The sequence below is a fragment of the Amphiura filiformis genome, chromosome 3 (genome assembly GCF_039555335.1).
Source record: "Amphiura filiformis chromosome 3, Afil_fr2py, whole genome shotgun sequence".
NCBI lineage: Eukaryota > Metazoa > Echinodermata > Ophiuroidea > Amphilepidida > Amphiuridae > Amphiura > Amphiura filiformis.
The window spans coordinates 50,891,790-51,035,968 of record NC_092630.1 but is presented as its reverse complement, the minus strand read 5'-3'; the positions used below and the strand labels follow the sequence as shown (position 1 = coordinate 51,035,968).

Here is a 144,179-nt window from a genome sequence, read left to right as displayed (position 1 = left end):
ATGACCTTTATACGGTAAACCCGACATTTAAATGTTATTAAAAGGTTTTGAAAAAAAAACATTTTAAGATCATTTCTGTGTTTGCTGGATTCAAATATTTTAACATAATGTTATTTAAGTATTGACACAATATTTGGCAAAAATGTTTGCAAAAATAGTTTACAATAACATTTGTTGAAAACATTATCAAAATATTGTTGTAGTGTGTTTTCATACAAAACGTTTTAAAACGTTATCATGACCTTTATATAACCCGACATTTTAATGTTATTAGAACGTTTTTATCTAAACCAAAAGCCAAAATATAACTCATTTAAAACATTTTTAGAACGTTTTTGTGTTTGCTGGGAAATGATGCAGATCGTAAATAATGCATGCAGGCCGTAAGTGGGCTCGCGCGTGTTCACAGAAGATGATGCATGTCGCAACGGGTGGTTTACAAATCGCACCGTAAATGGTATCTTGAGTAGATAAAAAAACACACAAACAAACAAACATGAAATATAAAAAAATATATACGAAATGATCTTTCTGACTTGTCTCATGCTAAATCTATGATTTTTCTAAATTAGTTCATACAGTTCCAAATGGTATCATCAGTAGATAACAAAATTATTGTCAACCTTTCTTACTTACTTTCTTTGTATTTTATAAATATTATTATCTTGAGCAGATAGCGGAAAAAACAAGCAAACAAAAAACAAACTTTCCTAACAGATGTTTTCTAAATTTGTGAAATATTTTCTTTTGTTTTATTAGGCCTGCAATGCTATCTTCAGAAGATAGCTGTCTGCGCGTTCCGAGAAAATGATGCAGATCGTAAATGATGCAGATCGTAAATAATGCATGCATGCCGTAAGTGGGCTCGCGCGTGTTCACAGAAGATGATGTATGTCGCAACGGGTGATTTACAAATCGCACCGTAAATCTTGAGTAGATAAAAAAAAATCCCCAAAAGACCTAATTTTTTTTGGTGTTTTGGGAAAAAAATCCATATCTTCAATACGTTAAATATCAAAAATATAAAATTTTAATGATTTGCCATAAAATGTGTATTACATTGCGAATTTCAAAAAATCAAAATTATTTGATATCAGAATGACATTCTTCGTATTCAGAATGCAATTCGATATGTCTGATGTGCTCTAATGTCCCACAATAAATACTGTCCAAACGTTCATACCCCTTCCCTTAACCCCGTAAAACTGTTTGCACGTTCCGAGAAAATAATGCAGATCGTAAGTGGGCTTTGAGCGCGTGTTTTTGACAGCAGATGATGCGTGATGACGCAAAGGGCCTATAATGATTTGCAAATCACACCGTAAATTCTACCTTGAGTAGATAACAAACAAACAAGCACACATGTAGTACAAAATAATACACCAAATGAAATTTCTGACTTGTCTCATGCTAAATCTATGATTTTTCTAAATTAGTTCATACGGTTCCAAATGGTATCTTCAGTAGATAACAAAATAATTATTGTCAACCTTTATACTTATTTTCTTTGTATTTTATAAATAAATATTATCTTGAGCAGATAGTGGAAAAAACAAACAAAAAACAAACTTTCCTAACAGATGTTTTTAAATTTGTGAAATATTTTCTTTTGTTTTATTAGGCCTGTAATGCTATCTTCAGAAGATAGCTGTTTGCGCGTTCCGAGAAAATGAAGCAGATCATAAATGCAGATCGTAAATAATGCAATGATGCATGCCGTATAAGTGGGCTCGCGTTTATGCATGTCGCAACGGGTGTTTTACAAATCGCACCGTAAATGGTATCTTGAGTAGATAAAAAAACCCCCAAACACACAGACAAACAAACATGAAATAAAAAAAATATATATACGCCTAACAATAGGCTTTGAGCGCGTGTTTTACTAGTATCTAAATACTATCTTGAGTAGATAGCGGAAAAACAAACTTTCCTAACAGACGTTTCATAAATTGCTGAGATGTTTTCAGCGTTGTTTTATTTAACGGTTTCGTATTAGGTTTTATTAGGTTCCAAATGATATCATCAGTTGAAATATTTTCAACCTTTCTTAATTTCTTTGTAATTGTATCCCAGTGAACACAAAAACGTTTTAAAAACGTTTTAAATAAGTTATATTTTGGCTTTTGGTTTAGGTAAAAATGTTTTAATAACATTAAAATGTCGGGTTATATAAAGGTCATGAAAACGTTTTAAAACGTTTTATATGAAAACACACTACAACAATATTTTTTTAATGTTTTCGAAATGCTATTGTAAACTACTTTTGAAAACATATTTTGCCTAATATTTGGTCAACACTTAAATAACATAATGTTAAAATATTTGCACCCAACAAACACAGAAATGTTCTTAAGATGTTATTTTCAAAACGTTTTAATGACATTTAAATGTCGGGTTATATAAAGGTCATGGAAACATTTTTAAAACGTTATTGCAAATATTTTGGTCAAACATTTTTCGCAAAACATTTTTTCAACCCCAAAATAACATTGTTTTGTATCAAGTTTTCAAAAATGTTTTTGGAATGTTATTAAAACGTTTTTATACCCTTTATATAACCCGACATTTAAACGTTTTCTGTAAAACATTTTGTGTTTGCTGGGCAGTAGATTATCATAAAATGTTTTTTGATGTTATGAAACGTTTTATACCCTTATTAAGGGTCCCTTAATATACCCTTTTTATAACCCGACATTTAAACCTTTTCTGACAACCTTTTATAACCTATTGCGAATGATGTCGAAAACGTTTTGTGTTTGCTGGGATTGTATAAATAACTAGAATTTCGCGGTTCTCGACCTGCGCGGTTCTCGACGCAAAGCGTCGGTCACAATGCCCCCCACCTTGACGCCCATCATTTTAACCGGTGCAATTTCACTTGACCCCAAAATGACCTTAATATTATTTGCCTCACTAAGGTGGCCGTTCCCACCAAATTTCATGAACCTGCAGCAGTCTATGGCGATTTGACCCCAAAATGACCTTGACATTTTTTCTTCCTACAGTAGGTGTTCCCACCAAATTTCATGAACCTGCAACAATATATGGTGATTTGACCCCGGATGACCCCAAATGACCTTGCGATCATGCACATTTTGCTCTGAAAAGCAAATCGGGTCAAGAACCTCTGGCTGTGCTACTCTCCGCCAAGTTTCATCACTGCAGAGAAGATGTAAACACTGTAACTCGTACAGATCTCCAGATAATCTGTGCACAAGGTTATTTTGCTTGATATGCATAAATTATGCAAATTAGGTACTTAATTGCCATATTTTGCGACGAAAACCTGCTAACATTTGGAGACCACCAATTGCCACCCCTTCACCAAATAAATTGCACCACAATACGCCTAACAAGTTCCGAGAAATTGCACTCTCAAGCTCGGGCGGACGGACAGATGGACAGTGGACACACAAGACGGACGGACAACCAGGAAACATAATACCTCCGGTGGAGGCATAAAAACTATCTTGAGTAGATAGCGGAAAAACAAACAAACAAACAAAAAACATCAAAACAAACTTTCCTAACAGAAGTTCACTTAATTTCTGAAATATTTTCCGCATTGTTCACATAGCTAACAAACAAACATGAAATATAAAAATAAACATAGGCCTGCCAAATGACCTTTCTGATTCGTTTCATGCTAAATCTACGATTTTGTTGTTGTTGTATTATTTCATTAGTTTCCAAATGCTATCATCAGTAGATAACCAAATATTTTCAACCAACAAATTTTCTTTCCAGGATATGTAGTCAAAGGTAGTCATTATGATGCTGGGATTCACCAAATTTCAACAAAAGAAGTTATGAGACTGTGCACAAGCAGGAAGAGTCCTCCGGGAAGAGTCGGAGCTACAAGCTTGTGGGCGCACATCACCACCATTCCCTATCCTTACTTAAAACCAAAGGGTTAAATCAAAGGGTTGTGTGTGTGTGTGTGGGGGGGGGTATACTTTAAGCAACCATTCAGTGATTCCAGTGAATGTGTAAACAAAATTGCTAGTCCTGGATCTTTGTTTGACAATGGGATGTCACATTTCGCTCATAGTTTATAATCCAAAAAAAATATCATGACTCTGTGCGTACTACTTGACCAGATTTTGGTAACAACCCAAACGTTGGCAATAGACATAAACACGTGTTCGATTCATTCATAAAATTTATTAAGAATGCACTGCACTTATTTGAGAATATATACATTTTTGTAATGTCCCATTTGAAACGAAAGTAATGAAAATATAGAGGTATATATATTTTGTATTTTTACAAAGTGAAAACTGATTACCCCCGGGCTGATTACATAATATTTATAGCTTTCAACTCTTTCAATCTCATAATATAAAAAAATGAACCAAAATGCTCTTCAATAATACATGTAATACAATCCATCTCTCATGCTCATAATACGCTGAATTAAACTTATGATCTTTTTATATTATTAAATTAAAAGAGACAAAATAATTCAATTTGATGATCCATACATACTGCATCAAAATGATTGGTGCTCATTTTGTTTCTCATGATTATTGACAAAATAACCACATCAAAATGCTGTATCAATATGATCCACCGTAGATTAAAACAGAGCTGTCAACCTTCTAAACTCTTTAGCCAGGATTTTTTTTTTGGGGGGGGCAGATTTAAAAAAGTGTGTACTTTTCAACAATGTTGGACATTTTGGACCAAAAAAGCATAAAGAACCTAATTTCTATGCTTGCTACACTCGTAAATCGGCAAAATTTGACCTTTGACCTGAAAAAGTATAAAAGCCTGTTTTTTCTACCCGCGTCCCGCAATACTCGCAAAGTGGATCTTTACGGCTTTTTGGCGATTAAGGGATGGGCAGCCGCTACGCCCCTGTCAGTAATGTGAGTCGTCACTTGAAAACAAACCTCTTAGCGGCTTTTATAGTTTCAAGATATGAAGTAAAACGTTTATGAAAATATAAGGAAATAAAAGAAAATTTGAACCTTGTCTTTATCTCATCCTGTGATGTGCAAGGCAAAGATTCAGTCATGAGGTATCATTTTGAAGCTTCATAAGGTTCATATCTCACTTTTGAAAAAAGCCTCCAAGAGGTATGTTTTGATGTGATGGGCCACATATTCTCACAGCTAGAAATCTGGCATCATTTGTAAAAAACATGTTTTACAAATGGATTGATATAACCTAAACATATCATACATAAATTGATACAAATTCCGAATAAAAGGCTTCTACAGCACACACAAAACATTTTACAAAACTGTTCAAATTTCAGGTTATATAAAGGTCATAGCACGTTTGAAATGTCAAAAATGGTCAATATCAACTAATTAGAAGATATATCAATAGAGGATAAATGAGAACGCAATGTTGAATCAATTAAGCAGTCTTTTCAACTCCATCAAAACTGTTAGGTATTAGGTACTCATTTTGTTAAAGATTTTCTGCATTTTGAGAATAATACCAATAGCAACCCCACCACTTTGGCTGCTCACTGCTCATCCTGCATTTCCATAAGAGCACAGGAACTCAACCAAAAGTCACGACCCCACCACCAGACCATGTGATTATTAAATAGCCTGCATATGTAGGCTACTTTCTACATAATTATAGGGCCTTTAAGGCCTCGTATCCATAGGCTGTTCCCTTGTGGCGTGTGCCCTTGTTCCGTGTTTACTTTTTCCCATGTGACCTGCCACACAGACAACGAAACTTTGTTTTGCTTAGTGGCCGTATCCATAGGTTGTCTGTGTGGCAGGTCACATGGGAAAAAGTAAACACGGTCAAGGGCATACGCCACAAGGGAACACAGCCTATGGATATGAGGTTATAAAACTACACCCTCGATAAATATATGTCTATTTTGCATTTTTCTCAAAACTAATAATACAGTGGTAACAAAGTTACGTATATTATAGGGCAAGAAATCCAATTACTACACTGGAATTTCAGTGACCCAAGACAAGCGGTTTGTTATTTATGATAAGAAAACAGGTACCACTAGAATGTACCTCATTTTCTATATACTGAACCGCTTGTCTTTAGTCACTGAAATTGCAGTGTAGTAATTGGATTCCTTGCCCCAATAATATACATAACTTTTGTTACCAGTGTGTTATTATTTTTTAAGAAAAATGCAAAAATAGTCACAAATTTACCACAGGGGTGTAGTACCCCCTTAAAAATGTCTGATTCCTTCTTAACATGGAATCAATGCAGTGAACATTATGGAGCATGAGCTACCAATGGGTATGATTGTTACAGTGGCAGCACCCAAATTTTTTTCGGGGGCAAACTCCTGCCAAGTGAATCCCGGGCAAGATCAACAAATTGTGCGCAAAATTGCTGCAAAAAGTGGAAATTTACGTAATTTGGGGGGTTTTGGCACTGATTGACAAGCAAATTGACAGAACACCAAATCAAGTCAATAGTCAAATGCATCTTTCTTTCTTGTTATTCCACATAAAATATATAAGTTAGCACAGGTGCACAACACAGGCGCAATAGATCACTAGTTTTGTTTCAATGCATTGCATGCTAGCATTAAATGTGGAAGACTAATGAGATTGAACGATATTCATAGAATGATAAAACATTATTTAACCTAAAACGTCATATCTGCAACCTGTCACAAAGGAGCACAGACTGGGTGCTTTTTTAGAGTTCCTTTTGTTCCTTCACCTATGAAGTTCTGTTTGATCTTGCTAGTTGCTAAAAGCTTAGCATCTTTCCAATTTGTTCTACCAGGGTGCAGTATGTGGTTTCTACGCTGCCTTGTTACAAATAGTTCTTTGAGTGTTAGAGTTGGTAGTAAACAGTTCTTGAAAGATATAGAATGCTTGTCTTGCATAACATGATTTTTTGGCCACAAAATGTACTGCACATGACCTAGCTTTGGTCTCCTTCTAGATCCAATAGCTTTAGCTGCTCGCATGTCTGAATATGGCTCATACAAATCAGGTACAGTTTGGACAAGTTCAGACGATGGTCCTTTCTTCTTCGGTATATTCCTCTGTGTCAATCTTAGCTTATGATGAATATGTAGTCTACAAGCTAGTAACATTAACTTCACTTTCAAGCTCTGCATTTTCAAGATCACACCAAAGTTATTCTTGCACATTCACAGGAAAGTAATTTCACTGTGTGTCATCTTCTATGCCTGGAGTGGAGTATTCCTGTTCAAAATGAAAAAAGAAAAGACACATTAGCATTTAAACATAGGTATTAAAGTAGGAATAAAAGCAGCCCCAGTACTGATCCTAGCCCTATTAATTTTCAATACCTTAAACAAAGTAAATAACTTTTTCTATGTGAACTTGGTATCTCCTGAATATGCTATAAAGGTGTTTTGACTGGAGGTGACTGGAATGCACTACTTCAACACATCACCAGCATCAACGACAGCAACCTCTTCAAGCAAGCGGTAACAGACCTCTACCTCAAATAATTTACCTCAAAGCCCACCACCTAACCCTACCCGCATTACCCCTCCACCAAGGGGAGTTGGGTAGTACAACTACAAGACAAGACAAGACAAGGTGATTTGTGGTCAAATGCCTTGGTTGATACCCGGGGGTTGATACACAAAAGCAGTTGCAATATTGCCATCACACATTTACATGTACTGATCTGATGCCAATAGCAAATCCTTAATAATTACCATTACTAGTTCTCACACGTCATGATGTATGTGTGTGACATTACTGTGAGGGCGTGATTACGCAATAGGCGCATGTCATGGACATGGTATTCAAAGTGTGTAGCAAGTTTGCCTGTCGCATTTCATGGAACCATTGGCCCCGGGCATTGGCCCTCATTCATTGTCATTATCGTGTAATGCTTAGACTTTGACTGCTTGGACGCGGTCTGTTATCTTTTTTGTCCATGGTTAGTAGTTAGTACACTTTGACTTTGTACATAAAATTATGTACGGTAATCATGTAATTTACTAATTGTAAGCTTTACCAGTCAATACATGCACATGAATACAGTCACAGTGTCATGAGTGCATATAGGGTATAATCTTCTTCCACGGTAAACCAAACAGCTTCCGTGGTAAACCTTATAGCGCCATCACTTGATGAAAGTACGTTATTAGTAGGCGTGAGTTAAAAGCTATCTGGGCCAGAACTATTGCGACTGTAGGGGTGAGCTTGCCTACAGGTAAAAAAAAATACTCTTGGCGGTTATATTACACGTCTAGTAGCTTCTAGTTTAGGGCAACGGGGGTGGAAATGAGGGTATATCAGGGTAGGCCTACTACGGGGATGTGTGACAGATTCGGGGTGCATTTTGGTTTATTGATGGCCCTCAATTTCATGAAAATTTGGTTTAACTTTAAGAAAGATTGTTTTTATTTTTTTTTTTAAATTAATTTCTTTCCCAAATTTTTATCGGAAAGTGTGCCATTTTTTTTATTGTTACCATGGCGTGCGATAATAAATAGGCCTATTAATATGATTTTATTATTTTGTTATTAATTGAAAATCTAAAATAGTATAAAATCGTATATGATGCCTTAAATTAAAGTTTAAAACGTTCTTCCAATATTAATAACTATTATTAAATAATTCCTAACATCTCGGACAACACGTCCCCCTCCCCCAACACCCCCACCCCCACACCCCTACACCAACAACCACACCCCAAGTCTTGGCGAAAGTCTACCTTGCACATCGTGCACGCGAGCGTGCACCATCCAGCATTGACCTGCTAAAATACACTACCCTATTACGAGCAATGGAATAGCCCGTCAATCATGCACCTGGAAGGAAGATTATACCCGATGTGACGCGGTTGCTCATGGAAGACAATAAGGATTATACCCCTTTTCCATGAGTGTATACACATTGGAAATTGTCATTGAATAACACACATGTTAGTTTAGTTTAGAAATTCCTATAACAAAAAGCCCTAAACCAAGGATTGCCTCAGTTTGGTATTTCTTACCCTCTTAAAAGCATGGAGGTATAATGTAACTTATTTCTTAATTCTTCTTCAGTGTATTTTCGAGGTGTATTTATAAGCTTTCTTCGACGTTTCCAAGACTGTGCTGCTACGCCGGACGTGACGTCAACGATGACATAATTACGCCGGTATAGGGCGCACAACACTAAATCAAATAGGCAGACCCTCCTCCCCCCTGAAGAGTTTGGCTGCATTTAATAGTGTCACGATGTTCTTGTATATTTTAACAAACATAGGAAACATTTGGCTATATCTTAAAATCAATATTTCCGGGTTCCGACTGATTTTGTTTGATCACATCACATTTAATGATTGGAATGGATATATGTGACATGATCAAGGGGAATGAGTCACATGTCGGCCCTGGTAGGCTGGTATATGTTTGTAACTCTATAGCTTATTTTCTAATTATTTTTAACATCATTTGTTCCTTAAAAATTCCCCGTTGTAAAGTTTAAAAATCACGGACTGCATTGGATTTAGTGCCTTTTGGAACAACAACAACAACAACAACAACAACAACAACAACAGCAACAACAAATCTTTTAAGTTAATATTTATAAAAGATTTGCAAAAAGCCAAAAATTGTTTTAACTACGGTATATTCTTGGGTCCAATGTTCTAGATTGGCAAGGTTACTGCAATATCTTCAAATGAATTTTACACAAATCAGCCTTTAGAGTTAGCGCCTTTTGGAACCAAACTCTTCAGATGAACAGGCTGACACCATTATATTGGTCTCAGGAAACAGGCCTTCAAGTTGGTACCACCAATATTCCCGGTCCATAAAATAAAGGTTTCTATACAAAAACGATTCTCTTATAAACTATCTATGCACCGCGGCACCTCGATACACCTGAGCACACATTTTCGTCCAAGAGCTTCCATGCAGCAAGCAGTGAATGTCTCCAGTCTTTGATTACACTACACGGTTGAGTGCATAGGATCGTAAGAGCTGTGGAGCTTCTAGCTGGAAAATGGGCCTCTGTGATTGGTTTTTGTCGAAACCTCAAGTGTTCCCTTCATCCAATCAATTTTTTTAATCAAATGAAAGTTAACACTTCCCCCTCAGAACACTTTTCGTCATTAGGTCAACAGATAACGCAATTCAATGTTTACAGCAAGGCGAATGTGGTAAATTTGTTGAACCGTATCCAACCACATTTTTTAACCAAAATGTACCGCAGGTTTTAAAAGTCAAAACCTCAAGTGGTCCTTACAATATTTTTCAAATTTGATGTCATTAAATGAAAAAGTTGTATATTGTTCATATGATATAGGCCTACTACTAGCGTCATTAGAATGAGCAATTGCCAATTTTCTTGCAAATCTTACTATTTTCGCCTGTTTTGTCACATACGGTTGTAAATTCAATGAACTATGACTTTGCTAAAGAGCACTTACAAATTGATATGTGTCACATTAGCATTCTCAATGCGAGGAACATCTTTCTGATATCAAATAATTTTAATATTTTTGAAATTCGTGATATAAATACGAATTTTGTGGCACTAAAAATTATTAAAAATTGATATTTCTGACATTTAACAGTCTGACATTTAACAGGCCCGTATTCAGGATTTTATTGGGGGCTTATTTTGAAAAAATGGACTGGGTGGATTTTTTTTTTACAAAATTTGTTCCCTTGTTCCCCTGTTTCCAAGCCCAATGATTTTTTTTAAATTTATTTTATTTTGGTTTTGGTTTTGTTTCTTCTGTTTCCGATTGTTGTCTTTCAATCTCTTTTATATTTTTATTGTTTATTTCCCTTGTTCTTCGTGTTGCCAAGACCGAGTTCTTCATGCTGGATTTTAATGAATCTCGCATTTTCTTTTATTTACATTGTTCCCTTGTTCTCCTGTTTCCAAGCCCAATGATTTTTTAAAATTTATTTTATTTTGTTTTTGGTTTTGTTTCATTTCTTTTATTTACATTGTTCCCTTGTTCCCCTGTTTCCATACCCAATGACTTCTTTTTAATTTATTTTATTTTGTTCTTGTTTCTTCTGTTTCCGATTGTTGTCTTTCAATCTCTTTTATATTTTTATTGTTTAGTTCCCTTGTTCTTCGTGTTTCCAACCAACCGAGTTCTTCATGCTGGTTTTAAAGGAATCTCGCATTTTCTTTTATTGACATTTTCCAACTGTAGCATTCCTTTTGGGATTTCTGTTCCTTGTTTCCGTGGAACTCAAAAAACATGCCAAATTACCAACCTCAAATCGTGCACTGTCTAAAGATTTAGTGTTGTGCGCCCTTTATGCTAGTAGCAGCTCGTACAAAAAAAGGAAAGCACGTCGTCTATGTAATTGATTGACTCCTTTCAGTAAAATCAGCAACGGAAAACAGGTATTTTTTTGCATTTCAAAGGATTAAGCTGTATTGTTTAAATGCCATCTGTCTGTAGTAAGCAAGGTGATTTTGCGCATTAGGTTTATTCCATTGTTGGCTCGGTCACATGCCTCTTTGAAGCCTTGAAATTAATAAGCTTAGGCTAAAAAATTTGAAAAAATGCAAATTATTTGTCTCAACCTGTTCAAAGTCAAAGCCATGGGCTGGCAGTTTAAGCGAATGCGGAATGAGGTTTTTTTTTTTAAGATTTTAATTTTTTTATAGATTTATGTAAATCAAAATTTTGAATAAAGATGTCATTTTCGAGCATTGTGATTGTCGAGTGTTCAAAAGTCCGGGGGCCTAGTAAAGCCAAAATAATCTCGATCATGAGAGGATGTACCTTCTGCGTTAGTGTACTTTTCATAGAATAACACGATCGCGCGACCTGCATGACCGAACCTTGACCTTGCCTAGCAACAACCGTGTGATTGGTTAATTTTGGCAGTAATTTTTCATTTTTGGACAGTGAAAAGCATTTGTTCCTTGATTTTGTTTCAACCAAGTGTTTTAGTATCAAGCACAAATATAATTAATAACAAACTTTGATTTATGTCATTTAGATTTTGTTCTTTGAAGTCACTTGCGCTGAAGATGTCTATGGGACGTATAGATCTCAGTCCCAATGGAGTGAGTCGATGTCGATGACATGAGAACTGACTCACTGAGTCTATGTCAGAGTGGAGGACTAGACTAGATATTCTGTCGGTCCGTGCCACGTCACTTTCACCGGTTGATGATGCGACTCACGGTCGAGTGAAAACAAGTCCCTGATTCGATTTTTGTTGATGATTTCTGTCATTGGTGTTATGTAAATTTATGCAAATAGTCAGTGGAATCAAACAACCGTTTCTAAGTCTTAAGAGTGGAAGAAACTTACTTGATATACCGTTTATATACTGGCAAACTTAAAATTAAATTCCATGGTCGAGTGTCGTTTTTTCCGCAATTGAATGTCACTCCAACAACATCGCTATGTAGCCTCCTTCACAGCCGGTTTCTGTTGTTCATAACAAACCGTGAGCCACATGCAGTTTGGGCCTGAGACTAGAGATAGGGCTCCCGGATGTTGGACCGACAGAATACCGGTACCAACTGAATACACCAAAAGGTCTAGCATAAGTTTTCTCATGTATTTTATTATTTTTTTACTCCATATTTTTGCCTTTATATCTCAATTTCCCAGGGGGAGGGGAGGGCATACAATAATGTATCATGTAAATATTTATAATGTACATATGTACAGTATATATAGTATGAATTCTATTTATTATTTATTCCAGGAGCAAGATCCATATACTTGTAGTGGACCATGGCGAGAAATGGAAGCAACACAAAAGTGAACTCCTACAGACAAAATGGAGCTTCAGCACCCTCATCCTCAGGTTCTCCCTCACCAACGTACAAGCCACTTCCAACTTTCATCCGCCTGTTCTTTTATGGTCTACATGGGTTTTTTGACGAGATAGTCTTCACCGCTATCTACGAGATTATCTACGGTATTCCAGATGCCAGACTTCTTGGTTACACTTCACTGTATTCCTTCTTTATTTATAGCACTGGAAGCTATATCATAGAGCAGCTGTACTTGTTTCTGTGGGTAAAGCATGGCATCTCTACTGTGCCCAGAATCATGCTGTATGTGTGTGTTGCATTCATTTGGGAGTTCAGCTTTGGGTTGATTCTACGCCAGTTTGATGCTTGTCCATGGGACTACAGTGATAGAGCTCTGAACTTCATGGGTCTGATAACCTTGACCTATGCACCTGGATGGGCGTTTCTAGGATTTTGGCAAGATAGGCTTTCGGTTTACTTGCTAAATCTACGTATTGTTCCTGATCATCAGAAAGTGATGTAAAGTGTAAATAATAATAGAAATGTCTTTTGACACCAGTAACTGGTTACGAGTTTGCTGCTATTACATGTATGAATTTAAATGAAATAAGTGTATACTATCAGATAATCCATAAAGATATCAAGGTCACAAAAAACCCTGTTTTTGATTGTTTAACAATGTGTCAGGAAAGGACCAGATTATTTCTTTTTTGTCCTTTCATTGTTTCTTTTTTTTTTTTTTTTTAATGTGTGTTTCTTGTTAAAAAGCAAATTAAAAAAATCATTTATGTCCATGGACCAACCAGTTCAAAATTCCACTGAAGACAACAAATGATTTTTTTTTCTTGGCCTAATAATAAAAAGCACTGCTGATTGGGTGACTCGTTAAGTATGGTATCAAGAAGAACTTTGATATTATTTTTTAACACTTTTTGAAGGGGAAGTGTTTTAAAGAATTTGAGATAATAGAATGATATGACATACCGTACCGTAAAACCTTGTCTACAAGCATATACTGTATAGCGTTTTGATGAAAGCTTAATTAATACGAAACAAGTGTAAATATACCAATACAATATACTGGTCTTACAATAATACTTGTTTGTATATGATTGGACCTGTAATTTATTTGCTCCATAATGGCGCCTGGAATAATTTAGCTTTCACCAGAAGCACTCTATATGCTTTTAGACGAGGTTTTACGGTAGATATACCTTATGATATAATATTCACTCTATTCTTTAAGACTTAAGTTTGAGTACATTTTGTTTGTAGGCAATAAATGTTAAGAAAGGTGAGCATAAAATTTTTCCCCTTAAATTGTATTTTAAATCGGGTCAATTCACTCAATTATCTTTTGAATATTTTCAAATTGTTAGAACTAGAAATTGAGGTAAAACTATAAAATTGTTACTTTATATTATAAATAGGGTTTATATTAGCTTGTGTAGCATTAATTTTGCCCCTATCTGAGAAGTAAATTCTGCAGTTATCATGGTTACAATATACCCAAATTTAAATTGTCAAATAAAAAAAAGAAAAGAAAAAAAGAATATATAGCTGGAGGCTCACAGCTCGGTGTTTCTAAGCAATATAATTAATTAGCGAGATTACTTGCCATAAATTTGACACTGTGTTTCACCTACATGTGAATCACTTTTAGAGAATAGCAGTAAAATTTGGTGTTCATATATGTACCATACTGTAAATTTGAATTATGCAGTTACATTTCAATGCAAATTTCATGCACAAAAGTTTCATTTTATTTTGTAATAGAGTAATATTTAAGCATGTTACATTCCATATTTCTGCACCAAATAATTTTTGATTTGATTTACTTTGCTCAAGTGTATTTTATTTTTTATTCTTAGCTTGCTTGCCAATTTATTTTCAACACTTCAGTGTGTGCATAGTTAAAAAGATAGCTTGGAGGGCCAGTAAGTTGTAGTGGCAATATATTTCATCCAATTTGTAAAATGAACTTTGGAAGTAACCCTGTCAGCTAAGTGACAGTTCAAGAAAATGAGTTATTGCGGTCTTTCAGATACAAGCAAAATATGTTGACAATAGATCGAGAGCACATGTTGATTTTAATTGTTCTCTGCACTATTCAATTCTCGATCACTTGCATTCACATTGTGAATAGAAATGATGGGCATCAAGGTCGCGTTGCTGAAGTCATGAATAGAATGCTTAAATGCAATACACAGACTCTCTTTTGTTCTATTTTGCTCCAAGGTTTTCGACACATGGCGCTCTAGCTGAAATACAGTAAGAAAATGTCATATTGTAAATGTAAACCTGTAATTTCAGATGAGTATCTTGAGCTACTGTCTGTCAGCAAATTATAAAAATGTTTGCTTCACTGTGTTTAGGGATATGCACATCACAGCAATGTTATCTTATGCCACCAGACTTGTAGTATTGGGACCCGCCATGAGTACGGGTAGTCGGGTACGGATACTGAGCCATGAGTACAGGTACGGGTACGGGTCCCAGACTCCCAGGCCATGGGTACGTGAACGGGTATGGGTCCCAGGCCATGGTACGGGTACGAGTATGGGTCCCAGTCCATGGGTTCGGGTATGGGTCCGAAGCCAAAATAGGGCATGAGTATGGGTATGGAGCCATGGATACAGAGCCATGGGTACGGGTACAGATACTACAGGTCTGTATGCCACATGTGATGTCATATGAGTGAAGCTTTATACTATCATTACAGTTGTGTTTTATCATGTAAAGCAAGGGGGTCCAAAGTATGGGTGGTGTACATGTAACTTGATGTAAGACGTGATGGCCCACTTCATTATATCAGAGTGCATGATATAATATTTCCTAAGTACTGTTTTTAAATTTAACTGACTAATTTTGACCATCCATAATGAACCCGGTGTGAAGTCACCTGTGCTTTTCAGAGATAATTGATAAAAAAAAAAACCTTACTGAAATCAATAGAAAACCAAGGAATTTCAACAGCAAAATTGACTTTTTAAGCGCCTAATTCCCAAGTAATTAATCATAACAAGTGATAAATCAATTTAAAGCTTGTGTTAGGGCTCATATATTGAAATACCCTACCACGCTTTCACACAGAAAGAAGGCAGGATTCCCCTTGCTAAGCCCACGCCTCAGGAAAGCTCGGTCATAAAACGGATTATAAAGATGGATTATATGCATCAGTGATACACCCTGCCTTTTGAAGTGGTCCATGATGAATGGGAAGAAAACAAACTGACTATGGCTCATCGCACAACCCAGGAAAGCACGCTCCTAATTTAAGTGGCTAATTGCAGTGTTATAATCACACAGGATTTTAACAAAAGAAGGCTAGCATAGGAAAGCTGCAGGATAGCGCACACCTTCCTGTGTAAGGGAATTTCAATATGAGCCCTTATGAATATTTCCATGGTTGCAACTTTACACTGGGTTCGTAGTGGATGGTCACATTTGTGCTAGTGTCTAGATCTAGAGAATATTTTTTCTTGTACTAGCATTAGTATCTTGCCAAGTGCTATGTGTATGTCTCTCACTTGTCTTTTTAATTTTTGAATAAACAGGGATACATAATGTTAATTTTCATGTCATTTATTTCAATATTATTTGATAGCATTAGCAAATGTCTTTCTATTTATGATTGTTGTGCACTACCAATGCAGCTGGAAGGATGGTAGAACAGGTTAAGGTGATGCAAGAAAAAAGAGCACAAAAATGTAATTTGATTAATATTATGTGGTATAAATAATGATTCTAACTCATCATCTCAACCTGTTAAGTGATTGAGAAGTAAAATCATGTGATGGATGGACATTGGACATTCATAGGTTTGCTTCAACTTCAGTAGTGATGTCGGCCCGGTGGGTTCAGTCTTCACTGACAATGTGTACGCATGATGGTTCCAATTAGGGGTACTTTTCAAGAAATGTCCGCGGAATTTTCGAGGACAAAATTGTTCGCGATTGTCCAAATTAGGGGTGTTTTGGAGAAAAATTGTCCTTGAAATGTAAAATAGGGTGTATTTCTAAGACTTTAGTCCGCGTTTTACTGCTACAGTTTTCGTTATTGTCCTCATTTCCGCGTGAAATAGGGGGTAAAATTCAAAAGCGTCCTTGAAATGGTAAAAATAGGGGTAGTTATTTCGGAAAAATGTCTTTGATTCCTCGTGATAAGGGGGTGAAATGAAAATGCGTCCTCAAAATGATAAAAATAGGGGAGGTATTTGGGGGAAAATTGTCCTTGATTTCGCGCAAAATAGGGGGTAAAATTGCTGCAAATGTCCTCGATTCCCCGTGAAATAGGGGTCATTTTCAAATCCTGGAACGGTCATACGTCCTACCTTTAAATACAAACTGAACCCACCGGGGATGTCGGTGCTTTTTTGCAGTTGCACCACAAGCGTGCTGACAACCAGCCCTTGTACTGGGGTGTGTACACTCTGCACAATTAACTTTACATGCACGATTTGAAACTGCTGCCAACAAAATACTACCAAATTTAAGGTGAACAAAATTTTAGTTTACTTTTGTACCATATCCAAGAAGTTAGAATTCAGTGTATTGTTTGGTTTAATACATGTCATGTGTGATAAGTGTGCTTCCAAGTCAAAAAGGGTATTGCCAGGGTTGTAACAAGTCACCAATTATTCAGGACAAGTCAAGTCATTTGGCTCAATCAAATTTAGGTCATGCTAATTCAAGTCACTATTCAAATTCAATGCCCTGGACTGGAGTCACTGAATACCAGCCTCATTTTACCTCAAGTCACAATCAGGACTTGTTACACCTCTGGGTTTTGACCCTTTGCACGGATCCATTATCTTGCTACCAAACAATGTTCTCCCTGCAAACGCATACAGGTGCAAAAAGTGCATTCTTGGTTTTTCACACATTTCTAGCAATGCGCTACAAAGCTGTTGAAAGCGTATGCGGTAATTAAAACATGTGTTTGAAAGGCGTATGCACACACAAGACACATTTTTCTCATAGAACGTTTTGAGATGACCGTGCAAAGAGTCTAATGTTTTGTATCTTCTTCCTGTTTTTACTGTTTACATATCTTTTGAAGGAATTTGTCTTCAAAATGTTCACCTTGTGTTTGTATACATGTATAAAAATGTTCAATGTATGGACTATTTTCTTCCAAACTGTTCTTCTATATATATATAATATATTCAAATTTACAATGCACTTTTAATGAATCATGTATAACCTACAACATAAGTCAGCTGTAATATATAATAATATATCAAAATCATAGTTCAATATTATATATGTGACACAATCTGATCTACTCAGACCAAAGTCAGAAATTTTGAAAAATTTTTATTACCGCTTCAAATAAACTTTTATAGTATATACCGGTTTTGAAATCTGTAATATACTTGGTTGCAAAGTGATGCACTTTAATATTTGTGACTTTTCATGTTTTGTTGCTGGTTCTTTTGCCAATATCAACTTCATTACTACAGTTTGTCCTCATTGAAGTACAAAGTGACAACGCGCACGTATACAGCTTGTAAACAGTGACAGTGCGAAGTGTTGCGTCTCTGCTGAGGTATGCGTGCCTTCAAAGTAGGCACAATGTGTGCGTCCATGTCAGTACTTTGTACTTCAGAGTAGACTGATTGTGGTCTGGTTAGATCAGATTATGTCACACATTGTTTAGTTTGGTATTGTTTAATGACATTATTCTGGTCAATTCTTAGCAGATAGTTGTCACAAGTACTACTATAGTTACTGAGTTTTAAAACATCTGTAAAAGAAATAATTTCATATTGATGTTGACTGCATTGTACAGTAGGTTAGCCGTATCAATATTCTTCCACTGAAGTTGAGTGTAATAATAAAGATGAAAAAAATAATATGCACACTGAATTAATCATAGGGGATCAGTGTGACTTTCTAATACAAAGAGATAGCATGTTATAATACAAAAAGATAAAGAATCAAATATCGCTGTCACAAATGTTAAAAGGCCATTTGCTCTTCTCAAAATTAAATTCAGTGTCTGGATTATTGATCCAAGTGTGTAGCAAATAGCAATGAAATTAAACTAAATGTGCCTTTTTGTAAAAAAATTTGTTAAAAAGAATACCCGTAGTCTAAATTCTATGCAAAAGTGTAGTGGATAAATATGCATGCAAATATTCTACTTCTAGATAATAGATGTACATTTGATGTAACTTGTAAGTGATTGAAAAAAGCAGTTGAACCATTTGTTTATGTTTGAATTAAATTGAAAATTCAAATAATTGAAAATTCAAATTTAAATCTATATAAATATTGGTTGCTCCCTAACATAGACCTTTACTTTAAATACTGTGAAATATGAGTGAAGACAAATAAGAAATGTGTAATTTTGATGTGGTGTTTAAAAATGGAACCTTATTTGTATGAGTCAAAAATATATATGAAGTCAACAGTGTTTGATTCAGCTAGCTTGACCATATCATATGTGACATGATCATGGGGAATGAGTCACATGACAACAATTGTCAAGAATCAAGTTGCTTTTACAACATTTTCTGGCAGTTTGCAAATGCTACATTTTGATGCAAACCCCATCAAAATTGGAATCTGGTCATGAGTTATGAGCAATTTATCAATGGCTGAAAACAATATAAAACAAAAGAATTTGAAAACTGTTCTTGCCAATATTTCAAAAAACAATATTAACAACATCTGAATCATTCCCCTAGATCATGTCACATATTGAAATAGAAATAGGCCAATATTATTATGTATACATATTGTAGAAGAGAGTGACATGTAGCTTCATATAAATTATTAGTTTGACACTTTTGTTGTGTGTGTGTGATGTACATTTTATTTGTTAGAATTTGTACATTTAGTATTAGCTCAAGTCAACCAGCACAAATCTGAGGAATTTACATTTATGTTTTGCTTTATGCTTTCGGCATAACTATATAATACCTACAGCACCCTGTGATTAAATTTAGCGGTTATTAGGTTTGTGGACAGGGATACAGTTAGTGGTTATGGTAGGGGCAAGTCACTGTGTAAGTGTAAGGGTGCTGTAGGTGTTCTATATAGTTATATCACATTTTCAGTGTAATTGATGAACTGAACTACAGTCAGCACAGTAAATAAGGCAGCAGTTCATAAATCATAACCTGACAGCCGATGTTTTCTTTAATTCGAGACGTCAGTGATGGCAATAGAAGGTACAAATCCAAAAATTGCAACCCTATTGGTTTACATCATGCCCCATGAACTGCATGCTACATTATTTATTGTACTGACTATGTTCTATGCTGGGGGTTCTATGATACTTGAAATTTGTGTTAGATGAACATAATTTAATTGGCAGTGATATCATATGCACAATTCATTTATACACAAATAAAAATAATTATGCACAAATATGCAATGAATAGCAATGCCACTGCACAGATGTCGGTTCATGAGCCTGTTTTATAATGTTCAGCTGACAAGATTGCGATGGTTAATACATGTATTCATATTGCAGGTTTACTCATCAGTGTTCAAACATCTGGAAGAAACAGTGCAATATATCAAAGTTTGAAATTGAGGTTAAAAATGAATTTTGCTCATCACTTTCATCCAGAAACAATATTCATCATATGTGTGATGTCATTTACATATAAAGCATGTGTGTGTGTGTGCTAACTACATGGCATTGTGTGCGATTGTATTATTTGTATGCCCAATATGAATCTGAATCTATACTATTTTTCGTCTTAGCAACTCGGTGATGTCAACATGCTGAGGCAACTGATTTGTGTGTGGGGGTGCTGTTTTGTGTGCATGCATACGCTCAGCACTTTGAGCAAACTCTCACGATTAGAAGCTTTGCCCAAGAAAACATGCACTGACATCAGCGAATCACCAAGGTGAAAAATAGTATAGCTCCGTTTTAAAATATACATTAAATGTACAATTATATACATCTTTTATGTTGAATATGAGAAAGGAAACCTGACATCAGAATCAGGTAACATTTCAGTTCTATAATCAATATTTCATGAGAAAATGTTTTTACAAATGTATATGTAACCTCTTTTATGAGGTATATGGATCAGGACCACACAATTAAATGACCACCATATCACAGGTTTCAATATATCTTTTCCATATAGCTTTTATTTTATTTGTCAAGCGTAAGTTTATTGTGCAGATTTGAAATTACTTCATACTTCAAGTCAGTATAATAATCTCAAGTGTATCATATATTGTATACAAACATTTGTACTTTATATACAAAAATGTTTGTGCTCTTATTGAATCTGCAGAAAACTTTGCACTTATGATCACAAACTTCATGTTGTACACTTCATGTTGTACAAATGTATCATCGTACATACATGTATAAACAGTCAGATCTGGAAATGCTTATCCAAAACATTGCCTCAGGTGATATCTGAGGTGATATGACAGAGATGGGTTAGATGAACTATAACCTAAACCTAACCATAAATTGATATCACCTGAGGTGATATTTTGGATAAGGATTTCCCTGCATGCTTATAAACAAGATTGACACAAATTTTCTGCCGATCTCACAAGTGCAAGACTTCGGAAAATCTCAAGTTTGTTATGATTTCAAGCTTCCCATTTTTTGTTGAATTTGAATTTAGCACAAAGGTTTTGACCCAACCTCGTTGTATTATTTTCTTTTCATACATGTAGTTAATTATCTGATCATGTTTTATAAATTTTGAAGAATATAATCAAGTTCAACCAAAGATGAATTTTAAGAATATATTTCAGATTCTTAATCTTGTGAATCATATTATAATATAATATCATTATACATGAATAATATCAGTGGTAATGGTGTATAAATGTATCAAACATTGTAAACTTTTCCCAGATTGCACCTGTTGTATGTAGACAGGAAATAATATTCTAAAATCAATTTAGTACTTCAGTAATAACAGGTGAATCATTAAAGATATTACATGTAGTATATTAAATAGATTTTGCTTCCTCAAATCTTAAGATTAAGAACCTGGTATATATTGATTTTTTCACTTGCAGCTTCATATCATGTATGATTAAAAATTCATTAATTCAGTCAGTATCGGTGCAATCGCTAGTGCAATTTATTTGATTATATGGTCATAATGTAGCCTACTGAATCAAGGTATTACGTACTACATGTATATTCAACCTAATTAGCTACCAGGGCACTTCTATCAAGTCACGTTAGCTACCAGGGCACTTCTATATCGGTTGGGGGCTAAGTAAAACAATAAAATATTAGGAATTTACACACATCTAAGCAATAAAAATACAGTGTATCTGATTTCAAATCATAATTTTAAGGTGGACGGTTTAGAAATTTCATTTGGACATTTGACAACATTTAGTTGTACAGTACAACAGGGGCCCTAGAACACTTACAACAATTCTATAGTGGTGCTTATTAGGTCGAATGTGGTACTAAAAATTTACAAATAATGAATTATTATGATTGAAATTGTCATAAATTGGTAGATATTACAGTTCACCAATACATACTGTAAAGGGTTGAAACTATTTCAAAGCAATAAACCAAACAAAAGTGAAACTGTGTGAACTTCTGATTTCTTTGTTGTTGATTTTGTTTACTAAGAAAATTTTATGCCCTTTTTAGTTGTTTTCTCTATTGTACATTTATCAAACTTTCAAAAGTCCCCTCCTAAGATTTTTAAAAGTAAATCAAAGTTGTTGATGAAATAATTTTTTTTGTTTTGCAAAACTGGTCCAATAAAACATGTTGTGTTTGGTCATAATAGCTCATTATGTAAGAAAAGATGCAGTTCTGAAATTTGCACTTTTGCCCATGCAGTATATTCTTAACTTTAGATTACATTCTGCATGCTTTGTGAGAGTGAGATGGGCCAAAATGCAAATTTCAAAACTGCATCTTTTCTTACCTAATGAGCCATTGTGACCAAATGCAACGATGTGTGACATCGGACCAGGTGTGTAAAACAAAACAGGCTACCAATATCTTTTATAAATTTGTAGTTTTGTCCGCAACTTTTCGATTTATTAACAAAAGTCAAATAGGGGAATTTGGAACTTGCGAACCCTTTACCATATCCTAATTTGATGACCGATTCAAGTCTGCTTAGTATTTTAAAGATATATTGACAAGTCAAGTAAAACCAGGGCTCCAGCAAATATGCATTTTGAGGCCATACAAAATTACACATCTACTTCTTAAACAATGCATAAACCTGCAATTGCAAATCGCCAAAATATGCAATAATGCAAATCAGTTCTCATCGCACCTTATTGAGTGTTACTGGTACACCATCTTAAATGGTTGGTTTGGGGTTCCGACTACGCCTTCTCCAGGGATGTTTTGATAGAACTCTATGTTATGCATTTACAGGCCTTGCTGTCTAGATTTGAAAGGCGAGTGGTTAATCACTCGCTAGCATGATGCTAGGCGAGTGGTCAAATTTTCACAAATATCACTTTGGATATAATCAAGCTTCAGTCTTTATGGTATTTACGGTAATTATGTTGAAATACACACAAAGCACGCTAAAATTTGTGCCTTTCTCCAGTTGGAGGGGGCACAGAATCAATTAAATGCTGAATTGGCCCATTCGATGGCAGATTTTGAGAGATTTGCAGCGAGTGATATTTAGTGCCTATGGCGAGTGGAAAATCGCTCACTAGAAATTGAGTTTGGGTGAGCGGTGGCGAGCAAGAGCGATCACTCGCCTCAAACGGCAAGGCCTGTATTTATGAGTGTTTACCATCAAATATGCAGTAAATGGCAAAAAAAGACATTTTGTTCTACAAATACCGCAATCATGTGTTAGAGCCCAAGGTGTAACTTGCTTTGACCCCTCACCATGAACATGCAAAATGAATGTACAAGTACAATCGTAAGGTTGATAGTCCACTCATGGAACTTGATTTGTATCTGGTCCCAAAGCTACATTGTACACTACCCTGTAGCAAACATACTTCATCTATCAACAAGATTCTGCTCATTAGTACATATTATACCAGTTGCCATGCTCGCCGAAGTTATACCCCTGTTGATAAGGCGACTGGTAATATCCATGATATGGTGCATGGTAATACTGAGAGTAACTATCTGCATAGTTCTGCCACATTGTCATTGGGTTGCTATCCCAATGATCATACGAGTTTTGATCATATGTGTTGCCATATTGATTGAATGTCATATCATTTATTCCTTCACTAATTTGATTATCATAGTCTCTTTCACTGTATTGTAAATCACCATTACATTGACCAGCAGCTTCATCTTCAACTGATTCAGTTTCTTCATCAGACTCCGACTCTGACTGAGATTTGGAATCCAATTCGGATTCAGACTCTGATTCAGAATCACCATCTTCAGAACTGCTTTCTGATTCTGAGCCAGTACCACTATTATCTTGTGTATCACTGCTTGAATCACTACTTCCAGCGCTACTATTCTCAGAATTTGATGTCTTATTTCTATTTGAATCAACAACATCTGTATTTTTGGATGAATTTGGCAAGTACTGTCTATACATTTCCCACACAGGGTCTCTACCTCCACTCAAATTATCACCTGCCTGAAGTTTGTCTTCAGGGAGTTTAGCTTGAAGCTGTTGCAGCATTTGTCCTACGCTGAGAGTTTTCATATGTAACCTTCTAATCCCTATTTTCTGATGGATTTGCTTACCATTTGTATCCTTACCTTTGCAATGATCATTTTTGAGAGAAGCAGATGTTGAAGCAGAAGTGGCAACATCTGCATCAGATATGCCATGATTTTGCTCATTTGAGTCCGGAAGTGGGGCAGCAACGGCAGCATTTGGTAATTGTGAGTTTACTTGAGGCACAGATGTTGGAGATATTTTAGGACCTTCTTGATCAACAGTGTGAATAAGACCTTGTTGAGTATGATGTGCGGATTCCTCGCTGGAAGCATTGTTGCATGGAGTATTCATCGTTGAAGCCTGTTTTTGGTCAGAGATTTTACAATGTACATGTCCATTTAGTTCAAGGCTTGATGTTTGGACTTCATGTACACATCTTTCATCAATTTCTTTTGATTCATCTGAAGTTTCTTCCAAGTCCTTGGACAGTACCTGTTGATCATTTGGCTCACTTTCTTCTGGTTTTTGAACAGGTATATTTTCTGGTTCCTGATTACATTCCTCATGCACTGATGACTGCTCTCCGTCAGTCTTCTCCTGTGGCAAATTGACAAGTGACGATGCTTTAGAAGGATCCAGGAATATCTCAAAGTCCCTCTTTGCCTTCTCATAGGTCCAGTGATCGGATCTTTGCACCCGGTACATTGACAATGAAGGTATTTTGAAATCAAGTGCATCAATTCCAATGATACCCATGAGATGGTTTGGTGTTGCTTGGCAACCGACATCAATTCCAGGCTTTTTTGCTGTTAACTTTGATGTTTTTCTTGCCTGGTGGATAACATTCAATCCCATTCCATTTGTATTTCTGTTTTGAGAATGACTTTCCTGACTGCGAGCTGATGTTGTGCATTTGTCAGCCTGGTTGAGATTATGATAGGATTCTAGTTGATTTGACTCATCAAGGTTGTCTTCATCCGAGTCACTTGATGCACTGTAGCCAAGATCTTTTGGCGTTTGGTTTTGTGTCACCAAATCAGATGGGAGGGTATCTAGGACAAAAAACACAAATTTGTTTTAGTTGCATATGTGATGAAATAATAATGAATGATATACCAAACAACATTTACTTTCTTACATGAACTGGATTTGCCAACTACTCAAGTGATATGAAACATCATATGTGACGTGTCATGTCAAAAGCAGACACTTTTGGGCAGGTTATCAATTTTGAGGTTTTTACATATCTTAAATATAGAGATATTTTGCTCCACAATGCCGTTTTCCCCAATGAAATCAGACATTTCTAAGCGAAGATATTGAGTTCGTAAGTTATGGTATTATAAAATTGGAAATTGAGATATCGGCCTTTAAAAATATTATTGACAATGTTGAGAGTAGGAATTATCAAGAAAAATGTCTCAAAAAATACAAGATGCCAGTTATATTCCGGTCTGAAACTATCAGACAATATTCTAAACATTAATAACATCACAAATTCGCAACAAACCCAAATTGTGAAAAAATCTCCCCCGGGCAGATTTTTGGCTATTTCTCCATTTGCGATCCTGCCCAAAAGTGTCTGCTTTTGACATGACACGTCACATATTTGTATACTTTCTGATTATCATGTAAGAATAATTAGGTCACGCCTGGGTCACACGATGCTACCCAGTTTGATCAGCGAATGAGGTACGGATGTGACGATGACATGATTCTATTAGTCAATCAGAACCCCACTTCTGGCGGCAGAACAGAACCTTGCCATAAACTATAGAAGGTTTGAAATCCAATAAAGACCAAAATCACTCAAAAGATGTCCTCTAACCAATATTGTTACTGATGAAAATGTAATCATGTACTATAACAATGTTAACTCAAAATGTACGTACCTGGTAGTGGCACCATCTTGCCATGACATTGTTTCTTAATATTTGTTAACTGCACTTCTTCCTGGCCTGCACTAGCCAGAGTAATAGCTGCTCCTTGGGTCCCAAATCTACCAGCACGACCGATGCGATGGAAATAAGTCTTTATGTCAAAGGGCACGTCTAGGTTGATGATCAAGTTGACATTCTCAGCATCAATACCACGGGCAGTCTATGAAGAGACAAATGTCAAAGAAAGAAAAGAAAACATTAATTTCAGCTCAAATGTGTTTAAAAATGTCAAATGTGTTTAAAAAAAACATTGCTAATAGTGTACATGTAACTTTGATTTGCACTTTATACTTCTGACAGCAGTGTTCATTCTCTGCTGGAAAATGGCTATGAAATAAATTACGATATTGTAATATTTGTGTGCCAACACTGTCAACTGAGCTCAACTGAAGTAATACACTTACACTGTACCAACCACACCAATATTCTTATAGCCAGTTAGTTCTAGTGCCCATAGTAGAGTTACAACAGGGCTACTCCAAGCTGGAGTAGCTCTGCAATAACTTCAGAGCTACTACACTATACAGTATCTCATGGTGGAGTAGCTCTGGAGTAGTTTGGAGTAGCCATGCAGCAACTCTGCTATGGGCCAGTCACTAACTGGTCATAAGAATATGGTTGTGTACTTTATATTGTACTTACCATGTCATACCCAACAATAATCCCATCTTTCAGCAAAAAATAACACACACTTACATGTACAATGCAACATCTTGTAAACACTGATTTCATTTCATACTTCAGCTAAGATGGAGTAATGTACATACTTTATTATTTCAAATATAATTTTAAGGTAACTTACAAGATCAGTGGAGATGAGAATTCTACACTGGAATTTCTTGAGCATTGCCATTGCTGAGAGTCGATGTGCCTGCTCCTGACTGCCGGATATATAAGTACTAGGCCAACCTTTGAAATTCAACATGTCTGACAAATTCTGTGCTCTGGAGGTTAATGGAAAATTGAACAAAATTGGACCACAAGTAAACCGATTCAAATATGTTAAAATGTCTACAATGTATGAATAGGCTATTTGGAACAAAATAATTGTTTAAAAGCAACTTTTTTTGGGGCGCGCGGTACAAACGCAGGTGTTTCAAATCCTTATAATAGAAATCTTCCTCTTATTACCTGTCATTGCTTTTCTTTCCTAGATGACAAGTCAAACAATATTGTCAGCTGAACATCCACAAATGGTACTGGAATAACACTATGCATACAAATTGTATACTCTGTAACTGTATTTGGTCGTATTTCAAAAGCTTAAAATGTATCACATATATCCAAACATGTTGTAGGTACAAACACACATTACTACTTTGTGGCTACTTATAAGTTCAGTTCAAAATCAAATATATATTTGCCTGCATTAGCCTTTTTGAGATATGGCGGACACAATAGGATAGCGCTGCATGAAATGGGTTAAGTCTTTTGAATTTGCCGGGCTTTACCCAGATTGAAGACTGCCTTCCTATTGTGTACGCACTAATTTAAGTCATTTACATACCTGGTTTGTAGGTTGGAGAATACAAGGCACTGAGTAAATGCTACATGAGACAGGATGTGTAAGAGATGTTCCACTTTCACTTCAAATGCTTTATTGGGTAATCTGTGACCAGCTACAACCTTGTAGTACTGCTTGATACCTGGTTACCAAAAGGAAAAAGTAACACAGCTCAGAATACTACAAAGAATGCACAAAACTTGATATGAAGACTACAATATACAAGAACAGCACAACTGAGATTGTATACAATTATAATTATACTTTCAGAATAAATATGCCAGGATGGATGTTTTGCATGTCATTTCTACCTGAAAGTGAAAATAACCTGCCTATACAAGATCCATAGGATGTATGATGCAAGGCATATCATTCTGAACCAGATTAAACTTCACCTGCCTGCGAGCATGTCCGATGTATGAAACGATACCCACCAAAACTTTTGGTGCTTTTCTTTTGTTTCTTTCTCCCCTCATATTCAATTGCACGGATCTGATATTCTGCACAAGAAGGAATAAACAAACGCAAATAGCATTTCAGCTATCTACCTGTTGAATTAGTAGTATATACACATACAATAAATTTAATGCACAGCAGCTAAAGGGAGTATCCCATCATGCATCTGCTTGCTCCATAGCAAATACATACAAAACATAAGTAAGAGCGGCTTAGATATTGAGAGCTATGGATAGTTTCACAATACTTTGGAGATCATATTTTTTCAAACAAAAGTCTTAAATCCCCTGATATAAGCGAGTAATTGAATGTTGAAGTGAGGGATTTTGTGTACACTATCTATGGCATGTGTAGTTCTACTGTGGTACTGCAGAGCATGATGGGATACACCTATCTGCTGCTGTGAATTTAATGTATAGAAAATGCCTACCATGTAATGCCAAGTCTTTACGATTGAGTCGTACAAACACTGGGTCTCTCATATACTGTGTCAGTTGCTGTGCAAGGTATTCTGGGTAAGTTGCTGACAGAGCCAACATCTGCTTGTTTTCTGTCAATTTATGGTAAATCCAACTGTAAAAATTAAAATACAATTATAATAATAATGAATACAGAATTCTAAAATACTATATGGATAAACACAACTTTTGTCTTATTATATGGTGAATATTGTGCTATATGCTATGCGTCTGTATTACGTATATAGTCAACTACTAGCTGGAAGGGTTATGTACTGGAACTAAGGTGCATGATTGTGTACTGACAGTTTGCTCTTGAAGTTTGCTCTGGATTTTAAATACTGATTGGAAAATCTCATTCAGTCAAAATCATAATTCCATATTGAATCATGCGGACAACAACTGATATGAACCTATGGTGCATGCGGTTTATGGCAGTGGGAGCATTTCTGGACTGTAAACAACTTTTGTTCCCCTAACTGTTACTTCAATTAATTTAAAGTAAGATTATTTGTACTTACTTGACTTGTTCCTTAAATTTGTGGTCCAACAGCTTGTCAGCTTCATCCAGAACAAAAAGCCTAAGACTCTCTGTTTTCAACAGCTCAAATTCTATCAGCTGCTTGATACGACCTGTGATAATAACAATGTTTAACTGATGAGATTTATACATGTACCGTACATAACTATTATACATTTCAGCTATTACAGTGACACCTTGTGACATCATGCTGGACAAATGTCAGAGAAGTTTCCTGTGTGTGAATCCAATGGAGGACATAATTAATATATCCAGGCCCGTAGCCAGGATTTTTTGTGGAGGGGTGCTGATTTTGAAAAAGTGGACTTTTTTCCAAGGGGGGTGGCAATTTTGTGATTCTTCCCCAAATTTGGACCTTTTTTTGACCAAAAAAGCTTTAACAAATCTGATTTTTTGGTTCGCTACGCTCGCAAATTCTTAAATTTTGGGACTTTTTGTATACTTTTGCAAATTGGGGGGGGTTACGGGCCTGAATATATCTTATATCTATATATATATATCTATATATATAACAGGACATCTGTCTCATCAAATCATTCTACTACCATTTCGAAAGTGACAGAGGTGTCATCGAAGCTGGAACAGATAATAATTTAATAATATTTATTAAAATTACTTGCAAAAATATACAAGGCGGTTCTCGAACCACGAGTCTCGCCTGCTTTTGCGACCACCTGCTTTTTCAATTACTTTTGGTAGAGGTAAATGAATTTGGCGGTTATCGGCTGGGCACGATTATCTGGCTGATGGTGACTGTACCCACCAAGTGTCATGCCCATGCAACAGTTTTTACTAATTTGACCTCAGATGACCACTGGTGACCTCGAAATGACCTTCCAAAAATTAGGCTTAAAATGTTGACTGTACCCACCAAGTTGCATGCCCATACGACTGTTTTTACTAATTTGACCTCAAATGACCCCTGGTGACCTCAAAATGACCTTCCAAAATTTGGCTTAAAAAGTTGACTGTTTTGTTTGTTTGTTTGTTTTATTTCTTCTTTTGCCTGGGTTACTCATTCAGTGGATGTTTTAAGGTATCCTCTGTTCTTCCATGAGGCCCAGGGGTCACATAAAAATATACATTAAAATACATCAAAATAATGAAACAAAATATTTAAATACATAGGATACATAAATATATAAGCATACACAATCATAAATTTAAAATGGGGAAACTAACCCATATTTTACATATTATAAAATACATAATTGTAAAATACATAACCAACACAGCACATCAAATTTAACAACAAATTGTTTTTATCAAATATAGAATTCAGAATTCATAATTTTTTCAAGAAAGAAATTTAAGATTTCAGATTTCCATTATACTTGCCAAAATACAGCATAAAAGACATGTTTTGGAAACTAAATAATTTACACGGTTTCAGATTTGTGACACAATAGAATTTACATAACAAGAAAATTTAGTATTTGAATTAAATAAACATATTTCTCAAATTATAAAACAATTGAAGATTTTTAACACACTAAAAATTGATACAGTAAGAAATTTTGTCAGCATTTCAATTATATATACACATTTGAAAACTAAAATTTTAATTGCAACATTGGCCAAATACAAGCCTAAGGCCATGTTCACAAAATTTTTTAAAAAGGTTTGCTACTTAATTACACAAATGGTCATATTACACTATTAAATATTGCAAATATTATTACACACTTAAATACCTGTTTTTGAAAATGGAAGTATTGGTTGGTATTGGATATTTCAGATCAGATTTCAGATTATTCCATGCTTTGGCCCCCTGAACAGGAAAGAACGTCTTCCAGCTTCAGTTCTGGGTTTAAAATTGAGAGCTATATTACCGTGAGAGCTACCTCTTGTATTATGGCCATGATTGTCTCTAATAAGAGTAAAAACATCATTTAGGCCTTCAGGAACAAGCCCGGCTAGGCATTTAAAGACAGTGATACATAAGTTATCATGTCTACGCTCACTCAGGAGCTTCCAGCCAAGCCTGTCCCTAATAAATGAAGAAGGTGTGCGAACAGGGACCCTGAGTATAGCTCTCCCAGCCCGATTCTGAAGACGTTCTATCCTGTTCTGGAGAGTATAATTGCAGTTACCCCATACAATGTCACAATAACTGAGTCTGGGAAGCACAAGAGCTTTGTAAATTGTATTTAAATTGTCAGCTGATAGCCACTCTCTAATTCTATATAGAAGACCAATATATTTTGAAACATTACAACAAATTTGATTTATGTGAGGCTCCCAGCACATTTTTTGATCCAGAGTGAGGCCTAAGTATTTACATTTATTTACAGTTTCCAAGACATCATTATTCAAAAATAAACTAAGATCATCAGATTTACTAATATTACGACTTGAGCAAAAGAGCATGGCTTTGGTCTTTTTTTTTTTTTTTTTGAGATTAATTCTTTCCATCCACAATGCAATTTGAGAAAGGTCAGAATTGAGATGATCATTAATGTTATGAACATCTTTGGAAGCGAAAAAATATGGCAGTGTCATCAGCATAAAGGTTGATTTTTGTTTCCTTAGAAACAACAAGGGGAGATCATTTATATACATTGTGAAAAGGAGAGGGCCAAGTATTGATCCTTGAGGCACCCCATACTGTACCCACCAAGTACAGTATGGGGTGCCTTGAGGCACCCCATACTGTACCCACCAAGTTTCATGCCCATACGATTGTTTTTACTACTTTGACCCCAAATGACCCCTGGTGACCTCAAAATGACCTTCCAAAAATTTGGCTTTATAAAAGTTGACTGTACCCACCAAGTTTCATTCATGCCCATCCAACAGTTTTTACTAATTTGACCTCAGATGACCCCTGGTGACCTTGAAATGACCTTCCAAAAATGTGGCTTTAAATGTTGACTGTACCCACCAATTTTCATGCCCATCCAACACTTTTTACTAATTTGACCTCAGATGACCCCTGGTGACCTCGAAATGACCTTCCAAAAATTTGGCTTTAAATGTTGACTGTACCCACCAAGTTTCATGCCCATACGACAGTTTTACTAATTTGACCTCAGATGACCTCTGGTGACCTCGAAATGACCTTCCAAAAATTTGGCTTTAAATGTTGAATGGACCCACCAAGTGTCATGGACATATGACAGTTTTACTAATTTGACCTCAGATGACCCCTAGATGACCTCAGTGACCTTGACCCACTAACCAATACAAACCGGTTCTGTCTCGGGTCAAGATGCACCCACCCACCAAGTTTGAGGAACGTATGACTCATAGTCTCCGAGAAAATAGGCGGAAAGCAAACTTTAACCAAAACTTTAACCAAATTTGTCACATACACACACACCCCCACACATACACACATCTGCACGGAAAAGTGATTATATAGTCTCCTGCCTTATCAGGCGAGACAAAAAGTAACAAAATAACATTTTAATACACACTTTACATTTCTGCTAATTAGAGGTCATTCCGAAACAAATATTGAATTAAAGAAAGATGAAGTTTTGGAGGTTTGGTGTAATAGCTTAGAACTATCCAAAATACTTCTTTGAACCAGAGAACCAAAAGACACAGGGCCAATCTCATTGATCATTTTCAATCCAAAGTTCTTAATGTTATTCTTCTGTGCCTTTGATCCGATCCTGATTTCATTCCAAAACAGAATTATAAAAGAATGATCACCTCAACCATTAATAGATGCAATACAAACTGAAAACATGCATTCAAGTTTTAATCTTTTGATGGTTTGCTAATTAATTTAATATCATACCTGGAGTGCCCACAGCAATGTGGCATTTCTTGAGTTTTTGTCGATCTGGTCCAATCATTGTGCCACCAATAAACACATGACAACGTAGCTCAGTCATAGCTGACCCAATGGAGTGTATAACTTCCTGAATCTGTACCGCAATTTCTCGAGTGGGTGCCAAAACCAGTACTTGTGTGCTGTTGCTTTGTACGTCCAAGCTTTCTAGTGCAATTACACTGAAAACACATGTCTTGCCTGTCCCAGATTTGGCTTGAACTATCAGATCTAGTTATGTAAAAAAGATAGTGTTTACCTTAGGTTATTTATTTACATCTGCAATTATAATTAATGACTGGTTATAATATAAAAAGACTCTAAACTCATTCACTTGAGTGACACACAGTGTCATCATCCCTATATCTTGGTGTCAGAAATTGCCATGATAGTAGGGCGAATCAACAGCACGGTATAGCGATTTTGTTCCGCCATGATTTTATGGTTTCGAGATAAAGGCCGAGCACTTCAGGCAAAGTATAACACCAGCGTTCGAAATTTTGGTTGTCCGGTTGGCCGGGACAACTAAAAAAGTCGCCGGACAACCAAAAATACTGATTCGGTTGTCCGCCGGACAACCATAAATCTAGCCAAAAGTCACATTTGTAGGTCTACGGACAACCAAAAACTTAGACAGACAACCAGAAATTGTAATCTGGTTGTCCGTGGGACAACCATTTATTTTTCCTAAATTCGAACACTGTATAACACTCCACCTGTACCTTTACGAACACCACCTGTGTACGATATATACGTAACGTTTCTATTCCACGCATGCTCCGGGCATGCTTTAACCCTGTTTAACGCTTTTTAACTCATGGAAATTGATTTTATTTTGGTCCGCTTTTGTTTTCAAGACTTGAACAAGCGGTTCAATACGCAGAGTTAAGGTTGTCACACTCTTTCAACACACATATTCATGTGCAAGCCTAAAATATGGTTTATTCAAACACAAATTATAACGTTATATTTTCAAGGAATAGAGATTTTATTATATACACCGCCATACATGTAGGCCTATCTAGCGTGGAAGTATATTAGTTGGTCACATTCATTTCAATTCAAAGGAATGCGATTCGATTCTATAGAAACTGTGTCAATAGAAGTTTTATTGTCCGACATTCAGCAATACTAGAATAATCAATAACGGCCTTGATATTTTGAAAGACAACTCATACATAATCGCTGAGCTACAGCGATTAGTTTTTAGCCGGGTGTTTAGCCAATGAGATACCAATACTAATCGCTTCCTGCGTGTAGAGTAATTTTTGTGACGGCTGGTGGAGCATTTATAGACCGATCATTTCACTGTAATTTATTACCTGTGGTAGTCAGTGAGTGACAGAGGCATGGCAAAACACAAGGCAAAGATATAACATGAGTCATCATATGGGCATCACCCATATTTTTTAGCAATTTTAAGAGGTATTTTTTGAACGTTTCACTTTGATCATGACACCATCTCACAGACTCTGGATGACATAAAAAAGGAGGGTACAGAATGAAATACAATAGGTGGATCTAATACAATTGCATCTGATTAATTACACAATAATTCCAGTCTGCATTTCCACTATTGTGTTTTCTCTATTCACAGTTATGCCTGGTGTTTTTTGACACTAGCCATTTGGAGGAAAAACAGTTAAAAGCAACATTTAGTCACAGTAACAAAATTTGTACCAGGCTTATAACAATGGGTATGTCCCTTTTTTACATTACATTTCCTGTTTCAACAGCAATGGTTACTCACTACTGGTGGATGGGTTGGGGTTAAATGAGAGAGGAGAGGCATTTGTGCAATATGGAATGTTAATGTAATGACAGTGCCACCAAAATGTTTCACAAAAATAGCCAAACTTTGTGATGGTATAACCCAAGACCCAATTTTGATGAATTAATTTGCAACAAGCAAAACATCAAGAATTTGCCAAAATTCAAAAAGACCCAACACTTACATGTATAGCATCTGTCATAGATGGTGTTAGTGACACCCCTTTTACAGTCCTGGATCCACTCATGTTTAGGGCCTGTCACCAAAAGACCCATCTTTATTTTCAATGTCATGTAATAAGGGACTGTGCAATAATTACATGTATGAGCCCAGGTGGGAGGGTAAAATTGGGGGGGGGGGAGTGAACAAGATATTTTTGGAGAGCCGAAAGGGGGGGAGCCATGTTTGGCACACATTCATGGGGCGACTTTTAGATAAAATGTTGAACTTGTAAAAAGGCTTAGGAAAACAGTACGGAAACGCTTTAATATGCTAATTTTCCTGCTCGCAACATGTATCTAGATCATTTCAGGTTTGCAAATTGGGATAGGTATAGTCCGAATAATCAGACCCAGAACAAAATATTAATTTCTGACATGATCGTGTACTGGGTCTGAACTGTTTCCATATGAAATCTTGATGGCAAATTGGACAATAGAAGCACATGGTTCTACGTGATAGCTTTTTAATTCCTATATTCAGGTTACGTGAATCACGCTATTGTGGACCATCCATCCTTCTGATACTTGAGTGTTTGGACAAGCGGAACATGAGTTGGTGTACATTGACAATTTCTGTGTACCATTGCCCTACTTTATTTAGCTCTATCAGCTCCTATCCAGGTGTGTGAATCAAGTCGTGTTTACACATGCCTTTAAAAGATGTTACCAACTTCAGACTTGTGCCGTATGTACTATCACATCAGTTTACACATCAAGCTTTGTAAGCGAAGTGTTGCTCGAGAAGTATCACAACAAAAATGTTACTAAAAAAATTGTACTGTACAAAATAGTCAATATTTACTCAAAAGATACAGTTGACTCATCAAAATCATGAAATAACTTTCATCCAAAATTCAACATTAACAGAATAAAGATAACATATGAAGCAAAAAATGTCATCGAATGCATAACTTCTTTGTCCAAATTTGAAACTAGACTAAGCCAAGTGTAACATCCTCGGCTAGCAAGCATGAACATGGGAAATACAGTCACATATTAGTAGTAGGCCTGTTCACTGAGCATTAGTACAGGGATCTATAGTTATACAATGATTTTTATTTTTGGGTGGATCATCGTATGTAGGCACTTTACACATAAAATACATGTAACCCCATATCCCCAATGCACCACGCAACTGAATAGCTGAGTGACCGGCACTGCACAGTACTGGCTTTGGCTGGTTACCAGTTGTACTCGTCTATGTAATCGGAAATCGGAACCTACAAAACGTGGGGCATATATCAAGATATCGGTAACTGATGCAAATTTTACGGTACAATCAGTCATACCTAAAAAGGATAAAATCCAAATTGTGAAAATATTCTAGACTTCTTGTACTATTGAACATGTTGCATTTGAGCTAATCAATATAAAATGCTTGGCAATGGCAATGCCCAATTTTTTTAATTTTTTCTACTGAATAAATTACACACTTTCTATCTAATAAACTGGATTATTGCAATCATCATCATCAATCATGCGATTTATTCTGCCAAAAATCATGGATAATTGCCCAACGCTCAATAATAACTTAAGCTTATATAAACTATGATAAGAAAAATTCAAGTAGGTCTACCTAATCCACATCTCCCTAGAGGAATAGCTTTCAACTGTATTGGAGAAGGCTTTTCAAACCCTGCACTTTCCAAACCTGCCTGTACGGCTGGTGACAAAAGCAGAGATGCGAAATCTACATTAACATTTTCATCATTAAAAACATCTCTGCTGCGGTTTTGTCCGTCTGCAATGCTGTGTGCAACTCGCGACATCTTATGGTAAGTGAGTCCTCTTTGTTTTGAATTTAAATTGTAAACTGGTTATGTAAGAAAGACCAAAATATCAATGTTTGCATTTAGCAAATGGACACCCATGTTTCGTCCATGGGCAGCGCCATATTTAAATGTCTGCCGGTGGATCTATAAAACATGAGATAAAAACTAAATTCTGATTGGTCAAAAGTTGCCTGTTATGGAAAGGTGTGATAGCTGATCCAATCAAATGCTTTGTTATCAACACTTTTAGAGGTGCCACATACGGAAGCGCTTGCAAAGGTTATCGAACTTTTATTGCTGATAATTGGAAATGAAAAATAAGTTCCTAATAAATCACACTGAATTCAAACATTAAATTCATCCGTATGAATAAAAATATAAATTGATGGTGAATAGATATAAAAAACGTTTTAGTAAAATACTTTTCTGTCGATTTGTATGCGGCAAAACAAAGTCTAAATCACGATTTGAGAAATCTGTTTTAGCTATGTACTAGAAATACTAGTACATGATTTTGCACTTCCGCATTTTGGATTCCGCCCTCCGCTGCACCAAGTTCAACAGTGTACCGGTATAAAAGATAGTGGAAGTAAATATTATAAGCTTACTGTATAGATTGTTAATATTTGTGGAATATTTGTGAGGAGTGTTGCTAAACCATGTCTCATCAAACTGGAATTAGAGGTAAGCTTAAGTTAAGCATATTCATGTGGGAAAAGTCAAAAGCATTCAGACATTAGGCAAAATAAAAAAATAAACATGTTTCACGTCCCCTCCCGCTTCCTTTTTTGAGGTTTCCTCAAATATATTTTTATTTTTGAAATTCAGTTATAACCTTTCACAAAATATGTCTTGGAAGTTGGAATGCTTTCTATAGCCTTGTTAAGATACAAGAAACATTTTAGGAAGGTTTTGTGATCATTGGAGGGGGTGTAACTCTCAGAACAAGAAATAAAAAGGGCCTCCTTCTTTTCCAGGCATTATTGTATACGCTAAAACAGCTCTAAGTATGGGTATTTACACCAATTTCATGATAAAAATAGAAAATAAAAAGCCCCTCCTCCTCCTTTTTTTCGAAAACCCGGACGTGAAACATGTTTTATTTTTTACTTGGCCTTATGTACAGTCATGACAGTACAGCCATGACAGCAGTTAACAGTACAATGAATGACATTGAATTGATTGTCATTCATGCATGCCATTGTCATGATTGTATCTTGTGCTTGTAGTATATCCGAAGTTGTAATTCTGTGTTTTTGATTGCAAAGATCTGGGATTTTTATTGCTGCTGGATGCTGGAAGTTGGCGTGATGTGTTCATCAACCCTGCCGAGATACAAATGTAGATAGACGTGCATCATTGCATGTCTATCTATTGTTATGGATCACTGAAAGCACACACTCCAGGCATGCATCATTGCATGTTTATCTGTCTCTTAGTCCGAATAATCAGTCCCAGAACAAAATATTAAGTTGACAAGGCGGTAAAGGTAGCGTACATCCTCTTGTTATAATCCAAGATAATATTGACCGTCAAACTCCTAGAGCAGATTACCCAATATCAAGTGCACTGATCAATCGATCGTGGTGACCTCTAGATCTAACAATTACTATTGATCATGTTGAGCGCGTGATATACCAATACCATTAAATGCTGCCGTTATGCTGGTACTTATCCGTATTGATGTGCATTTGATGCTATTGTTATGTGCCCGGGTTCTGTGCCTTGCATGTGCTTTAATATTACATGTATTAAAATGTTATTTTCTTCTCTCTCTCTTTATTTATTTTTATTATTAATCCATTTGTTTATTTGTTTTAGTATATTTAACCTTGTTTATTTATTTATTTATTTTTTTCATTATAATTCATTTATATTAATTTATTCATTTTAGACTTTATTTATTTATTTATTTATTTAGGCCTATTTATATACAATTTATTTATTATTTATTTATTTAGGCCTATTTATTGTTTAAATTTGTGCAAGTGCATGTTATTTTCTCTACATATCTATTTATTTATTATAATTAATTTATATATTAGCCTTGTGGACAATTGTCACACCATTTTCTGAAATTTCTGAATCTTTTGCTTTACCAGGGCAGAAGTTGCGCAATTACGACAGTAAAATGTTTTATTCGATCGAGTAATTATACTAGTTTCAGACTGAGTTCAGTTTAGTTCATAAGTGTATCATAGAAAATAGTGAGATAACATGAATAGGCCTATAATAGCGGCCTATTATAAAACCACATTTATACTAGTAGGCCTAAACTATATATTTTATATTAGAATGAAAGTTCATCTGTGTTGGTAGTAAACATAATTTAGTGGTTTAAACCTTTGATCTCAACACAAAAATTTGCGTACCTGGAATTTTCAGTTGACACTTCGACTTTCATCAGCAGACTGGCAACCCAATTCGCTGACCTCTGAATTGGGTTGCCAGTTTGATATATTTTATGAATAGGCCTATGACATTATAAAATATTTCAATGCAATCCAACTAGTGATATAAAAAAAATAGCATAGGTTGCATTTTGTTTATGGAATAAAACTCATAGATTTTGCCACGTGTACCATTAGGCCGTATATAATTAATGTTATGGTTCTCGTCCCCTCCATCCTCAATTTCTGGGATTTGTCAGATTTTTTTGATTTTTTTAGATTTTTCAATTATTTTAGACTTTGGAATGATTTATGAATTTTTCATACATATAAATAAGTTTATTAGAGAACAAGGACCACTTCCAAGTCTTTTTCTGGTACTCTAGGGGTTTATCCTCAGAATCTCACATTTGAAAAAAAAAAAAAAAAAAGTGCCTCATCGCTTCCTCGAGCACTGTTGGAAAAGACCGAAAACTACAGACAATGCTGATTTTACACTGGAAAAAAAAAAAAAAAAAAACACCTCCCTCCCTCATCAATTCATGAAAATCCTCTGGACGAGAACCAAAATATTAATTTTATACGGCCTTATAATATAACTTTATGAGGGACATAATCAAATACAAAAAATAATTAGGTCTACAAGCAAGGGCAGCGGAACCGGGAGGCAGGGGCCAGTGGCCCCTCCACTTTTTTGACCAGGGGGGCCTGCCCCCCCACTTTTAACCCATAATGTGCTGTGTGTAACATGTCTGGGTGAACATAAGTAATCAAATCTCTATTCTAGACCCTTAACATGCTTAAATAAGAATTCCTTTAAAAGGAATAGGGCGGGGAAATGAAAAATTGTCAAGAGAAATGAAAGAATGAGTAACTCTTCACAATTAAAAACGGGGAAAATATGACACAACATCGATTTCCAATGGTAAGGCGCTATATAAATAAATACAGAAATTTATTTACTTCACAGTTTTTTTCATCCCCTATTCATGATGCGTGAATCACTCTATTGTGGACCATCCTTCTGATACTTGAGTGTTTGGACAAGCGGAACAGTTTTGACAGGCCTTTTGTCTACCTCTCTGATTGTAAACAAATGAGGAGGTCAAAATTGTCATCCTCGCCGAATACATGTAGGAAAGTGAGCGTAATACATGTAGTACAGCACTGTCTATCTCTAGATCTATGTAGATACAGAAGGCAATGGAATTTTATATATAGCAGTTCCATAGAAAAGCTGCTCTATCATGAGACTATATTCTGTTTTGTTTTGCAGTTGATGCAATAAATGTTGGCTGAACATTTTTGACAAAAGTCAATCTTTGACAAGATTTAACTTTGCTACGGAAAGCGCTATAACAAAATGGTTTTCAGTTTTGGCTTTCTTTACTCAAGGGTTTTAATTTGATATAAATTGATGTGGTTTGATGACAAATTTGAATTCGCCTTATACCTACCGGTACCGTACTTTGTACACTACATTAAAAATTGAAATGGTTCAGGGGGACTAGTAGTTTATTTGAGAGCACACATCAAAAGGACAAAAATGCTTTTTAAATGAAGTCGATATCTCATTCGGTTCTTGAGATTCAGGGCATGTGTGAATGCTGATGCAGAAAACTGTACAATATCCCACAATACATCCCTGTCTTGTCCCACAATACATTTGTTTTAAATGTAACTTATTGTATGCAAGTTGATTGTTTTATCATTCCAGTTAGTAGTTATGCAAATTAAGTCACGTAGTAGTTGCATGTGATGATGTGCGACTCTATGTACAATCTTGCACAATCTTAATTTACGCGCTAGAAATCTGAAAAGCACCACCAACTGTTTCCAACAATTATTAAATATTATTTATTTATTCTTTGTCTCTAGAAGTACGTCATAACATGTACGGTAGTAATTATTATATATATTATATATGGTAATGAATATTATCACTGAAAATCAATTTACACATTCATTGATTCATTCATTCTTGCATATAAATACATGGCTCTCGCCAAATTCGGCACCATTGGCAATAATTGGGTGACTCAAGTCATGAGCGGTCCGTTTTTTTTTATAGTGGCCTTTCAGAAAACCTGTCCAATGTATACATTTTTATTTTCAGAAATTAGCATATAATTTGATGATTTTTGTTCATGTTTTTCAGCCCTCCATATTGGCTGTATGTAACCACAAACAGCTGTCAATCATTACCTTACTTCCGTTTTTTGAACAAAATTCGACCTTATGCACAATTAATACACAATTACTCCCGCAATTACTCAAAGTTCATTCTATAAAGCGTGGTGCCGCAACAATAAATGATCCCATAAAGCATAGGAATGCATGTACAAATACAATGTATGTTCCTTCACGTAATTCAAACACACAATATATATAATTTGAGTTTGAATTATGTGAAGGAACATACATTGTACATGCATTCCTATTGTATAGTTCAGTAAGACAGTGAGAAGAAAACGGTCAGCTGACTGTAAAGGCAGAAACACACCAATAATTTGGCTCATACATGTAAGTAATTAATGTATAGGGCCTACATTTTGTATCCCATGCAACCTTGTGCTATTTCTGCTTCTTATGAAGATGAGTCATATGATACTCCCACAATTTTATTGTTAGAACTGTTATCATGTATATAAATGTATATTGTATGGTCCATTGCTGAATCACATTGCTCAATGCTAGTGTCAACATGTCACACCTAAAAGGCCATGCGTTTTAAGTTGGGCCGGTAATGCGTTACATGTTTTCGCCAGATGAAAATTGCATGTTTTTTTCGTTTAGATATGAATATCTTTCACATATTATACCCAACATATATAAAAGTAAACATTTTCTGGCTGCAAATGAACCAAGGAAACCAAAAATGCACTTTAAAATGACACAGGGTGTAACACTAAGGAGTTATGAAACTGAAAATACCAAATATTTTAGGAAAAAAATGTAAAATTTGACAAATTTAAAAAAAAGTTAGCTTCACCCCACATATTTAAAAGTTCCATATTTGAATTCCTCTCAGTCAGAGCTTTAAATACATATAAACATCATAGGGTTCAATAAAATTATAATGATTTTGCGCCAGCCTCTTTCAAGGCATATTTTCCCATTGACTTCAATGTGTAACCAGAACGGAAAATAAAATATGCAAAATTGCTTCTCAAAGCAAATTAAAATACCTGGAATATGATTGTATGGTGTTATAGCATGCAGTTTAAAGTGAATTGTAAAAATGTGTAAAAAAGAAATGGACCTCTTGCATCATATGATCCCTGGGGTCACTTTTATTAAATTTGCTCCTCCTGATCCTCCTCCTCCTGATCCTCCTCCACCCCGCATATTATGCTAATTAGATGCAAATTATTCAAATGTTAATAACTTTTAAAATCTTTTTTAAGGTTTACTGTATTGGTCTCATCACAAGCTTTAATTTGACACCAAATTTAACTACATAGGATGCATATTAACTGAGAAAATTAAAAAGATGAACCCTAAAATGTCGCGCGCATGTAACATCTCCACCTATTTACTGGCCCAACTCAAAACGCATGGCCAAAAAAAACCTTTTTAAAGCCACATCTAAAGTAAAAATATGTTTAGTAAAAGGAAGTCAAAATTTTGTTCTGCACATTCTGGTACCGCACCTTATTTGTTTCAATAATCCAAATAATTTTGTTGCCATGGTGACCCTTTGAATGAAACAGGTTAGGGTTAATTGCCACAACTTCTCACATCAAAGGTGAGTAGAGGACCATTTGCCTCTAGTGCCTGTAAACTTGGCCTTGGTGCCTGTAAACTTCGCCTTGGTGCCCTTCAATTTCAAAGCATTCTTTGATATATATATTGGCATTTGAGCACTTTGCGCACTGGCCTTGAAAATCAGTGCCCTTGAAAAATGAATTTCAAAGCCTGTTCACCAAAGTATAAAAAAAGTAGGCCTATATGGTATAAAATTACGTTCACAGCTGATTGATATTACGATATATACATGTAATAGTGGCCATACATTTAAGATACTGGAAAAGGGCAATCAACATTTTAGAAACTATGCAAAATTGCAACACCTAGATATGTACAATGTTCTTATTTGGCATGGTGTATTGACATGTTTTGAGGAGTGTTACACTTTATGAAAATAGCCCAATTTGAGCAGGTATGTGTAAGGTGCCTTGCATGGCGCTATGGCATCACCGTGGAAAGCCAAAAGTTGAATATAAACAATGTACCATTTATCTCTTTGATTTTTGCAGCTTCTCAGGACTTACTAGCATTGTTTGCTGATGCCAAAAATGAGCAATCAAGTGTAAGAGTTATCAAGGTCACAATTGACACAACTTCAGGTAAGCGCTATTTGATTGACCGGCTGATTAATTGAAGAATTACTGATTGGACTCAACTCAATGAAAGTATGTTCAGTGTAAAATTATGGAATTGATTGTTTAATTCTGCTGTACAAATATATTGCACCATTGTCAGGTGCATGGTGCATGCTTATTACACCAATACCGGTCTACCAGTTCTCCAGCCTTTTTCTTTGCTTATTTTAGAGATGTGCAGAAAACATACTTTTCATTGCATTTAAGCTCAAATTTATTCTCTCTTCTTTTCAGATCCAGAACAGTTAGTGGAGAGTGGTAGGGATGATGTTAACGGAACATGGGAGAATGATATCCTTTATTGTATGGTGCATCTTGCACAAATTTAGAGATTAAGTTTCTTTCTGTCTCCCTACTACCTCAATTGCTTTGTTTGCTTGGAGCAGGTCATGCAGACCATCTAAGATCACCTTGTTGAGAACGAAACCCTATGGTTTGAAATTGCGGGGTGACATTGACACATATGTGACCGTCCACGGCGAATGAGCCGTAAATTCCTCCCCCGGTCAATTTTGTTTTATTTTGTGTTTAAAAAATAAACATAATAAACTTAAAAATGGTATATCATTTGACTTCAAACGATATCCAGAAGCGGAGTTATGGTTAGTTAAACTTTGCTCCTTCAACAAAATTATAGCTTTTTTCGTTTCTATGTGTGTCTCTTTTTCCACATTGCTGGCAATAAATATCAAACAGTCATAATTGGCGGTCATTTCAAATCATCCCCTAGTCAACGAGGTTTAAGAAGGTTCTCTCATTGTTAATTGTTGGTTATGCATACCTATACAAATAACCCACCACTTGAAAAGGATTTAGCAAAAGCAAACAAAGACCAAAGCTATTAAAAGTTCTATAGCCATCTAAGGTAGAAGCTTATTATCCACTTCAATAATAGGATTATTGATTGGTGTTGTGACTATCAAAATAAGACAGATGTCGCGCCAGCTTAAGTGACCGATGAATACGACCTTCGTACACATTTTACACCATAACTCAGAATACAATTTAGGGAATTTACGGCTCGTTTGTGCTGCCGGGTCACATATGTATATGTGCTGAGCACTATACTCTTAAGACAAGGCTTGCAATCAAATGTAAAGAAATGAATATGTAACTTAAAATAAATAAGTAAAGATAAGTCTTAATGTGCTATTTTAAATTGTGGCCCAGTATTTAAGAGTCAGGAAGGGTAACTTGCTCCGCCCTACCCCACCTAGTTGGTATGCCTCTGTTTATCCTAGATTGTTGTTTTTGTCCTTAATAATTATCTTATACATTTTGGTAAAATTTGTCCAATGGTCCAAGATAAAGAAGCCTGCTACATTTTCTACAAGTTTGATCGAAAAGCTGATGATCAAAATACCAAGTGGTTGTTTGTAATGTACATACCTGACAATTCTCCGGTAAGTAGTAGAACTTAAGAATGAATGAAAGTTTTAAGGGGGCTATCATTTTCTTCGGAAGGGGGGGAGTTCATAAATTTTGGAAAGAAAAATAGGGGGGGGGGGTCATAACATTTTTGATGACTAAAATGTAGGGAGTCACAAGATTACAATTTTAGCCTGTTTAGGGGTCTAAGGTGTATCGATGATGGGGGTCATAAAATATTTGTTGCCAAAATAGGGGGTCGCAACCCCGTGACTTTATGTAAATTTGGGCCCCCCGCTGAAGAAAATGATAGCCCCCTCTTACAACCAAATTCTTGCAACTTGGTCTCTATTAAGCTGTGGTGGCTTGCCGCTAACATCCAGTGACCTTCATTGCCAAATGATGTTACTGGGAAGCTGGAGAGGCAGGACTTGCATCATTTAAAAATTTTCACTTGCCTGCCAGACAAGTCCACCTAGAAATCAATGTACCCATTATTCCACATAGTTGTATGTTACTTTCATTCACCTTAGACCTTACAAACTTGCGATATTACAGTAGATACTAGACAAGGTTTAGAATGCAGTGCAGGGTATTTCTTTTAAAGGGGTGCCTTACAGGGGCATTTCTTGATCCACAGACTCATTTCCCCACTTCTTAAAAAATAGTTGAGATTTTTATACTAATTGGAAACTTCTGACTACATGTTTGTGTGCACAAAATTTCTTGCAGATTCATTTGTTTGCCAAAAAAATGTGCTGTAACAAAAGAAAATGGCAACATAGTGGCCAAAGAGCATTACACATTATCATGCATAACTCACAGATTTTTTTAGGACTTCGCCTCTTAGGCTAATGGAATTGGATCATTAGTTTCTAATTGGATACCAAAAAAATGGCAAAACCTCATATTGCACCAGTCCAATGTGTTGCATATTTGATCATATCTTACTTTATACCAATTACTACAAACAAGGACTGTTTCAAATTCAGCTTCATACCAAGAACTTTAGTTGATTGGAACAATTTACCTAGCAACCTAACCATAATCCCGGACAAAGAAAACTTCAAAGAGGCAGTTAAAGAATATCTCAAGACATCATCAGCAAGAAAGTAACAAATAAGCAGCAAGCGCACCACATCCTGTTCGGTTGACTCCTTTGAAATAGAAGGGGTGTTGGACAGTATACGTAAAGAAGAAGAAAGCAGTGGTATCATTTTAATTAGTCATTACAGGAATGATCAGTTTTTTGTCAAAACATACATATTTCTCCAAGCCCAAGTGAATCAAGGATATGCTGGGAATACTAAATATTTCATTATAAGGCTTACGCTACCACTGTTAACTTGAAATGGTGTTAAAATCATCAGGATTAAAGGAATTTTACTGTTTAGTTTGGTACAGATACAATGGTACAATTTGACGCTGGCGGACAATTGAAAACTTGTGATTCACTTCTATTAACCTTGACTGTACTGTAAAAAAAATGTGTGCTTGAGTGTAAACAATGAACACTTTATGTATGTTTAATCTTAAAAGCAAAATATGCTTGAACAAGAATGTATTTTTAAGTGCATATTATATTTTGTTAATCCTTTGTTAATTTGATTACAGCCAAAGTCAAAGATGTTGTATGCCAGTACTAAATCCACTTGCAAATCAGAATTTGGAGGGAAACAATTCATTGCAGATGAAGTAAATCCCTCAACCAAGGTTAGTAACTTTATGTAATCCATTTGAATGCTGTCATCATGGAAACAGATTCGATTTTAATCACATAATGACAGTCTTTTAATAACAATAGATTAATAACATGATTCATGTCATATGCTATTTCCTGTCATTTTTAAGTATAATATTGTAAATAAGTACAAGTACTGTCAGTGATTCACTAAATCAGAAAATCTAAAAAAATCATCAAAAATCATGTTTACATAACCTTGCAAGTGACCACGCCAAAAGCAACATAGTATAGTTAACAACACATCTGCAAATAATAATAATTGCAAAACACAATCCATGATAATAAAAGTGTCCAAGTCACCAAGGTACATACCAGTCCATAACATTGTAATATGTAAAGGACAAGGTTACCTACCCAAATCCTAGTATAAACATTCAAGTCCCATTCAGTGATCTATCAAAAGTGTAAAAAAAATTTAAATTGTTTATAAATTGCTTAAAAGTGAAGGATAAGTCATTCAAATTGTCATTTGGTATATTTGAAATGACAAATTTGGCAAAAAAGAAAGAAAACATCAGTCTTGACGAAGTTGAAGCCCATTCAAATACATGTAGCTAATTTATATACTGTCAGTATATAAATTGCAGATTCATGTAAAATGTCTTATTTTGTCACAAAGCTTTCGGCTGAACCACTGGCAGGCTGAAATAAAAAAAGAAAACATTAATTATCATGATGCGATAATTCTCACTTCTTCATCGATTACCCCACAATAAACTCAACAACTCCAAAATGAAAGCTAAATAAAGTCACCAATTTGGCAATAATATTCGAAGTTTGTATAGTCAGGGCTCACCTTTCTAAATATAATGAAGCACTTGTGATGTACCTAATTAGTACCACACGAGTGATTCAGAGGCACATGTTTGTGGACTTGGCATGGTCTGGAACCAGGCTCTTTATTTTTAAAATCAGTTGTTGATATTATTATTTATTGTTTGTGATATTATTATTATTATTATCTCTTAATATTTAAGTGATACCATATGATTTTTATTAAATCATTATTGTATAATAAATTTAAGCACTATGATTGGTATTACTACATTTAGTATTCCTACAACCTCCATTGTCATTTCTATTATATCAGTATCTATTATATTTAATGTATTACCTTTTCACTTGTTTTATTTTCCATTATTATTATTGTGTTATTATTACTATTATAAATAGTTATGACAATGAGAGTGTCTGTGTTAATTAAAAAACTTATATAATGTGCAATCCATGTAACATTTATCTCATTTACTTATGTATGTGAAGATGTGATTTTATATGTGAAAATAAAATAATCTGAATCTGAATCTGAATCTGAATCTAATTCCTTCCATGATGTAATTGAAATGTTGTTTCAGATTATACAGCATTATTAAAAGCTTATACTATTTGTTTGAGTCTTTTGCCGTGATATTGCGACATTGAAAACCCTGGCAATGCCCACCCTTATTTCAATAAATCAATACGTTAAATGCTTTTGGAGGAAACACAGATGGAGCCTTTAATTTGTAAAAAAATAAGAAAAATTCAGCATAAACTGACTAGATTATAGTCCATGTTGCACTTTAGGAATTGATATTGCAAGTAGCAATTGTAACAAGACCTTACATTATTTGATCATAATTCATTATTTTTGTTATTATCTGTTTATATTTATTGATCTATTTAGTTAATTTTTTTTGCTTTCAAATAATTCAGTATTTTGCCATGTCACAGAGAAACTTTCAGTATATTCAAATGTGGGTGAAGAAGCAGTTAAGGCACTAACAGCAAAGTGTCTCTTTTGTTGTTTCATTGTTTTCTTGAGAAATATATACCCCAGAAACTGACGGTCCAGTTTTGACATGGTTATCAGCATATAGTCATATTGTAGCCTGTAAAGTTGGTAAAAATATTAGCTGGAAACACATTGTATACAAAACATTTTTGCCTTATTTGACAGATGCCTTATTTGGCAGATATTTGAATATTGATATTCAGCTTAATTATTACCCTCCTCTAATTAGCACTTCCTGTGAATTTTCCATCTGGCTTCTGTTAAAAGGACCTCTTTCAGTTCACTTATAGCATAAAATAGGGTAAACATTGTGGCAGTAGCTGTGACATTTGTTCAATGAACATTAATTTAGTAATTCTTTTGCATTGAAAACTGTCCAGTTTGATTTTCAATACTGTATAGTTTTTACAGTTTTATGTTAAAATATCCCATATTATTGTTCTTCTAAATCGATTTCTTCAAATTGGAGCTTGATTTTGCCAACAAATTTTATTGATGTTTTTGGAAATTGTTGCCTCTTTTTTTTCTTTTGGCATATTTTACACAAAAAATAGATAATACAATGTAATTCTGTCCTAATTTGTTTGTTGGAATAAAACTGGAAAGCAGTAAGTAAAGGCTAACATATTTGTCCATTAATTTTGATCTCAGGCTGAACTGACTTTAGATGGCTACGAGGCTCACGTGGAACACAAGGCAGCACCTGTACCTCTATCAATGGATGAACTAGAAATACAAAGAATAAAGGAATCTGAAATCAGAGCAGATGTGAATGTTGACAGTAAACATCAGACAATGCAGGGCGTTGCTTTCCCTCTATCTGAGGATGCCATGGATGCCTTACAGTCACTCAAAGATGGACGTGTTACATTTGTACAGCTAGTGAGTAGAAACAATTTGAAATTTTTTTTTTAAATACCTCACTACTCATGGACCCATGTGTACAAGTTACATGAACAAGGCCTCAAAATTTTGGAATGGCACCAAGTTCAGAAACCTTAATCAAAATGTTAAAAATGACCCCTAGATGACCTTTGCCCCCAAATTCTTCTGAAGAATCCTCGTCTTGGAATCACTCCACTGCAGTTACATCAAAATCCACCAGATTCTATGGGATAAAGGAGCATTTTGAATAATTTTCCTAAATGATCTTTACAGGGCTGTTAGCTGTCACCCATTGGGGCACTTTTTCACACCAAGGTAGTAAAATGTCATGCCAAGATTGTAAAATCGCACAAAATCTCACACATTCGTGAAAATAAATTGTTGCCCTCCCCCCACTTTTTAGGTTAATATCAAGTGCCCTGGCTCAAAATAATCGGTTATTCCTTCATGTAATTATACACGAAATTAGGGTTTGGGTTAGTTTAGGGTTAGGATTAAGGTTAGGATTAGGGTTAGGGTTAGGATTAGCTTACACGAAATAATTACATGAAGGATCGACCAAATAATCATGGGTCAAAATAAACAATGTAGTCTGCAAACATTAATTCATTTTCCGGTATGCCACTCAGTGTTTGACAATTTCTCACCCAAGTAATTACAAAAAGTTGATAGCCCTGTTTTGACCTAAAACATAGCTCACCTAATACCTCGTGGATACTTGTGTCCAATTTGCATGGACATGAGCCTTTTACTTTGGATGTGGGAGCAATTTTTAAAAACTTAACCAAAACTTAAAAGCAATCATGCACCATACATGCTACTCCCTACGCACATGCAGACAGAATTGGGACTGGTGGTTAGTGTCCCCATGAACGAGAACATTCTTTCAGGCATCACAAAAATGTAAGTCTACCACAAGCAGGTATGTAAAACATTTGTCCACAGTTGTCTGGATGTAAGTCAGTGGGTAAAATCTGACCACATTTTGCAATATGCAGATACAACAATTACATTTCTTTTATATTCATTTTTTTTTTCACACCAGAACTTAGACCTTGTCAAAGAAACTATAGAGTTGTCCGACACAAATACATGCGATGTGAATAGTTTAAGCAGCCACATACCAGAGGGCACTTCTAGGTATAATTTCTTTTGTTTCAAGCATCAGTATGAAGGGGATTACAAAGAGGATGTAGGTAAGTAAAAAGACTTTTTTTTTGTTATTAAATTGTCATCAAGGTCTAATAATTATGCAATTATCAAATGAAAAGTTGGTTGTTGACATCAGGAATTATCTGATTGGTTTTAGTGCTTCACTTTTGTGGGCCGAAATAACTTTATATATCACAGAAGAATGCAAGCCTGCAATATAGTAGATGAATAAAGAAGGAACACGGACAACCCAATGATTACTGGCTCAAAATTGCACTATGGCAAATCCGGCTGGGGTCCATTTCACTATACTTTAACCCTTCAAGTAACTGTTCGTAAAGTTATGAATACCCAATAGTAGACATAACTTTATGAAGTTTCCCAGTAGTAAATCCCTATTACTTATGAAGGGTACCATTCATAAGTAGTTAAGTGTAATGGTTCGTAAGTTACCAACAATTTTGAGACTTATGAAACTAAGTAGAGTTGAGTGAAATGGAGCCCCAGTTTGTCGCTCATGGAAGGCAGATATACTAAAATGCAGTAAACCTTTGACGAGCGCGTATTGTAAGGATACATCACGTATTTACTGCGTTGCACACACTTGTCTCTGATTGGCTGCTAAGGCCATATGTTGTTGCTGAGTGGAAATTTATGAATGAACTGTGCGCCGTATGCGTTGTTAGCGCCGAATTTGCAACATCACGGAAGTCGCTCTCGTCAAAGGTTTGCTGCATTTGAGTATAATGTACCTTTGCCATTTGTCGGCAAGAGCCCAAAATCGAATGATAATTTGCATCTTTAAGCTTCAGCGTTTCAAAGATTTGCGCATGCAGTATTAGTGCACATTTTTGACACAAGTTTGATAGTGAAATATTCTGGAGGTACGTTAAGTTGTCTCCATGAGCAGCACGCAAACATGGCGGAGTTGGTACTCTTTGATTCTATCTCGTTGAAAGAGCCAGATTATGAATCACTTGTCTTCTTTTTACCATGCAGTGTTCATCTACTCTATGGGAGGCTATTCAAGTCCCATTAAAGAGCGTATGCTGTTCTCTAGTGGTAAAGCACCTTGTCTATCGGTTGTAGAAGATCATCTTGGCATCCCTCTGGTTAAGAAGGTAAATATAAAACAGCAGAAATAATAGATGATGGGAGAACGTTAGCGTGGAGGGACCAATAAAATATGTGTACATCCATATCAAAACGATGCACTTGTGGCTGCTACATGTGTCTCATTTCACATAATAGCTAGAAATAAATACCAGACTCATATCAAGTGTAGGTCACTTCAAATCATCCCCAAGTCAAATTGTATAAGGAATGTTCTCTGTATTCCCAGATCAGTCTGGTTTTTATTCCTAACTATTATGTGAAATGAGACACATGTAGCAGCCGACACGTGCATCGTTTTGATATGGATGTACACATATACATGATATTGCAGTGTATCAGGGTCAATAAATAGATTAGGTAAATATAAAATGAAAGAATGAATGGGATGAAATGAAATAAGGAATGAAATGATTAGATATTAATGTCATACTAATGAAAACATGGGATCAAAATAATCTTGTCTTAATCAAGCGCTCAACTGTGGCTCAAAAATACTAAAATACCATAATGCCCTTGAATTAACTCCATGCTTGCTGTAATTTTTGCTTTGAGGTGTGGAATGTATGCACAATGTTTTAATGCACACAATGCAGTTGTCATAGTTATCTTTTCGACAACTATGCATGACAACCACTCAGTGCGTCTACTCTCCATACCATAATTGAAGGTTTTAATTTTGACTAAGGCTGTGTTTGAGGGCTAGTGTTGATATGAAGATATGATGTACACACTACTAAAATTGTTCACTCATGTTATGCATGTACAAAATCATAACTCTCATCTCTCTTTTTGCCACAGGTTGAAATTGACAGTACAGAGAAAATCACAGCTGATTCGATGATGGATATTGTACATCCTATACGTAGTGTGCACAAACCTAAATTTGACAGACCCAAAGGACCTGGTGGTCGGTCGGGTGCAAGACGTATCATCAAGAACACAGACAATTAGAATTATTATTGTTTAATATCATCACAGTAGAATGAATCATTGAATTGTTTTCAGTGTGATAAATCAAGGTACGAAAAGTACACAGATTTTTCAAGTGTGAAGGATTCCCTTTGAAAATGCTACATCATTTAAGTGGATGCTAATTTTCAATATTCAGTGCTGGTGTACATAGGAATAAGTTAACATTTCTTGTGTCTAATCCATCTTGATTCTGTACTTCTATGCATGTTATATCACAAGTGTCTTTCTATATTCAGGGTTCCCGCAGTCCTTGAATTTGAAAACACATTTTCAAGGGCTTGAAAGTCCTGGAAATTTACACAAGGTCCTTGAGGAAAGTCCTTGAAAATTGGAATTTTACCTTATAATTTTGACAAAATTTGGGGGAGTTAATACACAGCTTTTTGTGTTGTGCTATTAAAGTCCTTGAAAATTATACTTTTGGACCTTGAAAGTCCTTGAAAATTCCTTGAATTTTAAAGGCTTCAAGGTGCGGGGAACCCTGTATAATAATATTGCACTTGCTTTGTCACACTGAAATTTCACAATTTTCTTGTAGAGTAAAATCATGGTTGCACTTCATTTAAGTTGCACACATGAAACAAATAAATGAATGAAATTAATTTCACTTATAGTGGGAATTAATAGATGACAAGTCCCAAGCTTTATCTGGTAGAATCGCCTGTCATTTGAAGGATAAATTTGGGACTAGAAATACCAAATCCAGTTAGGCTCAAGGTGTGAACAAATTTTAATCTTTCCCCAGAGTAGCCAGTGCACATAAACGTTGAAAAAAATCCCAGTGCATCTGATCGATTCGAACCGGCGACCTTCATGATACTAATACGACATTCTAACCAACTGAGCTAAAGAGGCACATTGGAGAAGAGCAGAAGATATACAATCTATTGGTATTATGTTCAAATGGCGTTCGTCGCATTTCTAGCGGAAGGCATCAGGACGGCATATTTATAACATATACACAAAGTCACATATGGTCATTTTCACAGTAAAGGGTGTAACTTTTGATTTTTTTGGTCAAAATTTCAAACCACTTAAATATGTTTCTTTTTACTGAAATCATGCATAGAAGTAACTTAAATTCCAGTAAAATAATGTTCCAAGGCTTAAACCTTTTGATTTCTAATAAAAAATTTGACATTTCCATAACATTTTGGTTAAAATCTAAGAAAAAATATATTTTACATAAGCTCAGAAAATTATGACATGAAAGCTGGAATACATGTGAAATCCCATTCCAAAGTAAGTCAACAGATATAAGATACATTTTATACCATGTTTTGCTATGTTTGTAATTGCAGTTTTGAAAATTTTTAACATAAAGTGTCATTTACAATGGAAATTTCCCAACCTTAAACATGTTTTTTAAGTTTTAATTGGGTTCTTAAAATAATTTGAATGTCTAACTTCATGTACAAATACTACTTGATAAAAGGAACCTCCTAGCCAAGTTTCACAGAAATTGGAGTTATTTTTTTTTTTGGCAATTCAAGCGATTTGTGTTTCGGAGGCTTCAGTTAACAACACAGGGGATCATAAAAGTAAAATATTTGGCTAACTACTGCAAGTTGACATGAAAAAATATGTAAACAATATCACAATTATCAATTTTCATGCTTTGCTTCTAAGTATCGAATTTCAGTTGTGACAAAAATTAAATTATCACAGCAAGTCATTTTTTTTGTTTCGGAGGCTTCATGTTAACAATGGTTAAACATTGCAGAAGTAGTTTTTTTGAAAACAACACTGTTGGGATCATCTAAGCTGTTATTTTCTTGTGTGTATTGAATCAATGATTCTATGCGGCAGATATTGTAGATATATAACATGTTAACTTTTTCACCCATTTGTTAAGTATGGTGTTTTTTGCATGTGAAGCCTCCGAAACAGGCTTTTTGGGTATCAATATATTTTTCAAACATTAACCATAATATCAATTTTTTTTTTAAATTTATGACATTCTGCACATATCAAGTAACAATTACAATGCAGATATCAGTATGAAACACCAATTTAGATATGCATAGATGATAATTAATCTTATTGTTGTTTCGGAGGCTTCATTTGTTTCGGAGGCTTCAATTGTTAACGGAAAGTTTGTATTGGGTCCCATTTTCAAACGGTGATATATATCTCCACGATTTAAAAACAAGTGACTTGAGGATCTACTTTGCTACATTTTGATAAATAGATTGGATGAGCTCTTTTATTTATATTTGCCCAAGCTTGCTGAACAGTTTGTTTCGGAGGCTTCAAAAAAGTTAATGGAAAAACGGCTCTTTGAAGTCAATATTTTATAAAAAATTTAAAAGCTTGCAAATCGACTAATTTTTGTTACCCATTTCAAGTTAAGATATCAACTGTTATGAATCAAGAAGAAGTGAAGAAATAACCAAGAATTATGAACCAAAGCTATAGAGGGTATTCATTACTACGTCATTGATGTGATTGCTCATGCATAAAATTCCTCCACATAGGTTGTTTAGCTTAATCGGGAGAGTGACCTCTTGAAATGATGATCACAGTTATCTTTGAGTTATTACAGTGAGGCCCACGACAATGTTCAACACAAAGTGAACAATGCTATAACTTGGAGGACAAACAAACCAACACCGCCAAATTCGACTGACATGTGTACAACGTGGGAAGCTATGGGGAAATTTAACACTTGTCGTCTGATCATGCATGTGTTTATGGTTTGGGTAGCGGTTACTTAGCAACTCTCGTTCCGCTTGGGTTTATTGCATACACTCTATACCCACAAAGTTTGTTAACAATTGTTAACGGAAAATGAAGCCTCCGAAACGACAAATATCGAAGTCCGGTTCTCAAAAATACAGGGCTGTTCACAATTAAATCTAATGTGGCAGTGTTTACTGAACATATGACCGTACTTTCAGGATAAGAAAAATTATCCATGAACTAACTGAAGAAAACACAGGGTTTTACAAAAATGTTACTGTTTTTTATAGTTTTTCAAAATGGCAATATTAAGTACATTTAAGCCTGCTAAAACTGAACGCAGTAACTCCCAAAGATGATTATGCTACCCAAGGTAGCTGCTAGCTAGATGACTTATGTGGCCAAAATCATGGAATTCTGTGGCTTTATTAGAACACTACGGATCAAAATGTTAAAAATCCAAAGTTACACCCTTTACCGTGAAAATGACCATATACCTATGGATTTATATCTTCCGCTCTTCTCCAGTGTACCTCTTTAGCTCTGTTGGTTAGAGTGTCATAGTATTACGAAGGTCGCCGGTTCGAATCTGGTCAGATGCACTGGGTTTTTTTCAACGTTTACGTATGTGCACTGGCTACTCTAGGGAAAGATTAAAATTTGTTCATCCTATTAACCCAGAGAACTAAGTATAAGAACTTTCAGGCTCAATGTGTGTCCCATTACCAAGTGGGTTCAGGTGAATTCATGTTTTTGAATACCAAAATGAAAGCCTTTGCCCAAAAGTGAGTTCTATGAGAACAGCTGTTGTTTTCACTGTCTGTTAAAAAGTTGAACTGTCTGGACTTGGTATTATGATCTTGTTTTTAATATTCTCTGTTGCACTACGTCTTTAGATTAATGCAAATCCAATGTTATGTTTGAATGGTATCATGTGGAGTTTACTTAGAATATATTGAAACTCTTGGATGTGAGAATCTTTTTCAAGTAGATTTTGGCAGTATGCCATCATTATGTACAATTAGGTGACTTGCACAGAGATGAACAAAACAAGAAATATATATATTAAAAATTTTTGTATTTTGTAAAATTCTAAACAGCCAAAGCAACCAGTGGTGGGGTATTTCACTTATATACTTTGATAGTTTTATCAGACTTTTGTACTGCTGTGATATGTAGTTGCATGTTTGATTATAAACATTATGTTCCTACCACAAACAAATGTAATATCCAAATAATCATGCCAAAGGAATGTTTCTAAATCTTGAAAAGGGGTACAAAACAGCATTAGTTTATACATGCTTGATGATGACTCGTGAACAGTATTACTTTTTCTTAATGAAGGAACACAGCATTTTCGTTTTGTTTGTTTTTATTTTAATTGCATCATAGTGACATTTTCAGAACAAGTGTAAAAATACTAAGCATAATTGTTGCATACCTGTAGCACCCATTTTATTTGGTAAATTCTGGAGTTGTTTAAATACCATAAAAACTTGATAGTTAGCATAAGTGCTTACTATCGAGAACTTTTGAATACATGAAATTGTACCAGTCTTGCGCTTTACAAACTGAGCTAATGGGGTTGAGACACACATTTGCCGGTTTACTTGTTCGTATATAACTATGTGTATCGATAATTTGCTCAAAACCTTTTACACTTTCGTGGATGGGGCTTTCCATGTTTACATGTTTTAAAAGCGCTTGATAGTAAGCACATATGCTAACTATAGAGTTTTTACGGTATATTTATATATTTGCTACATTTGCTTAATTATTGAAAGTCCTGTTCTTACAGTTGTGGTCATGGCAACTGCACAGACATAATCATCATACTATCTGACCCAGTCATATCATGTGCCTTGTTTTATACCAAGAAAGCTGCAAGAAAATAGGGCAGCAGTTGTCTTTGCCATCTGCTTGGTAGAAGTGGTAAAAGAGACTCAGCTTCTCAAGATGCATGCAATTTAAAATTTCTGAATGGTTATCCAAAAGGACGTTAAAATTACCCAATCTCCAGTTTTGGATAAATGAAAAATTAATATACATGTATTAGCCTTGTGATAATCATCTTTCTTTTAATCATTTTGGCATTACCATGCCATGTTTGGGCTGTTGTTTTTGGCAATCATTCTATTTTTTGAAAATGTGAGATTTTAAGGCATTTTCATGTGAGATGTTAAGGCATTTTCATTAAGGAGGATTACAAGTACTGCACCATCAGTTCTGTTATTCACTCAAAGGATAATACATAGTCTTTGTGTCTTTGCAATGCATGTATTTCTTCCCAGTAATACAAGCACATGATAGGCATGTGTATGACATGTTCTAGTTGGCAAAATAACTCCCTACTTCATCTATATATTATGTTTAAATGATTATACCCCATTATATTGACCACCAGTTAGATTTATATAGCCATATCGTATTGTTATGGTGGTGTTTTTAAGCATTAAAATAGAATGACAGAATCATGTCTTTATTTTGAAAGAGGCATGACAGGTTTGTAAAATGAGAATCATGACGAGTGGTGGTATGCAGTGTATCACAAATTTAGTTATTAGCATGAATCAAAATGACAGTTTAGTGACTGATTAAGGAGCAGTGCACTGTTTCCATCATGAAATAAATGACTCTCTATATCACCATCACTGATTATACCCATTTTTTGCAATGACCCTTGCACACAAAATTGGGTGTATCCTTGGTGTAAGATATTCATGATTTAGACTAGTGTAAAGACTTCCTTGAGGAATTAAGCAGCTTACAGAATAAAGCTATATAATCCTTCAATAGAAGACTTGTGTGCTAGGCTAATTCTGTGCGTTCTAGTTTTACACCAAGGATAAACCCAAAGTGGTGCGGTAATGCGACTTTTCCCTACTTCAGAGATTGTGATTTGCCTGATTGTATATAACACATAAAAATATTCCTGTTATTCGCTTGGTGGATACTACATCACATGACATAAAATGTTCCTACTATTTCCATACTATATTGCAGCAATTACTTTTGCCCAGAGATGTCATTGCCGGGCACTTGATATTGCAACTTCTTCAATCCCCTGCATTAGCACATTGTTAATATCTGATACCTTGGTGATGTATGCGACACTGCTTGCACTCGGGGGTAGATATTACCTGCTCGGAGTTTGTTAGCATGGTTAGTATGCATGGAACAGGATATTTTTATATGTTATGTAAAACAAATATTGACTGCTCTATCTTCAGAAAATTGTGCAATTGGAGATGTAAGTGACCTGAATTGAATTTGCCATTTGCAGGAAAATGCAGGAAAAGAGTGAGAATTTGTGCAATAAGCCTCAAAACTGACCTAAAATAACTCGGAAGTGCAGAATTAGGAGTAATAAAATTTTGGGTAAATGCCTGAAATCTTGCATCCCTGGGTGCAATCTATTCCCCCTTGGTGACTATGGAGACTGTAGGCCTACTATAATACATTTGACTTTTGATCTTGGTGAAAATAGTAGGCCTATAATCTCCAGACCACCCTGGGGAAATTGTATGCACCATTTTCCTCACAAGCAGTCAATATAAGAAACCCTATGTTTTTGAAATCAGTGTGTGCAGAGTAATTTGCAAAATGTTGATAGATGGGCCAAAGACCAGCTGTGATGGTTTAATTGCAATCTCTCAATTAGGCAACAAGGTCAAAATATAGATGAAACAATTTGCCAGAAATCCTGTAATAGTTTTGGTGTTTAAAAGTGAATAGTACATGCATTACTATGTATTGAATTGTATATAAAATATTCTTTTTATGGTTGCCTGAATTAATATATACATTTAGGTAAAAAATACGACAATGAGATTTGATGAATTTTTAATTTGAGATTACATATTATTTCAAAATTGTAATTTAGAGATTTAAAATAATGCACCAAAGTGTATCTTTTGGTAAGAAAATAATAAAGAATGAACTATTGCAGTTATAAAGATTAGTATTTGAGTGTCATTTAGGATTTTGTACCAGTGTGTCCTTGTTTTTGGTCCACCAACTATTAATCTCTTGATTATTTTGAATTTCCCAACATTAAGCATATAAACACATCACAAGAAATAAGTCCCCCTCTGAAATTTTCGTCATAACATCGTAAAGTATAACTTTGTACCAATAATTATGATTGTCTACTAAGCATTGTGTGAAAATAAAAGATGTCCATGACTTCATGGCTGAATGAACCCAAAAGAAACTGCCCTTTCCAAAAGTCGCATAGTAGGCCTATGCTTGCTAACTGCAAGGCGTATTGGAACAAGGAATGGAACTGGCTATCTTACAACTCACAGTGCTGAACTCTACACCAAGGGGGACCATTAGTAACAAGTCATGAATCAACTTTTGTGACAAGCATAGGCCTACTTAGTGACTTTTGAAAAGGGCAGTTTTTGCCTTCAATTTAGGCTCATTCAGCCCTGAAGTCATGGAAACCTCTCATTTCACACAACACTTAGAAAACAGTCGTATAATTATTTCAAAGTTATTGGTACAAAGCGAAACCTTACAATGGTATAACAAAATGTTGAGAGGGGGACTTATTTCTTGTGCTGTGTTTATATAAAATAACATACAAAGACTAGGCGAGAACTTTGGCAATGGTATTTAGTTTCAACACACTTCAGTTTATTATATTAATGCACACTTAGTTTGTTTGAAAAATGCATCAAAACTTGTTTTTATAGTTCCACCTGGCTGGTGCAACATGATATAACATCATACCAAGTTTAAAATTCCTGATTTTTATCCTGCCAAATTACAATTTCCAAATTTTATGATGACATAATGATATCATATGGAAGGTGTTAGTACTTACTTGGGTACCACTGGATAGAGACTCGTACTATAGTCTGTCTCATCACTCTCATCTCAAGTTGAAAGCAACTCAATGGCGAATTTCTCAGTGGCACATTTGAATCAGTGCATTTATGTGGTTGCGTCACCAGCGTATGGACAAGGTGCTCTTCTACATCGCAAAGCGTCGTCCAGTGGGATTAGGTTAGCGCACACAATTCAAATCTACCACTTCAAAATCCTATGTACGAGATTTTTGGAAAACATTGACTTGCTCATGGAAAATCTTGCCGTGGCAAAAACAAATATTCTTTTTTAACCAAAATTTGAAAAACAGAAAAATTATAGACCCTAAATTGGAAGTTTTTCGTTTTTCAAACAAGTAATCTAGGGTCTATAACTTATTTTTTTCAAGTACCTGGATTCCCGCAGCCAATTATACAGATGAGTTGACCTCAATGCTTATCAAGAAAGGCAAGGGATTGGTATATCGATGTGCTTGAGCAAACTGCATACAACCACTACAATAGCCCGTTATTGTGATGTGGCAGGAGTTTTAAAAGCACAGGCCCTGAACAAAATATGATGCACGTGTATACTGCCAGGCAAGGAACAATGGGAATTGTGATGCAGCCAGGCAATGATGTTATAAGTAAACTTGTCTATATGGTACCGTCAGTCTACTCCGAAGTACAAAGTACCGACGCGGACGCACACACTGTGCCGACTTTGAAGGCATGCATACCTCAGCAGAGACGCAGCACTGTGCACTGTTTAAGCGCTGTATACGCGGGCGTTGTCACTTTGTACTTCAGAGTGGACAAACTGTAGAGGATTATGTAGTATTGCATAAGGTCTATTTATCTATCTATTCATTCATTTATTCAACAAATGCTTTTGTATCAACAGCACATGCCTACTTGTCAGTGTTTTCCAAACTAAAATATTTGAATTACAAGTAGCGAAAATCATAATTGCACAAGAACATGATTTAACATGGCAAGCCACTAGGAACACATCTAGGACCCCTAGGAACACATCTGACAGCATTGTAACAAGTCACTAAAATTTCACATTTGGCCTAATTTTCTGCTCAAGTCAAGTCACTTGAGTTGAGTCACTTAATTTTTGCTTGAGTCCGTCGCCTGGTGTCACATGTCATGACCTGTTACCACTCTGACATCTGAAATACCCATGTAGTTCTATCCCATACTGGGAATTATCATAGTAATTCTTGAAAGTCCCCAATACTTCTCTCAAGATATATCCGGATACATAGGGGACAGGTCTCCTATCTATTGGTCTGTCTAAAACATTTTTTTTTTGATAATGTTATCCAGGAGATTGATTGGTCAGTTGCAGAGGTTCCAGCTGTGCCATATGTGTGTGTTGCTGCACACATACACTACGGGATTCTCATGTGAGTAGCAGCACTGCTACTCTCGAGTACACTACAAGATTCCTGGCGACGTAGTACCTCTGCTGCAATGTTACTTGCGGCTACTACCGCTGCTACTACCGAGTACCCAATCCCTTTGTGGCGGCGTAGGTACTACACCAAAGTACCAGCGTCGGCCACCATACTGTAGATACCCCCGTAGCAAAGTACTTATGTCGATACTCCACCATGCGTCACCTAAGAGTCAACTGCGATGTACCGAGTAGGTGACTTATAGGCAGAACCATGGTCGGGGTACTTGATGGCCCTTCAGCGGTAGTACCTGCACAGTAACCGCATCCATGGTGTACCCATGTGTCAGCAGTGAAGTAGCAGTGAAGGTACTCACCCGCGAGGTACTCCGTCGCTAAAGTCCTTTGATCGTAAAGTTCATTGACTTCAAGGCGCGGCGCCCGTGGTACAACTTCTGGCGGCCGACTCGCGTTCAACTACTGCGTTCAACAAGGCTTGCACACGAGCAGCGTTGAAGTGGAATTATTAATTTGTTATGATCTGGATGCAATTGCTTCCTGCACAATGCAGTTTTTCCGTACGCCGGCGACAGTCTTATAATTCCGTTGTTTTTCTTTTGTTTTCCGTTTTGTTCTGTTAGGAAAGTAACACGGTTTTTTGTTTGTTTGATTGTTTACTTGGTTGGTTAGTTAGCTGTTTGCTTGGCTGATGGTTGCTCAGCTTGGTTGTTTTCATTTGTAATTTTTATGTTATTTAATTATTTAGTAAATTTATTATTTTTCAGAAATATTTAGAAAAGATTACATCATGTATTTTATGTTCATATGTTTTTTATTCATTAACTCATTACTTGCTTTAGTTATTTTACTGATTTATTTATTACCTGTTTATTTATTTAGTTGGTTACTTATTTATTTACTTATGTACTTATAAATTTACTTAGTTCTTTCTTTATTTATTTAATTGTTTTTATACTTATTTATTATCTTCACTTATTTACTTACTCATTTAGATATTTATTCATTTATTTATTTATTTAGTTGCTTATTTACTTACTTGGTTATTTTCTTATCTTCTTATTTTCTTGTTTATTTACTTATTTAGTTATTTTTTACCTAATTATTTACTTATTTGTATAATTAGTTATTTACATATCTCCCTACTATTTATTTATTATTTATTTATTTATTTATTTTTTATATATTTTTTTGTTTATTTACATCTTTGGGTTATTATTTATTTAATAACTTATTTACTTGTTTACCTATTTCCTTATTATTTACTTACTACTTTAGTTATTTGCTTACTTATTTACTTATTTATTTACTTACATATGTATTGTTATTTACTTATTTATTCACTCATTTACTAATAGGCCTACTTAACTTATCCGCTTAAAAATGCCCAAAGAATAAAATAAGAAACATATATAAATCAAGAACATGAATATAAATCAATATGGCAACAGAAATAAATAAGAAATGGCAACCCGCTTGCCTAATTTTTTTTGCCAGAGTACCCATGTCGGTACTCAGCTGCAGAGTACCTGGCAGGTGAGTACCAGTGTCGGTACACGGAGTACCTTCCGAGTCCCTCCGCCACGAGGTATTCGCGAGTTGCAGCCCGACTTGCTGGGCCACAAGGGTCTGGTGGCGGCGTGGGTACTCGAGTAGCAGCGCTGCTACTCTCATGAGAATCCCGTAGTGTACCTCGTCGTACCAGACCCTTGTGGCCCAGCAAGTCGGCTGCAACTCAGACCCTCATGGCGTAGGTACTTTGAAGGTACTCCGAGTACCGACACTGGTACTTTCGCCTGTCAGGTACTCCGCAGCTGAGTACCGATGCGGGTACTCTGGCAAAAAAATGAGGCGAGCGGGTTGCCATTTCTTATTTGTTTCTGTTGCCATATTGTTTTATATTGATTAATATGTTCTTGATTTATGTTTCTTATTTATTATTTGGGCATTTTTAAGCAGATAAGTTAAGTAGGCCTATTAGTATATGAATAAATAAATAAGTGAATAAGTAAGTAAATAACTAACTAAAGGAGTAAGTAAATAAATAAGGAACTAGGTAAGCAAGTAAATAAGTTATTAAATAAATAATTACCCAAAGAAGTAAATAAATAAATAAATAAATAAATAGATAGATAAATAAATAAATAAATAAATATTACACGTATATCAATACAGTATGTATTGGACTCGCTACACTGTGTTTCACGTTGCTAAACGATCATCAGGCGAATGATTACTGCTCTTTTTCGAAATCGAGCACTCTTTTACAGCAGTTTGTGATAACTTTTTTCGTGTATATAAATAAATAAATAAACAGGTAAAATAACTAATTATATAAATATGTAAATAATTAAGTAAATAATAACTAAATAAGTAAGTAAATAAACAAGAAAATAACCAAGTAGGTCTCAATAAATAAGCAACTAAATAAAAAAATAAATAAATAAAAAAATATCTAAATGAGTATTAAATAAGTGAAGATAACAAATAAGTATAAAAACAATTAAAGAAAGAAAGAAAGAACTAAGTAAATTTATAAGTAGGCCTACGTAAGTAACTAAATAAGTAACCAACTAGATAAATAAATAAATAGGTAATAAATAAATCAGTAAAATAACTAAAGCAAGTAATGAGTTAATGAATAAAAAAACATATGAACATAAAATACATGATGCAATCTTTTCTAAACATTTCTGAAAAATAATAAATTTACTAAATAAATAAGATAAAAATTACAAATGAAAACAACCAAGCTGAGCAGCCATCAGCCAAGCAAACAGCTAACTATCCAACCAAGTAAGCAATCAAACAAACATAAAACCGTGTTATTGTCCTAACAGAACAAAACGGAAAACAAAAGAAAAACAACGGAATTATAACACTGTCGCCGGCGTACGGAAAAACTGCATTGTGCAACAAGCAATTGCATCCAGATCATAACAAATTAATAATTCCACTTCAACGCGTTCGTGTGCAAGCCTTGTTGAACGCGTAGTTGAACGCAACGCAGTCGGCCGCGTAGTTGTATCACGGCGCCGCGCTTTGAAGTCAATGAACTTTACGATCAAAGGACTTTGGCGACGGAGTACCTCGCGGGTGAGTACCTTCACTGCTACTTCACTGCTGACACATGGGTACACCATGGATGCGGTTACTGTGCAGGTACTGCCGCTGAAGGGCCATCGAAGTACCCCCGACCATGGTGTGCCTATAAGTCACCTACTCGGTACATCGCAGTTGACTCTTAGGTGACGCATGGTGGAGTATCGATGTAAGTACTTTGCTACGGGGATATCTACAGTATGGTGGCCGACGCTGGTACTTTGGTGTAGTACCAACGTCGGCCACAAAGGGCTAGGGTACTCGGTAGTAGCAGCGGTAGTAGACATGAAGTATCATTGCAGCAGAGGTACTCCGTCGCCAGGAATCTTGTAGTGTACAGGTGTTCCACAATGGACACAGCTGTAGTACCTTATCTGAGCAGTATCTGAGACTGACCTATCTCCTTGCCAATTCAATGGAAGTCATTAAAACATAGATACTTGGCAACAAGCATAGTCTTGAGGTACTTGGCAGCAAAGTCTGTTGTCATCTCTTTGAGTCCTCATTCTTTTCCTTCTCTTCAAGCCATCTTTTCATAGATGCTATTGCTTCAGCAGTTTGCTCACGAGAAGAGTCTCTGAAAATGGACAAAGAAAGTTGGTTTCTCAATGTACATTTTGTTCTTTAAAAATGTGATCTCTTACAAATTATGAATAAATAATAACTTGTTACAGAGGAGGGGGTTTTAGACTGGAGGTCTGCCACTTGTCAAACATTTGACTTGTCCCCTCATTTGACACAGTTCCCCCTATCCTAGATTTGTCCCTGGAATAATAGACAAACAATGATCAAAATAATGTCCTGTTGGGCAGTTTTGGCCTTATTGGTAACATGCACTCTGACCTTTATTATATGGATATCATGTGGTGTGTAGATACTTTTTTAGTTTCTTTATGTTTGTTTTTTGGGTATCTACCAAGATTTTGTTCCAATTTTCTTTGTTTTTTTTACATGTTCTTTTTTGCATGGTTCTGTTTGCGTGTGCGGGTGAGTGGCCATATTTATCAAAGTATAATTTATATGTATGTCTAGAGTTTTCTATGTACAATTACCTCATGAAACGTGTTCCATGATACCATTATAGACATTGAAAATGATTAAGTATGGCTAATGATGTTAAAATTCTATCAATGAATTGCGGGGTTTAAATGCTAAACAAAAAGAAGAGATGTTTTACATTATTTATGTAACAAAAGTGTTTCAATATTATGTTTGCAAGATGTTCATTTTGATAAGAATATGGAAATAATGGTAAAAGCTGAATGGGGAGGCGAAGCTTATTTTAGCTCTTTTGCCTCAAATTCAAGAGGAGTTGCCATTTTTCTCAATAACAATTTAGATTTTAAAGTCCATACAACACAAAATGATGAAGAAGGAAATTGGGTAGCTTTAGATGTATCTATTAACAATGTTCAGATAACACTTATATCAATATATGGTCCAAATGATGACAAGCCAATTTTTTATCACGACATTAAAAGGGTAATAGAAACATTTGATAATGCCCATTGTGTGTTATGTGGTGACTGGAATTTGGTTCAAGATCCAAAATTAGATACCTCGAATTATATTCGCATAAATAATCCAAAAGCGAGAAAAACTGTTTTAGAAATGAAAGAAGAACTTGGATTGATAGACCCGTGGCGACTTCAAAACCCAAACTCTACAGATATACCTGGCGCCAACCAACTCCTTTAAAACAGTCCAGATTAGATTTTTTTCTGATATCGGAAGAGCTTACAACATATTTAGTGAAATCTAAAATAGACCCTGGATATCGAACAGATCACTCTCTTATTAGTCTATCGCTCGACGTGTCTCCTATTAAACGTGGGAAAGGTTTTTGGAAATTCAATAATACGCTATTAAAAGATATTGATTACATAGATAGGATTAAGAAAAAAATTAGTGAAGTTAAGAAACAATATGCAGTATCACCATATAACTTAAATAATATAAATCAAATCCCTGCAAGTGAGCTTGAGTTTACGATAAATGAACAACTGTTTCTTGAAGTATTGCAAATGGAGATAAGGTGGGAAACGATCAAATATTCATCAGAAAAAACAAAAAAAATAAAAATAAAGAAAAAATACTTGAAAGAGATATAGAAACTTTAGAAAAAGAGCTAGGTGATTCAAACAATACAGACGTTTTAGAAAATGTTGAAATTAAAAAGTCCGAATTAGAGGAGATGAGGAAGGAAAAAATGGAAGGCGTAATGTTACGATCCAAAGCAAGATGGATAGAACACGGAGAAAAACCATCTAAATATTTTATGAAACTGTGTAAATAAAGCAATCGTTCATTTACAAAATGCAAACGGGGATGATATAAAAGATCAATACCAAATAATGGAAGAAACTTTTAAGTTTTACTCGAAACTGTATGAATGTAAAGACAACAATTTATATTTGGAGGAATTCAGACCAAAATCTTTCAAGATCAGATTTACCTCAATTAACTCAAGATCAATTAAAAAAGCTCGAAGGACATTTGACTTATAACGAACTTTTAACTGCCTTGAAGAAAATGTCAAACAATAAAAGTCCTGGGTCTGATGGGTTTACCACTGAATTTTGGAAAGTTTTTTTCCAAGACTTGGGAGGTTTTCTCTTACGTTCTCTGAACTACTCATATGAATCAGGGGAATTATCAGTTACGCAGAGATTAGGGATTATTACCTTCCTTCCTAAAGGAAACAAACCAAAACAATTCCTAAAGAATTGGCGTCCTATTACTTTAAATATAACCTATAAACTAGCTTCATCGTGTATTGCTGAAAGAATGAAACAGATTTTACCAAGCCTAATAAATGATGATCAAAAAGGTTTTATGAAAGGAAGGTATATTGGAGAAAATATAAGATTACTTTATGATTTAATTTTATACACAAAATTACATGACCAACCAGGTATGCTATTGCTTATAGATTTTGAAAAAGCGTTTGATTCCGCTTCTCATAAATTCATTTTTAAAACATTAGATTTTCTAAATATCGGTCCATCTTTTACAAAATGGATCAAACTTTTTTATAATAAAAGTCAATCCTCAGTTTTGGTAAATGGAAATTCCTCAAAACAATTCGATTTAGGTAGAGGTTGCAGACAGGGGACCCTTTGTCCCTTATATCTTTCTAATTTGTGCTGAAATGTTGGGCTGTCTCATACGAAAAAATACTGATATATGTGGTATTACAGTTGAAAATATTAATTGTAAAATCACCCAATACGCTGATGACTCGACTGTGATCTTAAATGGAAGTAATGAAAGTTTACTACAAACGTTAAAAACACTGGATTTGTTTGAGTGTTTGTCAGGGTTGAAAATAAACGAGGATAAAACAAATGTTGTGTATATTGGGTCACTTAGAGGTAGAAAACCAAACCCTGGCATTACAAATAAAAATCTAAAGTGGGTTGAAGACGGAAAATTCTCTGCATTGGGAGTACAATTTTCAACCAATTTGGTTGAAATGGTTAATTTGAACTATGATAAGGTTATGGAGTCGGTGACAAAGGTAATGCATCATTGGTCTAAAAGAAACTTGACAGTTTTTGGAAGAATAACTATAGTCAAATCCCTACTGATACCAAAGTTTAACCACCTTGTTCTTTCAATTCCTAACCCGTCAAAAGACTTTATAAAAGATTTACAAAAGAAAATCTATAATTTTATTTGGAAAGGTACAAGAGATAAAATAAGTAGAGATCAATTGACAAATGATTATTCTGAAGGTGGATTAAGATTGGTTAAAGTAGATTTATTCTTTGAAGCACTGAAATGTACATGGATTAGACGAATTGTAAATGGATGTATTGATGCTAAAGGATTGATGTTTTTTCTATTTCAACTGGTATACATATTAATGATCTTGAAAAGGGCGCAAATTATACACTAAAAGTAGCACAAAATTCCCAAAATGTTTTTTGGAAAGAAGTTCTTTTATCTTGGTCTAAGGTAAAGAAAAACACAATCCTAATACAATTGATGATGTGTTAAGATCATGTTTATGGGAAAACGAATGGTTTAAGATTGGTGGTAAAGAAATAAATTATAAAAAATGGCGGACAGCAGGTATTGATTTTGTCTCTGACCTTGTCCATGTTAACCAAAACCGTTTTCTCTTTCTTCATGAAATTGAAACAAATTATGGATTACGGCTAAATTTTTGGAATACAACAGTGTAATTTATGCAATTAAGAGTAATTTCAAGCATCTATTTCAGGAAAACGCTACATTTATTGCAATTCCTAAGCCGTTTATCCCATTTCATTTCAGTTTTATTTTAAAAAGATAAAAAGGTTGCAGATCAATCTGTAAACAACTTATGTCCTCAAAGATACCAAGAGCAAAACGAAAATGGGAAGTAAAATTAAATAGTAGCTTTTCAGATGATGAATGGAAGGTATATTCTTTGTTGCCATTTAAATGTACAATGGATACAAAATTACGGTGGTTTCAGTACAGAATTTTAAATGGAATTCTTACCACAAATACATTTATGTTTAAAATTGGCAAAAGAAATGATAATATATGTACTTTTTGCAACAAGGAACCCGAAACGATAATTCATCTTTTATCAGATTGTAAAAAGGTTAAACCCATTTGGTCTCAGCTCGAAACCTGGTGTTTACAAAAACTCGGTATACCTATCACATTCAACCGAAATCATATTTTTTTCGGGACAGATTTAGGAAAACTAAATAGTGCTATCAATTTAATTCTCATTCTAACTAAGTTTTATATATACAGAAAAAGATGCCAAAATTCAACCCTTTCTTTTATCCCTCTTCAGAAGGAAATAGAATATTATCATAAATTGGAAAGATTCATTCTTTTAAAAGATTCAAAATACCGAGTTTATCAAAATAAATGGCAGGTTTGGAAGGGACTTTTCAACTAAACATTTTGTTCTTATTGTAAAAGCTAGACAAATCAAATGCTATATAAATATGTATGTGAGAGTGTGTGTGTGCTGGTACTGTTTATGTATTGTTTAATATTTAAAAAATACCTGGTGTATAGAAATCAAAATTTCTGTATTTATCTGAGTAAACTATGATTGTAAAATGTACACTGGGAAAAAAGAAATAAAAAAAAAAAAAAAAATTATATGGATATCAACTGGTGAACTGGTCACTAAAATGCTGCCCACCCAACACCGACAACTTCAGAAATAGAAACCTCACTATCAATGTCTTTACATTAATGCTTGGCTTTGAAGTGCATTTCCAAGAGTGCCAAAAAGTGATGGACATCTTCAATGAAATCTGTTGATTGTTCAGATGCTATATATATTTAGATGACTGAACTACTTACACCTGTTGTTGGAGACCAATCATGTGATCAGCTCTCATCCTAACAGCTCTCTCTAGTGAATTTTCACCTGCTAACCTATGTATAAAGAGTAACGACACACCAGCAGGAATTCTGAAGGGGAAATGACACAAAGACAAAATTATAAAAAAGGTCTCAATCATAACCCCCTAACTCTTTACACTTTATCATCATTTTCTTTTATAAGAGTCAGCATATGTTTTTCAGGAAAAAAATACAATTTCTGGATTTTCTAGGATTCTGTTACCCTTGACACCAGTTCTAGGTCCCGTGATGTTGATACCCTTTCTAGGTGTCACCATTTTACTGCTAGCACTGCTACACATTTATATCAAACAATGGCAAGTATTTACACATCTATTATGTACCAAAATGGGAACTTGACCATTGGCAAGACCACCACCTGAGCATAGTGAGCTAAATTCAAAATTTATACAAAACATGTATGATTTTCAATCACTGACAAGTTTTTAGTATACATGTATACAGCTACAATACCCTGTTGTCCATTTTCAAGACATGGGTGTTTCTCAGTGTGGAATATGCCCAACTAGTACTCAGAATAAGCTATATATTCAGGGCCATGATTTGAGGCCATAGACCTGAAATCCCACATGGTCCTCATTGACATCAATTTTTATGGTCCTAAAGTTCAGATCAGTACAAGTTGACAGCAACGTAAAGGATACAAATTCAATGTTTACTTCTTTATGGAAATGAATAATGCAAGTCTGAAGAATCAAGTGAATGTTTTGCTGACTTGTTCGTCAATCTGTTAAGGCCAGAGTAATGGAAGACGCATTCGTCCACGACCGAATTTGAGATTTTTTGATATTTATCAACACTAAGATGTATTCTTTCACTCGAAACTGATCAAATACAACTTGCCAATATTTATTCGTATTTTTGCTTGATTGATTTCACTCTTTTCAACTATAAAAAGTCACATGTCTCAAGACAGCTTAGTAAATTGGCGGGAAATAATGAGTCAGAAATGCGAGAATGCGAAATATTGTGATTACGCAGCGATTCGCGTCAAGCGTGACGCCGGGCGCAACTCTGCGCGTATATCCAACGCAGTCAAAGGCGCATTCGGTATGTTGTTAACGCCAGCAAATGTGATGTAAACAAAACAAAAATTTGTAGTGAAAAAGCCACTTAGATTTTTTTAATTATTTTGGATTTTGGCGCACTAAAACCAGACATTATAGATTCATTGGTGCAAAAAGATGCATATTTAGACCATGCACCAGATACAGCTTTTACAAGCGTGAAAGTCTTACCGTTTTAAAATATACGGACGTTTTGTGCATTATTTTGACATTTTTTTACTAAAACGTCGATTTCTCAGAGTTAATTTTTGACAATATTGCACGATTTTTGTGACAAGATAACTTTCGAAAAATATGCAAGCAAAAGGTAAACTTTTTGCACTATCGCTAGAGCACATCAAAGTCTGGGGAAGGTTTTCTCATTTTTTCAAAATATTTGTTTTGAACAAAAATATACACCATTATGTGCAATTTTTAGCTTAATAGAGTGACAAAATTGCTTTTTTCACATGTTTTTTGCAATATTTCAAAAAATAAGACGAATTTCAAAAAAATAAAAAACCTTCCCTAAGTTAATGTCTCTTCTCCATGAAAAACTAACTAAAATTGTTTTACTCGAACGGATTTTTTTTAAGTTGTCACAAAAAATTGGGGTAAAAAGTGTATTTTGTGATTTTCTCAAAACTCGATATTTTTGAACAAATCTGACGTCACCATGGGATTCCTTGACTCATTTCCTTTCCAAAAATGTATAGTTTTATAAACTTTGGACATACAATTCAAAAATAATGATGCTCGAAAAGGTCCATGTTCTCTCCCATTACTCTGCCCTTAAAGGGGATGTTATATCAAGTGAGCCAATTGCAATTTGTTTGTTTTGAGTTTTGTGCCCACTCATTCAATGGAGTATGTTGTAAAGAATTGCAATTAAGCTTACCCAACAATGAGTCCAGCTACACCACCTCCAATCATGCCTCTGATACCTAGATTGCACCTGTACATCATTCCTGTTGCACCTGTCATCAATGATGCATACAGATAATAATACAAACTGTTGATTTGAGATTAAAGTTGACTAGTTTCCAAAATGATTTTTTATTACAGAAGTATTAAAATATGAAAAATTTTGTGCGCAGAAATCAAGTGGCTGGGTGGCCTGGAGTCCCCTGTACCACTGAAGTAGTTGATACATTGGGACCTGTTGGTAAATCTTGCAACTAAACAGTAATAGAGTACTCTGCCATTGTGGGTGGCCACTTCTAACTATTTACATTATAATAATAAAAATTGTTATGATGATATAAACAAATTTCTTCCACTTCAAAAGGTATAGCACGAATGCTGAATTGCTTACTATTAACACAGGTGAACTTTATTTTGGGATATTTCTTGCAACAAATTGCTTGGTCTTTTTAAGTCATCACTACTTTTGCAAATTTGGCCCGTTGGACCTTGAAAACCGGGTTACACTACTGGTTTTGTGGCTTAAAGACCAGCCTAAATATCTGGAATTTTCATTTTTATGTCAACTTGACCCAGTGATATTACTTTTATGAGGGCAGATTAGTGGCTAGACATGCACCATATCCCACAATGCAAATTGATTCAGGTGACCTCTAGATGCAGGTTGTGTTTACATCTTGCAGAATACTATGTGCAAAGTGCCACAGCATGATGGGATCATCAGGATTTAGATTGCTTGCAGTGTGGTAAGTATATATTGTGTTACAACTTTTCCAACAAGTTTGCCTCGTCAACAAAGCTGGCCTTTTAAAATATAAATTTGAACTTTTCATTTTAAGCTGATGTCAATGAAACTTTTAAAACATACATGGCATTTAGAATATTATTGACTATGGATACATTATACCATAAGTGCTTTTAAAACATGCAAACATGAAGAGCCCCATCCACAAAGTGTAAAGGGATTTGAGCAAATCATCGATACACATAGTTATATACGAACAAGTAAACCTGCAAATTTGTGTCTCAACCCCATTAGCTAAGTTGGTAAAGCGCTGGACTATGGTACGATTTCATGTTTTCAAAAGTGCTCGATAGTAAGCACATATGCAAACTATCGAGTTTTTACGGTATATGTTGCAAGCAAATAACTTACCTGCTGCTACACCATAATTCAACATATCAACCTTGTATCTATATAATGACAGACATGTGCTGATAAATCTGAAGAAATTAAAAGAATAGATACAAGGATTAGATTATTTCCTAAATACCATGGCAGTTAACGTTGAAGGCACAGAGTTTGGAATTTTAGCCCTGACATACCGTAGTCTTGGATTTAGAGGCAAGTGGCTTAAAAACAATGTAAAATGTGCAAATTATTATATGCCCCATCATTTGAATAGAAACCCTTCCTGAATTATAGCTTTTCTGCAGTCTACCAAGGAATTAATGAGTTCAAAAATACATATATTGCTTGGTGTATGCATTTAAACTTTGAACAATTATATTACAATCATATTACTATAAGAGATACAGACTAACTGCAAACAGCCAAAGTCCCTGTGCTTTGTATGCTGTGAATTCTCGCATATTCATGAGGGCCAATCGTTCGAGTGAGTTTGTTTAACAAATCTTGACAGCGTTGCATGTCTTTGTGTTATGCGATAGAATTCTGTGTTTTCGCTTTTACACAAAAGACCGTAAAAATATGCGGTATGTGCGTATCAGTTTCGTATGTCGCACTTCATGGAACAATCAGCCCTCATTAACAGTGATGCTAGGACTCTGGTTGTTTGTAGATAGTGTCTCTTTACTTATGATTACAATATCAAAGACTTTTATTTCTTGATCATAATCCAGAAGCAAACTTGGATGGGTTTCTAGCTAAGACACTGGGTACAATTACCTCCAAACAGTCACATACAATGTATAATTCATTATCTTAGGACCTTACCTAAAGTTTGTTTGGCTTAAGGGATCTAAAATGAGCATTTATTATGTTTAGACAGTATTTTTTGTGGGACATGAGCGCACCTCAGACCTATCGAATTGCATTCTGAATACGAAGCATGTCTTTCTGATATCAAATAATTTTCATTTTTGAAAATCACAATGTAATACAAATTTTATGACAAATTATAAAAATTTGATATTTTTCAAATTTTTGACATATAACAGTCCTCGAAGTAAATTATATAAACCTAGTGATATATTCTTAAAGTGTATGTAGGGAGGAAAAGCCCGACGGTCAATTGAAAATTTTGACCTTTCATATTGAAGATATGGATTTTTTCCCAAAAGACCTAATTGTTTTTGGTGTTTTGGGAAAAAAAATCCATATCTTCAATACTGAAAGTCAAAATTTTCAATTGATCGTCGGCTTTTCATCCCACCTACATACACTTTAAGTATAAATCATCAGATTTATAAAGTTTACTTCAAGTACTGTTAAATATCAAAAATATCAATTTTAATGATTTGCCATAAAATATGTATTAAATTGCGAATTTCAAAAATCAAAATTATTTGATATCAGAATGACATTCTTCGTATTCAGAATGCAATTCGATATGTCTGATGTGCTCTAATGTCCCAAAATAAATACTGTCCAAACGCTCATACCCCAGCCCTTAAAGGCAAAAATTATTCGGCTTTAGTTACTGCACGCATCAATAAAGTCCCAACTCATGCTCGCGTAAATTCACATACGCGTGTGCCAGTCACACATTACGCAATGCACAACTAGCGTAGCACTGCGCCCACCTGCGTGGACGCCATTCTATATCAATACATGGTGTTAGGAGTCTTATTTTTTCCACCTTGCATAAGCCGAACAATCGTCACAAAGCGTTTTTTGAGTATACAAAGTATCTACTTACTGAAAAGATGTTGCTACAAGTGCCACTCGCCATCCCCATCTCCATCCGTATCTTACAAGACCACGTGAACTTGCATTGTAAGATTCACTCTGTAAAAATATATTTTAAGATTCACTCTGTAAAAACATATTTTCAAATATAAGCAATACATTCCAGCATAATTAAAAATCTGAAGTATCATATTTTTAATCTACAAATAATACTACTTAGATAACTGAAAGAAACTGTACAAGAATTTTGCAATGGTGGCTATTTACTTAACACAGATGCAGATCTCAAAGATGTACTCTAACCACAATATAGGATTCTCTGTATTGATGCTGTCAACATATCCAACCATTTCTATTCACTTGTGTGCAAGTCAGGATCTGTACCCTTCCTATAGTAGGAATTCCAATTGAATGAACGCAGCTTTCAATAGCTGTACTCGATCCAACCGCGATTGTATATCGCGTATTTCAAACTACAACGCTTAACGCATCGCACGACCTTGGATACAATGCTAACCAATCACGAAAAGTGCGTTGGCATGGTTGATTCACTTCCGCGTTACTCACGCACAGTCGCACACGCTGGCGTACATCGCACAGTGTACGCAAATGTTTGTCACGCTATTGAAAGCTGCGTTCATTCAATTGGAATTTCCACTATAGTCAAGTCACAAAACATAGTGTCCTTATAAGGTACCAAAGGTACAGATCATAATGCAGCTTAGCTTCTCATTTTAGTGCCCCCCCCATAGAATTTTTCATGTGACAACTGTCTACATGACACCTTCATTGCACCTGTACAACTGTAAAATGCCTATAAAGTAACTTACTATAGTGTGTCCTGTCTCAAGTTGAGAGTAACGCCATGTTGGATTTCGCAGTGGCAGATTTGAATCAGTGTGTTTACGCGGTGGTGTCGCCAGACAAAATGCCCTACCTGTGTGTATATGCCCACATGATTAGATTAGCACACATGATATGAATCTTCCTCTGCCAAATCCAAAATGGTGTTACTCTCAATTTCAGATGAACAGACTATTATGTAAGTCCGGCTTAGGATAATGATAATTCTGATTTCAGATCAACTTTATTTTCAATGTTTTTGTGTGTCAATTCCCAATTTTGACTGTCATTTTGTTTCACCAAACACCCCTGAAAAGTGACTCAATTAATTAAAAGTGGCAGGCAGGGCACTATAATCTGTCTCATCTGAAGTAGAGTAATGTTGGATTTTGCAGTGGTAGATTTGAATCATACATGCTAAGGCCGTATAAAATTAATGTTTTGGTTCTCGTCCAGAGGATTTTCATGAATTGATGAGGGAGGGAGGTGTTTTTTTTTTTTTTTTCAATGTAAAATTAGCATTGTCAGTAGTTTTCGGTCTTCTCCAACAGTGCTCGAGGAAACGATGAGGCCCTTTTTTTTTTTTCAAATGTGAGATTCTGAGGATAAACCCCTAGAGTACCACAAAAAGACTTGGAAGTGATGCTTGTTCTCTAATAAACTTATTTATATGTATGAAGATTTCATAAATCATTCCAAAGACTACAAAAATTGAAAAATCTAAAAAAAAAAAAAAAAATCTGACAAATCCCAAAAATTGAGGAGGGAGGGGACGAGAACCAAAATATTAATTTTACACGGCCTAACCTAATCCTGTGAGGTGTGTACTGTGTACACATGCATAGAAGGGCGATTTGTCCATATGCTGGTGACACAGCTCAGCAAATGCACTGATTCATATCTGCCACTGCAAAATCCAACATGAGGGCGAGGTGGCCTAGTGGTCTAAGGCGCTGGACCATTAGGGAGAGTTGAGCGAGGGGTCCGTGGTTCGAAACCCCATCCTGCCCGATCCTTGTTGCTCACTCTAAATAGTTCCAATAGGTCGGAAATATCATAATCATAAGCTCTTTCAGTCTAGTAGAATATAATTGTGATATTTCTCCTCGCTCCCATCCACCGTGTAGAATGTGCAGGTGTACACGGGGGGTGCCCGTCGTCGCATGGTTCGAATGGTCACGTAAAATGGCGGTTCCGTGTGTCAGACGAGTCAAACCTGAGCACGTAAAAAGTTGCAGGCCTTATCGAAAAGAGTAGGGGGATCATCCCCGGGCATGTTACCTGCACCCTCCCTAGGTCCCAGGGCAGTAGTAGTTGTGAATACAGTGATTGTAGTAGATTAGTTGTGTTAATAGTAATGTTGTGAAATGGTGATGTTAGATAGATGTTAAAAAGTACACTGCTTACTCAGTGGTGCGCCTGAAAATAGGCGGGATTTCCCAAATACAATACAATACAATACAATACATGGCGTTACTCTCAACTTGAGATGACACACACTACAATTATATAGGTAGAATATTTTGAACTCACCACAGCATGAAACCTTGTCTCATAAGCAACTGCTTGGCTTTTCTCTACGTATCTTTTCTTTCCAAGACGCAAGGCTGGTATTCCACCATAAGTGCAACCAAGAGCAAATGATGCTGCTACCATCAAGGCTAGATCAACTATCTCTGAAGGCATATATTCTGTCATGGGACTGGAAAATGACAAATAAATTGTTTAATTTCAATATAAAATACTTGAACATACTTGAACGCATTTATTGGTGTGTATGAAAAGTCAAATTTCAAGTCCCAAGGCTAATGATCATGCCCTCTGGCGACTATGTTTGCAAGCAAATGCACAATTGTGCACATTATAAAGGTAATAATGTTCATGAATGTGAAAATAAAGTGACATAAAACCACACTGCAGCAGCACTCTTCACGCTCTGTCACCATAACAAGTTCACCTCATCATGAAGCTAAGTCATCACCATCAAGCCAAAGTCTCCTCAGTTTGATCAGATACATCATCAATTGATGACAATCATGACATCGTTATCCCACCAGACCCATAAGGTAAGCAAGTCCCTTTCACATTCCCTTCTATTTTTGTAATTGTCATACATAAATTTTAAATTACTTGCAATAGTAACCAAATGAAATGTAAAACTCACTCTACTGTATAAGCCTGTTTTATCCTCTCCCATCCTGTCATTTGAATCTCCTTTTCTACATAAACTTGAATCTGTTCCTTTGATAATCTCCCACTGGTAGTAGTATTTATCTGTTTTTCACTGTCATCTACCACTACTTCTGTGTGCAAGTTATCCTCATCATTTTGTCTAGAGCTCTCTTCCTTAGATTCAATGTCCTCTGGTGGTGTTACTCTTTTGTACAATGTTGCAGCATTTACTGTAGGTAGTCTGAGGGCACTGCATAGCCAAGTCCTTGTTGCCCTAAGAAGTCTGATATGCTTACAGCAGTTCTGTCCAGATGGTTTCCTATCCATACTCTGATGAGAAAAAAAAAAAACATTTTGAGTTTTTCGAGGTCTTTTTTAGTTCTAGTCCATAGTGCTCAGTTCCATATACAACTTTTTAAAATAAAGTGTAGCTTTGACGATATGTATGTAAACACCTCAAAAAAGAAACTAACCCCCCTTAAATAATGACCATTATTCAAAAAGGGGCTATTGTATTACAAATCTGTAAAATGCGTTGGAAGCAGAATTTATTTCTGCGAATTTTGACACCTCATTTGATACGACATTGTTTTTAACATTTTGACACCTACATGTACATGTAATTGACACCTTGTCCATGTAAATTTACAGAGCCCAGAGTACCGTTTTAGCCTAAGTCTACTTATTGTTCCAATATTATTGTGGTTGAAATGCTTTAGTATAATATTTGTACCAGGAATTTTCTGGAGATTACTACAAATTTGTACAACAGCACAAGTGTTAGGCCTACCCCCTAGGCACCTACCACTGTCCACAAGCAGCCACTACTGCATTGGCTGTGTGGAACCAAGCATACCCTCCCCAAATTTATTAAAGGCTACACTGGGTTTAAATTAATAGGGTAAACAGCGAATCACTCGCATGCTTAGTTTGTAAATTTGACTGCGATTTTGTATAGTGATCATGCTTGCAATTCGCTTTCTGCAAAAGGGTGATGGGGATGTGAGGCCACACTGACCCCCATTTTTCAACTCCCTCTCACCCAATGACCCTCTTTTTTGTGATTTACTGAACTCCCACTCACCCAATGACCCCCTTTTTGCTTTCCTGTCAACAAAAGACAACCATTTTATTGAAGAATTTTGGACAAATTTCTGATTACCTTGCACCGAAATGCCCCGTTTTTTTCATTATTTTTCTTCAAATTTTTCAAAAAATTTGAAATTTTGTATAAACTTTTATATTTTGATCCAAAAGTTTATCCAGCCTCAAGGAAAGGCCCCTTTTTTGGGAAGATTTTTCAGTCTCATTGAAAGACCCCCTTTTTGGTTTCTAGACTCTCACTTCCAAAGCTGAGTGCCCCCTTTCCAGATTGAAGTGCTTTCATCATTTCTATACTATTCATTCAAGAGTTCCCGGGCTAGCAAGCATCTAAAGATGAGCATGATGATTGATTGATAAACAACAAAGTTAAGTTTCTGCCATTTTCTTCAAGGGGGTGGGGGGGGGGGTCACCAGAGTCATTTCTTTACCATGACCCCTATATCACATACTTTTTTTATATGACCCCCCTATCTTGGGGTTGAACATTGACTCAGACTCAAGACAAATTATTAATTGTTGGATACAAGTAAACCTATAGAGTGCTTGCACAGAAGGTCATTTGACATGCCCTAGAAGATGAGATTTGGGTGAAAAAAGAAAAAGAAAAAATCTCAACCATGACAAGTGACAAGAAGAAATAAACCTCTTGAGTCAGTCCAGTTCAACAAAATAATTTGCTTTCCACAATATTCTGATTTCACTAAAACTTTTTTTTTTCTAGTTTTAATATTGGTTGTCTCCATATTTTTAGCTGGGGGTTTTAGTTTTTTTTTAAATTATCACACCCCCATAATTCTTTCTCTCCCCCCTATTTTGGGTTTTAAAAAATTATAACCCCCTCTTTTTGGTCAAGAAATTCTATGATCTCCATATTTGGGATACCCCCTCCGAAGAAAATGATAGCCGCTAAAGTATAATTACCCGGGATAATTACCAATGGCAATGCATACTGGAATGACAGCAAACGTACCCCCCTGGCATTTGCTAGCCATAGGCCTTTACTTTTATAGGTACAAATTCTTGGGAGCAGAAAACACCAAATTGGTGTTTTGACCTTTGACATTCTTTTGTGGCGAGTGACATAGTGTTTCAATTCACACCGAGTGTCCTTGACAGGTTTGTCTATGCTTCAGTGGTCATAACCTCTGCCCCAATAACCCCAAGCTATTGTCTGAAACTGCTCTTTGGAAGACGTATCATAAGAACTCAGTCCTCAAATGATAGTCATATTAACAATCAAAACAAAAGATAAATGACCGACTATCATTGAAGACCGAGTTCCGCAGTCGACAGTAGGCACATGCCTGGTATGGTCAACTACATTGTAGGTATGTAGGCCTATAGTTATTAATACATCATACATGTACATGTAGTAGGAATTCCAATTGGAATGAACGCAGATTTCAACAGCTCTACTTGATCCAACCGTAATCATTTATCGCATATATTTCAAACTACAACTATAATGTTATAATATGGCTTTATTAATTAAGGTCCGTTCATACTGCGCCGCAAATGCTTTGCGGTGCAGTGCATTGCCGATTTATATACCGGTGGTATAGATTACTTTTTGCCGCAACTCAACGTAATAAACTCATCGCATTTCCAGGTTAAATAAAATGTTCCGGTACTTAAAAAGCAAGTTATTTATTGCGATATTGCAATATGCAGTATTTTGCATTGCGGCAATGCACCGCATGACAAGTGGCTAGGGGACGCAGGGGTAACCTTGTCAATCAAATACTTCATCTATTGTGTCCAATACTTAATCCGATAAGTGATCGATGTTTATCGATAAAAATAGGATCAAGATCATGGAATTGAGCTATGGCGGCGCGCTTTAATACTTTACGAGCCAGGTACCTGGATTCAGCACTCAACAATAGGATGTCATGACTTAATTTATTCTTGATGATTACGATTAAAAAAACAAAAACAATAACAAAATATAAACAAAATAATGATAATATTATAAGAATATAAGGTACCGGTATATAAGATTTCTTTTTAAAGAAATTAAACATTTTTTATCATAAGCCTAAATATGAATTCGTCCAGAGAAATGTTATATTAAAATGCGCTGTGTGATGTTTTTATTTGGTTAAAACTAAGCACTTTAAGGGGGTACTACACCCCTCAATAAATTTGTGTCTTTTTTTGCATTTTTCTCAAAAACTAATAACACAGTGATAACAAAAGTTATGTATATTATAGGGGCAAGGAATCCAATTACTACACTGGAATTTCAGTGACCCAAGACAAGTGGTTCGTTATTTATGATAAGAAATAAGGTACCGTAAGGATGTACCTAATTTCCTATCATATATACTGAACCGCTTGTCTTGAGTCACTGAAATATCAGTGTAGTAATTGGATTCCTTGCCCCAATAATATACATAACTTTTGTTACCAGTGTGTTATTATTTTTGAGAAAATGCAAAAATAGTCATAATTTACCACAGGGGTGTAGTACCCCTTAATAATTATCATATTGTTAATACAAATAGGAATGCATCTTTTGAGTAGGCCTAATACATTATTAGTATTATAGTTTTGCAATATTATTTTTGTTATTATTTATATGGTGTTATTCAATTTTGAATTATCATGATTACAATGTATGTTCAATTATCCTGGCAGCAAACACAAAATGTTTTCGAGTTTTTGACATCATTCGCAAACGGTTAGAAAAGGTTGCCAGAAAATGGTTAAATGTCGGGTTATGATTTAAAGGGTATACAAAGGGAATAAAACTTATTCATAACATTCAAAACATTTTTTGATAACTTACTGCAAATATTCTCAAACATATCATTATATAAGTGGTGACAAAAAAAATGTTTGCAGAAAATATTTTTCAATAACATTTTGAAAACATTTAAAAAATATTTTTGTAGTGTGTTTCCCCCGGGGTGTTTCCATACAAAACGTTTAAAAAAAATGTTATTAAAACGTTTTTACCAAAACCAAAACCCCAAAATATAGGCCTAACCTGTTTCAAACGTTTTAAAAACGTTTTGTGTTTGCCGGGATGGCATTTCAGACCTTAACATTAACATGTATATACTTGGTAGCTTTATGTTATAAATGGTCAATCATTTAACATAAAATTTTTTATTATTATCATTATTTATAACATTGTGATGATTTTTCATTATTATTATAAATTTTTATTTCATTTCAAATTGTAATATTTTATATCTATTTAACTTTTATTCCATGCAGATTGATGCGCACACGTTAAACTTGATCAATTTCGCACAGTGATCCTCTGGGAATAATTGCATATCGATTGCATTGATCATGGATATAAACGTATTGGTGATGTCATAAGCTTAACTTTGGTGGACAATAGAATAACCATTGATTGACAAGGTTACCCCTGCGTCCCCTAGCCGCTTGTACCGCATGCATGCATGGCAAAGCAATTGCGGCGTAGTATATGAACAGTCGCACACGGAAAGCCAGACATAGACTGTAAGGTACTAATTTCGAGGAGCATAACAAACACCAAATTGGTGTCATAACAAACACCAAATTGGTGTCGTGTGTTGTGTGGTCTTTCAATTTGTGCCGAGTGTGACCTTGGTAGGCATGTTCACAAAATTTTCAAGTAGGATATTTCACATGGAAATTATTTTGTTTAAAAAGGTGATTATTTATCTTAAAAAATGAGGGGTCAACCATGTCTGTAGGTCAAAAATTAGCGAAGTTATGGGCAAATGTCTGTTTTCAAAAAAACTGCACTTTTCTGCGACCATCATTGGCAATGCTTTTACACTGACTTACTCAGTTACTGTACAAAAAAAGCATGTAATGCAACATTTTTTACCACGATGATCCATTTTACACAAAGGCGATTTTATTTTATGAAATCTAACTTTCACTGCATGGTGACTTCTGTATCAAGGATAAAGTACCAGCACTTTTTAGACTACGTCGTCAAGTTTCTGGTGTCCAAATTTCAAATTTTTGTATTTCCCTATATGGGATTACACAGTTAAGCCATTGACTGTGAGCTACTGTGGTCGCAACTTTTTGGATTGAATGTCGCCCTCTATAATAAGCAATGTGGACATGTCTAACCTTGGCAGACTTGACTATGCTTCAGTGGTCATGAAAGGATTCAATAGATAACCTCTGCCCCACTAATCCCCAGCTATTGTCTGAAATTGCACCTCGGAAGATATATTATAACAACTCAGTCCCTCAAATGATAGTCATATAACGACCAAAAGATAAATGACTGACTATCATTGAGGACTGACTCTGACTCTGAGTTCCGCAGTATTACGGAAAGCTTCGACTTTCATCATTCATGACTTTAGTCCGAATAATCAGACCCAGAACAAAATATTAATTTCTGACATGATCGTGTTCTTTAGCTTCGTTCATTCATAATCAAATCAATTATATATGGTCATTTTCACGGTAAAGGGTGTAACTTTGGATTTTTAACATTTTGATCCATAGTGTTCTAATAAAGCCACAGAATTCCATGATTTTTGGCCACATAAGTCATCTAGTTAGCAGTTACCTTGGGTAGCATAATCATCTTTGGGAGTTACTGCGTTCAGTTTTAGCAGGCTTAAATGTACTTAATATTGCCATTTTGAAAAACTATAAAAAACAGTAACATTTTTGTAAAACCCTGTGTTTTCTTCAGCTAGTTCATGGATAATTTTTCTTATCCTGAAACTAGTCATATGTTCAGTAAACACTGCCACATTAGATTTAATTGTGAACAGCCCTGTATTTTTGAGAACCGGACTTCGATATTTGTCGTTTCGGAGGCTTCATTTTCCGTTAACAATTGTTAACAAACTTTGTGGGTATAGCTTTGGTTCATAATCCTTGGTTATTTCTTCACTTCTTCTTGATTCATAACAGTTGATATCTTAACTTGAAATGGGTAACAAAAATTAGTCGATTTGCAAGATTTAAAATTTTTTATAAAATCTTGACTTCAAAGAGCCGATTTTCCGTTAACTTTTTGAAGCCTCCAAACAAACTGTTCAGCAAGCTTGGGCAAATATAAATAAAAGAGCTCATCCAATCTATTTATCAAAATGTAGCAAAGTAGATCCTCAAGTCACTTGTTTTTTAAATCGTGGAGATATATATCACCGTTTGAAAATGGGACCCAATACAAACTTTCCGTTAACAATTGAAGCCTCCGAAACAAATGAAGCCTCCGAAACAACAATAAGATTAATTATCATCTATGCATATCTAAATTGGTGTTTCATACTGATATCTGCATTGTAATTGTTACTTGATATGTGCAGAATGTCATAAATTAAAAAAATTGTTGATGTTATGGTTAATGTTTGAAAAATATACTGATACCCAAAAAGCCTGTTTCGGAGGCTTCACATGCAAAAAACACCATACTTGGGTCATTATTTCTCAATTCACCCAATGGGAAACACCTCACCCCCTTCAAATTTGTTCAAAATTGGTATACAGGGTGATTTTGGCTGGCAAAGCTCAAATTTCAAATTCTAGCTTAATCGGACGTCACGGTTTTCGGCGCTATGCCCGCCCATTTTTAGCGATTTAGTGAAAATGGCGCGCCCACATCAATATTATCGCGACCATATCTCCGTAACCGTAGGTCCTACTGAGCTGAAATTGGTGTCATTATTTAGCTAATCTCTCAAAGAATCCAAATCTGCTATCATTTAGTATGTAGGAGTAAGAGAAAATGTGTGACCTTTTTTTCTGTACTTTGACCTTGAATTTGACCTTGTTGCCCACGTGACCGCGAGACGAATTTGTGTTGGAATTATACCCCCATATGTTGTCTATAAAATATCAAAAAATTGGAGGGGTAATATTTTTTGTTTTTTTGCTAGACTTTCACAAAGCAAGCATGCAGGTGAAAACATATGTATTTAATGCATGTACATATAGGCCATGCAATATATACAATATATATACAATTGGCCTATATTATAATAGTATCATGTGTACAATATACTGAGCCTACATACAAAATTACAGTTTTTCAACCACATGCTTGCTTTATGAAAGCCTAGCAAGAAAACAAAAAATATTACCCCTCCAATGTTTTGATATTATGTAGACAACATATGGAGGTGTAATTCCAACGCAAACTCGCCTCGCGGTCACATGGGCAACAAGGTCAAATTCAAGGTCAAAGAAAAAAAAAAAAGGTCATATTTTTTCTCTTCCTCCTACACACTAAATGATAGTAGATTTGGATTCTTTGAGAGGTTAGCTAAAAATGACACCAATTTCAGCTCAGTAGGACCTACGGTTACGGAGATATGGTCGACAATATATGATGGGCTACCATTTTCATTTAAATCGCCAAAATGGGCGGGCATAGCGAAACCGTCACGTCCGATTAAGCTAAAATTTGAAATTTGAGCTTTGCAGCCAAAATCACCTGTATACCAATTTTGAACAAATTTGAAGGGGGTGAGGTGTAAAATCATATTTTTTTTGGGTGATTTGAGAAATAATGACCCACTTAACAAATGGGTGAAAAAGTTAACATGCTATAAATCTACAATATCTGCTGCATAGAAGCATTGATTCAATACACACAAGAAAATAACAGCTTAGATGATCCCAACAGTGTTGTTTTCAAAAAAACTACTTCTGCAGTGTTTGGCCATTGTTAACATGAAGCCTCCGAAACAAAAAAAATGACTTGCTGTGATAATTTAATTTTTGTCACAACTGAAATTCAATACTTGAAGCAAAGCATGAAAATTGGTAATTGTGATATTTTTACCTATTTTTTCATGTCAACTTGCAGTAGTTAGCCAAATATTTTCTTTTATGATCTCCTGTGTGTTTACCTGAAGCCTCCGAAACACAAATCGCTTGAATTGCCAATTCTAAAAATAACTCCAATTTCTGTGAAACTTGGCTGGCAGGTTCCTTTTATCAAGTAGTATTTGTACATGAAGTTAGACATTCAAATTATTTTAGGAACCCAATTAAAACTTAAAAAATATGTTTAAGGTTGGGAAATTTCCATTGTAAATGACACTTTATGTTAAAAATTTTCAAAACTGCAATTACAAACATAGCAAAACATGGTATAAAATGTAACTTATATCTGTTGACTTACTTTGGAATGGGATTTCACATGTATTCCAGCTTTCATGTCATAATTTTCTGAGCTTGTGTAAAATACATTTTTTCTTAGATTTTAACCAAAATGTTATGGAAATGTCAAATTTTTATTAGAAATCAAAAGGTTTAAGCCTTGAAACATTATTTTACTGGAATTTAAGTTGCTCCTATGCATGATTTCAGTAAACAGAAACATATTTAAGTGGTTTGAAATTTTGACCCTAAAAATCAAAAGTTACACCCTTTACTGTGAAAATGACCATATAAGTAACTGTTTATCACAAAAAAAAACAAATGGCTGGTCTTCGTTTTAGTATTAATAAATGTTAGCTTACACGTCATGCATATACGTACCTTGCAAGTGTATGAAAAGCTTTATTGTTCAGTCCTGGTTCAGCTTCACTTAGGGACTAGGGTGCCGAATTTTGCTCCGATCATATTACCTCCACAAGATATACAAGGATGATATTGTAGATGCCATATTGAGTGATGAGCAGACCCTACTTCAGATCATTCTTGACTGTACGCACAAATCACTTGTTGATGATGCCATTTCTCCTCAACTGAGCACACTGAGTGATGACATTGAACCTATGACCAGACGCTTATGTTTCAGTCTACATGCGAAGAGAGCATCGCTTCTGAACATCTACATTGGTTAAGGCATGTGACTAGTATACCTAACTAGTCTCAGTTTAAGGCTACCCATATATTTTAAAACATTTAAAATCTGTGGGCTACCCTTAACTAGTTTTGGCATTGTGGCATTTTTTTTTCCAGCATGTTTATATATATTTGCATGCTTTAAATTTTGTGTGGCATTTTTTGAGCACTATTGAGCACTTTTGTATATTTTTTCGCGGTGACGGGAAAATGAACTTTTGACAATTGTTGTCTTTGTGGATACGTGTTTGAATGGACAAGTTATTATTGTGATAGAAGACTGATCAATGCTGATGGTGGTGGACGTTTTTTGTGCACTTCTACGTGTCTTCATGTTAAATGGACATTTGCATTTTGAAACAGACACAGCTGTATACTGTGGTGCGCCTGTATTAAAGGCGGAAAATCCTACCAACCAACCAACCAACCTATGGCAAAAAGTTTGTTGACCTTTTGGTCATGAACCCTGTGTTTTTTAGTCTACTCTGCCAGTCACTCCATTTTTACCAATCTTTTACGTTTCAATATCTATTCGAAGTTGTATTTTAAAAGGAATAAACAAGTTTTTGTGGGGTCAAATTCATAGTAATAAAATTTTAAATAAAACAAATTCCTTGACAGAAAATATAAATTATCCAAAATATCAAAATTGCACTTGCATTTGTGACGGGATTTATGATAGGAAACGACTGGAAATGAAATGACTCACGACGACGACGTATGACGTCATCACTCATCCAAGATCATGGCGATTGTTCTCTGAGAAAAAAAATAGAGCTCTTGTTTTTCACCAAATTTAACCATAAAATGGAGACAGAAATCAATCAGTACTTAGCAGAGCAAAGAGGGTTAGCGGAAGAACAGCGACAAGATAGAAGAGATCGGTAAGATGTGATATTAAGAAGAAAATTTAAGCTTTACTCTTTGTGACGAGCCCAACAAAAAAGTAAACATGGATGTCATGCATGTAAAACAAAAAATGGACAAAGGCAAAGCGGCGATATTTTCTTGTCCACCCGAGGGCTGAGAATCCGAGATAATATTATAACTTGGTTAAAATTGTCAAATTAAACTTTCACATCAAGGCTATACAAACATAACTTTTATTTCTTTGAACAAGCTTTATTTTGTTCCAAAATCCATCATCATGATCATGTTTTTAATTTTAATTATCACGATTTTTGACGTAATTTTACAGGGTAAAATACATCACGTTTTACGAGAAATTCGCCATCTTGAATAAATGCAGAATAAATTAATTGCATCACGCAGTAAAACAATGTCCAACACGCTTGAAAATGCATGATACGCTAGCGTAAATTACCGTCAAAACGAGCATACATCAACAAACGCTTGTGCTACATGTACAAAACTTCTGAGGCTGAACTGGCATCATCGGTTTTGTTACCAGCTCTTTTACGTCAAAAATAGCTATAAAAACATGAATTTTGGAACAAAATAAAGCTTGTTCGATGGAACAAAAGGTATGTTTGTACAGTTGAAAACATGTTTAACCTTGTTGCGAAAGTTTAATATGAAGATATTTCATATTGAAGATATATGGATTTTTTTTGGGAAAAAATTCCATATCTTCAATACGAAAGGTCAAAATTATCAATTGATCGTCGGCTTTTCATCCCACCTACATAAAATGTGTATTACATTGCAAATTTCAAAAAATCAACATTATTTGATATCAGAAGGACATTTTTCGTATTCAGAATGCAAATCGATATGTCTGATGTGCTCTAATCATGTCCCACAATAAATACTGTCCAAACATCCATACCCCATTTTAAGTAAATTAAACTGTCAAATTTTGATTGCTTCCTATCATTTAAGTATGTTTTTTCAGCAATTGGGTATGTGTTTGGTGTAAAGTAGAGTCGTATTTTACTTTTGCTGCCAAATTCAGCTGACGGCCGGTACATGTACTGCCAGGAAGTGATACAGCACGATCGATATGCATGGATCAAAATGTTGTTGTGGACGATAATTCAATGGTAAAACGTATTGTGTGCACCATTCTGCATGTGGACGAAACTCATTAGCTATGCAAATTTCAATATGGGCATGCCCAGACTGCCGATCGAAATTATGTACAGTGTCACTATCGTAAGTGCAGTAGAATGTAATAGCTGCCATTTGCAACATTTCAATAAATATAGGCCTACTTAATTTTAATCAATAACACTAGAAAAAACACCCAACTACATTTAAAGGTGATATCTTGGGGTTAGCTTAGTGGCCATCAGGAAAGTATGTACAAAACATCAACACTTTACAATGAGCATGATGAGGGGATTGTGCTGCAAACAGTAGATGTTTTACAAAATACAGCTATTACATTCTACTGCATTATAGTGTTGCACTCTGTCGATAACTTGTAATGTCCCTCATTTATCAAGGCCATTAATTTTGGGCAATAAAGTTGAATGAAGTCGGAGTCGCGACTGGCAACAACAGTCAGCAACTCAACTTCTATTGTCAAAGTCGACTTTTTGCCAGCTTATAAAATACATATTTTATGCCATAAAAATCTAATAATTTGATTTTACCAGCCTGACTGAGTTTATTTTTCCATATGTGTAAGAACTGTCAAGATACTTAGTAAAATGTTGTACATTTGATTTATTCATAAACACAGCAATAGAGATCGAGATAGGAGAAACAAAGATCGTGGAGCCGGAAGAAGAAATCGGTTTAGTGACAGGGATGACAGAGATAAAGACAGAGATTACAACAACAGAGGTAGAGACAGAGACTGGGAGTCTTCCAGAGACAACAGATCTGATGTAAGTCTCTTTGTATAAATGATGAATGTAATCTGAATAAACTTATTTTGCTTCTTAAAATTTTTTAATGAACCGTACGGTACATCAAAATGTAGGGATGCCAAGGCAACTTCATGCTCCCTGCTAATTGAGATGTAAACAAAAACAAATATGTGTGTTGAACATTTAAAACTGTAATCACTTTCTTTTCAAATTTGGGATGAAACAGAATGTGCTCACATGCATGATTAGTGAAGCATGCATTTTGTGATACATGTCATATGTACTTACATTTAAAATGGCAGTCTGATAATATAATTCAGAGCAACAAGTCAAAATGTTTATTTGAAGAAAACACCCCATTGAACATAACAAATTACATTGTATTTTGCTACTTACTCAGTGTTCATAATCTTGTCATTGTATAAACACAGAGAGATGGGTATGGCCGTAATGACAGACATCAAGGAGACAGAGGAAGAAGAAGTAGAAACACAAATGAAAGACCAAGCCGTACCATTATGTTGAAGAACTGTCATAATTCAGTAGATGATAGTGATGTAAGTGTGTAACTTAGGGGGTACTACACCCCTACCTAATTTTGTGCCTATTTTTGCATTTTTCTCAAAAATTATAGCGCATTGGTGACAAGTAAGATATGTATATTATAGGGGCAAGGACTACAACTACTGCACTGGAAATTTTATTTCGGCACTGACAACAGTCGTGGAGTTACAGTCAAAAATGAGGGAAAACCAATATTTGATCAATAAATCAATAACTACTTGCCTTGAGTTGCTGAATTTTCAGTGCAGTAGTTGTAGTCTTTGCCCCTATAATATGCATATCTTACCTGTCACCAATGCGCTATAATTTTTGAGAAAAATGCAAAAATAGGCACAAAATTGGCCAGGGGTGTAGTACCCCTTAACCTTATTATTTGATACTTGGCAGGCCTTGAATTTTAATTTTTGGGGCACTCATTTTCATTTGCAAACAGACAAAGAAGGGCACCAAGGCCAACAAGTAATGTAACAGTCAGTGTTCAAAATAAGCACTTATCCTCTTGTCCTCTTGTCCAAAAATCACCGGGGACAACCATATTGAGCTATGTACTTATCCCCTGGATAATCACTAAATATTACCTCTAAAATCATGACACATTTTGGGGACAACCAAAATGTTTTGAGGACAAGCAGAATTTATGCTTTAGTTGTCCTCGGGACAACCTCCATATTTTCCTTATTTCGGACACTGGTAACAGTAATGAAGAATGTCTTGAAGTTGACAAAAATCTGGGGCCAAAACTGAAAAAGGGCAGGCAATGGCCTTGATGGCCTCCCTGAAATTTGAGTCCTGATACTTGGTGAGAACAAACATGAAAGATACTGTAGAACGGAGCATCTGTGTTAGGAGACCAATCATCACTTTTGATGTGTGTTATCAGCCATCAAGGCACATACATGTACAATGTTTTTACTCATGACTGGTCTCAACTTCAAACTTGTGAATGTGTCCATTTGTCTGAACTGTTGCGAATGCAGTTTTGATTATCTACCGGTAAATAATCCATTCATGAGCATGGTGTTTTTTACATCTATTACGGTAAATTTACATGTGTGCATATTTCACATGTGCGGTTCCCTCTAGAATTTTGGTGTACGGTACCTAAAAATTGAAGTATTTTTCTCTAAAATTGGTGGAGTTTTGGCAATTTATCTCCCCCTTGAGAATAGCATGTGCCATTGTACACCTGTACACCTGACCATGCGCATAAGTAAGTACATGTAAGCACCTTGCATTTGAGATACATCGGGTGTGGTCAGAATTCTCATCCAAGTAAACCTAGTTGGCAAAGTTGGGACCGGTTGATTACATTCAATTTTTTCGTTCATGAAAGTGTTCTAAAAAGAACCCTTTGTTTGTCTTTTCACAGATACGAACCATCCTGCAGCTGTTTGGTGCACCAATCAAAGATGTTAGACTAGTGAAACATCGAGATACAGGTGAGAATGCCTATCCGGCAAAAACATTCCTTCATCCCTGATCTGGTGCTCCATGCCTTCTCTGTATAGGCTTAATCTGAAAATGTTGTGGCTTGCTCTCAGGCATGGGCACGCGGTACATTTTCAGTTTTGGTAATTCTTTTCAGATAACAGGATGTTCCATATACCAGTGTCCTGTTATAAAACTTGTAATTGATTTGATTTTTAAGAAGACAAACATTTAGGTGACTTTAAAAAAGTGGGTGTAAATGACTTGTAAACTATATTATAACTTTGTCTAAATGAGCAGAAAAAGTATGGTTAAACAATAACATTTTGTAGTGATTAGGGTAATATTGACCTTGTAACTATGTATAGGTTTTGTTTCAAATAATTAGGGAATGAATGTCTACAGAATGTAATGCACACAATCCCCATGTTAAAGTACGGCATAACATCATTGTTCTTCTGAATGTAATTGTTCTATGAGTGTCTTCTGTAGTTACTATATCCTGTTCTATTTTATGTAGGGCACCCAACATTATAGCCCAACTATCGTTGTATTCTTGGTGCAAGATATTCATGATTTAGACTAGCGTAAAGACTCCATTAAAGAATTCAGCCGCTTACGGAATTAAGCTGTAAAATCCTTTAATTGAAGATTTTTGTGCTAGGCTAATTCTGTGCTCTTACACAAAGGATAAACTCAACTATACCATTTTTCACCCTGATGTGGCAGTGACGTGACTGACGTCATTGCATATTTCAATAGGCGCAGCTACAAATAGCTAGCAGACACTCAAAGCGCTGACGTACGCATGCACACTTAAAAACAGCACATATATAACAGCGCATATATGCGCTCACGAAACAGCTGTCTCAACGCATTGACGTCAGGTTGGAAAATATTAAATCACAATCAATGGTGTCATTTACTTGGTATATCATCCCTTAACTGTCCAATTTGTTGTCTGATGTCTTGTTCATGAATGTGTGCTGTTAAAATGATTCAAATAATCTGGGCTACAAATGTATGTACTATATACTGTACAGGTTATTTTCTTGAAATTATGATGGAAATATAACATGCATAGGCAGATAAACCAAAGAAAAAACTTGGGACATATTTGCCTGTGTGGGGAATTGAACCTCAAACCTCTTGCTTGCAGGGCAAGCTAGCGCTCTAACCTCTGAGCTACACAGACTGTCCCCGATAATCAGGACTCAAGTCTGGTACTGCATATGAGCAGTATACTTCATAGCCCAAAATAGTGTCCCAGTGTGCCAGCAAATACCTGTAGGTGTGTCTGTGTGTCTTGTCTTTCTGTTTGTGTGTGTATCTCTGTCTCTGTCTGTCTGTCACTGATAGGATATCTGTTATTTCGCTGATTTCAAGATGATGAGCAACTATAAACGTAACTGCTCCATTGTATTATTTGATAAATGTATACATGTGAATAATATGTTAGAACTTACACGTTTGTGTCATGGTAATAATAGAGATGTTCATGCATGAAAAAAAAATACATAAGAGTTCATATAACCATAGGTAGCAAAAATTCAACAAATTTATACAGCAGAGTCATTTCAGGTGCCATGTTTTTGAACTTCAGGAATCCCCATGTTATACATATTTTGTATTTGGTGGAACCCAGATAAAATAATTGTGTGCAATACATTCTGATCTACCTTCATTAACATTTTAATTTTTTCCAGAGGAACGAGGTAAGTGGAATGTAGTGATGTGATTCAATTGATATAATTATAAGGACATTAGTTTTTGTTTGATTCAAATAGATGTAAATGAAATTCAAATAGATGTGAATAGAATTATTCTTACACATGTAGCTGCAGTAACAATGGGATAATTTACAACGTGTCATAGGAAGCCAAAAAGAAAAAAAAGTTTTGGAACAGCAATAGTAAAAGGTGGTGTTCACTCTTGATATTTTTAAGTCTTTTTGTTTCTGATATGCAGCTGGTACAATGTTAAATGTTTCTGATATATATGTTGTGATAATAGACTATTTTGGCAATAATTGTATAATAAAGGCACTTTTATCATGCCCACTGTGACAGTAACTACTCTCCATAGGGTTATAATTGATTTTGTTCGAATTCACACTGGTATATTGAACAAAGTCCTCTGAAATCTGATTAAAACATAGCCCAAATTTGCCCATGAAGCCTGAGACCACAACTAAAGGCTTGCCCTGTTGCCCTGTCAAACAAATCTGGAAGTTTGCCTTATAGTGGTCTGCACCATCCACCAAGCAATGTGTCTTTTTTGTAAGCTGCTGTTTTTTATGCTAATGCCCCACCATTCTGAATGTACTATATTCTAGGTGTGTCCAGGGGTTTTGCCTTTGTGGAGTTTCAATTCCTGCCAGACGCTCAACGATGGATGGAGGAAAACCAGGTTTATGTCGTCTTCTGCATTTTACTACTTTGGGATAATAAGTAGGAGTGTAGCCAGCTGGGGAAAAAAGAAATATGCTCTTATGATATTTTTGATTATATTTTTTAAGGGTGGGGACCTTATGATGAAATGATATGTGTTTCACTTTATCCTCTGGAAATTTAAGAGGGAACAAAAAGTGGGTGGAAATTTTTCATGTGTGAATGACAAGAAAACATGTTTATAAATGTGTGTGAGGCTGAGTGAGTTATAAATTTTGGGTTATGTCCAAATAGAGATATGTGACGAAAGAAAAATCTCGATTGAAGTAAAAATCTGAACACTCTGAAACTGACAAACATGGTGTATACAGGCTAGTGCAGTTTCAAAGTTTGTATAGAGGTGGGAATGAGTTGGATTTCCTTGTTTCAACTATTCACCAAAACAAAATTTAAATCCCAAAACAAGGAAAACTGAGAGGAGTTCAAATATGAAACTGCACATGAGCATCTTCTCTTAATACATTGTGTATACAAGCTAGTACAAAATATATACAATGTATCCAAATGGACATAATAAATGTAATATCCAAATGATACTTGTGTTGTTAGCAGTGAGAAATATTACACTAGCTCCCAAAGAAGTACAGAACCCCACTTTCATGTTTACGCTGTGTATGCTCTCAAAACGTAAACAAGTACTGTTCTTCTCTGCCAGCAAATGTAACTCTTAATAGTATTTGGATGCTCTGGGAATAGTTTCATATTTTAAGTCCTGTAAGGGATGGCTTCAAACCCCAACCACCGATCCACCGCTGGCACCCATGCAGAACCGGCAATTGAGCCTGGTTTCTATTGTTCAGAACAATAGAATGTGGTTAAACCGCTGGTTCTGCTGGGATTCATGCGGATCAACCAGAAGTTGGGTTTTTGAAGCACACAAGGTGGTACAAGGAAAATGAGAAAACATTTGAAGGGAAAATATGCAGATATTTCAAGAGAGTCTTGAGGAAAACACATTCAATTTATCAGATGTGTTCTTGTGTTCCCAGTCAAAATTTTGAAAATTCTTCAGTGTGTTTATGTATGAAAGTCAAAGTCTTTGTTTATCATTGTTGGGTGTGAGAGCATGAAAGTAGTGGTTTTATTATGAATGCCAAGCTGTGAATGTCCGTGGTAATATTTATTATTATTTCAATTATGAGATTGTCCAATGAGACAGAATTTTTTAACAATTAAGAATTTGAAACAAAAAAAAACCTGCACGGTTTCAGTTATTTTTGAATGTGTCTCGGTGTATACGTCTGTGTTTACATGTTAATATGATATTTGGCATATCCGATGTTTGAAGAGTTTGTGAGCTAAGATGGATTACTTTTGTTGAAAAGAGTGAGTCATACCTTGTATGAATGAAAATTAGAAATGCTACGAAGAATCTCTGTTGTATACTCCAAGGCTTGGTACATGTAGTTGACAGTCTCGCCAATTCTATATCAAATTGGAAAATCCAATGTTTCAGTATGCAGACTTATAATTCTTGGTTATGAAAAAAAAAAAATATTGCTCGCGATACTGCATCCATATATTCCTGCACTAGCTTCCTGGGAACAACGACCCTCTCTTGCTCTGATCGACGCATGCAACATTGGTGGGGCTTTGTGTTTACTTTGTGTTTTGAAGCCTGCCCTTCATAAACACCAAACGAAAGTTTCGACTTGTAATCGGCCAATCGGGTGTATGTGCTCAAAAGGTAATACTGTGTATGTGCTCAAAAGGTAATCTCTGTCACTGAGTGTAGTGAAACAAGTCTGCCCGACTCATGGCAGAGCATCTCACAGACCTTGTGTATGGGGTTCTTTCTCATTTCCTTCAACACATGTGAATTTCACTTGAATAATATACATGTCAAATCAGCCGTCCTTATTGCCAAGTGATGATCAAGCCAACTTGCCCACCCTTGCCCTGCCCTGGCCCTTGCATAATAGAATCACCCAATGTGGTATTATCTAGACAATGGTGTGTCTCACTCTCTTCACATTTGGTCAAGTAATTGATCAACGTTGGGTTATGAAGTCAGGGGATCTATCTAATGACCCCTGTATGCCAAGGGTTGTATCACTCACCACTATCAGGCTGTTAATATTCTATTGTGGGTTTGTTTTTTTATTGCCACCAGGGAAGAGTGCAAATAGCCGGTCACTGGGCCCAGATGGTATATAGTGCTAACAGAGAAAGGGAAGAAGACTGGTTTTGTTCACAAGTAAGTACATAGCTATAGGATCCAATTGTCAATGTTCACTCAAATATATGTGATCATCCATCATGAATGGTCTTAATGTTGGCACAGCTTGTTTTGAGATATGGTTCATTGAACCTCTCAGAAACCAATAGGATTTCCCAACTTTTTTCTGATTTTTTACTACCTTGCAAACAAGCAACAGGCATGTGATATATAATTGTAAAGCTTATGTTGAGGAGAATTTGCCTTGAAAAACACTGCCATGTTTATTATAGAGAATTTGCTGGATTAGTATCTCAGAAAGTGAAAAAGTCCACATTGCATCCCATTTGTGGTGAACAGTCAGATGTATTTGGAAGTAGGTAATGAAAGTAGAAATGCGAAGTTCTAGAAATGCACATCTTTCTGTTCAGGACTGGGATTTTTTAAACAAGAGCTTGATTTTGATGTGACTTTGTTTTACAGTGTGGGACCCACAACTTCAAGAGGAGAGAATATTGTTTCAAATGTAGCATACCAAAAGAAGGTTAGTTACCAATTCAACTGCACATAGAAAGTACACTTACTGTAATTATAAAGCATGTTTTAAAATTGTGTCAGAATTGTGGTCATGGTGTTGTTGTCATTGTTGAGTTACTTTTGATACATATTGAGCATATCAGGAAATCGTACAAATACTGTAGATGTCAATCAACGTCATGCACAGAATCCAGTTGAACTGTCATCGTGCTGATCAATGTAGTAATTGTGTTGGATAGATTTGTGATGTGATCATTGACATCAGCAGGAAAGCTGTCATAGTACATACAATGTTACATAAATCAGAGTTGCTTTACATTTCACATGAAATATTATTCTGTACTGCAATCACTAAATGAATGATTTGAACTTTGTTGTACATTTCAGAATCTGAAAAGTTCAGTGAAATTAGTTCCATTCCGACATTAAGTAAGTATACATAACTAATGAAATTGATCATAGACAATGGTAATATCAGTGTTGGAAACAGCAATAGAGCTTCCTTGGGTGAAGCAATTAATTAAAGGAACATTATATACCTTCATTTCAAATGTTCCATGCATGTGTGATTTCTCCCGTATCTGTGTAATTGTTATAATATTCTACTGAAAAAACATTTCAGAGATAACCGACTCAATGGTAAATCCACCATATATGGTTTGCACTATTTTGCCTTCCATGAGAGATATGCAAACACAGAGGAGATTGTTCTCTATGGGTCTAATCTGTGAGTTAGTGCTGTCGTCGGCACTGTTTTTTAATGTCGACATGTCGATATAATTTGTATACTGACGTAGACAGTGTGTCGACATAAAAAAATTCTAAAAAAAAAAAAAATTTAATTTTCAAAAAATATTTTTGGCCAGAAAAGTTATAGACCCAAAATGACTTGTTATTCAAGGTGGAAACCAGAGAAATACTGCTACTCGAAAAAAAATGCCAATTTTTATTTACAAAGTTGGATAAAGTTGTACATTTTAATTACTTTGCTTCTTTGCTTTTTTTTTAAAAATAATTTTGTTTTGATGTCGACATGTCGGGATACGTGCCGATGTCGACATTATGTCGACATAAGGCATGTCGACGACGGCACTACTGTGAGTATTTATATTGTTATCTCTATTGAACACTTCTTTTCAGCGTTACTATTGATGGGTCTAGATGCACTCACGGTAGAAGACACAGTTTCTAGGGCATTAAATGACATATCAGCTGTGGATATGAACATCAGAATAGCAAGGGATCCTCTCACCAACACATCGAGAGGACTCTGTTATGTAGACTTTGCCAGCTTAGAACTTAGTAGTCATGTCTTAGATATATTGTGCAACAAGATGTCGCCACCTTTCTCAATAGATGGCAAGCCAAGTAAGTTATATTTTCTGCTGTTTTGTTTTCGTAATATTGCCAGATTAAAGATGGAAGTGTTATGGTACAAAGTACAGGAATCAGCGGTTTTGATTGTTATAAAGTATGCTACAGTGTGCGCAATTGAATTCGGTAAAGTCCCACTTTATGTGTTATCAGTGTACTATTATTGGCCTGTAGAACATAGTCATACAGTGGCTGGATTTAATTTGTGATATACCAAGGGCTGTTGACAAGGATTAATAACATTGCCAAGGTTGATGATACACTTAACAAGAATACTCATTCTGGAACATTAGGGGTTCAAATTTAAATGTATTCAGTTGTGGTTGCTGTATAAACCTAAGTATATGGTTGATGTAGTAATGATGGATAGCCCAAACTAATATCTTATGATCTTTTGTCATTTCATGTTACAGTTAGTGTACATTACTGCAAGGCACCTCAGGTACAACAATTAAATGGAGTGTCTAGCTTAGGTACAGGGGCCAATGCTGTACCAGTGGCATCTACACACACTACAGCCAACGTGGCAATTACAGCTATAGCTGCGGCACAATGGTCAACGGTGAGTTGGACAATTCTGTTAGTTTGGCAATTATTGGAATTTAACCTTTATAGTATTTTCAGGCATGAGAATTTTCAGTTTTAAAACTGAATTCAGTTATTTTTTTAGTCAAAATTTCTGCAACGTTATTAATTAAATTTCAGCCTGTTTTTGGTAAAATCATTTTGCAAAGGGCCAAGTGTGAGGTTAGTAGTCGAAACGATTGCTGATACATTGGTTAATATTAATAATGTGGTCCACATTGTCCGCTTGAAAGAAAACGTGTCCGCCATTCAAGCACTGAAGTTCAGCAGTAGTAGGGCAGTAGTATGACTAAATAGTTGACTCTTTGTGTGTAATAAATTTGGAAGATTTGGCTGCATATTTTTCTATAAATCATTGTACTGTCCGATATTATCTATTGACAAATAATTTGTACTGTTTTCTTCTTGTTGTTTTAAATTTAGACTGCTGACAAGCAAGCTAACTTAGCTGCAGCTCAGGAAGCAGCCTACCAGCAGCTACAGCAGCAGCAAGATCAACCACAGCAGACACAGTTTGATGATTCTTACTATACTCAACAATATGGTGCTGTCCAGCAACAAGTCATAGCTCAACAGCAGATGACATTACAGCAGTTTGCAGCTTCAAATCAGCCAACAACACCAACAGAGAGTGAGACGTCTAGTAATGGCTCAAGAAAAACAAAAAACAAAAACAACTCAGGTAAGCTTATTAATGTTGGCCCTAACCCACAGCTTTGTTGTGAGGTGGTAAAACTGGACCAATTTAGTCCCACGTTTTCAAAAGTGCCAATATTAAACAGTAAGTAAGTTGATACTTACTGATGCCAGTTGTTGATTTACTTGTACACTACAAGATTCCTATTGTGGGCCGCCTGCACAGGTACACCGTCACCAAGATCAACACAGAGTACCAACACAGTACCAATGCTGCTACTGCACGGGACCCACTATAATGAAAGACAAAGATAAAAAGACTAGTTTGCGTCTGACGTCACTGTTAATCAAATTCTCTATGATCCCTGATTGGTTAATAGCGCGTACAAGGAAGGTCGATTTATCTGGTGTTGGTCGGAGAAAAGGAATAGCAGTAAATGGCGAAAAATTACGTACTTTTACAAGGCAAAAAGCAACTTTTCTAGGCATTGTTGACATGGTGCCTTCGCCAAGGAAAGTTTCCTACTATTAAGACCTAACTTTTGTGATGGTTTGTATGTTTGAAGGGGCAAAATTAACAATAAGGCGCCTGTTTTTACCGCCGTGTTCAGCAACTCATATCAGCACGACACTTGTAAACAAACCGTGGTCAAGTTTGATTGACAGATAACGTCAGATGCAAACTAGTCTTTTTATCTTTGTCTTTCATTATAGCAGTGGTACTGCATTGGTTTTGCACTGGTAATCCACTAGTCTGTACAGTAACAGCCATTGTACAGGCGGCCGCAATAGGAATCTGGTAGATTTGGTTTAGTCCTGAAGAATTAATATGGAGCATACTTACTTTTATCCAGTGTTTTATTTGCTCATTTGACCCAACACAACGACAAAAAAGTGTTTGATTTATGTGACTAATCTGTGTGTTTTATCTGTAAACAGGTAAAAGAACAGCTGCGGACATAACAGGTATGCCAGTCATAAAACAAGGAGATACTGATGAGGTAAGTTGAAACAAAGGAAAGCCCATTACTCCATGTTAAATAACATTAACCAATGTACCGGTGATGGTAAACTAAAGAAGAATAGGGTCTTGTTATTGGAAAGCTTTGGAGGTGGTTGTATGTGACATTTATATTATGTTGAAATAGATTTACAACAAAAGTCTTGGTTTTTATGATGTTAGATCTCACAAATGCAGTACAGAATTAATTAGTAATGGGATATAATTGGACATTAATCTTGTATTCTTGTTAGGGATGCATGGTGATGGGCTGGATGATCTTACACATTTGTCTTACACATTCGTCTTGCCAGTAATTAATGATCTTACACATTTGTATTGCCAGTAATCCAGTTCTTATTCATAATCATCCAACCATTTTGAATGATAGATGGGTTGCAAGTGAAACTGTTAGCAGTGGGCAATAATACCAGATGCTCTTACTATCAAATCTGCACTCAAATAACACATTTAATTTGAATTGACACTTACACCAGTATATTTAATGCCTTTTAGTTTGTGATGTGAGGGGTATTGATCAAAGAAAGAACTATTCAAATTTTATAAGGTTCAATTTGCAAAACACCTCAAGAAAAGTGAACTTGTGATCTGAAGAAAAACAATGCACATTGAGTTAGAGTGAAACCAGCAATGTCATGACTGGATTGTCTATTGTCAAGTGCCCCATCAAATGCTTCTATTGTACATTGCTATGAAACAGGGAGAAGACAAAGAGCCCACAGATACTGATGCAGAGAGTGCAGCACAAGAGGTAATTGCATTTTCATGGATACATGCATGTGTTTGTCATCAGATGTTATCCCATTATGAAACCATGGTGCAAGTGTTAACAATAACATCGTCATTGCATGCAGACAAATTGTTTTCAGCATTGTGAAATGTATTGTTGCTTTGTTGTATATGTTTACTTGTTCCGATAGCTCTGTTGTATTGTTTTAGCATACTTTTTGAAGTGTACTTTATTGCGGAACATTTTGCGCACTACACAGCTATCGCAAAAATAAAAATATGCGAATATGTTCCTTCATGTATAGGTCTATGTATGAAAAAACAAAGCAGTTCAATATCAGGAAAGCGCAGAAACTTGCACACAAAAATGTAAAACTTACAGTAATTTATGTAGCGTTGTGTGGCATTAAAAAATCTTTTTAAAATGTATGTAAAATCCTTCTCAGAAGAAACAAATCTTTTAAATATTATCATTTATGCATTATGCAAGTAGTTTAAAATTCATGATTTCTTTATTTAATCCAATATTTTAATTTATATTCAAACCAATGTCACTGTGCTCCCACCAATATTGTGTTTCTTCCCCCAATACCATCGGCATGGTGTACAAAATGTATCAGTGGTCTGTCCTTACCATTCATCATAAACAAGGCTTTACCTAACTTTCGTTCTAACAATCGATATTTTATTAGGAACTTCATTGCTCTAATAATACAAGAAAGAAAAAAAACCCAATAGTACAACCTGTATAATGAGTTCAACAACTTTATAATATCTTTTCTTTGTAGTATACAACAGTAACGGTTGATGGTCAAGAGTATCCAGTGTACCCTCCACCTGATGTGGCACAGTATACATTTGATGAAGCATCTGGTTATTACTTTGATCCAACCACTGGGCTCTACTATGATTCTACCTCACAAGTAAGTACTGGGCATATGCAAAGAGTGTTTGGAAAGATTTGACAGTGTCAGGCAATGCAGGAACTTAAAGGATGTCTCCGGCAATCACAACATTATGCCTCATATGTTAGAAAATTAATTATGAAGCACGAATCACATGGTTTTATTTCAAACAAACTCATATTGACCAAAAAAACTAATTAAAGCAGCCAGCTCTTAACACGCGATATTCAAAATTCCCGTGCCAAAATTGTCCAGTGCAATGACACGTGGTGGTTATTTGTGCTCAATTGTTGTCAGCCTTCATTGTATTACTGGAACGTCATTGCACCCGACAATCTTGGCATAATGTTGTGATTGCCGGAGACACACTTTAACTGTTTATATGCCAACATTCTGAGACATAAGCAATGTTGCCTAAGTACAGCCTCTCTTATCCGGACCTCCTTAATATAAGTCACTTCTGACCAAAAGTCTTCAAAGGAAAACATGTTCTTTGATGCAGTTATACCTCACTTTCATGCTCCGAAGCAAAGAAAGGGCATCTCATTGTTGTGTACAGCACTGGTGTACTGAAATACTATCTTTTTGGTATTATCACCCCATAAGAAATAATTTCTTGTCTTAATTTCCACATTCTGTGCAAAATTACACACAATTCACTTATCTGAGTTTTTCACTTACCTGAGTTTTTCACTTATCCTGCCAACATCTGGCCCATCATGGTCAAATAAAAGAGGTTGGACTATACACAAGCATTTCTGTTTGATTAAAGATGCTAGTACTCTCTTACATCATGTATGCATGAAATTATGTAGCCATAGGGATGCTAGGATTGTATGTGATTTGTCAGTGTTTTTCTAATAGTTGTATTGGCTGATCTGTCTTCCCCTACAGTATTACTTCAATTCAGTGACCCAGTTGTACATGTATTGGGACAGCAGTAAATCCACATACTTACCAGCTCCTGCAGGTTCAGAGCCAGATCAACCACCAGCTCCAAAATCTGATGATGGGTCTGAGAAAGATGACTTGGAAGGCAGCCTTGATGGCAGGAAGGACACCATCAAGAACAAGATGGCTAAAAAGGTAGGTGTTATCTGAATTTATTTTTGGTTTGAAATTTTGAGGTGGTAGAAATTCTTCCAATTTAGTAAGCCTACAAGTGATAAGTGGAAGTACAACACTACAAGTGGTGGAGTTGGTATAAATAAGCCGTCCACATAAACAGTTGGAGAAAACAAATACATGATCAGTTAAAGTGAAAGCCCCAGTTTTGGTTCAAGTTCCTTGGGGAATTAGTCGAGGTTAAAATTTATCTCATTAAATTCTGTTCTATCTGTCATCAAAGTAACAGGTGTATTGTCAGTTCTTCTGTGGAGAACTGACCAAGCGGGGCTTCCTGTTTAACTCTTCTATTCAGCTGTTAGTTGGATGTAGCTGTCAGCAAATAATGTTTTTTGCCAGAGTGGATATCAACTCACAAATACTTGGGGTCCTCAAATGACGAAAGCAACAATCAAAAGATAAAGCTAGCATATTTTTGCAACCCACTGCTTCAGCAGTTAAAAAGTGTGCTGAGGCTTGTGGATCAACGTCTAGCCATTGAGCCTGTGCGTAGTGCACTATAAATCATTGCGCTTTTTTGGTAATGATTCAAATGTTGTAAATCTTAATTATTTGCAGAGTCCCGGACTGAAAATGAGCAACTTCAACCTTTAATTTGTTTTCACATGCTATTTTTCTTGTAGGTTGCTAAAGACATGGCTAGGTGGGCAAAGAGCATGAACACAGCCAAGATGAGCGCCAGTAAGAGAGCACAAGCTGCTGCAGCAGCAGCCGCTATCAAGAATGCCAATGCAGGTGCAGCGGACGCTGGATTCTCTATGCTCATGAAAAAAGCTGATCCCAAAGAGACTAAAGTCACTGTCATGAATGTGCTCAAGAGACAAATTGATACAGATAATGTAAGTGACATGAACCAAGTAATAGGGTCTGCGGTATGATATTAACCTTGATTTAGACACAACATCTTTTTGGTCCTATAGCGCTATCGGTGCCCGAAGAGATACCCTGAATATTTGTACTTAATGCATTTGTATTCAAATGAAAAACAATAACACTATGCAACAACTGTTAATTATTATGCTTGATACAATTTCTGACATCTCCAGGGAGCGATGTTAAGGGTCATCGCCATCCGATAGTTCTATTGGACCAAATTTGATGTGGTGTCTTAGTGATTTGTAATAATTGCAAGACAATTAAGTTAAAAGAAAACAATGTTGCCAAACTTCTTATGATTTAGCCTATAGGCTGATATAGCACTCAAGTCTTTAACATTTTACATGGTTTTTAATTCACACAATTTGCAGAAACATCATGGTTGCATTTAATTGTTTTCTCATATTTAAAATCATGACCATTTCTGAACTTTGTCCCCAGTTTGTTTTATTGGGACACAATTGTGCAGCCTAACCTATGTAATGATGCCATTTCATCATTTAGTAGCCTTACTGTAATACTCAGCAGGCATGTAGCCCAGCAACAACAAAACGGGTATACGTGCAGACAGTACCTTTAGTACGCTACATGTACATGACGGGTACATTCAGCGATTGCCACAAATTATTACTAGTATAGAAGATGCAAGCATTGTTTTGATGATCAGCTCTGGCTCAGTCCATGTCAAAACAGACTGAGTGTACACCCACCCTCTTGGATTATGCTCTCCTTTGGCTCAGGGGTACCTTTCATGGACCCCTAGGTGAGGTCACAAAAAAAATTCAAATTCAATTTAGTTTCGAATGGCGGGCCATCTAAGTTTGGCGACCTTGACCAAAATTGGGAATTTAAGGTGTCCAAATGACAAAGCGCTCTCTTTGAGAGGCATTTTCTTCTTAATTAAATCAGTTGTGACCCTCTTTTTGAATGTGGTCACTCACTGGCTGTGTCTGAAATGCCTAATGCCAAAAAAGAGTGATTTCGGAACTTCGTTGGGATTTCAGAGGGGGTCAAAATCAGCACTTCATACTGTTCAATCAAATTATCTTTGATTTTGAAGGACCCATGATAATGCCACAGTGCACTTATAGGTCCTAATTATGTTCAGAATGGATTAACCATGTGCCAATGTCTATGAGCAATTCAAAAAAAGAGAAATTTCTAGACCCCCTACAGAATTTTAGGCCCCCCTAAAGTGGTTCAGCCACAAATGGCGCTTAAAATCGGCAAATTTTGACACCTAATAACTTTAGGTGTACACCAGATATGAATTTCTAGTCTTTTGCATCTGAAAGAATGTAGTCTTATGTTACTTGGAACATAAGATTTGTTTTGTATTTTTGTGTTTTGATACTTTCAAAAAGGTCGTTGACCTATGGACATTTTTCGTCATAGCGCCCTCCTGAAAGGTCTGACACATAACAAACTATACATTTTTGGAATCCTCATGACCATACGAGTAATTTGATATATTACTTGAGCATTCTGAAAATTTGACTCCCATAACCTGTACTTTGCATGTGCATCGTTGCCAGGAAGTGCATTTTTGACCCCCTTAAAAATCCATACAGAGGATTAGAAAGTAGTTTTTTTCTTATTACTTGACTCAAGAGCAACTTGAAATATCAGGATAAATAATACAAATGGCTATAAAGTGATCAAAAATATAAAAAAATATCATACTAAAATTGGCATTTTGTACCGTATCCTGTATGCATGGTATGTTAGGCAAAAATGACTATTTTGGAAAGCGTCAACTTAATACTAAAACACAAAAATACAAAACAAATCTTATGTTCCTAGTAACATTAAACTACATTCTTTCAGATACAAAAGACTAGAAATTCATATCTGGTGTACACCTAAAGTTATTAGGGGTCAAAATTTGCCAACTTTAAGTGCCATTTGTGGCTGAACCACTTTAGGGGTGGCCTAAAATTCTGTAGGGGTCTAGAAATTTCTCTTTTTTTTTAATTGCTCATAGACATTGGCATATGGTTAATCCATTCTGAACATAATTAGGACCTATAAGTGCACTGTGACATTATCATGGGTCCTTCAAAATCAAGATAATTTGATTGAACAGTACGAAGTGCTGATTTTGACCCCCTCTGAAATCCCAACGAAATTCAAATCTATCTTTTTGGCATTAGGTATTTCAGACACAGCCAGTGAGTGACCACATTCAAAAAGAGGATCACAACTGATTCAATTAAGAAGAAAGTGCCCCTCAAAGAGAGCACTTTGTCATTTGGACCCCTTAAATTCACAATTTTGGTCGAGGTCGCCAAACTTTGATTGCCCGCCATTCGCAAACAAAATGGAATTTGAATTTTTTCTTGTGACCTCACCTAGGGATCCATGAAAGGTACCCCTGAGCCAAAGGAGAGCAAAATCCAAGAGGGTGGGTGTACACTCAATCTGTTTCGACATGGACTGACCCCTCTGTTAAATATCATAGGTGACTTGTTTTGTTTTTTCAGAACCCAATTGTTGCTTCATATGGTGGTGGCAGTGACAGTGAAGATGAGCAAGATCAAAATGGTTCTAACAATGGACAGGGTATCAAAGATGCTGATCAGCCTATGACAGACTGGAATAAGCTGATATGCCTGCTGTGCAAGAGGCAGTTTCCTTCTCGTGAAGTCCTGGTGAAACACCAACAGTTCTCAGATCTACATAAGCAGAACTTGGAAGCTATAAAGAGTAGAACTGCTCCATCAGACTCGGAGGTAAGCTTATCAGTACACGTAAATGTGGAAATCAGGATCATAGTAATAAATAAATACAAAAGTCAAATAGTGCTATATTTTTCCAAAGAATTTGGGAGAGACCAAAGCTGTTGAAATTTAGGTGATCAAATCAAATTAACTTTCTTATCAAGTCATTGTTGATTTCACCAGCTTTGGTCTCACTTTTTAACAGTGTACTAGTATTCAAAGTGATGTGAATGTCCAGGGATATAAATGGGCAACATATCCATTTCCTGAAAATCCATCTGGTCCTTGGACAGGTGGCTGAGGGCTTGCGTGCGGTATTGAACATTTGGGGGTGGGGCATAGACTGAACTAATAAAGGCTTCATCTCATTTGTGTTATGACAGATCAAATACAGAGACAGAGCAAAAGAAAGAAGAGACAAATATGGACCTGCAGATCCCCCAGCACCAAAGAGAAAATACAAACCATCAAATGCATCTGTGTAAGTGAATTGTTTAATTTCTTTGATTCAGCGATGCGCCTCGGGTCATAGCATGTTTTTTGAGATCACCAAGGGCCTATAATTTTAACCATGTTCCAAAAATAAAGCAGTCAATTTTTGTTTTATATACGTGGATGTTGCGATTGTGCGTAGAAGTAGGCACGCACTGGTCAGTAGTTCGTTTCCATGACCAGGCATAGTTCATTTTGTCTAATTCAATGACGGCATTTTTAACCAATCAGATAAGAGGAATCTATGTGGTATATAATTATTATTAGATGATGCTCTTTTTTTCAAACCCAATTCCATTGCTGCTCAATTAACAAGTTGTTTTATTATAATATGTTGCTTACAGACCATATGAGGAGCCAACAAGGTCAGGCATAGGGAATGATAACATAGGTAACAAGATGTTGAAAGCCATGGGATGGAATGAGAGCAGCGGATTAGGGAAGAAACGCCAGGGTAGAAGAGATCCAATAGAGGTAAATACAAACTACCAAATTATTATCTCTGCCAAACTGTGTGGTTGTCAGGAAGCAAGGCTAGCACCAACTTTGCATTTGATAGTAAATACCATGCAATGATGTGTTCATCACACTATCTTTGCAGTGAAATAACATGCTAAGTAGATCTTATAAATAGTGTAGTGAGACTGGGTTATGGTGCTTAGTTATTCATGAAACTGTCACTGTTGTTAAGTTGCCTTTGTAACAAAATTTTGATTAGTATAAAAGTGCAATATGTTTTTAAACTATAAGGTCTTGATTTTGAAACTTTCCCACTGTACAGTAGCAGCCAAAGTTACAATGCAGTTCCAACTAATTTGATTTTACCAGTAAATATGTGACCCGTTCTGTCAAAATCAGACGGAACTGGACACCTACATGTTACTTGTTACAGCATTTATACCTGCCTCAAGCAAAAAGTGTCAAACATGTGTCCGGTACCAAAATGCAGTCCATGGTGCAAACATAAAGATTCTACAATTTAAAGGACTGCATAAGGTAAAATGGGCTATTCCACTTAAAATCCACACTCCCCATGTGAAAATTTTTTGAAATATCTTCCAGGGGGAGTATGAATTTCAAATGGAATGAGCACATTAGACAGTTACATTTGAATTTCATACACCCTCTGAGAAAGATTCAACCTGAATCATCCACAGAGGGAGGGTGAGTCTCAAATGGAGCTGCCTAATGTGCCCATTCCATTTGAAATTCTTACACCCCATGTAGCAGATATTTCCAAAATCTTCCACAGGGGGAGTGTGAATTTTAAATGCAATAGCGCAGTATACCCATCAGATTCCTTGATTCAGAGGCAAACAAGAATAGCAGAATGAATTGAAAATAGCAGCATGTCGGCACCCAGTTCCATCTAATTTTGTAAGAACTGGTCACATATTTCTGTGAAAATAATGATGTATCTAAAGAGACTAATTTATCAACGTCTTGGACAAGTCATAATAATATCTAATTATTTTCTTCCTCTCTTAATTTCTTTCCTTTCCAAGGTGTCAAGGAGGCGAGACGGAGCAGGTTTAGGTCTTAAAGGTTCTGGATTTGTTGCAGATGGTGATTCATATAAAGACTGTGTGAAAAAAATGACTCAATATAGATACCAAGAACTCAATTGATACAAATGCCTTGCATTGAATCATCAAACCTATTTGGTCAGTAAATTTGTGCCAAGCCATTTTTACCGCAACTGAAGGCTGATAGAATTGGTTGGTCAGTGTAAGTGATGGAGGAAGATACTTCCGCTGATAAAACTTGACATCAATAGAAATCGAACAATAGAAGTTGAACAAAAGTTGCACCAAGTTAAACTGTTGCCTCTTACGGTATGCATATTATTTGCATATTTTTAAGCGCGTCTTGTTATTGGAAGATGATGATGAATGGAAGAAGACGTGTGATAAAAATGGGATCAGAAAGTGACCGGCCTGTTGATATAGAAAGTACCTTGCCTTATGTTGGCTGGTATACTATGTATTACTTTTGTATCTTGTGATAACTGCTCTTTTGATACCATAATTATTCACTTGGATATATTGAAACAAACCTTTTTCAACAAAGGTTGTGTTTGGTAAAGTGTTCCATGTACAAAAAGTGTAATCAGAGCCAAAAATTTAAACTGGTCACAACAGAAACTTGATTCTTGCAATTTTTCACACTGTTTGTAGTTTCACTTCTGTTATTGTAAACAGTTCTTTTGAATGATACTTTGTGTGACCACATTTCTAGGATGAGGTAGAACCTTTACTGTCAAATTATGAAACTTATTTGAATCTTGTATTTTTCCCAATCTTGTAAAAACTGTAAAAAGGTTTTAATTTATTGTGCATCTGTGTAATACCACAAAGTTCTCTATACCTTATAATCATCTAACAATGTTAAAAGGTGGGTGAATTGGGCTATTCTAGTTGAATGGAAGACATGGTCTTAATCTCCCACACAGGGGGTGTAGACTTCAAATGGAGTCTCTCATTCAAGTAACCCCATTTGAAATTCACACTAGCTACGTGGGAGATTAAGTTAACATCTGCCATAGGGGGTGTATAATGGATTTCAACTGAAATAGTCCAATGATTCAAAGCCTTATACAACACGTTACCCCATCAAAATTGTGATTTTGGCAACTGGAGAAAGTTGATTTTTGATGCAGAGAGATTTTTTCTGTAGTAAGAAAAGTTGTAGCTTCATTTTGCCATGGTGTGATGGCACTATGTGCTGTTCTGTAGGTCATTGTGATGCACATTTTTGTTTCTAATACCTAAACCATTGATGCTGGAGCAGATTATTTATGTTGATGTGCCTCCATGTAAGGTACTAAAGAACATATAAATCAAAACACCTGCTTTTTACGTAGGCTGTAGAATCAGACCATCCGCCTCTCGAGTTGTTCTACCTAGGATATAACACTACTTAGCATGCTCATTCGTGATAATTGATTAGTCATTATTAGAAGCATTCTTTGTTAGAGGTTTTTCTTGGTAACAAGCTAATTTATTAATCTCTTTCATTATTGAATTATTAAGAGTAATATATCTAATGGACTTCATAACAAGTTTTAAACAAAGCACCCCATTGTTAGGATTTTTCCAGTAGCTCAAACAGTAACACTTTCTCGAGCTTTATTGTAGGTTAATTTCAAAGATTGTTTAGATGCTAAGAATTAATTTTCTTTGAAATAAGCTTGAACTTTTAATGAACTTTTAATTATTTCTTGTGTTCCATAGCATTGGGATGTATGTGATTTAAGAAAAATCATGTCATTAGTGATTGATTAAACCGCTTTATTTTTCAAAGCTTCACATTCAACAAGTAATTAACTTGTATGGTTTTGTTACACAGTGCTCATTCCAAGGCATGTGTAACAATAACTGTTTTACATGTACATGTGGCATTCTATGATGTAAATCATTGTTATATATTGTATATAGATGACAAATTAAAGACTGCTGCTTGAACAAGAGATAAGTTTCTTGTATAATTATTTATTGAAGTGGACAGATTGCTTGTTATTTTCAAATCACATAAATGAATAAATATTTAATATAATCAGATAACTAAGTAATAATTTTCACACAGAAGTAAATGTTTCTTGCATTACATTGGTATGTCAGTAACCTTTGAAATAAGAAGTTGTAGCAGGGCTCAAAGAATATGGGGGTTAGTAAGAGACCAGTGCTAATGTCTAGCTACCAAATCTTTGGAACAGGTTTTGAAAGTGTTTTTGGCATGTCTGAATAAAATAATTGCATGTTTGAAAAAATCGTGTTCCTAGCGGCAAGTTTGCAACTAGCTTATTTGTGTTAATTTGAGTATGTTGAACTCGAATCTGTTGTGTGCCAAGCAATATTTTGAGCCTGGGACCCCCAAATTACCCCATAGAATCGTATAGGGGCAAAAATTAATTAATTTTATTCCAATAACACTTTCAAACATGTCAAATTATGCATCTGACCCCACGGATTGCAGAAATGTAATGTTTGTGCGCGTATGACCTAACGCTAAGTTATGAAGCACAGGTCGATTTGCTTGTGTATCCATGGGTCAAAGTTGGCAAATTGTTCAGAGGTTTCAGAAAAAGATAGATTGCACTATCTGCGATGTCTAGTTAACATGTTAGGGGCTGTGCAATAATTATGAGCCCTGGGGGGGGCAAGAAATTTTGGGCGAGACGAAAGGGGGGCAAGCAATTTTTGGCAAGCCGAGAGGGGGGGCAAGCGATTTTTGCATACGATTCATGGGGCGCCTTTTTAATAAAATGCTTTAAAAAGGCTTAGGAAAACGGTACGGAAACGCTTAAATATGCAAATTTTCCTGCTCGCAACATACATCTATACCATTTAAAGTTTGGAATTTGGGATCCCAAAATTTGGCATGTTCAAGGGGGGCAAAGAATTTTTGGCGGGCCGAGAGGGGGGGCGATTTTTGGCGGGCCGAGAGGGGGGGGGGGCAAGCGATTTTTGGCGAGCCGTTCGAAAATTTTACCCCCTGGGGGAGCTGATAATTATTGCACAGCCCCTTACACAGCAAAGAATCAAAAGATATATGTATAATTCCACAGGATTCAATGGAATTGGTATTTATTTATCAACCATCTTCTAAACTTGACATTGCAGAAGTAAAAACTGTAGTATTCTTTTCCTGAATCCCTTGAACTTGCGCCCATTTTTACGAAAATCGGAGGAACTGTAATTTTTCACCACTGTATAAAATGCAAATTGACCTTGCACCCAGACAAATAATTTGACATGTTTTTCAGTAAATTTGGAGCATTTTTAATTTTTACCCCCTGTATGATCATGTAGGGAGTTTGGGAGGGGAGGGGTCTTTTTTAGGATCACAGGGTTCCAATATAGCTTGGCAGACAACATCTTTGAATTCAGCATACCAGAATTAATCAAAATAATTGGGTTGGCAGCTTTTACGCAAACTTGCTGCTTGATCCTTAAGCACATAATTATTTCCAAAATAGAACCAGTCTAGAAGGGTACTGAACAAATTTGGCGTGGGCTGCCGCCTTCAAAATGTTTTGGTCAATTAAGGTCAAACGGGTCAAATTATTAAATATCCCAATTCTTAAAACAAATACAACAAATTACTTGTCTGGTCATAAGGAATCCAAAAATGAATAGTTTGCCCTATCTGCACCTTTAGTTATGACACTATGGGCAGAAATGTGACAACGGTCAACATACTTTCAGCTGGGTGCAATTTTACTAGTATGCTTAAGATTGTCTAGTTTTAATGATTTTGGTGTCTCACCTTTGTTCCAAAGATTTGGTCGCCAGACATAAGCACTAGTCTCTTGCTAGGTGATGGGGCAATTCATTTCTGTATTTTCTAAATAACCCCAGAAAACTGATAAATTATTAGTCCCCATAAAGAGAAATTCTTTGAGTAGTAGAGGGCCATATTAACTTGGTTCCCTGCATATGGGCTCAACTATACCACACTGGAAATGACCCTAGTGTTCAAATTTATTAGTCAACTATGTTATGCAACTCATTTATTGTATCTGCATTGAAACACACTTTTGTACTAGTGAGTGCAGATCACTCAATATAGGTACCCAGACTTAATAGGAAAATAAATAAACTACTTGACAGTGTGCTCACATAGTTCTATGGTACCTATAAACTCAATCATATCAAAGCTAATAATCTCCACTTCACTGATGGGTTACTGAATTTAATTAATTGTAATTTACTATCAATTGCCATTCAAAGTTCCACCATGTGTAAAACAGCTTTGAATTTGTGACTTACCCAGAAGCAGGGTCTTAGGCAGGATTTGAAGGTTTGGGTGTGTAAATTAAAAAAAACTGGGTGTGTAAATTTAAGACTTGTGTACAAAGTATCTGCCATGTGGGCAAAATCTGGGTGTGTAATTAAAAAATTTGGGTGTGTAAACACCCCCACACGGCTGGCTGCCTAAGCTCTTGCCCAGAAGACGTATTACCCAACTGTATCTTGTGAAATGGTGTGAACATACACCAATCCCACCCAGCCCTATAGCAAATTGCTGTAAACTTTGGATGAGAGCACATAATACTTCCACAATGTTGGGAGCTTACATAGCACAGTTCAGGGATTTAATACACAGCAGACTGTGTCAGCAGCCTATCAGAGACAAGTGCGCAACAGTGAATATGCAACATCTGTAGCTCAGTATGCTCTAATGAAAGGTTTACAGCAATTTACTATAGATTAATGTTGCAGCTATTACTGCACAGATTGTTTTCTGTGATTTAATTATGAGTTTATTATACAAAAAAAAAGAAGATAGGAAAGAAGGTACTGGTTTTCCGCCGACAACATGGACACGAGCATAGTGTGAGAAATGTAAAATTATGTCAGAAGTTTTACATTTCTGCACAGTGTTTGTCTGTTCTTATGAATAGCAATAACAACCACTTTGATTTCTAAAGGTCCACAAGTTCTCCCTAAGGCTTTTTAAATCAATTTTTTATTTTCAAAGATAAACAATTATAAAAAGTTATTGGTAGCCTATTTGTTTTACACATCAATTTACAATGTCACACATCCTTGCATTTGGTCACAATAGCTCATTAGGTAAGAAAAGATGCAGTTTTGAAAGTTGCATTTTGGTTTATTCAACTCACAAAGCATGCAGAATCAAAAAAAGATCTATTTTCATCTTCTCTGGCAGAATGTAACACATGAATAGCTCAGGCCTACTGGATTGTTTGAGAGGGGAATGGACCAAAGTGCAAAGTCAAAAATGCATCTTCTCACCTATTGTGCCATTGACATTGACTGAACACAGCGGTGTGCGACTCTGAGATAAAAGTCCACTTTTGACAAAAATCTAAAAAAGAGTGTGAAAATGACCAAAATGGCATAAAACAGGCTGAAAATAAAAGAAACTGCGTAAATCTTGACTACAAAAAAACCTGAAAACTTACATCCCTGGTGACTTGTAAATTGCACCAGGTGTGCCAAACAAAATGTGCTAGCAATAAACTTTCTACAAAATATTTGTTAAAACTTATCTAAAAAGTCTTGTGGACCCTTTATTAATGCGTCAATTATGTTATGCACATTACAACGGTGTAAAATCAGAATTTGAGGGTGTCCTCAACAAATGCTACAATATTGCATGAATATAAAAAATCATTACACCCTAATATCACAAACCAAAGTGTTGTGTTCACTGCAGAACCACATAATTCAAAAGAGTATAACCTGCTGCAAAAAAGCCATGAAATGCTCTTTTAATACTCCCAAAGAGTCCCAATGTTGTTTAGATGGCATATCTCGGTGTACCGACAATGCATACATTTTAATTTGATGAGCCCATAGCAGAAGGCGTATCCCTTGGAAGCTCCTCCTCAATGTCTTGTATAGGTAGCTCAATTAATAGATTAGCAACAAATTTCTTGACCTCATGGCCATAGCTTGGAACGACATATTTGTCCAGTTCATTGCGTGTAACCCACACATAATCATCTGCCATGTCCTTGTTTAGTTGGAAGTCACCTTCTATATGCCTTGCTTTCATGAAGAACACCTGTGAATAGCAAAATAAATATAATTTACATTCTATGAGGCAATACTGCACAAGGGTTTCCTATTTCAGAAGTCCCCCTCCCCTGCTTTTTAGATCGTATTTCTGCTTACTCATTGTCCATTTGTCCAAGTTGATTTGGACAAGATCAAAATCCTTGACCGGGATGCAAGATACTTTGAAAGGGGTGTGAAGGAGTCAATTTTACATTCAGAGTCAACCAACCATCACCCCTGAATGATGACATCAGATGTACCATTCTGAGTTTTTGCTGCCAGAGGCTACAGTGAAATTCAGCTAAGGCTGTGAAAATATGAAAACCCATGGCGGTGCATTTTGCGTAAATACAATGAGAACCCATCTTTTAATAAATACCAGAGTTAAGATTTGCCACAAATGAACTGAGAAATGTATATGATATCACATTGCATGTACAGTACAGGAATGTCCTTTGTCCTCAGACAATGCGATGACATACATGATTTGTTTTGCAAATTCAATTTGAATGTAACATGCCTCAGTCCATTTTCATAGGGGTTTACCTTAGCTCCAACTTTGCCTGATTCTTCCTGTACTGCCTTGGGAAACTTATACTTGAAAAACCCACATGGAATTCTATTCATCACTTTGAATTCAAGATTGTCAGAGTTGCTATGCGCCCTTAACACCCTCTCTGCAGTCTGAAAATTAAACAAAATGGATGAATTATCTAGTAATTATGATTACCAAATTAGAATGGCAAATAACTTTTAAGTTAAAAAACTAATAGTACTACTGATGTTTTCTGTGTGCTGTGAATACTAGACAAAGATAGTGATAGCAATAGTAATCCTTTAGTTAGTTAATAACTGCTAATAAAAATGAAATTTTAATAGTTTTGAAATTTGAGGAGAAATGATTTCTTACACTTTCAGTCACAAAATTGAAACATTCACAATTTGGTAGGCTATGAGTTTGCTCATAAATGTAATATTTTATGTCGATTTTGATAATTGGTTATAAAACAGTAGAAAATGTGATTTCCGAGTGTTAAGTATAAGGATAAAATTTTCAATTGATTGTCGGCTTTTCATCCCACCTACATACACTTTAAGTGTAAATCATCAGATTTAAAAAGTTTACTTTGAGTACTGTTAAATATCAAAAATATTGATTTTTCATCATTTGCCATAAAATGTGTATTACATTGCGAATTTCAAAAAATCTAAATTATTTGATATCATCAGGACATTCTTCGTATTCAGAATGCAATTCGATATGTCTGATGTGCTCTAATGTCCCACAATAAATACTGTCTAAACGTTCATACCCCACCCCTTAAGGACAAAGAAAGAAATTACAATGTGTAGTATGCAACCAGTTTGACATACCTCTTGCAGTGATTCTCCTTCTTTCCAATTACCCTGTGGCATCATCCATACCTTGTCTTTACCAAGCTTGCATTTTGTAAGCAACACTAATCTGTCATGAAGTTGTCTGTCTAAACTTCTTACATCATTCTTCTTGTCAGCTTCTGTATAGGTTACAGAAAATATTTTAGGGTAATAATACAACAGCTACAGGTCACATCACAAGTTATTATCAGGGACAGGCGATTTGCGCGGAACTTTCTTTCCGCGCAATTTAGGTATACCTGATTTGTACTGAAAAAAAAAATTCCGCGCAATTTGCTATTTTTTTCCGGGCAAATCGCCTGTCCCTGGTTATTATGTACACTTAGTTGACCTTCACTTTTGTAAACATTTATTTCACAGGCATATGGACAGTATGTAAAATAATAATAATAATGTACACTTAATAAAGCTCCGGTATCCGTCGAGAGACGCTCATGGCGCTTTGCAAAAAACAACCAATGTACAATGATAAAAACATATTATAACAATTAATACCAAAACAGTTCATCAGTGTTGTATAGTTCATGATATGCATAGAGTCAATTAAAAGCATTTTGGAACAAATGTGTTTTCAAATTTGTTTTGATACTACACAAGTTCTTGGCAGAGCGAACCGAAAATGGCAGATTGTTCCAAATGTTTGCAGCTGAAACATGAAATGATCTGCTGCCCCACTAGTTTCTGGCAACTGTTTCTTGAAGAAGTACTTTTGTAGCAGAACGGAGGTTACAAGCTGGTGAATACAGTTCTACAAGTGTATTTAAATATGCTGGAGCTGATATATACAAGATCTTGTAGACAAACAAAGCTATACATCCACAACATTTCCTCATTTCTTCTTTACGTACATACATACTGGGCTATTACAGTTGAAATCCATATACACCCTATGGAAGACATGATCTCAATCGCCATATAATAAGGACATATATTTCAAAGAGTCGCAGTCACCCATGCAGGTAAACCCAATTTGAAATTCACTCTTCCTGTGTGGATGATTAAGGTCATGTCTTATGTATTGTGTATATTTCAACTGGCATAGCCCATTACACTACAACAGTTTGATTGCAATCCCTTAGTCTCAAATTGTTACCTTGAAAATATGTGACCACAACCTTACACAGAGATAAACCTTGAACCTCAGCCAAAAGAGAGAGGGGAGCGTGGCCTAGCAGTTAAGGCGTTGGACTGTGAATCCAAGGGTCAAGGGTTCGAATCCCAGGTCCACCCGAGCTTGGCTGGCTCTTTGTGTCCTTGCGCAAGACACTTCACTCTACTTGCTTAGTGCTTCGGAGGGCACTTTAAGCTGTCGGTCCCGTACATGCATATTTTCTCACATTAATGTAGTGTGCACGTTAAAGAATGTCACAGGCTATTCGAAAAGAGCAGGGGATCATCCCGGTACTGTTGACTGTACTTAAAAAATACACTCATTAACTCTAGGTTCAAGAGTTCTCCTCGTCTGGTTACAAAATGTAGCGGAAAGCAGAAGCAGAAGCAGAAGCAATACAGCAATCGGCCACTTGTGCATACATTAGATTTAATGACCTCAAGGTAGAATCAAGCATGATTTAATTTATGTCTGTTTTTGTTTGTTTGATTAAAGTTGGGACTGCATGAGTGCAATGCCCATTGCAACCATTACATAATTTTACATTTATCACTGTACAAATGACTGCACTGTAATAAATTATTTATGAGATCTATCAAGTACATGTATAATACAGCCATGGTGTGAAGAAGTGAAATCTATTCAGCTGACCTGTAATTGTATTTGCAGCTTCAAATGACTCTAGTTCAGCCTTTGCCTTGTCCTCTGCTTCCAAGGTACTCATATCAGCCACCTCTGCTCCTTCCTCGTCCATTAAGCCTTTCTTTTTCCTTTCTAACAAATCTCTGTAAGAAGAATTAGTACATGAATTTGAATATATTACACAAGATTTATATAAAATATTGACTTGAATGGTATAAAGATCTACTGGGTTTGTTTTTAGCACTTCAGTATTTTGCACAGACTCTTTGATTGGCAAATCACATCATCATCATAGTGGCACCCACCTAATAACAAGCAGGCTACACAAGCCTGCATAGTATGGTGTGATGCAGACGTGACCTAATTTTTTATGCGATGATCAGGACAAGCGGCCGGCCAGTGCAAAAGGTCTTTGCAAAATAGTATTACATATAATGCACAAAGGATTCTTGTATGACACTTCCTACTTCTAAATGTCACAACGTTTATATCTAAAAACTTACATTTCATGAGCCACTTTGATTTCATGCTCTGATAAATAACTTTCTTCTAATTCTTCCTGGTCAATCAAATCCTGATAATGCACAAAGGATTCTTGTATGACACTTCCTACTTCTAAATGTCACAACGTTTATATCTAAAAACTTACATTTCATGAGCCACTTTGATTTCATGCTCTGATAAATAACTTTCTTCTAATTCTTCCTGGTCAATCAAATCCTGATAATGCACAAAGGATTCTTGTATGACACTTCCTACTTCTAAATGTCACAACGTTTATATCTAAAAACTTACATTTCATGAGCCACTTTGATTTCATGCTCTGATAAATAACTTTCTTCTAATTCTTCCTGGTCAATCAAATCCTGATACTCTCTCTCAACTTCATCTAATTGATTGGAGACAACTGGATAACGTTCAAGACATACTGCAGCCATTAACTGATATTGCCTAACTGCTTCTGCTGGATTTGAGTGCACTAATTTTATACATTGATGGTTGATGCAAAACCCAGGTCCTGTAAATAAAAAAGGCAAAGTTAGTTAGTCCAAAATAATTACTCGCTAAAGTTTTAGATTTGCGTCCACCGCTCGCATGCTTTGAAACCTACCGCATGAAATTTTCATTATTTAAAAAATTTCATTATTTCCACAAAAAAAGGCTCTGAGTCTTGAAACAAAGTTCTGGATAGACAAGCGGCTTGTGATTGTGAACACTTCACATGGCTCGAAAAAGTGGGGAATTGGGGAAGCTCATTCCCAGGAAATGTTGGTGTTTGGAGGAAATTCTGGTATTTGGAGGAAATTGTGTCTTTTTTGTATATATAAAAACATGCTATAAATTGTGGGAAATTTAGCTTGCTTCCCGGGAAATTAACATTTTTTCGAGCCCTGACACTTCATTTACGTAATAATCAGCAGTCAGCACCTAGGGCCTCTCTAGTAGTACCGTAGATCATATCCCTATAATATTAATAGCTTCGATCTGTGCACTCATGAATGATACCTCCGTTCAATGCATTCACTTTAAATGTGGACAAAGCGTTTTTTGTTTTTGTCAGTTTTTATTTTCGAGACGCAAGCGGGGAATTCAATACTCAAAGTAAAGGTTATCATATTCTTTCAACACCTATATTCATGTGCAAGACTTACAAAAGTTTGTTCAAATAGCAAAAATAACGATTATTTTCAAGGATTTGAGATTTTATCATATCAATAGTAAACACACCAGCATACATGTAGGCCTATGTAGCTATAATAGGAGCATGGTCGGGTCACACAATTCATATCAATCCAATTATATGTGCTTCAGGAATACGAGTCGATTCGGACTAATCATTGAGTTATATCAATTCTATTGAGACTGTGTGAATAGTAATACAAGCTTTATTGTCTGACATTCAATAATAGAATAATCAATCTTGCCTGGATATTTTGAAAGACAACTCAAACAGCTAAATTAATAACATGATCACTGAGCTACAGCGATTAGTTTTTAGCCAGGGTTTCCTGCACAACCTCCTCATCCACCCTGGCTAATTAGCTGCTGTAATTAATTGGTGTGCATGACTTATTTTTTTGTTTGTGGTACTTTTAGATAAATAAATAGGCTCTCATTTAAGCACAAATGTGCATCCCTGCTATGCTGATAACATCTTTTAATGAGGGACACATTCAACACAACTCACCGAAAAGGTGATAAATCCACCTTTTGGGGGGAACCAACTTAAAAATGTGACCATGAATACAAATTATAACTTTGCATAAATTAAAAACACTAGGGGCAGTGGCATAGCTGCTGCAGCATCAGGGTTCGAATTCGGCTGTATCGCATAGCAGTTTGCTCCCCATTTTGAAGTAACTGCTACCCAATTTTGCATTTGCATAGCACTTTTTAGAGTGCTTTAGTATAATGGAAGTATCCTGATTATGATGGATTAGCCAAAAACTGCTACGCAATTTTTTTTAACGAATTCGAACCCTGTGCAGCATGGGTCATCACATTGGGGGCACCAACCATGATTGGGGGGCATCGGGTCTGATTGGGGGCTGGGGCATAGCATGGGGGGGCACGGGTCCAATTGAGGCATGGGGGCAGTAACTTGCCACAAGCCATTTTTGACAGGCCCTTTGTCTACCTCTCTGTTTGTAAACAAACGAGGAGGTCGAAATTGTCCTCCTCTGCGAATACGAAAGGCAGTGTAATACGGCACTAGTCACTTGTATCAAAAGGATGGTCCACAATAGGCTAGCTCACATCACACACTATAGGTGGCGCTATTCGTCCATAGGGAAGTGGAATGTGCATGTACGGTCCAAAAGTGGCTTTACTGTGGGGCTCAATGGAGAAAATCACTAAAAATTAATTTTGACAACCAAAACCTAAGTGATGTTGACTTAATATGTTGGTACTGGCATGCAGCGTTCGAAATTTTGGTTGTCCGTTCGCCCGGGACAACTAAAAAAGTCGCCGGACAACCAAAAATACTGATTCGGTTGTCCGCCGGACAACCATAAATCTGTAGCCAAAACTCACCTTTATACGAGTATCTTTTAGCCGATGGTAATATTTAAAATGTGAAACTATTTTTGAATAAAATAAACGTGAATTTAAACGTGGTTCCACAACCCATGAGCTGCGAAACTCAATCGCAGCCATATCTGTTTACTTTATCGAGCCCCTCGATATCGGAAAAAAAGTTTATGCATCGGGGAAGTTCAGTCCTTTGCATTCGATTACAAGTCTGGATTACAAGTTACAACCATAAAAATGTGCACCACTGTTACTGAATAAGCTTAATATAAAATGCATTGTATTATCATCTTGAAATTTTCAGAAGAAATCATGACCAATGCAGTAAAAAACACCCATTGTAGCCAGTATTTTATAAATACCCAACCTTGGACATGTGCATCCAAATGTAAACAGCTGGTTTGGGCATTTTGACACATGGGCGGTCGAGGGCTAGCATGGTTCCCGAATCTGTCAAGCTCTTGCAATAGTAAAATCATGTCTAAAGAAAAACTGGCTGTCAGCAAAAACCCAGGCAAAAAATCTGACCTCTGACCGTTGCTAAGTGATTGATGATATTATTATAAGACACGAGGCAATTATAATGTGCATAAAAAATATTCAGATCAGATCTGTTTCAAAACACCCATTGTCTCTTTGGGGGATTTCCCTATGAGCTCATGAATAATTAATGAGGTATATTTCAATGGAGAATTTTGCGTGGGCATATTAAAATCTTGACTTCTTGAAAACAATCATGAATTCTGACGGACTTTAAGCATAAAATACGGCACAAACATGGATTTATTGATGATAAATAATTGATGAACGTACAACTTGTTTTTTCTTGGATATATTTGATATTTTATTAGCTACAAGGTGAGTTTGGGGAAAGTGTGTGATGTGTGAATTATTTGGCGGCAGTGTATGTTTTAAACTTGCAACTTTAGGCTTAAAAAGTTCATTAAAATTTCGGACAACCAAAAATATTTTCGGACAACCAAAAATTTTTTTGAGGTTGTCCGGCGGACAACCTCAAAAAATTGCTTAATTCGAACACTGCTGGCATGATACTGGATTCATAAACTATCACATAGTGCAATCCATGTTCCACCAAGTCGACGCTCGATTTAGCTCAAAAGCAATTTGTGTGTAAATCAAGACCATCCAAAACAGCTTTCTTACAGTAAAGAATAGGAGGTCATCTGGGGTCACATACAGTAGTGTGCATTGTACATGTGCCTGCTGTCACAATTTCACACACAAAATTTTGGGCAATTTGATGACACTATTTTTGTCTGTAACTTCAAAAGTATATGCACTAGAAACATGATTGACCCCTTATTGTTTAGGTAATTTAATTCTCTTTCAAATTAAAGAACTTTCAGCTAAAAATATTGAACTTCAAAATTTTATGAACATCCCTATCCACAATAGGGGGCCACCTGGCACTGCCAGTTCACTCGTATTTGTTACCGGCTCAACGGCTTACTCGGCGATCTAATACACGATCATTCACCCAGCACCAAACACGCACCGACATTTACAAGTTCTCATATGTGCCGAGAACTGTGAGAGACTGGAATGACCTCCCACACAACATAACTGAAATCACCAGCACTGAACAATTCAAGGAAGCACTACACAGCTACTTCAAAGCAAAGGAAAGTAACATAAGAGACTAAGAAAATCACACGCATGCGCAAATTCCTGCTTGCCTTATTCCACTTGGGACGTTAAGGCATAAGCAGTATCCAAGAAGAAGAAGAAGAAGAATACATGATGTAGTAGAGTGATTCACACAACATGAATAGGGGATAAAAAAAACTGTGCTTCTTTTGTCCAATTTGGCATCAACAGTTCAGACCCAGAACACGATCATATCAGAAATTAATATTTTGTTCTGCTTCTGGGTCTGATTATTCGGACTAAAATAAAAAAGATATACCAATCAATCAACATTTTTTGACTTTCTACGTAATTCTGGTGTCCAAATTTCAATTTTTTGTATTTTCCTATGGGGATTACACAGTTAAGCCATTTCAGTGGTCACAGTTGGGAGTTGAAGGAGGCCCTCTATAATAAGCAATGTGGGCATACCTACCTCCATGACCTCCTTCCCCTGCTGTGCATGTTTGCAAAAAAAACCAAATACACATGTACGTCCCGGGGATGTACGTGCTTAAAAAAGCTGGTCACATGAGTATTTGACACATTTGATTTAACGCAAAATACGCTCCAAGAATCAACAAATTAATTGTTTACATTTACCTCTAACTTTTGTAACCGCATGCCTGCTAAATAGTGGTAAAATGTTTGGTAATTTTCGGACGAATTGTCCCATGTGAGCCGCCATTTTGTCGTCTGCCTATATGACCTCCGACCTTGGTGGCAATAATATATTTTTTTATATGTACATTAAACACAATTCTTTAATTTAGATATCATGTATTTATTACATGTATAATATTTTACTTTTTTATTGGATTGAGATCTTTGAGTTCCTACTATTTGTGTATTTATTTATTTATTTTATGTAGCGCTGATCGAGAACACAAATTTTGATGACGTAATTCTCATAATTTTTATTTTTCGCATCGAATGAAAAACGAAGTACGCAAAAAGCGAATAAACTTAGTATTTCAGAGCATTCGAAGCTGAATCCTCGCTGGATTGTTGATCATTTTCAAGTTAAGATGTCAGACACAGAAAGTAGTTCCCATTCGGTAAGTTAAATTGCAAATAATCTAAGTTTTGAGATGAAAAATCGTACCGTAGATTTTCACGAGTGCAAAATTCGGCAGCCTCGCAGCTACTTGCACGAAATTTAAAGGCGATTCTGACTTTTAGACCACCCGAGCTTTATAGGTTAAAATTGCTGATTCATCAAATTAAACTTTCGCAAGAAGGTTAAACATGATTTTAAGTTTTAAACTGTACAAAAATACCTTTTACATGTATATTGAATTGATTACATCGAAACGAACAAACTTAATAAAAGTTAATTATTTTGTTTCGACAAAATTCATACATTTTTTATCGCTATTTTTTTTATGTGAAACTAAAAAACAGTTGGATGCAAAATCGCCATCGGTGCATGCCAGCCCCGCCTGCGACGTTTTCACGTAGAGCATTTGATGTACCGGTAAACTACGCTTGTTTTGTGACAGTAATTGAGCACGCACGTATAGCTAAAATAATAGTTTCTCGATCATATTCATGAGAGCTCAATAGGCACGCAATGACAATTGCGTCGGCGTACAGCGCCTACCACACACGCTTTGGGTAGCGCTGCATTTCCTGTGCGTGCACAATCGATCGCGCTATCGTGTCATTCCACTAAACTTGCCACATTACGCAGTGCACGCAGTACATTCATATTCGTACTCTCATGATCGAGAAATTATTATTTTAGCTAGAGTCGGGATCACAGACATCGCTGAACCAGGTCCCACCGAACAGGGTGACATTGCATTGTATCACTGTATACGGCGATAAACAGGTTTAACCCTCGCTTCACAAAAGCAATTCGATCTTCGCAAAATATTTCTTTGCCAATTTACTTTTGATATTAATAAAATCTCACCAGGTCAAAAAATTATCTACCAAGGAATTCTCCTGTAGCATGCAGCACAAGACCCAAATTTGGAGGAAATTTGTGAAAGAAATCGTGTTTTGAAAAGCGCAATAACGCCAGAAATCATTCACTTTCGTTGGATTTGAAATCCCTGATTTCCCCAAGTCACCATCTGGAAATAGGTCCGGAAATAACTGATAGTACCATTCGCATGAATTTGTGGGAAAATATAGCCTCATCTTTTGGATGCAAAAGGATAAAAAACAGTAACAATTCTGGAAAAAACTGCCCAAAGATATGCACATGCTGCGGACGAATTTAGAATACAATGTGAAGCGGTCATGTAAGGGCTGTCTGTACATGAGCAGTTACAGCAAAAACACTGAAAATGGTGATACACACATCTAAGAAAGTAATTTCATCAATCTACATCAATTTACACACTTTAAACTTGGATTTTTGAAAAATCATTACTGGATAAATTGTGAAATATTATGTACGGTACCATATTTTGAACAAATATTATGCACAAAAATATTACGTTGAATATCGCCGATGTTGGATCACGTTGATCATCGATCGCCGAATTGAGCGCTAATATCCCCAACTGGACAGTTTTTTACTGCATGACGCAATTAGCAATTAATATTTATTCAAGATGGAGAATTTTTTTGAGAAAATTCCCTCATTTCTCAAATCAAATTCTATGTCACTTTCCACTTATCTAATCATCTTTTCAATTTCATGTGATGGTACCTGCACAAAGTGAAAGTAACTTGCACACAATTGAACCATTAAAATAGAAAGTTTGTGCCGTGAAACTAATCATCTTTTTTACAGATGAAAAGTGTCAGTTTGTAAGGGATATTTATATTACTTCTTTGATTTAGAGACACATTGTATGTTTCTGATTCCAACTGTGTAATTTACGACTAAAATTCTGCATGCACTTGTGCAGGTACATTTGAAAAGTTACCTGCACAGAATCAAAGTCACCTTCATATGTGCAGGTGGTAAATCGAAACACTGATTTTCACCCAAAAATACACCTTAAAACTTGCGTGTGTGGGAATACGCTACACAAAATAATTACGTTCAACTTCGGTTCAAGCGAAGCTAATTGATTCTATTCATTGCCATAACAATTGGAATTTGTAATCTGGTAATTGCTTTAGGCAAGATTGGCAGACTCAAATCTATTTTAAATGTATATTATTTTACAGTCAATGATTAGGCTGAGAGGAGAGAGGGAGAGTGTGGGGAGATGAGAGGAGCGGGTGGACGGGAGGAGATGGGAGAGGAGAGGATATTATTTTTCAGTCAAAGACTAGACTGAGAGGAGAGAGGGAGAGTGTGGGGGATCAGAGGATGAAAGGGAGAGGAGAGGAGGAAAGGAAGGAGGAGGGGAGCCTGGGGAGGAGAGGAGGGTGAGTAGAGGAGAGAGGAGTTCCTAACAGCATTCTGTCGCCAAAAGACCCCATTTGTTCAAACATTTGTTTCTATTCAGTTTATTTTAATTTTAGCAGTGTTCTACTGCTAAAGTTTGCAAATTGCGTAGCAGGATAAAATATCACAACTAAACAGGTACATGAACAGTGATAGGGGAGAAGAGGAGTGGCTGAAAATACAACAGGGAATAGAATTAAGATAAATTGGCTGAACTGAGTGGGAGGGGCAGAGAAACTTGCATGGTTTTAAAGTCTTTTTAAGTGTCACATTATTATGGACCAGTTCAACGTCAATTTGATTCAGACACAGTTCAGACCTGTTGTAGGCTATCCTGCCTATAAAAATTAGTATTAAAATCTAGTTATTGCGATGAGCAAGAGGGGCGCTTGACCACTTGAAGCACTGGTGTTCCATAAAATTGACTTAACCAACCTTTATTGACAGCACGATCAATCCATACCAAATCAGCCAATTTTTGGCACTTTCGTTGCCCTTACGTCATGGATTTTTTTTTTCTTTTTGGATATGTTGTTCAGGTACCCAAGTTATGCAGAAAGCCTGAATAAACTCTCACTTGACCATTCAAAGCAGTTGGAAATGGAAATTTGACCATATCTATGAGAAACAAGTTACAGAAAACCCAACATTGTTCCCAGTTCAGAATTTGATGGAAAACCCAGTCCCCCAATTTCTGGTGGCCCACTGTTGCCATGGAAACAGAGCAAAAGTGGTAATATTCAGGATTTGTGCTTAACTTTGGTACCCGAACAACATAACCAAAAAGGAAAAAAATTGAATTACAATGGATTACAAATTGTGTATGCATCCTATGCTGTATGCCTTGTGTAGGTGGTGGGGAAGTTCTACAAAGAAAATTATTTAATTCAACTACTAGTATACACAAATGTAGTACCGGGCTACCGGGTAAGTGATTTAAGTTTTGCTAGAAGAGTATGTTTCTTTTCATCACAGCAAGGGGAGCTGTCTCGCTCCTTTTCCTTATTACCTGAGCGACAGGCAAAAGTAGCAACCCTCGTGAACATGATGGAGAAGAGTCCAAAGGCACAGGTTAAAGGTCATATGGACATCAAAAGGCCTAAAGAAATGAAGAAGGAGATAAAGGAGGAGGTAAAGGGAGAGCCACATGCACCAGAACTGTATTGTATTTGCCAGACAACTGATTCAACAAGTTTCATGATGTAAGTTAACATATGTACTCAAAAGATAGTATTTGAATTGAAGTGTACAAATGCATACTGGTGTGTGCTAAACATTGGTTCACGTCAAGTTCGGTAGTGATTGGCGAGTATTTCGCTGTCCGCAGTATCAAATTTGCACGGGTAAAGTTAATCACGCAGAGCAATATGCTTATGTGCTTATGGTGCATTTGTGAAAAGGCAATGACATCACTACCGAACTTAAGTTCAACTTAATAATAAAAACGACTTTGTTTTTGAACTCCAAAGTGAGCAAGAATTTTAAGTATACAGTGTAAAAGTAATTATTAAAAATTATCAAAGCCAAAAAACGTACATAACCTACTGTAGAACACTGCCTGACTCACTGACAGAATGGATTGGGTGAGTGTTGATTTTTTAAATTTTATCTAGGTTTGCTCTAGTCTCTCTGTGGAAACTTGTTCAGAGGAGTCCAGCTTTGGGCAAGATTTCACATGACAAATTAATGTTTTAAAAGCCTATGTAAAACATCCTGAAAGGAAGCCGAGAAAGAAACAGAATTGAAAAAAAAGGAAAGAAGAAAAAAAGAAAACAATTTCACTCTCACCTTCTATTTCAGAAAATGTCTTAATTTGTTGCAAATGCAATCCTGTGTATATTTCCCCTTCTTTTTTTTTCTTCTTCAAAGCCCTAAAAGATACGATTATTTTGCAATGTCTCCATTGTATTTTTGCCATCCATTTCAGATGCTGTGATTTTTGTGAAGAATGGTTCCATGGCAGGTGTGTAAATATTGAAGAGGCTATCTCCAAGAATATCAAGAGATATGCATGCCCACTATGTCATGGTAAGCCACAAACAAGATATACAAATATATATGGTTACAGAGGAAATAGGGTGATCTGTTTTTCCTGAGATACTTGCTGCGGGCCTATCAGTCACCCTGAATCCAATGGATGATAGGGTTAGGGTTACTCTAACCCTTAGTTAGCTACCCTATTTTTCCAATATTATAAACCAAGCAATATTTTGTTTTATTACACTGTACTTTGACTTTGGTGATGAGGTTGTAGGGAATGGTTAAAAGTATTGCATAGGGAAATTCAAACTCATGAATATTTATGAGGTGTACTCATGAATATTTATGAGGTGTACAAAAATGTAATAAAATGGTATCTATTGTACCTCAAAGAATTTCAGGATATGCCCATGCCTACTATGTCAAGGTAATAATAGACAACAATATATCAAGCCATAAAATTTGTTGCTTTGGAATTCTTTTATCATATTATTTGTTTCCTTAATAGCGAAAGATCCTGCAAACAACAAGACACTGTACAAGGAGAAAAAGGACAAGCCTGAAGTAAAGAAAGAGAAAGAAAAGGACAAAGAGAAGGACAAAGAGAAGGACAAAGAGAAGGATAAAGAGAAGGACAGAGAGAAACATAAGGATAAGAAAAAAAAGAAAAAGAAGAAGCTGAGTAAAGAAAAGCTCAAGAAGAAAAAGAAAAAGATGAAACCGTCTCACAAGAAGAACAGCAGATTTAGTGAGAGTGGAAGCAGCAAATCATTCCATGTGAGTATTGAGTGTTAGGAGCAGCATGACTTTGTACATGTAGCTTCTTTATGACTTGCAAATAATTGTGTCCCAGTTACATTGGAATTTTGACAGCAGCTGCAGAGAATCAAGTCATTCATTGAAGGATATACAAGGCATTGGTTACTTCCAAACATGAGATGTAAGAAATTACAAAAGTAAACTGTTAAACAAGTCAAAATTTCAAACCATGTGGACTTAGGCCTAAAAAAAAAAATTTGATTGGCGTAACATAGGGAGCACATGTGGCCGAGTGGATAAGGCTAAAGCCATAATTTCTCTGTGTTACAAAATTTAAAATCTGTGTTACAAATTGGACATGTCCGTGATTTTCCGTTTTCCACTATAAATCACTGAAAAGTTTTAAAAACAAACGTGTTTTAAAAGTGTATTTTGTCTTACCTTTGACTGTAGTATGGCCAGCATCGTAGGCCTAGAATTAATGCTAGAATGGATTGTTTAATGATTGATTACTGCTAAATAATCACTTTTCGTTGTTTTATTTTGCAAATCAACACAAAAGTTAGACATTTTACACAGTTTTACCCTATTTTGTGGCATTTTCAAATTTCCTTGAGCAAACTCCGAACTCCGGGCAAGGCACTTTATCCTCATTGGGTTGGATTGGATGTTAGTATAGTTGTTTGTTTCTATGTTGCAATATTGGCGCTGATTAAGCTGCTGCCTGCAAATTACATTGTGTCTGTTTAGGTGTGTTTAATGTACAATTCTAGCAATTTGTCCTGCGGGTCACCATTAGAGTTTGAAATAAAACCTTCCTTTTTTTTTCTTTTAAACATTAAAAAATTAGGGTAGGTCGGTCAGCAATTTTTTTTTTTTTTTTTTTACACACACACATTTTACGCTGTAAATTGCGTAGGATTTGGAACTTTTTTTGTCTTTTTTTTTTAAATTTATTTTTTTATGAAAAAAGGCTTTGGACCTTTTTTTTTCTATTTTAATTTAAAATTTTTTTTTTTTTTTTTGCAAAAAATTTAAAAAAGGTCTAGGGTCTGGCCTATTTTTAGGGTCGGTCGGGTTACCGCCAATCAAACACATTTTTTTAGGCCTTATTGTTGCAAATTGGGAATTTTATTAATTGTATTAAATGTAGATTTTTTTGGGATGCACCATCACCCTCTGCTTTTGCTTCTACTGATTTGATCCACTGCCCTTTGTATTTATCTAAAACTTTTTGACCCTTTCAATTTCATCTTTTTGTTTAACACCTGTTTTTGTAGTCACTCTTGATTCATTTCACTGCTTCTCTTCTCTGTGGTTGGTGTATCTTGCATTTTCTGTAGTGTCTCTTTTGTTTGATTGTGTGTGAGTTTTGTTTGAAAAGATTGTTTTGTCCAGTTCATTCATGCATGTTCTTATAGTTTGCAGTCAGTATGTGTACTGATGACTGAAAGGGATGGATGTACCTAGATGTGTGAGATAACAAAATTTTCTTGCAGGACTTGTGAATGAGTTGTATGTAAAGTGATGAATACAAGCTGATGAATGTGAGTAATGTTGGCATCCTAAAACACAATTTCTTTTTATACTGTAAATCTTTCCTTGGCCGGAGATTGCAAAAAAAAAAATAATTTGGGGTTATTTATTTAGTCTTTTTTCTTAGGTTAGTTTTAAGTTTTAACTCATTGATTTTAAAATTTGGTTAGCCACGCTTTCTGCTTGTAAAGTTGCATCACTTTTAAAATGGAGTCTTGAACTCAGGTGATCCCCTTTTAGACTTGGTTTGCATGATTAGCTTGCCTGTAATTCTTTCTTTTTTTCACCTGAATACAATTTTAGATTTTTATTCATATAGGCCTTTATTTTTTTTTTTGTCTTGATTGAAAATTTGTTCAATGGTACACATAGAATGTGTTGACCGATTTGTAGTCCTCACTGCTTGAGCCAGCCTTTGTTATTTATTTGTTTGTGCTTTTGGAAGAAACTGGTGGCTGGGCGCCTTTCTGTAAGAGCCCCGCCCGATTCTGCTGGCCGTGGATTGTGCTTATTTAGTTATTTTGTTTTCTTTGGTCAAGTTGGGGTTTCATTTGGACTTTTGGTCCATTTTATTTAAAAAATACTTGATGCCAACATTATGTCTGTTTTCTAAATGTTAAATGTATTTACTGATATGAGTGTCTCTATAATTTATTGCTTTCATATTCAATAATTATGCAATAAATAAATGTTAATGAACATGAATTTATTTTGTCTCATTTTAGAGATCGGCTCGTCGTTGTGGATCGTGTGAGGCATGTCATCGTAAAGATGATTGCGGCAAGTGTGACTTTTGCAAGGTGAGTTAACCCTGAGACAGACTTTGTATAAATTCTTGTAGCTATTGTCTATTGCAAAAGAAGCTTTTTCTTGTGTTTGAAACCAAAAAACTGGGAGATAATTGGATCTCGGCTTGTTTTTGCATCTACTTCAGCGAGTCATTTTGCTCCATTCGGCAGATGATAGATGGCATTGAGTTATGATATGATCAGCTGTCTGTAGTTTTTCCCCGCATTCACAGATTAGGCTGTCAGACAGACCTAGTCCGAGTAATCAGACCCAGAACAAAATATTAATTTCTGACATGATCATGTACTGGGTCTGAACTGTTTCCATATGAAATCTTGATGGCAAATAGGACAAAAGAAGCACATGGTTTAACTTGACAGCTTTTTAATACCTATTCATGTTACGTGAATCACGCTATTGTGGACCATGCTTCTGATACTTGAGTGTTTGGACAAGCGGAACGGTCTTTTGTCTATCTCTCTGTTTGTAAACAAACCAGGAGGTCCAAATCGTCCTCCTCGCCGAATACGAAAGTCAGCGTAATAGTACGGCACTAAGACAGACCCTGTTTCCACATGTTGGCCTTGAAACGTCAAACCCCCTGTGCTTAGGCAGTTGAGTCTACCCATGCTTGACTAGGGAGATCAGCCTTAACACCTCAGATTGGGTGTCTGGATTTTAGACGAGGCTGTTGATGGTCTTTGTTGATGATATGGAAGATGTGATTTGGCTCCAAGGCTTGACGGGCTAGTGACAAGAGTCGCTGCTAATATTTGCAGGTGGTATGCCTGTAAGCACTGGAGGTAGATGGTGTGGGTTGTAGGCAATTAGTAATAGTTTGCAGGGTGCTGTGAATACTCACATCTAGAGCAGCCTGGTGCTCTTACTCCTGCACCAAGCCTGTATACAGTATGCAGCTGGGGCATATACTAAGGCCATTGCAGATGTACGGTTGCACTTGCTCCCTATCCAAGTCAAGTCAGTCAAGAAAAGCAATTCATTTGCATGGGGTATTTAAATTAATTGATTGTGATCATTCACTCCATTGCACCAAAGATATATGGATGATTGTTTTATTACATGACATATTTTATGTTGTGTTTACCAATGTAATAATCTTTTTCTTCGTCTCTTTCTTTTTTTTTCTTTCCAGGACATGAAAAAATTTGGCGGACCAAACAAAATCAGACAGAAATGCAGGTTAAAGCAGTGCATGAAATTATCGGTGAGTAATGTTTGACATCAGTGAGTAAGGTACAACTGTTTGAATGTGTGGCTGTGTTTATGTGTGTAAATTCTCCATTTGTATATTTATTTCATCGTTTTAATAAGTGCCCCCGGAAAGTGACCAATTTCGGTGCCCTGGGCGCTAGCTAGGTGCAATATGGTATCTGTATTTAAAAAGTGCATTAGATACACTCATTTGTGGTCATAAATATGTCTGCCCATCTATGCAACTAACTGGCTGGACTTAAATTTGTGATAAGGAGACAGTTGGTTGAATGCCATTCTGGATAAGCAATAAAAAAACAAGTCAGAGGTTGCCTCTATTGGCTTCATGTAATAATAATGTGTCTCATGCATTGGTTTTATAGCACCTTGTCAAGCGTGGTTATCGCGGCAGTCATGGCAGTCGGACACCTGGAAGTCGGACACCTGGAAGTCATGGCAGTCGGACACCTGGAAGTATTACAGATTCTTCTGCAGCTATATGGGATTCTACAACAAGTATGGACACAGACTATGACATGAGGGCCAAGATCAAGCCCAAGAGATCCAGCAAATCCATCACCAGCAAGCTCAAAGATTTTAAGAAGAGAGTGAGTAGTGATTTTCAAGAAAAAATTTCAGTTAAAAAAATTATTTCAAATGTTTGTTTTTTTGTTTTTGTTTTTCATAAAAAATGTTCACAAGGTGTTTGATGCTCTTTCTAATTCTAATTTGTGAAGTATTCAATTTATCAATTAGAGGTTAATAACTGCGCATCGGTTATTTGGAGGCATTGTGAAAATCTAAACATTTTGCCTTTGGAACCAAGGAATATCCCGAGCAGCGTAGGGATATTCCGAGGTCCAAAGGCAAAATGTTTAGATTTTTCACAATGCCCGATATATTACCGATGCAAAGTTATTAACCTCATTCATAACTGTCACTTTCATCTCTTCACTTTACAAAATATCACACACTTTTCCTCAAAAATGAACAATTTTTTGCCTTTTCAAAAATCGATCAGGCTAAAACAGGCTGACCAATAACAGAAGTGTGTATCACAATCTGTGCATATATGGTAGCGCGCAATCCAAATACGGCGGCCAGTGCTCTCGCAATTTGTTCAACGCAGAACACAGCACGCGCGGATGTTACTAATATTTACGCTGACGGCGCGGAGGTCCACTGTTGTTTATTAGTGACCGTGTTCAGCGTTTGCGTTTGCCAAATAAATATAAATGATTGGATCGCATGTATCGCGTATATTAATGAGGTTATGAATACTCGTCGGCCAGCGTTCACCATGTGACACATATACAAGCCAGCTTTCATCTTGTAACTTTAACCACGCAAACCAGCGCTCACCTTGCATAACTAACCACACAAGCCAGCGTAAGACAAAATAGGTGGTTTACTTGTTAGATGATGAAAGTTGACACCTTAAACTGCTACAGCTGTTAATTGTGATATGCAAAGATAAGAAGATATGCATTGGAATTTGATTTTTACTGCCGAATGGTAGGTTGTATAGGATTAACACCACTGTGGTCCCTTTACTGGCTGTTGTAGCTGTTTACCCCTTACTTGGTTGAAAAAACATACAGCGAATCTTGTTCACAGACTTTACTCCTTACTCTTCATGATCATCAGCTCCAAATCATTTAAATAATTTTATATGTTTTGAAACATTGCAGACTGGACTTGGAGTACCCTTGATAGACCACTATGACTACAGTAAGAAACCTGAAGAAGACCCAGAATATATCAAGAAAATGGAAGAGGAGAAGAGACTGAGAGAAGAGAAGAAAGAAAGGGAAAGACAGGTATGCTAAATAAGAACCATTTACATAGTTACAAAACATGTCTTTTTATTTTTGCAAATGAGTTGCAGAAGATAGAACACAAAAAAAAGGTATGATTCATGCATAGATTATAAAATTCCTTACCTGTGCACTCGAGGTGTGGTTTAATTGTAGAGATGCCAGTCTGCTGGAAATTGGCCATTTTTTTTAATTGTTTTATTTTTTACATTTCCAGAATTAGATGATGAAGAAACAAGGTATTTCAGCATAAAAAGATTAAAAAAAGTTTATGAGGGGTTGATCTAATAACTCCTACCATAGCCTTTTTCTTGATTTTGCGTATTTTTTCACAATTTTTACAGGTCAAAAAACATTCATGAAATTTCGACACACCCCATTGGCATGTCATTAATTGGCTGACCGTGGTATAGTGTTTGAACCTTGCAATATATACTCTTGTACTACTTTCAGTATGCTAATGCGTCAAAAGGTTTATCTCGCTTATCTGTGATTCTCGTGAGATAAGTCCTACCTTCTGTGGTACGGTGTTTAAGTGTGAACAGGAATTTCACCCTTTTTCCATTTTTTTTTCTTCTTTATTTTTGGATATCAAGTGAAAAAAACAAAGACTTGAAATTTTATAATCTAGAACAAAGACACAACCAGAAATCAATTAAAACAACACAAATCATGTTACCCTAAAATGTTAATTTATGTTCACAATGGAGCAAATACATCTTATTGTATTGTTTTATCATGACATTTTCTTTCAGGAAAGAGAAGCTTTGAGACAACTTCGTTTGGAAGAGAGACGAAGGAGTTCTCTAATAAGCGACAAGTCTGATGACAACAGCAAACGCATTTGAAGTTTGGTGATGCTAAAGGCGCAGAAGCAGTGTGCAGGTCCTGCTTGTGTGAATCCTGCTAGATCTGGAAGCAAGTATTGCAGCGCTGACTGTGGAATGAAAATGGCTACAACGTAAGTGTAGATTAGTCTGGTACTTGGTATGGAAGATGTTCAATCTGACCTTTTGTCATAAATATGGTGCAGGTGAAATTTAGGGATTCAGTCATGTTCACACATTCGCTCCGGACATGGGTTGTTAAACGGTGATACAAGATACAAGATATTTTATTTTCCCATAATTCACATGAAATCACACAGTATATATTTTAAAAAACAAAGGCAATATCAAACAAACGAATTATGGAGGGATGACCAGAAGGCCAATAAGGCCAGAGGAAGTCACCCCCCTTAACAAAGAAATGTTACCATCAAAAAAAGTAAAAAACAAGTAAAAAACAAAACAAAGCATAACAAACAAACGAGAAACACAATGCTCAAGAATTAATCATATTTTGAGATCAAGTCACATTTATATATCTTACGGAAATGTTTCAATGAATTTGCCGTTTTATTGAATGTGGCAATGAATTCCATAATATTGGACCAGCAGTACGAATGGCATGGTCAGTAAATGTTTTGTTGTTCTTCATTAAGTTGAATTTATCTATGCTTCTCGTTTGGTAATTATGAATATTGGAACGTAGTGTAAAGAAGCCATCAAATACGCCTGGTAATTCATTATTACTGTACTTGTACATAAATACCCCCAATTCAAGTTTGTAGGTGTCTGCAAGAGTTAAAATATTGTATTTGGCAAATAAGGGAGCAGTGTGGCTTCTATAATGACTATTTGCTATTGTCCTCACAGCCCATTTCTGTAATTTCATAATTTTATCCAAGTATGTTTTACACGTATCACCCCAAATCAATATTCCGTAATTTAAATAAGGTAAAACAAGAGTACAATATAGAGAATACAGGATACGATCAGGTACATAAAATTTAAGTTTGTTCATAACTCCAATATTTCATGAGATGGTTTTTTGCTATACAGTTTATATGGTATTTCCACGTCAAACATTCATCAATAATCACACCCAGGAATTTTGTATTAGTAACCAGTTCCAGAACTGACTCATCTAAAATGATCTCAGGAGATACATCACACACAGTTGAGTTTATTTTTGATGTCATATGTGGTGTACCCAAAACCATGTAATTTGTTTTACTTGCATTTACCGATAGTTTGTTCGACTTGAACCAATTACTAATTTCTTTCAATTCATTATTAATTAATTGATATTTACTTTCAATATCTTTATGTGAGTACAGAATAGTAGTGTCATCTGCGAATAATATAAAGTCTAATACATCTGATGTGTTGATAATATCGTTTACATAGAGAATGAATAATAAGGGACCCAGTATAGAACCTTGAGGTACACCACAAATAATATCTTTAAGTTCTGATTCACAAGAGTTGTAATGTACATATTGTTTTCTGTTGCTTAAATAATTAGTGAACCACTGAAGTACGATACCACGAAAACCATAGTGTTCCAATTTATGAATTAATATGTTATGGTCGATGGTGTCAAAGGCTTTGGAGAGGTCTAAGAAAATTCCAATTGTGGTTTCGTTTCTTTCAACGGCATAGTTAACTTTGTCAACTAGTTGAGTTATGGCCATGTATGTAGAATGGTTGTTTCAAAACCAAACTGCTTATCATTTAGTATTTTATTACTATCTATATATAATACATCTATTAAACACTAGTCTTTCAAGTATCTTCAAAAACAAGGTAGTACCGAAATTGGGCGATAATTAGAAAATACTTCAGAATCTTCTTTTTTATCGATTGGTATTACCTTTGCTATTTTTACTTTTTGTGGCACAACACGGTTGAAATGGAGAGATTAAAGATTGAGGCAAGCGGCTGAACAATTTCCTTTGCAACTCTTTTTATAATAAAATTTCCAATATTATCATGACCAGCACTTTTATTTTGATTAAATTTATCAATAATTTTAATGATTTCCATTTCAACAACTGGCTTCATATACATACTGCTAGATGCTGGATTTTTTAGGTAATCAAAATAATCTTTACCTGATTTGTGAATTTGTGATGCTAGATTAGGACCTACATGTACAAAGAAATCATTAAAAAGGTTGGAAATATCATGGGGATTGGTAATAGTATTGCCGTTGTCACTTCTAAATTTCTTTTGAGCTTGTCTTGTTTTACCACGGCCAATGATATTATTGATTGTTTTCCATGTTTGTTTCATATTATTTTTAGAACGCTCAAACTTGGTAAAATAATATTTCCTCTTAGATTTGCGTATCAAAGCATGAAGTTTATTTCTATATATTTTAAATTTGTGAAGGCGTTCAGCACTTGGGTTTTGCAAATGCTGTTTATATAAAGTATTTTTAATGTTTATACTCTTTAGTAACCCTTTGGTTATCCACGGCGATTTCGGATCCCTTTTCCTTTTATTTGAACATTTCTTTAATGGAATACATTCATCATATATTTTATTAAATATACTGATAAACTTATTGTAGTCATCATCTGCATTTATATTATCTAGGTATTCTTCCCATTTGACATCAGCTAATCTTTTCTTTAACATGTAAATATTTTCGTTACTATGAACCCTTTTATGTGTCACCGTTGGACTTGGAATGTCAGTTACATCTAGATTTGTTGACAAGATTGTTGGAAAGTGGTCACTCACATCTGTAACTATGATAGCAGACTGAATTACAGCTTCGTTATTCGTTAATATATTATCAATTAGTGTAGCGGTTGTTTCAGTAATTCTAGTCGGTTTGTATATAGTTGGCATTAATGAATAGGAATAAATTAGGTCTAAATAATCATGGTATGCTTTATGTTCCTCAACTTTTAATAGATCTATATTAAAATCGCCTAAAACATAGGTAAGCTTTTTTCAGCATTAATAGTCTTTAAAATAGGATCTATTCCTGTTATGAAATCATTAATAGATGTATGGGCTCTGTATACAGTACCAACAATGATATTTCGTTTATTTACATTTTCAATTTCTATAAAGCATGACTCAAAGTTTGGGGTTGATTTACTTAAGTCTTTGCGTACCTGGTATTTAAGTTTGTCCGAAATATACATGCCTACTCCCCCTTTCTGTCTTCCAACTCTGTGGACACATTCAAATTCACATTGATGAACAATGGTCAGTGTTCGATTTACCTGGATTCGCATCGCAAAATGTGAGTCATTTTTTACAAACTGCTACTCAACTACACAGACCAGTAGCAAAAAATGCAATCCCAAAAAATGCCTACTTGCGATCGTGAACCACGCTGATATACCATCATTTGCAAGTTGCCATTTGTCGAAGTCAAAATGTTTCCATAAATTCTATTTCCAAGAAAATAATCCACAAAAATATGACTCAAAAGTCCCTAAATCGTGATGTTTACGCCATTAAACTAAATACAGTATCCTCCCTTGTATGCAAATTTATTTCCATGTTACAAACTTCCATGTATTACCAGATAACTAAAAACGTGCATATTAATTTTATGACGTCAAAGAAGTAGCACTGTTTATATGGTGTATAGTTCAGAGGTGAGATGGAAATATCGTGTGTCCTTGGTGACAATCTTCCAAAATTATACAAGATTTTTAGGATTTCATAGATTCCTCACATTATTTTAATGCTTCAGCTAATAAATTAGTGAGTTTCCTCTACTCAAAAATGTAGGACTTCTCTTGATTACTGAAGGAAAATTTGCGTTTAGAAAGGGCACACGATAATCAGCTTAGGAAGTTTAGGTGCCGAATTTTGAACCACATTCGGTCTGCAACACTGCAGTTGCATAACATTTTTGTAAGCATTGAGTACTGGGATTGAGTAATCTGTGAGAAGATAAGAAAATACAAAAAAATCGATAAAATATGGTGAAAACAAACTGCTACTCAAAATTTTGGAATTGCTACTCAAATCTGAAAGTGAGTAGCAATTTTTGCTACACAAAAAAATAGATGAAAATCGAACACTGACAATGGTGAAACTTGATTGAATCCCTTTCAACAACAAAAACAAACTAAAGATCTAATTCACACAATTATTTCATAAGGAATGTAAGTTAGTCTCTGCCATCCAAGATTGGTGATTTCTCTGTTGATAGCAGCAATACAACTTTTGAATAAAACTGCAATGTTTAGCTGCTTCCTCCAAAATAACGAATTCAACATGTAAGCGTATATATACGCACACAAGTTCCAGGCATGACAACTTTAACACGATAACACATGACATGAGTGTGCGCTTCCGTTAACTTGCTTTGGCGTTTACGCTACTGTTAAAATGTGGTCTCATTACTGATTAACAACGGTTTGCTCCTGTACAAATGTATAGGAAGAGTTGTTGAAACTTGTGCATTTGAGAACAGTCCAAGTGAAATTGAATGTGTATCTTGCACAAGTAGTTTTGTTTCCGTAAAAGAGTGCTTAAAATGCTTAAAATGTTTGATTTGTCTTGCTTGATATACAGACGTATCTTCGAGTTCCTACCTCAACGAATCCAACAATGGCAGCAGAGTCCATGTATTGCCGAAGAGAACAATAAGAAGGCCCTTGAGCTGATGCGTAGTCAAATGGAAGAAGCAAAGAGGAAGATCGCGGAGTTAGACAGGAAGATAGTGAAGTTGAGGCAGGTCATTGAGAGGGCTAAGAAGATGCCAATATCGGAAAACAAAGAGGTTAGAATATATTCACAATTCACAATAAGGTAACTTTTATGGTGGAGGTATTGAAACACAGATTTCACAAGGAGCTGTGTAAAAAAAGATCACATTATGTCTGTCGGCATCATGGTCAGGTGGTGTATGTGTAGCTAGTTTCCAACCAGGGAATGTAAAATGCTGGGCGTACTTGGTCCCCTGACACAAGCAAGAATATTTTTAATGACATTGTTAATGTCCCTTTTATTTGAGCTGATTCCAAGATTGATATTGATTTTATGGTTGATACCAGAAAACAACATAATAATTGATTTAATATCATGATTTCTTCCAGGCATCGGATGATAATGAGGAAGCCGAGTTAAGCATCTACTGTGTGTCATGTGGGCATCCTGTCAACCCAACAAAGGCACTGAGACATATGAGCAAGTGTTATAGCAAAGTAAGTAAACCAAATTCATGTTTACTCAGAAATGAATATCATGGCTAAGAGTACACAAGGATATGTTAGATGTAGTGGACAAGTTCATGTGTTCTTGTCAGGTTGAATATTGTCACCGGTGAATTGTGGGAAAAATGCAGTATTGCATTAGTCTCTTTTCACTCATCATCGTTGAGCAGGAATAACCCATGTACTTGTTGCCCTTGAACATGTTTAAGGTAAACATGCCAAGACATTACATGGGAGGTTTTGCTTTAAACATGTTCTGGGGCCAGTGACACATAGGAGGTTTTTCCTGCCCAATGACATCATGCAAAATGAAACAGGAGATCAGTCATAGGATATTGCGGACATTAATAAAGAGGAATGAATGTAATGTATATATCTCCTTACTCTGATAACAAATTAATTGTTACATGTCATCTGGTGCATGTTTTCTGGTTACATTCTATATTGTCACCAGTATATTAGCTGATAGTAACTGAACCTGAATTAGTGACATATTTTGAGGTAATTCCAACAAGTGTAATTTAAATGCATCATCTATATCGGAGTTAAAGGAAACTATATATCTGTTGGGGGTATTGATAATATGATGGTGATATGATTTTTCACACTTGTCTTTCTAAATCTTTCCATTTCAGTATGAAAGTCAAACATCTTATGGTTCAGCATTCAAGACAAGAATTGTTGGGTAAGTTTGTATATGCTGTCTAGAAAAACAAAAAAGATGACTTTTAATTATCCAGGAGGTATATTTATTTGGGATTGTACTAATTTTCAGTTTACTTTTTACATTAGGCATGAAGAGATTTGAATATGAATTTTGCACAATTTGTATTTGTTAACATGTGTAAGAAGTGACATATTATCAATCAACATCACTCAAAAAGTATGTCACATGGGCAGATATTCAGTCAACTTTATGGTAAAGGATTTTGTTTCGTTGGTTTGTAAGTCTCTTTATAATCTTTTACCATGTGTACATTTTTGTTTCAGAGAGTCCATGTTCTGCGACTTCTTCAATTCCGAACATAATACATATTGTAAGAGGTTAAAAGTTCTTTGTCCTGAGCATTACAGGGAGCCTAAGGTAAGATTAGATTTCATTTGGTTCCATTCAAAATACAAGTATTTATAACAAATCAATCCCATCCCATCAGCAACAGATATATGGATAAGTAGACAGAACTTCCAGTTTTCTCAGATAGATGCATAAGCAGACAGAACTTCCAGTTTTCTCAGATAGATGCATAAGCAGACAGAACTTCCAGTTTTCTCAGATAGATGCATAAGCAGACAGAACTTCCAGTTTTCTCAGATAGATGCATAAGCAGACAGAACTTCAAGTTTTCTCAGATAGATGCATAAGCAGACAAAACTTCCAGTTTTCTCCTTGGCAATATATATCCTGACTGTGGTTAGGACATGTGCAAGCAAGCTTGCCACTGAAGACATGGGAATATATAGTTGGATTGTCTGTTCTCATTGAGTTTTTGTATAACCAAGATATGTAACTATGGTGCTGTTTTATTCTTATACTAGCGGGAGACCCGCGCTTCGCGCGGGTCCCCGCTAGTTGAGTAAACGGGAACGGTTAGTAAATAACCCCCCCCTTTTCATCAGCTTACACCCAATGATCCCCCCTGAAATGGCTTCAAGGCCTTTGCTTTGACCCAGTTTCCAATTTTGAGGGGACACAGCCGGCTGCACGGCGCGCGACACAATGGCGCTTCGTGGCCATTCAAAAGGTGGCGGCAAAAACTTCCGAGTGTGCCCCCCTTCCAAATTCCTGGATCCGCCCCTGTCTCCGAGAAGCCGGCAATCATGTACACACCCAGACAAACATACGTGGCCTACGCTGCGTAAGCCAACATTAAATGCGTCCATACCATGCGCCGCAATGCGCGTGAAACCATGTGCCGTGTACGCGCGCAGGTGCGCGACTTCGCCACTTACATCGCAGCGTGTTGGACACCGCTTGCATTTTGACGCCGCTTTGCTGTCATGACCTGACCCATAAGGTTATTGACCTCAACGGCCTAGCAACCGAACATTTTTTTGTTATTTCCATAGTGACTGAATAGTTTTGCAAAATGAACGTCAGATGGTTTAATGGCAATATGTACCCGATCAATGTACGAATAAATCAGAGCTGAAAGTGAAAGCATCTCGGAGACTGCTTCTGGACAAGATTTAGCGACTTCCTTTTATTTATATAGATTATCTTGGAGCTTTTGAAAAGGCTGTTGCATTTATTTGTAGTAAGAAGTTCCCAAAGGTAACTTTAAAATAGTGATCAAAACATTTCTTTATCTTGAGTGAAAGAGTTGGTTACATTTTAATTTGTGTTACCAAAGCGAGTTATCAGGCGCACTTCTAATGTTTGCCAGTCTCCACTAATTCAGCCTTCATCTACATGTATTTTGATACCCAAAAACAAACTATATTTAGACTGAAGTGGAAAGGACAATTTCACTTTGTGTAATCAAAAATGGGAAGCAGTGCTTTTGTACTGTTGAAAGATGCATTATTTGTATAATATTTTAACTGATTTACGTGCATATATGATCACTTGTCAGGTTCCTGAGAAAGAAGTCTGTGGTTGTCCCCTGATAGCGGATGTGTTTAAAGAGACTGCATCATATTGTCAAATTGCCAAAAGGAAATGTCACAAACATCACAACTGGGAGAAGTTGAGAAGAGCTGAAATTGATCTGGAAAGGGTTAGATGGGTAAGTAAAGGAATAATGAATTTTTGTGTAAAATTGTTGACTCTCAGAAGAAGATCTATGTTTTTAAATGTGGTGACCCTGACGAGTTACAATATTTCCCATATGTTCCAACTGCCAGCCCTTTGTACCCAAAGTATGATATGTATGCACATCATGGTATGCATACACATCATGGTTACAATGTGCATTCACAGCATGGTTGTACATGACTCATAAAACCTATTGTACAGTACATCAACCAGTCAAATACACACATGTTACACCAGATGCACAGCAAAGATATGTGTAATACCAACTAAGGCCATCTTAGTACATCAGCAAACCTCTAATTGTTAATTGGGCTAATATGTATTTGCAAATTTGTATTTGTATCATTTTACCACAGTGGTTGAAATTGGACGACTTGTTGGAGCAGGAGCGGCACATCCGTATTGCCATGTCAACAAGAGCGGGCGTATTGGGTCTCATGCTGCATCAGACTATAGACCACACATTACTGATGCCACCTGTCATGCCTCAACCTATGCAGGGTACACCAACAGAACAAGGGCTGAAACAAGAAGCAGCTGTAGCTGAAGCACAACACAATGGTCATCAGCCTGTCACGCAGGCATTGCCTGTGAGTACGTCAACACCTGTCACTGCGTCAGCTTAGACATGAACATTTAAGTGTTACTGTGACAGGTGAATCATGCATCACAACTCAACTGAAACAAATCACAGTCAGATTCCTTCTTTATAGGTAACCTTCAAGGGAACTTCAAATCATGGGTTTAGGCATGAGATAATTGTCCTGTGCATGGTTCTAAAGCACATGTCCACATACTGCTGATAGATATTGGTTATAGTATTCAGCAAGGTCCTTCAGTGGTGTCCGACTGCTCTTATCGATTATCATGTAAAGAGAACAAGGTCATGCGTTGCTACGCAGCTTGATCAGCGAATGAGGTGCCGATGTGATGATGATGTGATTCGATTAGCCAATTAGAACAGCGCCAGATTGGCAGACTGCTGAAGAACCTTGCTTCAAACTTTACATATAATTAATCTGTTACATACCAGCATATCTTTTGTGCATAGAAATGAAGGATACGCAGTGGCTGAGGTAATATTTCCATGATAGATTGCAATTTGCCACCATAGTATTTGACTTACTATGTGACATTCCTTTGAAATAAGACCACAGCAAAGTGATTTCAAAAGAATAAATATGCATGTGGCATATAAAGAGGCCTGAGAAAATGTTAATCTGAAAGCTGTAAAAAGAAGTTGCAATATCTGAAATACTGGCCACTGATTATGGTGGCTTGGAGACACAAAGTAGCCCAGCTTTGGGGTTTATCTAAAAAGGAGAAATCTGAATGTGATGTAGTAATAATGTAAGGTCTTTCTTGATCCGGGTGTCATAAGTTAAAAAATGATCAGGTGAAAGCTTAATATCAGTATTGGTGAAACTTCTTTGTAAGAAGTGAATGTATTTTATTTCTGTTATGATAACAGGGTAACATTGCCAAAACCCACTTTCATTAGCCAGATGTGTGCTCACTAATGCAGCACGTTTTAGTTTTTAAGTGGGTCATTTCCAGTTAAACTTTCCACCACCAGTGAGAGTTTTACAGTA

The 144,179-nt window shown here is 35.8% G+C and overlaps 7 protein-coding genes and 1 long non-coding RNA gene across 9 annotated transcripts; 4 read left to right on the top strand and 4 right to left on the bottom strand.

The window, feature by feature from the left end:
* Positions 1–6,419: 6,419 nt before the first annotated feature.
* LOC140147711 (uncharacterized) lies at positions 6,420–9,115 on the bottom strand. The gene is made up of 2 exons (XR_011858392.1): positions 8,938–9,115; positions 6,420–7,163 (listed from the first exon to the last, which is right to left on the bottom strand). It is a non-coding gene; the product is annotated as an uncharacterized lncRNA (long non-coding RNA).
* Positions 9,116–12,654: 3,539 nt separating this feature from the next.
* Positions 12,655–13,200, top strand: LOC140147313 (transmembrane protein 229A-like). Its single transcript, XM_072169091.1, has one exon. It carries the CDS (start codon positions 12,655–12,657, stop codon positions 13,198–13,200), a length of 546 nt encoding a protein of 181 aa, XP_072025192.1.
* Positions 13,201–23,652: 10,452 nt separating this feature from the next.
* On the bottom strand, positions 23,653–36,811 carry LOC140147312 (uncharacterized). Its single transcript, XM_072169090.1, has 8 exons — positions 36,507–36,811; positions 32,906–33,169; positions 29,138–29,249; positions 28,589–28,731; positions 27,706–27,844; positions 27,001–27,142; positions 26,151–26,358; positions 23,653–25,310 (listed from the first exon to the last, which is right to left on the bottom strand). The coding sequence occupies exons 1-8, from the start codon at positions 36,697–36,699 to the stop codon at positions 23,653–23,655; spliced, it is 2,859 nt and encodes a 952-aa protein (XP_072025191.1). The 5' UTR covers positions 36,700–36,811.
* A 409-nt stretch (positions 36,812–37,220) lies between these two features.
* On the top strand, positions 37,221–53,457 carry LOC140148686 (twinfilin-1-like). The gene is made up of 9 exons (XM_072170723.1): positions 37,221–37,386; positions 43,352–43,441; positions 43,712–43,770; positions 44,755–44,880; positions 46,460–46,558; positions 49,015–49,245; positions 50,294–50,444; positions 51,400–51,521; positions 52,315–53,457. The coding sequence occupies exons 1-9, from the start codon at positions 37,362–37,364 to the stop codon at positions 52,465–52,467; spliced, it is 1,056 nt and encodes a 351-aa protein (XP_072026824.1). The 5' UTR covers positions 37,221–37,361; the 3' UTR covers positions 52,468–53,457.
* Positions 53,458–64,850: 11,393 nt separating this feature from the next.
* LOC140148685 (complex I assembly factor TIMMDC1, mitochondrial-like) lies at positions 64,851–86,394 on the bottom strand. Its single transcript, XM_072170721.1, has 8 exons — positions 86,323–86,394; positions 77,744–78,081; positions 77,113–77,281; positions 74,747–74,835; positions 73,021–73,088; positions 71,839–71,917; positions 69,832–69,942; positions 64,851–65,086 (listed from the first exon to the last, which is right to left on the bottom strand). The coding sequence occupies exons 2-8, from the start codon at positions 78,076–78,078 to the stop codon at positions 64,996–64,998; spliced, it is 942 nt and encodes a 313-aa protein (XP_072026822.1). The 5' UTR covers positions 78,079–78,081; positions 86,323–86,394; the 3' UTR covers positions 64,851–64,995.
* A 950-nt stretch (positions 86,395–87,344) lies between these two features.
* LOC140148684 (RNA-binding protein 5-like) lies at positions 87,345–109,603 on the top strand. 2 transcript variants are annotated; one of them, XM_072170719.1, is made up of 20 exons: positions 87,345–87,515; positions 89,279–89,426; positions 89,840–89,965; positions 91,342–91,411; positions 93,736–93,809; positions 95,964–96,047; positions 96,492–96,552; positions 96,933–96,974; positions 97,686–97,913; positions 98,333–98,481; positions 98,928–99,186; positions 100,080–100,141; positions 100,862–100,912; positions 101,679–101,813; positions 102,690–102,881; positions 103,544–103,759; positions 106,280–106,528; positions 106,900–106,997; positions 107,353–107,482; positions 108,514–109,603. In XM_072170719.1, exons 1-20 carry the CDS (start codon positions 87,352–87,354, stop codon positions 108,634–108,636), a joined length of 2,661 nt encoding a protein of 886 aa, XP_072026820.1. In that variant the 5' UTR covers positions 87,345–87,351; the 3' UTR covers positions 108,637–109,603. The 2 variants fall into 2 exon arrangements, with proteins under 2 accessions (XP_072026820.1, XP_072026821.1); XM_072170720.1 differs by lacking the exon at positions 100,862–100,912.
* A 3,940-nt stretch (positions 109,604–113,543) lies between these two features.
* On the bottom strand, positions 113,544–123,084 carry LOC140148681 (large ribosomal subunit protein mL46-like). Its single transcript, XM_072170717.1, has 6 exons — positions 122,972–123,084; positions 118,484–118,706; positions 117,698–117,831; positions 115,912–116,054; positions 115,084–115,221; positions 113,544–114,544 (listed from the first exon to the last, which is right to left on the bottom strand). The coding sequence occupies exons 1-6, from the start codon at positions 123,054–123,056 to the stop codon at positions 114,317–114,319; spliced, it is 951 nt and encodes a 316-aa protein (XP_072026818.1). The 5' UTR covers positions 123,057–123,084; the 3' UTR covers positions 113,544–114,316.
* Positions 123,085–123,265: 181 nt separating this feature from the next.
* LOC140148682 (CXXC-type zinc finger protein 1-like) lies at positions 123,266–143,558 on the top strand. Its single transcript, XM_072170718.1, is given in 15 exon segments — positions 123,266–123,426; positions 126,699–126,925; positions 127,651–127,751; positions 128,212–128,480; positions 130,724–130,798; positions 131,941–132,012; positions 132,383–132,607; positions 133,691–133,819; positions 134,572–134,777; positions 139,192–139,399; positions 139,716–139,823; positions 140,468–140,517; positions 140,823–140,916; positions 142,406–142,558; positions 142,944–143,558. Coding segments are annotated over 15 exon segments (2,217 nt in total). The 5' UTR covers positions 123,266–123,396; the 3' UTR covers positions 143,214–143,558.
* The last annotated feature ends 621 nt before the right edge of the window (positions 143,559–144,179 follow it).

What these genes read in the sequence shown, in the direction of transcription:
- LOC140147313 (XM_072169091.1), top strand. Translation starts at nt 12,655, where the DNA reads ATGGCGAGAAATGGAAGCAACACAAAAGTGAACTCCTACAGACAAAAT.
- LOC140147312 (XM_072169090.1), bottom strand. Translation starts at nt 36,699, where the DNA reads ATGTCGCGAGTTGCACACAGCATTGCAGACGGACAAAACCGCAGCAGA. An exon ending in AAATTTAAGGAACAAGTCAA is followed by an intron (nt 28,732 to 29,137) that starts GTAAGTACAAAT and finishes TAATTTTTACAG; the next exon opens with TTGGATTTACCATAAATTGA. An exon ending in TTCTCCAACCTACAAACCAG is followed by an intron (nt 27,143 to 27,705) that starts GTATGTAAATGA and finishes ATTAACCTCCAG; the next exon opens with AGCACAGAATTTGTCAGACA.
- LOC140148686 (XM_072170723.1), top strand. Translation starts at nt 37,362, where the DNA reads ATGTCTCATCAAACTGGAATTAGAG. An exon ending in ACGGAACATGGGAGAATGAT is followed by an intron (nt 43,771 to 44,754) that starts ATCCTTTATTGT and finishes TATCTTATACAT; the next exon opens with TTTGGTAAAATTTGTCCAAT. An exon ending in GTGTTACATTTGTACAGCTA is followed by an intron (nt 49,246 to 50,293) that starts GTGAGTAGAAAC and finishes TTTTCACACCAG; the next exon opens with AACTTAGACCTTGTCAAAGA.
- LOC140148685 (XM_072170721.1), bottom strand. Translation starts at nt 78,078, where the DNA reads ATGGATAGGAAACCATCTGGACAGAACTGCTGTAAGCATATCAGACTT. An exon ending in AAACAGGCTTATACAGTAGA is followed by an intron (nt 77,282 to 77,743) that starts GTGAGTTTTACA and finishes GTCATTTTCCAG; the next exon opens with TCCCATGACAGAATATATGC. An exon ending in CTTGTAGCAACATCTTTTCA is followed by an intron (nt 73,089 to 74,746) that starts GTAAGTAGATAC and finishes TAATTTCTTCAG; the next exon opens with ATTTATCAGCACATGTCTGT.
- LOC140148684 (XM_072170719.1), top strand. Translation starts at nt 87,352, where the DNA reads ATGACGTCATCACTCATCCAAGATCATGGCGATTGTTCTCTGAGAAAA. An exon ending in ATTCAGTAGATGATAGTGAT is followed by an intron (nt 89,966 to 91,341) that starts GTAAGTGTGTAA and finishes GTCTTTTCACAG; the next exon opens with ATACGAACCATCCTGCAGCT. An exon ending in CTCAATAGATGGCAAGCCAA is followed by an intron (nt 97,914 to 98,332) that starts GTAAGTTATATT and finishes TTCATGTTACAG; the next exon opens with TTAGTGTACATTACTGCAAG.
- LOC140148681 (XM_072170717.1), bottom strand. Translation starts at nt 123,056, where the DNA reads ATGGCGGCTCACATGGGACAATTCGTCCGAAAATTACCAAACATTTTA. An exon ending in TGCGGTTACAAAAGTTAGAG is followed by an intron (nt 118,707 to 122,971) that starts GTAAATGTAAAC and finishes TTTTATTTACAG; the next exon opens with GACCTGGGTTTTGCATCAAC. An exon ending in AAGGAGAATCACTGCAAGAG is followed by an intron (nt 115,222 to 115,911) that starts GTATGTCAAACT and finishes TTTAATTTTCAG; the next exon opens with ACTGCAGAGAGGGTGTTAAG.